This window comes from Ranitomeya variabilis, chromosome 2 (genome assembly GCF_051348905.1).
Source record: "Ranitomeya variabilis isolate aRanVar5 chromosome 2, aRanVar5.hap1, whole genome shotgun sequence".
NCBI lineage: Eukaryota > Metazoa > Chordata > Amphibia > Anura > Dendrobatidae > Ranitomeya > Ranitomeya variabilis.
This window is the reverse complement of record NC_135233.1, coordinates 191,033,015-191,177,193: the sequence shown is the minus strand read 5'-3', so window position 1 is coordinate 191,177,193 and position 144,179 is coordinate 191,033,015. Positions and strand designations below refer to the sequence as shown.

Here is a 144,179-nt window from a genome sequence, read left to right as displayed (position 1 = left end):
TATGTTCAGCGGGGTCCTCTCTCTCCTGTAGAGTGTAAGCTCTTATGGTCAGTGGTGTCCTCTCTCTCCTGTAGAGTGTAAGCTCTTATGGTCAGTGGGGTCCTCTCTGTCCTTTACAGTGTAAGCTCTTATGGTCAGTGGGGTCCTCTCTGTCCTGTAGAGTGTAAGGTCTTATGGTCAGAGGGGTACTCTCTGTCCTGTAGAGTGTAAGCTCTTATGGTCAGTGGGGTCCTCTCTCTCCTGTAGAGTGTAAGCTTTTATGGCCAGTGGGGTCCTCTCTGTCCTGTAGCGTGTACGCTCTTATGGTCAGTGGGGTCCTCTCTGTCCTGTAGAGTGTAAGCTCTTATGGTCAGAGGGGTACTCTCTGTCCTGCTGTCCTGTAGAGTGTAAGCTCTTATGGTCAGTGGGGTACTCTCTGTCCTGTAGAGTGAAAGCTCTTATATTCAGCGGGGTCCTCTCTCTCCTGTAGAGTGTAAGCTCTTATGATCAGAGTAGTCTTCTTTCTCCTGTAGAGTGTAAGCTCATATGGTCAGTGGCGTCCTCTCTCTCCTGTAGAGTGTAATCTCTTATGGTCAGTGGTGTCCTCTCTCTCCTGTAGAGTGTAATCTCTTATGGTCAGTGGGGTCCTCTTTGTCCTGTAGAGTGAAAGCTCTTATGTTCAGCGGGGTCCTCTCTCTCCTGTAGAGTGTAAGCTCTTATGGTCAGTGGGGTCCTCTCTGTCCTTTACAGTGTAAGCTCTTATGGTCAGTGGGGTCCTCTCTGTCCTGTAGAGTGTAAGGTCTTATGGTCAGAGTGGTACTCTCTGTCCTGTAGAGTGTAAGCTCTTATGGTCAGTGGGGTCCTCTCTCTCCTGTAGAGTGTAAGCTTTTATGGTCAGCGGGGTCCTCTCTCTCCTGTAGATTGTAAGCTCTTATGGTCAGTGGGGTCCTCTTTCCCCTGTAGAGTGTAAGCTCTTATTGTCAGCGGGGGCCTCTCTCACCTGTAGAGTGTGAGCTTTTATGGTCAGCGGGGTCCTTTTCTCTCGTCTGTAGAGTGTAAGCTCTTATGGTCAGTAGGATCCTCTCTCTCTCTCCTGTAGAGTGTAAGCTCTTATAGTCAGTGGGATCCTCGCTCTCTCTGATAGAGTGTAAGCTCTTATGGTCAGTAGGGTCCTCTCTCTCTCTCTCTCTCCTGTAGAGTGTAAGCTCTTATAGTCAGTGGGGTCCTCTCTCTCTCCTGTAGAGTGTAAGCTCTTATGGTCAGCGGGGTACTCTCTCTCCTGTAGCGTGTAAGCTCATACGGTCAGCGAGGTTCTCTCTCTTGTGTAGAGTGTAAGCTCTTAAGGTCAGTGGGGTCCTCTCTCTCCTGTAGATTGTTCGCTCTTATGATCAGCGGGGCCCTCGCTCTCCTGTAGAGTGTAAGCTCTTATGGTCAGCAGGGTCCTCTCTCTCCTGTAGAGTGTAAGCTCTTATGATCAGTAGGGTCCTCTCACTCCTGTAGAGTGCTAGCTCTTATGATCAGCGGGGCCCTCGCTCTCCTGTAGAGTGTAAGCTCTTATGGTCAGTGGGGTCCTCTCTCTCCTGTAGAGTGTAAGCTCTTATGATCAGTAGGGTCCTCTCTCTCCTGTAGAGTGTAAGCTCTTATGGTCAGTGGGGTCCTCTCTCTCCTGTAGAGTGCAAGCTCTTATGATCAGAGGGGTCCTCTCTCTCTCCTGTAGAGTGTAAGCTCTTATGGTCAGTGGGTCCTCTCTCTGTCCTGTAGAGTGTAAGCTCTTATGATCAGAGTAGTCTTCTTTCTCCTGTAGAGTGTAAGCTCATATGGTCAGTTGCGTCCTCTCTCTCCTGTAGAGTGTAAGCTCTAATGATCAGTAGGGTCCTCTATCTCTCCTGTAGAGTGTAAGCTCTTATGGTCAGTGGGGTCCTCTCTCTGTCCTGTAGAGTGTAAGCTCTTATGGTCAGTGGGGTCCTCTCTCTCCTGTAGAGTGTAAGCTCTTCTGATCAGTAGGGTCCTCTCTCTCCTGTAGAGTGTAAGCTCTTATGATCAGAGGGGTCCCCTCTCTCCTGTAGAGTGTAAGCTCTTATGGTCAGTGCGGTTCTCTCTCCTGTAGAGTGTAAGCTCTTATGGTCAGTGAAGTCCTTTCTCCCCTGGAGAGTGTAAGATCTTATGGTCAGCAGGGTCCTCTCTCTCTCCTGTAGAGTGTAAGCTGTTATGGTCAGCAGCTTCATCTCTCTCTCCTGTAGAGTGTAAGCTCTTATAGTCAGTGAGGTCCTCTCTCTCCTGTAGAGTGTAAGCTCATATGGTCAGTGGGGTCCTCTCTCTCCTGTAGAGTGTAAGCTCTTATGGTCAGCAGGTTCCTCTCTCTCCTGTAGAGTGTTAGCTATTATGGTCAGCGGGGTCCTCTCTCTCTCCTGTAGAGTGTAAGCTCTTATGGTCAGTGGGGTCCTCTCTCTCCTGTAGAGTGTAAGCTCTTGTGGTCAGTGGGGTCCTCTCTCTCTCTCTCTTGTAGAGTGTAAGCTCTTATGGTCAGCGAGGTTCTCTCTCTCTCCCTTCTTCCTCACTGGTATTTTCAGAGTAACTACAAGCTTTCCAATTTTGAGATTTGTTCTATTTTATTTGCCGCAAATAACATTTATGTTGGAAATTTCAGCAAACCCGGAAAATTTGAGTTAAAAATATTTGCTCATTTCTAGTATGAACAGATCAGTGTGACAGATCTTGGATGAGCCCAGATCTGTCTAACAATAACATAACATAGCTGTTAAAGATATAAAAGTAATAGAGTATATGCATATATTTTTCCAAGCAAAATAATACTAATTTTGTTGACTTTTATGAGTGCAGCAATCCAAGCACTCAAGCACTATTATGTCTTTTGAAATTCAATGATGCCCTAAATTGAAAACAATAGTCCAGGTGTCGTCTTCCTGGTGTTTTACAATATAGTAGAATTATGTCTTGTCATGTGCGTCCATGTCAATTTAATACATTCCATGATCATACTTGCTTGGCAGCAGCGTCCAGCCTTTATTAATGTAACGCTGTGGAATCCGGAATACAATTCTTAAACAAATTATAGCTGTACCAGTACCATACATGAGTGTATGCACTTTAGAGTACTATCTGTTTATTATTATTATTTATATAGCACCATTAATTCCATGGTGCTGTACATGAGACGGGGTTACATACAGAGTTATAGATATCATTAACAGTAAACAAATTTACAATGACAGACTGGTACAGAGGGAAGAGGACCCTGAACTTGCAGGCTTACATTCTACAGGATTATGGGGAAGGAGACAGTAGGTCGGGGGTTGCAGTAGCTCCAATGGTGTTGAGATGGCCGTGTGATCATTACTCATTGTAAGCTTCTTTGAAGAGATTCAAGGTTCCGTTTGAAGAATCCAAATGTGGTGGATAACCGGACGTGTTGGGGCACAGAATTCCAGAGGATGTGGGATATTCGGGAGAAGTCTTGGAGGCGATTAGGTAAGGAGCGAATAAGCGTGGAGCAGAGAAGGAGGTCTTGGGAGGACCGGAGATTATGTGAGGGAGGATATTGAGAGATTAGTATGGAAATATACGGAGGAGAAAAGTTATGGATGGCTTTTTGGTCAGAGTTAGGCCGGCGTCACACTGGCGAGTTTTACGGACGTAAGAGCGCAGAAACTACGTCCGTAAAACTCGCATAACATACGGCACAATTATTCTCAATGGGGCTGCTCCTATTAGCCGTATATTACGGTTCAGTATTATACGGCTTTCTACGGCCGTACAAAATCGCAGCATGCTGCGTTTGTCAGCGTACTGCGCAAAAAAATCGCCAATGAAAGTCTATGGGGGCGTGAAAAATACGGATTCCACACTGACCAGCAGTGTGACTTGCGAGAAATACGCAGCGGTGTTAGTGAAAAGTCGGTAATTCAATTGCCGGCTTTTAATTTCTCCTGCACAAACCCGACAGGATATGAGACATGGTTTACATACAGTAAACCGTCTCATATCCCCTTTTTTTTTGCATATTCCACATTACTAATGTTAGTAGTGTGTATGTGCAAAATTTCAGCGCTGTAGCTGCTGAAATAAAGGGTTAAATGGCGGAAAAAATTGGCGTGGGCTCCCGCGCAATTTTCTCCGCCAGAATGGTAAAGCCAGTGACTGAGGGCAGATATTAATAGCCAGGAGAGGGTCCATGGTTATTGGCCCCCCCGTGGCTACAAACATCTGCCCCCAGCCACCCCAGAAAAGGCACATCTGGAAGATGCGCCAATTCTGGCACTTGGCCACTCTCTTCCCACTCCCTGTAGCGGTGGGATATGGGGTAATGAAGGGTTAATGCCACCTTGCTATTGGAAGGTGACATTAAGCCAGATTAATAATGGAGAGGCGTCAATTATGACACCTATCCATTATTAATCCAATTGTAGGAAAGGGTTAAAAAACACACACACACATGATTTAAAAGTATTTTAATGAAAAAAACACAGCGGTTGTTGTAATAATTTATTGTACTCTCAGTCCATCAGGAACACCCTCGCTTGGAAAAATAATAAACGCACAAGATACATACCTTCTGCTGTCAGATCAGGTCCCACGAAGTAATCCATCTGAAGGGGTTAACTAATATTACAGGCAGAGCTGCGATAATCCACTCGCTCTGCCTGTAATCCCCGGGTGCTGAAAGGAAAGCAGTGATCTATACTTACATTCAGTTGCGGTGATGCGCCCCTGCTGGATGTTCTCATGAACTGCAGCCTGGGAACTTTTTCCCACGCTACAGGTCATATGAGGACATCCACCAGGGGGCGCATCACCGCGACTGAAGGAAATGTAGGTCAATGACCTATAGTTACCTTCAGTCGCGGTGATGCGCCCCCTGGTGGATGTCCTCATATGACCTGTAGCGTGGGAAAAAGTTCCCAGGCTGCAGTTCATGAGAACATCCAGCAGGGGCGCATCACCGCAACTGAATGTAAGTATAGATCACTGCTTTCCTTTCAGCACCCGGGGATTACAGGTACGAGCGAGCGGTTTATCGCAGCTCTGCCTGTAATATTAGTTAACCCCTTCAGATGGATTACTTCGTGGGACCTGATCTGACAGCAGAAGGTATGTATCTTGTGCGTTTATTATTTTTCCAAGCGAGGGTGTTCCTGATGGACTGAGAGTACAATAAATTATTACAACAACCGCTGTGTTTTTTTCATTAAAATACTTTTAAATCATGTGTGTGTGTGTTTTTTAACCCTTTCCTACAATTGGATTAATAATGGATAGGTGTCATAATTGACGCCTCTCCTTTATTAATCTGGCTTAATGTCACCTTCCAATAGCAAGGTGGCATTAACCCTTCATTACCCCATATCCCACCGCTACAGGGAGTGGGAAGAGAGTGGCCAAGTGCCAGAATAGGCGCATCTTCCAGATGTGCCTTTTCTGGGGTGGCTGGGGGCAGATGTTTTTAGCCACGGGGGGGCCAATAACCAAGGACCCTCTCCTGGCTATTAATATCTGCCCTCAGTCACTGGCTTTACCATTCTGGCGGAGAAAATTGCGCGGGAGCCCACGCCAATTTTTTCCGCCATTTAACCCTTTATTTCAGCAGCTACAGCGCTGAAATTTTGCACATACACACTACTAACATTAGTAGTGTGGAATATGCAAAAAAAATGGGGATATGAGATGGTTTACTGTATGTAAACCATGTCTCATATCCTGTCGGGTTTGTGCAGGAGAAATGAGAAGCCGGCAATTGAATTACCGGCTTTTAACACATATCGCGCTGAATGAAATCTAAATACAGAATATATATATATGTGTCTCAATGACATATATATATATATATATACTGTATATATGTTTTCCCGAACATTTGAGCACATAAATCCATTAGATGTCGGTTTTGCAAGCCTGCGCGAAAATCTCGCAGTACGGATGCCATACGGATTACATACGGAGGATGCCATGCGCAAAATACGCTGACACACCCTGACTACGGATCACTATTTTGGGAACATTTCACCGTATTTCGGCCGTATTACGGCCGTAAAATACGGACCGTATTGTCTTACGCCGAGTGTGACGCCGGCCTTAGTAGTTTAAACTGGATAGGCTGGGAAATTGGGAGCCAGTGAACGGATTTGCAAAGAGGGGAAGCAGGAGCATAGCGAGGAGAGAGATTAATTAGTCGGGCAGCAGAGTTAAGGACGCACTGGAGGGGTGCGTGATTGTTAGAGGGTAGCCCACAAAGGAGGATGTTGCAGTAGTCGAGGCGAGAGATGATTAGGGCATGCACAAGCATTTTGGTAAAGTGAGGGTTGAGGAAAGGACGGATTCTGGAAATATTTTTGAGCTGGAGGCAACAGGAGGTGGCGAGAGCTTGGATGTGCGGTTTAAAAGACATGGCAGAGTCCAGGGTTACTCTGAGGCAGCGGATTACCTGGATGGGGGAAAGTGTGAAATCAATTACTGTGATAGATCAGGTAGGGATGATGTGTGAGATGGAGGAAAGATAATTAGTTTGGTTTTGTCCACATTGAGTTTGAGGAAGCGAGAGGAGAAGAAGGAGGATATGGCTGATAGACACTCTGGGATTCTGGACAGCAGAGACATGACATCTGGGCAAGAGAGGTAGATCTGAGTGTCATCAGCATATAGATGGTACTGGAAGCCATAGGACCTTATGAGTTGTCACAGGCCGAGTGTATAGATTGAGAAGAGTTAGGGCCCTAGGACAGAGCCTTGAGGGACACCAACAGAGAGGGGGCGAGATGAAAAGGTAGTATGGGAGTAGGAAACACTGAATGTGCGGTTGGTAAGGTATGAGGAGATCCAGGACAGGGCGAGGTCTTTGACACCAAAGGAAGAGAGGATCTGTAGTAGGAGGCCGTGGTCAACTGTGTCGAAGGCAGGAGACAAGTCTAGAAGTAGAAGTATAGAGAATTGTCTGTTAGCTTTGGCTGTAAGTCATTAGTAATTTTGGTCAGGGCAGTCTCAGTGGAGTGGTGGGGACGGAATCCAAATTATAGGCTGTCAAAGAGAGAGTTAGACGCAAGATGAGAGGAAAGTTCAGCGTGGACATGCTGCTCAAGTAGTTTGGAAGCAAATGGGAGCAAAGATATGGGGCTATAGCTGGACATAGCGCTCGGGACAAGGGAAGGCTTTTTGAGGATAGGTGTGATTGTGCCATGTTTGAAAGCGGAGGGGAAGGTACCAGAAGTTAGTGATAGGTTGAAGAGATGGATTGGGGATGGGATTAGTGTAATGGTGAAGTTGGGGAGGAGGTGGGATGGGGTCAAGTTCACAAGTGGTGAGGTGTGGTGAGAGGAGACAATTAAGCCCCCCTTCAGTGATGTTGGATTGGGAAATTATGGGGTTAGGGCATTGGTCTGGTATACAAAGGGGTTGTGGTGGTCAGACAACAAAGACTTGCCTTGTTTGGTCTATCTTATTTTTGAAGTGTGTGGAAAAGTCCTCAGCAGAGATTAAGGAAGTCAGAGGGGGCAGTGATGGGCTGCGGAGGGAGTTAAAGGTGTTGAGCAACTGTTTGGGGTTGTCAGATAAAGAAGATAGGAGGGATGTGAAATAGGCCTGTTTAGCAGAGGTGAGAGCTGATTTGAATGCGAGTGTTGCTTTTTTGAGTGCAGTGAAATCATCTTGCGAATGCATTTTCTTCCAACACTGTTCTGCAATTCTGGATTTAATATATTCCATGATCTTACTTGCTTTGCAGCAGCATCCAGCCTTTATTAATGTAATGCTGTGGAATCTGTAATACAATTCTTCAACATGATAACTCACACAGATTGGGGAAATCATTTGCATGTTACTATATGTAAAAAAGCCTGTATAATTAGGTGATAGCATAAACAAATAGAAATCTAAAGTGCATACACTCATGTATGGTACAGCTATAATCTATGAGTGTATGCACTTTAGATTACTATTTGTTTATGCTATCACCTAATTATACAGGCTTTTTTACATATAGTAACATGCAAATGATTTCCCCAATCTGTGTGAGTTATCATGAGTCATCATCCAGTGCAAGAAAGTTAATCTTTAAAGTTTTGTAAACTGTTAACAACACAGCCGCACATATGGATGATATTAAATGCCTATCGGACGCTTTATTGTGTCACTCTTTACTCCGTAGCAAAAAATAATTATGACGATGTAAGCAAATTCATTGAAGGGTAATATGCGGTCTGGAGCTGAAAACTGGTTTGTTTCTGAAGAAATTGCTAATAAAGGAACTATTTTAGGAATCCTTACGAGTGTTTCTTCAGGGGACAGTATTGTCCTGACTTCTCATCCTTTTCCTCCATCAAAACCTGAAAGGAGGACCGAACAGGAAAGATCCAGTGCTGCCTTCCTCAATGTACAGGAGTTTGTCATTTACTTACCACACATCCATTGCGACATCCCCCAGAGCGCCACCACAACTTTTTATCTACCTTTTATTTGGCTAGAAATAATATCTGACAATCAGGTGTCGCCGTGCCCCATCACACCACAGGTTCGCCCATTTTGGGATTGCTGAACAAAACTGTGGTGAAATGGCCAAAGTTAGCAATATTTTTAACCCCTTAATGACCGCCAATACGTCTTTTAACTGACCTGAGATATAAGAGCATAGCATCCCCATACAGGTGACAATCCAGCAGCTGCCGGCTGTACTCTATAGCTGACAACTTGCTGCATCAGCCACGACCAGTGTTTGCACCGTCCAAATCTGTTTAACCCCTTAGATGCTGCTGTCAATTGTGACTACATCATATAAATGGTTAACAGAGTGTGGGGGCTTCCTCTATATCCCAATTGGTGCCCTCAGATCATGATTGTATGGTCTCGATGTTTGCCATGCAATTCATGACCAAATAGCGGCCTCAGAGTCTGACGGCTGTTGTAACCTGTTCAGAAGTTACCGACATTTAGGTGGTAATAATACACATTTTCATTATTGTCATGCCACTTTGCATTAATTCCTGAAAATCACCTGAAGGGTTAATAAACTACCTGACAGCAGTTTTCAATATGTTAGGGGGTGAGGTTTTTAAAATGGTATCACTTTTGGGGGTTTCCCAATATATGGGACCCCTAAAGTCACTTCAAACACGGATAGGTCCCTACAAAAATAAATTTTGTAAATTTCCTTGAAAAAAATGAATAATTACTGCTACATTTTTAAACCTCCTAAAATGCTTACAAAATAAAAGAACATTTTTCAAATGGTGCTGAGGTAAGGCAGGCATGAGGGAAATGTTATTTATTAATGTTTTGCTGTTGTGTGACCATCTGGATTAAAGGAATAATCATTACAAGTTTGAAAATTGCTAATTTTTTAACATTTTCATAAAGTATAATGTGTCACGAACAAACAGTGTCAAACTCACTGGGATTTGTTGAAGCGTTCCAGAGTTATTACCACATAAATTGACACTGGTCAGATTTTAAAAATTTGGCTCCGTCACTAAAGGTACCATCACATTTAGCGACGCTGCAGCGATCTAGACAACGATCTAGATCGCTGCAGCGTCGCTGTGTGGTCGCTGGAGAGCTGTCACACCGACAGCTCTCCAGCGACCAACGATGCCGGTCCCCGGGTAACCAGGGTAAACATCGGGTTACTAAGCGCAGGGCCGTGCTTAGTAACCCGATGTTTACCCTGGTTACCAGTGCTAATGTAAAAAAAACCAAACACTACATACTTACATTCCGGTGTCTGTCCCCCGGCGCTGTGCTTTCCTGCACTGACTGTGAGTGCCGGCCGGAAAGCACAGCGGTGACGTCACCGCTGTAATCTGCTTTACGGCTGGCTGGCGCTGACAGTGCAGGAAAGCACAGCGCCGGGGGACAGACACCGGAATGTAAGTATGTAGTGTTTGTTTTTTTTTACATTTACACTGGTAACCAGGGTAAACATCGGGTTACTAAGCGCGGCCCTGCGCTTAGTAACCCGATGTTTACCAGTGAAGACATCGCTGAATCGGCGTCACACAGGCCGATTCAGCGATGTCTATGGGAGATCCAGCTACGAAATAAAGTTCTGGCCTTTCTGCTCCGACAACGATGGCACAGCAGGATCCTGATCGCTGCTGCGTGTCAAACTCAACGATATCGCTAGCCAGGACGCTGCAACGTCACGGATCGCTAGCAATATCGTTCAGTGTGAAGGTACCTTAAGGGGTTAAACCAACCTTGCATCTACACAAAAATGTTGCAGTTTTTGGCACAAAAGCTTTGATGAATTGTGGCCTTTATCCACTGCAACCCCAATACTACTCACCTCTTTGCGAAATATAAGTAACAATGGTTTGACAACTTCTGTACTTAGTTTTCCAAGGTTGGCTCTCAATTACAATAGTTTTGACTAACACCTATTCCTGCATATTATCATGGACAAGCCCCTTGAATATTTTTCTCACAATGGAAGTTAAAGGGAAGGGAATCTGTCACCACATGGGACCTATCTAATATATTAAGTGATAAAAGATGATTTCTCAACAACAGGGCATCTGATGTGAGGCATACAGAGAAGACTTTTCTCATCAGTCTACAACCTGTAAGCCCAAAGTAATAATTTAGAAAGGTCAAATGTGGTGATAGATACCCAGGAATGACATGGAGTCCTTTTTGAAAATTGGGGCCACACTAGCTTTTCCCCATCGCTTTGTAGAGTACCAGCCTTTAGCAATTCTGCCTTCCACATTCCGTTCATACATTTTGTAAACTGAACTGATCTTGTTCTTTACTGTGCTAAATAATCTAAATATAATTATTGTACGATTATTTAACACTGAAGACTTGGGGTTCACTTTACGACATTCTCTGCTTCTTCTTCATTTTCCCCTTTATATATATATATATTTATATATATATACTAGCTGTTTCCAGCCAGCTAACGCTCGGCACGCTCATTGCTATCTAATTAACGCTGCTGGTGATTAAACTAAAGTAAATAACGACAACATTCAATAGCACTTACGAAGGTGGTAAATTAGTAAATTAACTTAAAATGAAGTTAATAACAATAATTGTGGTAATGTGGTGGGGCGGGATTATGTGTGGTAATGGGGTGGGGGGCTGTGTTGTGAATTCCGTTTTCAGGCTCCCACTTGTGGTCACAGATGGTATTGTGTGACTTTGGTTTTTTGGCTCCCCCTGGTGGTTTGGTTTATTATCCTGCGGGTCTGGCTGGATCAGGTGCCTCGTTATTCACCAGGGAGGCTCCTATTTAGCTCTGCTTCACTTCCACTTGTGGCCGGCTGTCAATGTATTCAGTGCTATTCTGATTACTTCTGATTATCTCGTTTTCTGCCTCTTCAGGATAAGCTAAGTTCTGTTTGAATATTTTTTGCTCATCTGCCTGCAATATGATTTCTGTGTATGATGAGTCTAGTCCAGCTTGCTAATATGTGATTTCGTTTTGCTGGTAAGCTCTGGGGTACGGAGTTGCTTCCCCCGCACCGTTAGTTGGTGCCGGGGCTCGAGCAATCTCTGCGTGGATATTTTGAATAGGGTTTTTTATTGACTGCACAGTTCCCTTCCTATTTTCTGCTATCTAGTATTAGCGGGCCTCATTTGTTAAATCTGATTTCATCTCTGCGTTTGTGCTTTCCCCTTAACTCACCGTTAATATTTGTGGGGGGCTATTCTATATCTTTGGGGTGATTCCACTGAGGCAAGAGAGGACTTTCTTTCCCTCCAGGAATAGTCAGTTTCTCAGGCCGTGAAGAGACGTCTAGGATTTTTAGACAACGTTCCACGGCTGCCTATAGTTGTTTGCGGATAGGATCAGGTTGCGGTCAATCTAGTTACCACTTCCCCAGAGCTAGTAGTCTTTTCAGTTACTTAGCTACTCCGACCTGCGATCCTTGCCACTAGGATCATAACAGTACAGCCGGCCAGTAAAGTGTTAATTGCATGGCAGAAGCAGGAGAAAAGAAGCTTGGAGACTTTTTTTTTTTTTTTTTTTGCTGCCGTGTGTCTAGCTGCTGTGTGGCTAGCTTCTCTCCTCCTCTTAATCTTGGTATAGCTCTGAGTTCAGCTGCTGATATGGATATCCAGAGTTTAGCCTCCAGTGTAGATCATCTTGCTGCAAGGGTACAAAGTATTCAGGATTTTGTTGTGCACAGTCCTATGTCAGAGCCTAGAATACCTATTCCGGAGTTGTTTTCTGGAGATAGATCTAGGTTCCTGAATTTTAAGAACAATTGCAAGTTGTTTCTTTCTTTGAAACCTCGTTCCTCTGGGGATTCTGTTCAGCAAGTTAAGATTATTATTTCTTTCTTGCGCGGCGACCCTCAAGATTGGGCTTTCGCATTGGCGCCAGGGGATCCTGCATTGCTCAGTGTGGATGGGTTTTTTCTGGCCCTTGGATTGCTCTATGAGGAACCTAATCTTGAGAACCAGGCTGAAAAAGCGTTGTTGGCCCTCTCTCAGGGGCAAGATGATGCAGAGGTGTACTGCCAGAAATTTCGGAAGTGGTCGGTGCTTACTCAATGGAATGAGTGTGCCCTGGCTGCAAATTTCAGAAAAGGTCTTTCTGAAGCCATTAAGAATGTCACGGTGGGGTTCCCTACGCCTGCAGGTCTGAATGAGTCAATGACTCTGGCCATTCAGATTGATCGGCGTTTGCGGGAGCGCAAACCTGCGCACCATTTGGCAGTGTCTTCTGAACAGACACCTGAGTCTATGCAATGTGATAGAATTCTGACCAGAAGTGAACGGCAAAATTATAGACGGCAAAATGGGTTGTGCTTTTACTGTGGTGACTCAGCTCATGTTATCTCAGCATGCTCTAAGCGCACAAAAAAGATTGATAAATCTGTCACCATCGGTACTTTACAGCCTAAGTTCATTTTGTCTGTTACCCTGATTTGTTCCCTGTCATCTTACCCGGTTATGGCTTTGGTGGATTCAGGTGCTGCCCTGAGTCTGATGGATTTGTCATTTGCCAGGCGCTGTGGTTTTGTTTTGGAGCCTTTAAAATTCCCTATTCCACTAAGGGGAATTGATGCTACACCTTTGGCTACGAATAAACCTCAGTACTGGACACAAGTGACCATGTGCATGACTCCTGTTCATCAGGAGGTGATTCGCTTTCTTGTATTGCATAATTTGCATGATGTTGTCGTGTTGGGCCTGCCATGGTTGCAGACTCATAATCCAGTCCTGGATTGGAAAGGAATGTCTGTGTCAAGTTGGGGTTGTCAGGGAATTCATGGCGACGCTCCTGTGGTGTCAATTGCTTTATCCACTCCTTCTGAGGTCCCTGCGTTTTTGTCAGATTACCAGGATGTATTTGATGAGCCCAAACTCAGTTCTCTACCTCCTCATAGGGATTGTGATTGTGCTATAAATTTGATTCCTGGTAGTAAGTTTCCTAAGGGACGACTTTTCAATTTGTCTGTGCCGGAGCATGCTGCTATGCGGAGTTATATAAAGGAGTCTTTGGAGAAAGGACTTATTCGCCCCTCCTCCTCCCCTCTTGGTGCGGGGTTCTTTTTTGTGGCTAAGAAGGATGGTTCCTTGAGACCTTGTATTGATTATCGCCTTCTAAACAAAATCACGGTCAAATTTCAGTATCCTTTGCCATTGTTATCTGATCTGTTTGCTCGCATTAGGGTGTCTAGTTGGTTCACCAAGATAGATCTTCGTGGTGCGTATAACCTTGTGCGTATTAAGCAGGGTGATGAATGGAAAACTGCATTTAATACGCCCGAAGGCCATTTTGAGTACTTGGTGATGCCTTTTGGACTTTCTAACGCTCCTTCTGTCGTTCAGTCCTTAATGCACGACATCTTCCGCGAATATCTGGATAAATTTAAGATTGTGTATCTGGATGATATTCTGGTTTTTTCGGATGATTGGGAGTCCCATGTTAAGCAGGTCAGGATGGTGTTTCAGGTCCTGCGTGCCAATGCTTTATTTGTGAAGGGCTCAAAATGTCTTTTTGGAGTCCAGAAGGTCTCTTTTTTTGGGTTTCATTTTTTCTCCTTCTGCTATTGAGATGGACCCAGTCAAGTTTCAGGCTATTCATGACTGGACTCAGCCTACATCTGTTAAGAGTCTTCAGAAGTTCTTGGGTTTTGCTAATTTTTACCGTCGCTTCATCGCTAATTTTTCTTGTGTTGTTAAGCCATTGACGGATTTGACCAAGAAGGGTTCTGATGTTACTAATTGGTCTCCTGCGGCTGTGGAGGCCTTTCGGGAGCTGAAGCGCCGGTTTTCTTCGGCTCCGGTCTTATGTCAGCCAGACGTCTCCCTTCCTTTCCAGGTCGAGGTTGATGCTTCTGAGATTGGAGCGGGGGCTGTTTTGTCGCAGAGAAGCTCTGATGGCTCTGTGATGAAGCCACGTGCTTTCTTTTCAAGAAAGTTTTCGCCTGCCGAGCGGAATTATGATGTTGGTAATCGGGAGTTGTTGGCTATGAAGTGGGCATTTGAAGAGTGGCGACATTGGCTCGAGGGAGCTAAGCATCGTGTGGTGGTCTTGACTGATCACAAGAATTTGATTTATCTCGAGTCGGCCAAGCGGCTGAATCCTAGACAGGCTCGTTGGTCGTTGTTTTTCTCTCGTTTTGATTTCGTGGTCTCATACCTGCCTGGTTCGAAGAATGTGAAGGCTGATGCTCTTTCTTGGAGTTTTGTGCCTGACTCTCCTGGTGATTCAGAGCCAGCTGGTATCCTCAGAGAAGGGGTGATTTTGTCTGCCATCTCCCCAGATTTGCGACAAGTGCTGCAGGAGTTTCAGGCGGATAGACCTGACCGTTGTCCACCGGAGAGACTGTTTGTCCCTGATAGATGGACCAGCAGAGTTATTTCCGAGGTTCATTCATCGGTGTTGGCAGGCCATCCTGGGATTTTTGGTACCAGAGATTTGGTGGCTAGGTCCTTCTGGTGGCCTTCCTTGTCGCGGGATGTGCGTTCCTTTGTGCAGTCTTGTGGAATTTGTGCTCGGGCTAAGCCTTGCTGTTCTCGTGCCAATGGCTTGTTGTTACCTTTGCCTGTCCCGAAGAGGCCTTGGACGCACATTTCCATGGATTTTATTTCAGATCTCCCTGTCTCTCAGAGAATGTCGGTCATTTGGGTGGTGTGTGATCGTTTTTCTAAAATGGTCCATTTAGTGCCCTTGCCTAAGTTGCCTTCCTCCTCCGAGTTGGTTCCTCTGTTTTTTCAAAATGTGGTTCGTTTGCACGGGATCCCTGAAAATATTGTTTCCGACAGAGGATCCCAGTTTGTGTCTAGATTTTGGCGGACCTTTTGTGCTAAGATGGGCATTAATTTGTCTTTTTCGTCGGCCTTCCATCCTCAGACGAATGGCCAAACCGAGCGCACTAATCAGCCTTTGGAAACCTATTTAAGATGTTTTGTTTCTGCTGATCAGGATGACTGGGTGACTTTTTTGCCATTGGCCGAGTTTGCTCTTAATAATCGGGCTAGTTCTGCTACCTTGGTTTCGCCTTTTTTTTGTAATTCAGGGTTTCATCCTCGTTTTTCCTCGGGTCAGGTGGAGCCTTCTGACTGTCCTGGAGTGGATGTTGTGGTGGATAGGTTGCATCAGATTTGGAATCATGTGGTGGACAATTTGAAGCTGTCACAAGAGAAGGCTCAGCGCTTTGCCAACCGCCGTCGCTGTGTGGGTCTCCGACTTCGCGTTGGGGATTTGGTGTGGTTGTCTTCTCGCTTTGTTCCTATGAAGGTCTCCTCTCCTAAGTTTAAGCCTCGGTTTATCGGTCCTTATAAGATTTTGGAAGTCCTTAACCCTGTGTCATTTCGTTTGGACCTCCCGGCATCGTTTGCTATTCATAATGTGTTCCATCGGTCGTTGTTGCGGAGGTATGTGGTGCCTGTGGTTCCTTCAGTTGAGCCTCCTGCCCCTGTGCTGGTTGAGGGAGAATTGGAATACGTGGTGGAGAAGATCTTGGATTCTCGTATTTCTAGACGGAGGCTTCAGTATTTGGTTAAGTGGAAAGGCTATGGTCAGGAGGATAATTCCTGGGTTGTCGCCTCTGATGTTCATGCAGCCGATTTGGTTCGTGCCTTCCATGTGGCTCACCCTGATCGCCCTGGGGGTTTTGATGAGGGTTCGGTGACCCCTCCTCAAGGGGGGGGTACTGTTGTGAACTCCGTTTTCAGGCTCCCTCTTGTGGTCACAGATGGTATTGTGTGACTTTGGTTTTTTGGCTCCCCCTGGTGGTTTGGTTTATTATCCTGCGGGTCTGGCTGGATCAGGTGCCTCGTTATTCACCAGGGAGGCTCCTATTTAGCTCTGCTTCACTTCCACTTGTGGCCGGCTGTCAATGTATTCAGTGCTATTCTGATTATCTCGTTTTCTGCCTCTTCAGGATAAGCTAAGTTCTGTTTGAATATTTTTTTGCTCATCTGCCTGCAATATGATTTCTGTGTATGATGAGTCTAGTCCAGCTTGCTAATATGTGATTTCGTTTTGCTGGTAAGCTACTCCGTACCCCAGAGCTTACTAGCAAAACGAAATCACATATTAGCAAGCTGGACTAGACTCATCATACACAGAAATCATATTGCAGGCAGATGAGCAAAAAATATTCAAACAGAACTTAGCTTATCCTGAAGAGGCAGAAAACGAGATAATCAGAAGTAATCAGAATAGCACTGAATACATTGACAGCCGGCCACAAGTGGAAGTGAAGCAGAGCTAAATAGGAGCCTCCCTGGTGAATAACGAGGCACCTGATCCAGCCAGACCCGCAGGATAATAAACCAAACCACCAGGGGGAGCCAAAAAACCAAAGTCACACAATACCATCTGTGACCACAAGAGGGAGCCTGAAAACGGAGTTCACAACAGGGCTGGATTATGTGTGGTGATGTGTTGGTGGGCGAGATTATGTGTGGTAATGTGGTAAGGGGCGGTATTATGTGTGGTAATGTGGTGGGGGGGCGGGATTATGTGTGGTAATGTGGTGGGGAGCGGGATTATGTGTGGTAAGTGGTGGGGGGGCGGGATTTTGTGTGGTAATGTGGTGGGGGGCGGGATTATGTGTGGTAATGGAGTAGGGGGGCGGGATTATGTGTGGTGATGTGTTGGGGGGCAGGATTATGTGTGGTAATGTGATGGGGGGCGGGATTATCTGTGGTAATGTGGTGGGGGGCGGGATTATGTACGGTAATGTGGTGGGGGGTGGGATTATCTATGGTAATGTGGTGGAAGGGCTGGATTATGTGAGGTGATGTGGTGGGGGGCGGGATTATGTGTGGTAATGTGGTGGGGGCGGGATTATGTGTTGTAATGTGGTGGGGGGCGGGGTTATCTGTGGTAATGTGGTGGGGGCAGGATTATGTGTAGTAATGTGGTGGGGGGCGGGATTATGTGTGGTGATGTGGTGGGGGGCGGGATTATGTGTGGTAATGTGGTGGTGGGGATTATCTGTGGTAATGTGGTGGGGGGCTGGATTATGTGTGGTGATGTGGTGGGGGTGGGATTATGTGTGGTAATGTGGTGGGGGCGGGATTATGTGTTGTAATGTGGTGGGGGCGGGGTTATGTGTTGTAATGTGGTGGGGGCGGGGTTATCTGTGGTAATGTGGTGGGGGGGCGGGATTATGTGTAGTAATGAGGTGGGGGCGGGATTATGTGTGGTGATGTGGTTGGGGGCGGGATTATGTGTGGTAATGGAGTGGTGGGCGGGATTATGGGTGGTGATGTATGCTGAATTTTAAGTGCAGATTTTTCCCCATTGAGTTGTATGAGATGAGGAAAATGTGCAGCTAAAAACCCATGTAATCTGCACATGACTTTATCAAAAGTTGTTTCAAAGCCAATACTAATAAGTATCAAAAACAAAGCAGCTTTATTGAAAATATCACATGCCAAAAAGAGACAAAAAATGCAGTTCCAAAAATGTGATTGAAACTCATGGAAAAAATGCAAGTAACCTAATTTACATAACAGATGCAGAAATAGAGCAAAAAATCTACAACTTCAAAACCCACCAAATACTAATTTTTCTAATTTAGCCTTAAAGTCATGGAAAAAAAGATGTGTGATCTTATACATTCTATAATGACTACAGATCTTCATGACAAGCGGTTGGGATCTACTATCTCTGCCAGCATCTTCTTTCCATTGCGCTTCTGAGTCATCTGCCAGGGCCGTGGGGAACTCGGCATCGGGTCCGGTATTTAAAGGGGATATCACATGGTTCATGGCCCTGGGCGCAAAATTAAAGGGGAAAGGTCTTTAAAGGGGATTGGAATAAAGTTCGTGTTCATGACGCCACCTGTGGTATTCGGTCAATGGGGACCGACGCTGCTAAAAGGGGTCCACTGGGGTGATGTTATGGCAGCTAGATGGTATAACTTCCCACAGGAGAAGTAGGTCCCCAGGGCTCTCGGTGTATAGGTGAAGATGGTGAATGGTACAGTAAGGAACGTGGACACAGGTTTGCAGTCTCTTTACCTGGTTTACTGTAGACTTCAGGTATCCACATTCCAGGGCACGAGATCACAGGTACAGGCAGGGTCCGGCCGGTTTGGAAGCAAGTTCAGAGTCCCCTCTACCAGGTGGAGATGAAACCTTCCTCATAGCGTGGTGGTATTGTAGTCCCTAACTGCCTATGGCTTCTAGCAAGGTCCTCACAGTTCCTCTCTGTCCTCCATAAAGGTGGGACATAAACCCATATGACAGGTGGCTTGAGCCTTTTTACAGGGTCTCTATCACGACTCGAGCTCTATATGCCACTATGCCTCCTGGGTATTAAGGCAGACAGGTGATTTGTAATCCAGCTGCTCTGCCGGTTTCTGCTGTGCCTCTTAAATTCTGACACAACCCCAGTCTTACTGCTTCCAGTGTTTGCACTCAGCCAGGGAGGTAGCCCCGTCACAGCTATTCTTCCCAGATGTCACTCTCCTGTGCTTTGCTCTCCTGCACGCTCTCTACAAACTGTTCTTCTTTCTTAGTTCTCTTTCCCCAGGAGCTGCAGCAACTCTGGCTGCACGGCCCCTTCAGTACTTCTGACACTCACGGTCGGACTGCTCACTTCTTTGTCCTCCTGACAGACTGCTCACTGACTTCCCCTCCAGCCAGAATATATATCAAGGAAGTTCCCCTGAAAACCGGGTGCAGAGCTCCCCCTTCTGGCCTGGAGTGCAAACATGTTGCATGTTTGTGTTTACCTGATAGAAGAGATCTTCCCTTGCCTCCTAATGTGACATCACTCTCCCCTTGAGGAAAGCAATGCCGCTGTAAGGCCATGTGCACACGTTCAGGATTTTTAGTGTTTTTTTCGCGTTTTTTCGCTATAAAAACGTGATAAAAACGCGAAAAAAACGCTAACATATGCCTCCTATTATTTACAGGGTATTCCGCATTTTTTGTGCAAATGTTGCGATTTTTCCGCGAAAAAATCGCATCGCGGAAAAAAAAGCAACATGTTCATTAAAAATGCGGAATTGCGGGGATTCCGCACACCTAGGAGTCCATTGATCTGCTTACTTCCCGCACGGGGCTGTGCACACCATGTGGGAAGTAAGCAGATTATGTGCGGTTGGTACCCAGGGTGGAGGAGAGGAGACTCTCCTCCACGCACTGGGCACCATATAATTGGTAAAAAAAAAAAGAATTGAAATAAAAAATAGTCCTATACTCACCCTCGATGTCTTCCCGCCTCACCGCTGCATGCTGCCGCTTCGGTTCCTATAGCTGATGTGCGGTGAAGGACCTGCCGATGACGTCACTGTCTTGTGATTGGTCGTGAGCGGTCATGTGACCGCTCACGTGACCGCTCACATGACCGCGACGTCATGGAAGGTCCTGCGCGCACACACCAGCTATAGGAAGAGGAACGGACGCCGCTGATGAGATGTCTGGGTGAGTATAACCATTTTTTTTCTTTTTTTTATTATTTTTAAACATTCTATCTTTTACTATAGATGCTGCATAAGCTGCATCTATAGTAAAAAGTTGGTCACACTTGTCAAACAGTATGTTTGACAAGTGTGACCAACCTGTCAGTCAGTTTTCCAAGTGATGCTACAGATCGCTTGGAAAACTTTAGCATTCTGCAAGCTAATTACGCTTGCAGAATGCTAAAAAAAACGCGAAAAAAACGCAAAAAAAACGCAAAAAAAAAAATGCGGATTTCTTGCAGAAAATTTCCGGTTTTCTTCATGAAATTTCTGCAAGAAATCCGGACGTGTGCACATACCCTAACAACCAGGACCCTGGGGTGTTACACTTCCTCTTTGTGGTTGTATGGTATTCACATTCATATAGTTGTGCTTCGGATTTCCTGTTGCTTCTCACATGCTCCTTGCCAGTCATCTTCCCTATCTTTCAATATATATTTTGGCTAAAGGCCCCATTCTCTTGATTACTATGCAAAGGTATCGGACCCATTAGTCAGGGATTCTTATATTGCAATGTATACTACCTCGGCAAGTAAGATTTTGGTGCCTACCTATTGTGTCCTAGACGACTGACATTCTTTCTTTTGATTGTCCCAGTCATGCTTAGGACTAGTGATGAGTAGTGTTGGGCGATACCTTCCGATATGCAAAGGTATCGGTATCGGATTGGATCGGCCGATATCCAAAAAATATCGGATATCGCCGATACCGATACCCGATACCAATGCATATCAATGGGACACAAAATATCGGAATGGTTCCCAGGGTCTGAAGGAGAGGCTTGTGATTGGTTGCGTGACCGCTCATGTGACCGCTCACGTGACCAATCACAAGCCGTGACGTCATCGAAGGTCCTTCACTCCCTGCATTCTTAGGAACGGAGGCACCGCTTAGAGCAGGGGCCGCCGGAGGGGTGAGTATATCAATATTTATTTATTTATTTATTTTTTTTACATGAATATGGATCACAGGGCCTGAAGGAGAGTCTCCTCTCCTCCAGACCCTGGGAACCATACGCACCACACACTTCCGATTCCGATTTCCGATATCGCAAAAATATCGGAACTCGGTATCGGAATTCCGATACAGCAAATATCGGCTGATACCCGATATTTGCATTATCGGAATGCTCAACACTAGTGATGAGCGAACGTGCTCCAATATGGTGTTATCCGAATGTGTGTCATGGATGTGTCAGAGGCTGCAGACAGTTGCACTGCATCAGTCTGCAGAAGGTCTCAGCAGTTTGCTTTGCAGACTTCTGCCTGGCCCTTCTGAAGCTAGGACCTTGTGGCAACCTCACCCAGCTCTAATGGTCACACCTGGATCTGGGGGTTTATAACTCCCAACTTGCTGTTGGGAGTTGTGGGTGATATTTCCATTTGCATTTCCTTGTTGAGGCTTGAAGCTTTAGCAGTTGGCTAGCATCCTCTTTGGAGTTTGGAGGACGTTGGTGTTTGTCTCTGAGTCTTCTCAAGCTAAGTGTTCCCCTTGTTTTCTTTGTCTATCCCAGTTGTCTTTAGAGGTAGTGGAGATTGACTATTAGGTATCCTGCTCGGCGATAGGTGCAGAACTTATATAGAGATGATAAGGCAGACAGGGTGATGTTAGATCTGTCTACGGGTCTCCACTCCCCCTTCCCTAGTGTTTGTTTCCCTTTCCCTTATCCCTTCATGTTGCACTTAGCCTTTCCTTCACTTTGCGTGCTAACATGTTCAAAAAAACCTTTAAGGTACCGTCACACTAAGCGACGCTGCAGCGATACAGACAACGATGCCGATCGCTGCAGCGTTGCTGTTTGGTTGCTGGAGAGCTGTCACACAGACCGCTCTCCAGCGACCAACGATGCCGAGGTCCCTGGGTAATCAGGGTAAACATCGGGTTACTAAGCGCAGGGCCACGCTTAGTAACCCGATGTTTACCCTGGTTACCAGCGTAAAAGTAAAAAAAAACAAACACTATATACTTACCTTCCGCTGTCTGTCCCCCGGCGTTCTGCTTCTCTGCACTGTGTAAGCACAGCGGCCGGAATGCAGAGCGGTGACGTCACCGCTGTGCCCTGCTTTCCAGCTGGCACTTACACAGTGCAGAGAAGCACAGCGCCGGGGGACAGACAGCGGAATGTAAGTATGTAGTGTTTGTTTTTTTTACATTTTACACTGGTAACCAGGGTAAACATTGGGTTACTAAGCGCGGCCCTGCGCTTAGTAACCCGATATTTACCCTGGTTACCATTGTAAAACATCGCTGGTATCGTTGCTTTTGCTGTCAAACACAACGATACATGCCGATCTGACGACCAAATAAAGTTCTGAACTTTAATCAACGACCAGCGATATCACAGCAGGATCCTGATCGCTGCTGCGTGTCAAACACAACGATATCGCTAGCCAGGACGCTGCAACGTCACGGATCGCTAGCGATATCGTTTAGTGTGACGGTACCTTAACATCCCCGCAGCTGCATTTCTCTTGGCTGTTCGACAGCGTCAATACATGCAAGGACTGCTGGCTTGTTAGGCAATCCGTATCCAAGCATGTTCACTCATCACTAATTAGGATGCATAGTTGTGGTTGACAATTAGGAGATTGCAGTGAGTTGTCGTAGTGCCAACTTAAAGCCAAGAACTTTTGCTTACCTGGCAGAACTCATTTAATGTTGAGCATGAACATCAATGCAGTATGGTATCATGTACTATAATACTGGAAGATGTAATTATGGTATATTACATTGTCTTCTTTTTTATGAGTTTTAAGTCACTGAGAAAATCTTTCTTAAAGGTCATGGATTTTTAACTTATTTAACCGTTGGATGTTTCTAAACGTCCGTTGAATATGCATAGACATTGGTGATTGTAAAGGTAGATATGTAATGTCATTATAAAATAGAGCATGAAAATGCATGCAGAAACTACTTTGGGGCGGGTTTAAGATAACCTCCTCTTAATAAGCTGTAACAAGCATTCAGTTCTACAGTTTGACAGCTAAGACAGGTTTTGCCTGTTGCAAAACTCGGCAAAGAAATAATAGAAGAGCAGGACAGATAATTAACGTGTGAGCGAGACAGCAGCTGGAAGTGGATTAAGCACAATATCTGTGCAAAGAAACATTTTCTATTATATTTCTACATTGGAATAACCACAAATTTCAAAGAAATGCCGGAAGGAGAGATTATTGAGTTCCTGACTATTTCATTAGCCAGGATTTCTGGTAAGTTCAATTGAAAAATATATTTCCCATAAATAATACAAATAAGTAAAAATGAATGAAAACGAGTCATATTTTGCATTAAATACACATGTCTGCATGTCATGTGTCTATATAATGCTCAGTCTGCTTTGTATGTGCCTTATTATGTGTTCTGTCTACTGATTGTATCTCTAGAAATAGTGATGAAAAAGTTAAAATAAACTTTGAGCCCACTAGTAAACCAGTTCTGCTCCATTCTTAGCGTAAACTTGAGCAATTACCATAAGGGCAGTCGTCCAACAAATGAATAGAAAGAAAGAAACAAGCAAATCTCGAAATATTGAACTAAAACAAAAGATGAAAGGACCTAAGGCTATAAAAAGTTTATGTGTTTCCACGTCGTTCAACTATCACTTAGGTTGCACTTTTTTTTAACAGATCTGTAATGTAAATTAAATAGCAAAAATGATCCCACTCCCCTACAGTATGAATCCCTTCCTTCCACAGACAATTTTTCATTTTTTATTTCTTTCTCCTTTTTTTAAATACCCATATTTTTTTTTTAGTTTTGCACTGACATAGTCATATGTCATATGAGGGCTTGTTTTTCTGCAGGACGTGTTGTTGTTTTGAATGACACTATTCATTCTACCATATAGAATAAGGGAAAATGGTAAAAAACAAAAAAAAACAAAGTGCGGTGATGCAGTGAAAAAAAAAATCAGATTTGCCATTGTTTTTTGGGTTTTGTTTTTACGGTGTAAACTGTGCAGTAATAATAATAACTTGGACACATGATTCTTCATGCCTGTACAATTACTGAGATAAATAAGTATTGATTTTGTTGTTTATTGCCTTAAAGTTCTGAATGCTGTAAAAAATAGGTGGATTATTTTGCTGTATTCGAATCGACGGAGTCTTGGCAAGCAGGTGTTTTACTTATACAATTTTGGGAACATAGTATGTTTTGATCGCTTCTAGCATTTTATTATGTTATTACAGCTTTTGTTCTGGAGTTTTGATTTTTTTATCTTTACAGTGTTTACAGTGTGCTCAGCTTAATTATATTTTGTTAGGTCAAACTTTTCTGGATGCAGTGATACCACATATGGAAATCACAAGAGATCACCTGTAAGGCATGGGGACATTCAGCTGGCCCCTGGTTGTAAGGGCAACCTATTGGCCCATTTTTTATAGGGTCACGTAATTGACGAGTTGCAGCTGGTAGAAGCAGATGCAGGTAATATGGTATAGCCGACATCTACCGTGTGTGGAGCGAACTGAGCGGGAAAGGACTAATCTATAATTTACTTTTTCAAAATCTAAGAATTAAAAATGTAAAACCCTGTTTATTGGCAAATATACATAATTTCCTCATAACCAGAATATTTATATACATTTATTTAGGCCCTACTTAAAGTTCTACTCCAGTGGGTTTTTTTTAATTTCATCACTGGATTGATGGCACCAAGGTAAATTCCCTGCCGCTAGTAATATACTTACCAACCACCATCTTCTGTTCTTCCCAATACCGTTCTAGTCCAGATCTGCCATCTTGTGACCGTAATTTTAAAATGTGCGGAAATCAGAAGTTACGGTCACAAGCTCTCAATATAACCCTATGAGAGTCTGGCTCTGGCCTCATTCTGGCTCTCATTGACTTAGAGTGTCTTGCAAAAGTATTCACCCCCTTGGATTTTTACCTATTTTGTTACATTGCAACCTGTGTTTAAACATTTTTGCAATCCAATTTGTGTGTGATGCATCAGCACTAAATGGTCTAAGTCGGTGAAGTGACAAATATAACAAAATAACAAAATATGGCTTGTGCATATGTATTCACCCCTTTTGCTTTGAAGCCCCTACAAATTTATGGTGCAAGTAATCCTCTTCATAAGTTCCATGCTATCTGATTGGACGTTCCGCTGTTTGCAATCTAAGCTTCTCATATCTGTCAGTATATACATTTTACCTTTTCTGAAAGGCCACAGAGGCTGAAACACTATTAACAGGAGGCTCCACTAACCGAACACCACCATGAAAACCAAGGAAATCTACAAACAACACCATGAAGACAAAGGAGATCTCCAAACATCACAATGAAGACCAAGGAGATTTCAAAACACCACCATGAAGACCAAGGAGATCTCCAAACACCACCATGAAGACCAAGAAGATCTCCAAACATCACTATGAAGACCAAGGAGATCTCCAAACAACACTATGAAGACCAAGGAGATCTCCAAAACACCATCATGAAGACCAAGGAGATCTCTGAACAAGTCAGTGACAAAGTGGTTGACAAGTACAAGTGAGGGTTGGGTTATAAAAAAATATCCTAATCTCTGATCCCCCGCAGCACCACCAAATCCATTATCATCAAATCGAAAGAACACGATGCCACAACAAACCTGCCAAGAGAGGGCCGTCCACCAAAACTCTCAGCTGGAGCATGGAGAGCATTAATCAGAGAGGCAGCACAGGGATGGAAAGTAACCCTGAAGGAGCTGCAGAGTTCCCAAGCGGAGGCTGGAGTATCTGTCCAAATGACCACAATAACCATACACTTCATAGGGGTGGCCTTTCTGAAAGAGTGGGCAGAAAAAAGCCTTTACTTACACACAAAAATTGTAAGGCTCGTTTTGGGTTTGCCAACTTGAAGGAGCTAGAGCAGTTTTGCTTTGAGGAATGCACAAAAATCCCAGTGGTAAGATGTGGAAAACGCATAGCGACTTATCCAAAGCGACTTCCTACTTGCCACAAAAAGAGGCTCTACAAAGTACTAACTTTGGGGCGGTGAAAAGTTATGCACACAGAAGTTTTTAGTTATTTTGTCCTGTTTGTTTTTTGCCTTGCAAAAAAAAAAGAAAACCAAATGTGCACAGTTGTCGGCATGTTCTGTACATGAACTGTTGCAAAACCTCAAAAAAATGCAGTGAAATTCCAGGTTGTAAGGTAGCAAAACATGAAAAATGCTAAGTGGGTGAATACTTTTGAAAGCCATGGTATATTGAGAAATGACCTCCAGATCACCCATTGAACACTGGAGCGATATGGCAGAAGACGACCGATGCGGCGCCAGGAATAAAGGAGGTTGGCGGCTAGTGAGTATGATACTGGGGGCTGAGAACTTACATTAGTGACACCACTTCAGTGGTAAAATTAAAAAAAAGGATACTTCATAAAAACACAACATATATACGGTACAATATAATGATATTGATTTGATCTGTGCCCTCTTAATACTACTCTTAATACTACTACTACACACTCCTAATGTAACCTGTAAAATATTCTACGTAGTGGACTTCAAAGAGCAAAGTAGAAAATCTACAACACCTATAGGCATAAAAAGTCAGCACTAACCAATGTAAGCAGGAAAAATATTGTCAAAGATGGACATTGAAAATCTACTATTTACTACTATTAAAAAAATGGAGCAGGGTCATCTTATATTCAGAAACAACAGGAAAAAAGGTTCCGCACACAGAGGAATGTAGAGTATCAATGTAATTTACAGAAGAAAAAAATGTAGTAACTCCAACAACAGAAATCACACGGAGTGTTAAAACTTCATGTTTAATTAATCACATTAAATAATATATATTATGTATATTTAATATTATTTATACATATTTATATTATTATAAATCTACTACATTTATTATATATATACTGTATATATACAGTATATATGTGTATATATATATATATATATATATATATATATATATATATATATATATATATATATATATATATATATATATATATATATATATATATATATATATATATACTGTGTATACACTGCTCAAGAAAATGAAGGGAACATTAAAATCCCACATCCTGGATATCACTGAATGAAATATTTCAGTAGTAAATCTTTATTCTTTACATAGTGGAATGTGTTGAGAACAATAAAACCTAAAAATTATCAACGTAAATCACAACTAATATCCCACGGAGGTCTGCAGTTGGAATGATGCTCAAAATCAAAGTGGAAAATGAAGTTACAGGCTGATCCAACTTCAGTGGAAATGCCTCAAGACAAGGAAATTACATAGTTACATAGTTACATAGTTATTAAGGTTGAAGGAAGACTGTAAGTCCATCTAGTTCAACCCATAGCCTAACCTAACATGCCCTAACATGTTGATCCAGGGGAAGGCAAAAAAACCCCATGTGGCAAAGAGTAACTCCACCACGGGGAAAAAAATTCCTTCCCGACTCCACATACGGCAATCAGACTAGTTCCCTGGATCAACGCCTTATCAAGGAATCTAGTGTATATACCCTGTAACATTATACTTTTCCAGAAAGGTATCCAGTCCCCTCTTAAATTTAATTAATGAATCACTCATTACAACATCATACGGCAGAGAGTTCCATAGTCTCACTGCTCTTACAGTAAAGAATCCGCGTCTGTTATTATGCTTAAACCTTCTTTCCTCCAGACGTAGAGGATGCCCCCTTGTCCCTGTCTCAGGTCTATGATTAAAAAGATCACCAGAAAGGTCTTTGTACTGTCCCCTCATATATTTATACATTAAAATAAGATCACCCCTTAGTCTTCGTTTTTCCAAACTAAATAGCCCCAAGTGTAATAACCTATCTTGGTATTGCAGACCCCCCAGTCCTCTAATAACCTTGGTCGCTCTTCTCTGCACCCGCTCCAGTTCAGCTATGTCTTTCTTATACACCGGAGACCAGAACTGTGCACAGTATTCTAAGTGTGGTCGAACTAGTGACTTGTATAGAGGTAAAATTATGTTCTCCTCATGAGCATCTATGCCTCTTTTAATACATCCCATTATTTTATTTGCCTTTGTAGCAGCTGCCTGACACTGGCCACTGAATATGAGTTTGTCATCCACCCATACACCCAGGTCTTTTTCATTGACGGTTTTGCCCAGAGTTTTAGAATTAAGCACATAGTTATACATCTTATTACTTCTACCCAAGTGCATGACCTTACATTTATCCCCATTAAAGCTCATTTGCCATTTATCAGCCCAAGCTTCTAGTTTACATAAATCATCCTGTAATATAAAATTGTCCTCCCCTGTATTGATTACCCTGCAGAGTTTAGTGTCATCTGCAAATATTGAAATTCTACTCTGAATGCCCCCTACAAGGTCATTAATAAATATGTTAAAAATGATGCTCAGTAGTGTGTGTGGCCTCCACGTGCCTCTATGATCTCCCTACAATGCCTGGGCATGCTCCTGATGAGGCGACGGGTGGTCTCCTGAGGGATATCCTCCCAGACCTAGACTAAAGCATCCGTCAACTCCTGTACAGTCTGTGGTGCAATGTGACATTGGTGGATGGTGTGAGACATGATGTCCCAGATGTGTTTAATCGGATTCAGGCTGCGGAACAGGGGGACCAGTCCATAGCTTCAATGCCCTCATCTTGGAGGAACTGCTGACACACTCCAGCCACATGAGGTCTGGCATTGTCCTGCATTAGGAGGAACCCAGGGCCAACCGCAGCAGCATATGGTCTCACAAGGGGTCTGAGGATCTCATCTCGGTACCTAATGGCAATCAGGCTACCTCTGCCACCCCACACCATTTCTGAGCCACTGCCAAATCGGTCATGCTGAACGTTGTAGCAGGCAGCAGATTGCTCTCCAAGGCGTCTCCAGACTCTGTCACGTCTGTCACATGTGCTCAGTGTGAACCTGCTTTCATCTGTGGAGCACAGGGTGCCAGTGGCCAATTTGCCAATCTTGGTGTTCTGTGGCAAATGCTAAGTGTCCTGCATGGTGTTGGGCTGTGAGCGCAACCCCCATCTGTGGATGGCGGGCACTCAGACCATCCTCATGGAGTTGGTTTCTAACCATTTGTGCAGACATATGCACATTTGTGGTCTGCTGGAAATCATTTTGCTGGGCTCTGGCAGTGCTCCTCCTGTTCCTCCTTGCACGAAGGCTGAGGTAGCGGTCCTGCTGTAGGGTTATTGCCCTCCTATGGCCCCCTCCACGTCTCCTGGTGTACTGGCCTTTTTCCTGGTAGCTCCTCCAGCCTCTGGACACTAAGCTGACAGACACAGCAAACCTTCTTGCCACAGCTGGCATTGATGTGCCATCCTGGATGAGCTGCAGTACCTGAGCCATTTGTGTGGGTTGTAGAGTCCGTCTCATGCTACCACGAGTGTGAAAGCACAACCAACATTCAAAATTGACCAAAACATCAGCCAGAAAACATTGTTACTGAGATGTGGCCTGTGTTCCCCACCTGAAGAACCACTCCTTTCTTGAATGTGTCTGACTCTTGATAATTGCCAATAATTTCCATCTATTGTCTATTCCATTTGCACAACAGCATGTGAAATTGATTGTCAAACAGTGTTGCTTCCTAAGTGGACAGTTTGATTTCACAGAAGTGTGATTTACTTGGAGTTATATTCTGTTGTTTAAGTGCTCCCTTTATTTTTTTGAGCAGTGTATATATACTGTGTGGTGTGACTGGTGGTCACGTGGTTAATGGGAGATATGTGTCACAGGGATGGATGCTCCCTGCGATGTAACCCGGAGTGTTTTTGCACATAAAGCAATAAGGAGTTGTTTCGTATACTTAGGTCCGGGTTACGGGTAGCTATGAGAGATGGGAGGGTCTGACTACCCATATACTTCACCCCTGGGTAAGGGGCATAACCATACCTCTCTATATGTGTTTCAGGACCTGTGGTGATGTTGGTGATGTCACAACCACATGTCTAATCATGTGATGGGTTCCTGGTTGTGGTTTCAGGCTACCTAATGGAGGTGTGTTTGGCAAATGGGGGTGAGTGTTTGGGAGTCTGTGAGTGTGGACTTCCATGTGTCCTGGCTGGACAGTACTGAGACTGTGTTTAGGCTAGAGAGCCTGCGTGCTGGACATAGCACAGCCTGTGTGCCCCCAGACCCAAGAGAGCGGAGCTCTACTATGGACATTAAAGATTTATCTGTCTGACGTAAGACTGTTTACCTTTTGTTCAGGTTTCTATGGTTTATGGAGAGAATAAACCACACAGACTGTTTTAAGAGAAATACTGTTCCTGTGTGCTTGACTACCGCAGCCAAGAGAGTGTCCCCCAAGACACGCAGTATGCGAAATGCTACAACTGTATATATATATATATATATATATATATATATATATATATATATATATATACAGTATATATATACACATTATATACAATATATATAGTGGCAAAGTCACTGGTAAAGTGCTGGAGGGGAGATATGTTTCACTATGCCTAATGGCATCAATGATATAAATCTTAAAGCTGTGAGGGTTTAGCTAATTTGTGGAATGCCCTCCAGGGCCGTGGGATACTCGGTACCGGGTCTGGGGATGTGTCATGGCGACAGCGACCCGGTCTGTGGCCCTGGGCACCCAAGTATAAGGGACGGTCTTTAAAGGGGTTTGGATAAAGTTTGTTTGTGATGCCACCTGTGGCACTTGGTCAGGGGTGACTGACGATGCTTAAAGGGGTCCTCTGGGGTGATGTTATGGCAGTTAGGATGGTATGACTTCCCACAGGTGAAGATGGCTCCCCAGGGCTCCCGTTGTAGTTGGGGCAGGTGGTAGGTGGTATACAAAGAAGCAGAGGACACAGGGTTGCAGTCTCTTTATCTTTTTACTGTCGAATTCAGGCAGCCACAGTCCAGGGTACCAGATCACGGATGCAAGTGTGGTCCGGCCAGATTGGAAGCAAGTTGGGAGTCCCCTTTACCATTTGGGGTTAGAAGCCTTCTCTCTAGAGCTGCGGTGTAGTTCCTTGCTGCCTTAAGCCTCTCACAAAGTCCTCATTTTCTTTCTATTCTCCAGGATGGTAGAACACTACCAGTATGACAGGTAGCTTGAGCCTCTTTACAGGGTCTCTATCACGACCCGGGCTCTATACACCTTCCAGCTTTCCTGCCGGTTTCTACTGTAATATGTAGAGTACTTCACAACCCGGGTCTTTCAGCTACCAGTATCTGTGCTCAGTAGGGAGGTAGCTCAGTCGCAGCTAACCCCCTAGTTCTTCACTCTCCTATGCTCCACTTCACCTACACGCTATCTGCAATCTGTTCTGCTTTTGCCTTTTGGTCTTTCCAGGAGCTGCAGCACCTCTCATGGCTGCACTGCCCCTCTCTTTCCTCTCTGCCTCAGACTGCACCAGTTATATAAAGGGAAGCCACCCACAAGCAGGATCAGAGCTCCCTCTTCTGTCCTGGAGTATGAACATGTTGCATGTTAATGATTACCTGATAAAAGAGATCCTTCCTGGCTTCCAAGCATGACATCACTCTCCCCGTGAGGAAAGCAATGCCACTGTAACAACCAGGAACCTGGGGTGTTATACTTGGAAAATGGAATGGCTTTTATGTGGACATCAATAGAGTGGGTGGGAGGATGTCCATCTTATCTCCCCCTGCAAAGCCGGCATGGCAGTGTGCTGAAAGGACCTGTGTGGTGTCACAGTCATGTGATCAGTCAAATTGGATGGCAGAATCATAAGGTCTGGAGCTTAAAAAGCCTGCTTCCAAAGGCAGCAGTGTTCAGAGAAGTACTGCTTTTTTTGTTGTCGTTTTGCCCAGAGAGCCGTGTTTATTTTTCCCAGCTTGATGTATGCTGCCTTTAGCAATCAGGTTCTTAAAAATACGGTGTTCTGTTTCTACCTCTGTGTCCAGCCAAGTGAGACGCTCTACCACTACATATATACAGTATATATATATATATATATATATATATATATATATATATATATATATATATATTTATATTTAAGTTACAAATGTTTAAAATAGCATTTCAGATGCAAAATCCACATGTAAAAATAAAAAATAATTGTAAAAAAGACACCTGTTCCTATCTCTGTGCGGAGGAAGCTAGAGTTGTAATTAGAATATTTTAAAAGGTTCTTAAATGTGGAGATACCAAGCAAGTTTTTTACTTTATTTTTTTAGAAAATAGGAAAGGGGATAGATTAAAATATTTTTTTTTTGTAAATTTAAAAAAACCTTTTGATTTAATTGATTGTTACATATTTGTTATCATTCCTCTAGTGTTCTTAATCCTATTATCGCTTGATATCAGGTACTATACACTTCAGCATTTCTGAATTACAGTGGATGGGCTTTATAGAAGCATAGAGATGATGCAAATTGGGGTCTACAGTATGCCTGACTAGTCATAGCAAATGGGGGGCACAATACAGTGTTATGGCAAATGAATGTGTTTGATGGAGACCTTCTGTTCCAATCACTTACCGTATTTTTGGGACTATAAGACGCACTGGACCATAAAACGCACCTAGGTTTCAGAGGAGGAAAATAGAAAAACAAGTTAAGTAAAAAATGTGGTCAATTCTATACTCATATCCGTTATCCTGGTACATATACAGTATGTCCTCAATCCAGGTATACATGACCTCCTCATCCCTATCCTGATACACGTCGTCCCCTCATCCTCATCCTCGTATGCATGGCCCTCTCATACCCATTCTGTTATGTATGGTCCCCTCATCCTGGTATGCATGGTCCCCTCATCCCCATCCTGGTATACATGGCCCCCTCATCCCTATCCTGGTATGCATTGCCCTCTCATCCCTATCCTGGTAGGCATGGCCCCCTCATCCCTATACTGGTATGCATGGTTGCCTCATCCCTGTCCTGGTATGCATTTTCCCCTCATCCCCATCCTGGTATACATGGCCCCCTCATCCCTATCCTGGTATGCATTGCCCTCTCATCCCTATCCTGGTAGGCATGACCACATCCCTATCCTGGTATGCATGAACCCCTCATCCCTATCCTGGTAGGCATGGCACCCTCATCCTTTTCCTAGTAGGCATGAAGCCCTCATCTCCATTCTGGTATGCATGGCCCCCTCATCCCTATCCTGGTATGCATGGCTCCCTCATCCCTGTCCTTTATGTATGGCCCCCTCATCCCTATCCTGGTATGCATGGCCCCCATCCCCATTCTGGTATACATGGCCCCCTCATCCCTAACTTGGTCTGCATGGCTCCTCATCCCTATCCTGTATGTACGGTCCTCCTCATCCCTATCCTGGTATGCATGGCCCTTTCATCCCTATCCTGGTATGCATGACTCCCTCATCACTATCCTGGAAGGAATGATGCCCTCATCCCTACCCTGGCATACATGGACCCCTCATCCCTATCCTGGTATTCATGGCCCCCTGATCACTATCCTGGTTTACATGGCACCCATCAGAAAAAAACATTAAAAAAACATAAACCATTCTACTTACGTTCCCTGTGCTCCCTCGCAGCTTCCTGTTGTGATGCCAGCAGCTGATTTCAGCTTGGAAGCAGCGCATGGCAGAGATGTCATGCGCTGCTTACAAGTAAAGGATAGCTGCCGGAATACCCACTGGTCCCCAAGTCTGGGAAACTGGACATGTGGAGCAGTGAATATTCATCTACTTTAATTTCTTCACCACCTTTGTTTTTTCTGTTATTGAATTTCTATTTTTTGCTCCCCATCTTCCCAGAGTCATAACTTTTTAATTTTTACATCAATATGCCCATGTAAGGGCTTGTTTGTTGTGGAACGAGTTGTACTTTTCAACAACACCATTGGTTTTTCCATATAGTGTACTGGAAAATGGGCAAAAAATCAAAGTTTTGTGAAATTGCAAAAAAAGTGCAATTCCACAATTGTTTTTGGTTTTGCTATTTTATCATGTTCTCTAAATGAGCTGCCATTAATATTCTACAGGTCATTACGAGTTTGTAGATACCAAACATGTCTAGGTTCTTTTTTATTTAAGTGGTGAAAAAAAATCCAAAGTTTCTTTAAAAAAAAGTTGCCATTTTCCGATACCCGGTAATCCTTTTATTAATTGATAGATCGGGCGATTCTGAACACGGCGACTGAAGCCCTGCTGTGTGTAGCATAAGCGATTGGATGATCACAGCTTCTATTCTCCCAATGAGACTATTGAAGCAAGTAAAAAGTAAAAAAAAATGTTTTTAAAAATATAAAAAAATATATATATAAATAAAAGTTGAAATCACTTCCCATTCGCCCCATTCAAAATAAAACAATAAAGAAAAAAAATACCCATGTTTGGTATCGCTGCATTCAGAATCGCCCAATCTATAAATATATAAAAAGAATGAATCCGATCGGTAAATGGGGTAATGAGACAAATGTCAAAACTCCAAAATTATGTTTTTTTGGTCACCATGACATTGCATTAAAATGCAATAACGGGCGATGAAAAGATCATATCTGCACCAAAATGGTATAAATGAAAACATCAGCTCAGCACGCAAAAAATAAGTCCTCACCCAACCCGAGATCACGAAAAATGGAGATGCTACGGGTATTGGAATATTGCATAAATTTTTTTTTTATGCAAAGTTTGGAAGTTTCTTTCACCACAGATAAAAAAACCTAGACATGTTTGGTATCAATGAACTCGTAATGACCTGGAGAATCATAATAGCAGGTCAGTTTTAGCATTTAGTGAACCTAGCAAAAAAGCCAAACAAAAAACAACTGTGGGATTGCGCTTTTTTTGCAATTTCACAGCACTTGGAATTATTTCCCTGTTTTCTAGTACATGATATGGTAAAACCAATCGTTTTGTTCAAAAGTACAACTCATCCTGCAAAAAATAAGCCCTCACATGGCCATATTGACGGAAAAATAAAAAACTTATGGCTCTGGGAAGGAGAGGAGCGAAAAATGAAAACACAAAACCAAAAAAAGCTCCGGGGGTGAAGAGGTTAAAGTTATCAGTCAGTAGAAGGCTTCAAAAGGATGTCAAAGGCATTACATATACCATGGAACACTGTGATGATGGTCATCAAGGAGAGGATTAAATTTGACACAAGTGTGATATTACCTAGGACTGGATGACCCTAAAAATTATGAAAAGAAAAGAAGAAAGTTGGTCTGGGAGGCTTCCTAGAGAAATGCAGAAACATTAAAGGAGCTGCAGGAAAGTGCTGGTTATGTGTGATAACAATTTCTCGTATTCTTCATAGGTCTGGCCAGTACAGTAGTATGACAAGATGGAAGCCTTTTTTTTTTACAAAGAAAAACTATCCAAGCCCAGCAATGTCAGCCAAAAGCATGTGGGAAAATGTGTTATGGTCTGATAAGACCAAGGTTGAACTTTTTGGTCATAGTTCAAAAAAGGTATACTTGGCGCTAAGCCAACACCGAACATCATCAAAAGAAAAACAGTGCACATGATGAAGCATGGTGTAGGTGTAAGGAGATGGAGGAGTGAAAAGATACACACAATATTGTTTAAGACAAAGGTCTGAGAGCAAACGTCACCATCTGCTGACCAAAGATGATTAGAATAGCGACAAAAGAGAGAATAACAATGGTAGGAACTGAATAGTGGAACACACATCCCCTGAGAGAACGGATTAGATGAGGCAATGGGTCTTATGTGAGAGGTGTGGAGCAGTTAATAATTATAAAAAACCCTAGAAAGAGGAGTCTGCGCTTGGACCTGTAGCAGGACGTGCGGTGCGGTGCAGTGGAGTTGACTTATAGCCGCTATTATGAGTAACCAGATGCGAATGGGGGAGCGAATAACCAGATCTGTGTGACCAGAGCCAGAGACCAGAGTTGAGGGATCCGGGCCGAGTGAGCTGATCTAGGGCTGAGAGAAATGACCAGTGCCGCAGAGAGAGATATTTGTGTGACCTGTTACTTCTAGCGCAGACGTATGGTACACAGTGTCGGCTGGGGCCGTGATTCAGGGAACCAAGGTGGCCAGTGTGATGAACGCACTGTGTATCAAGTACCTCACTAATCTGGGACTTGCAGTCTAGCAGGTAGTATCTTTGACTTCTATTATGGCCTTTTTGATGCTTTGAGCCGCCTAGAGCAATGATGGTGACGGGCCCAGTAGTGAGACTGATGCCCGTTAGGATGGGGCATTAGGAGGATTAGGCACTAATACTAAACAGATAAACTGTAGAACAGTGTCTATATGCAGTGTATACAGTATATATATATATATATATATATGTATATATATATAACATTGTGTAGATATCCTGTTTTGTTCCATTATAGTGCTCTGATTGCGTCGTAACTGATAGTACTGCCATTGTTCACAGTTACCCTTGACTTTGTGCCTACATAGATATACATATTTGTGATAGTCAAATAAATAGTTGTTTGTTAAGTACCACTGTGTCCTCATTGTCTGTGCTGTTACATCAGCGTACCTGTTAACAGAGGCAGCATTATGCTTTGGGGCTGGCTTTCTACACATGGAACTTTTTATTTAGTCAAGGTGGAGGGAATCAGTTCCAAGTGTCAGTCAATTTTGCATCAAAACCCTCAGCTAAAAAGCTGAAGACGAATTTCGCCTTTAAGAACAATGTGCCTTGCTGATAGGGTCCTACCCAAAAAGACTGAATGCTGTCATACATTTAAAGAGGACTTCAACAAAGTATTAACAGTAGGGTGCACATATTTACTTTTTCCTCCAGAAAATATTTCAACTGAATTGTACAGATTATAGATGACATTAAAGGTGGAAAAAGCTCTGTAATTATTCTAATTGGTATGCTTTTTTTACATCTCAAAAGCCTGGCATGTTAACATGTTTCTTATCACCTTACCCTTAAAAATGAGAAATATGGAGCTAAAAAAGATTTATTTGGGAAAAATTTGATTGTTTCCACGGCTCTACGTTATAAATTTTGGTGAAGCACCTGTGGGCTCACAGTGCTCAATACACAACTAGATAAGTTCCCTAAGGGGACTACTTTACAAAATGTTGTCATTTGCGGGGGGGTTTCCACTGTTTAGGCACATCAGAGGCTCTCCAAACGCGACATGGCGTCTGCTAATTATTCCAGCATATTTCACATTCAAAAAGTCAAATGGCACTCCTTTCCTTTCAAGCCCTGCCGTGCGCCTAGACAGTTGTTTTCCTCCATATATGGGGTATCTGTGCACTCAGAAATTGCACAAAAAAATGTATGGAGCAATTTCTCTTGTTACTCTTATGAAAATGCAAAATTTGGAGCTAGAAAAGATTTATCTGGGAAAAATGTAATTTTTTTTATTTACGCGGCTTAACAATATAAACTTCTGTGAAGCACCTGTGGGTTCAAGGTACTCAATACACATCTATGTAAGTTCCCTAAAGGGTCTTCTTTCCAAAATGGTGTCACTAGTTGGAGGTTTCCACTGTTTAGGCACATCAGGGGCTCTCCAAACATGACATGGCGTCCCTTAATTATGCCAGCAAATTTTACATTCAAAAAGTGAAATGGTGCTCCTTCCCTTACGAGCCCTGCCGTGCACCCATACAGTAGATTTCCCCCACATATGGGGTATCGGCGTGCTCAGGAGAAATTGCACAACAAATGTATGGTCCATTTTCTCCTGTTACCCTTGCAAAAGTAAAAAAAAATTAGGATTAATAAACTTCTTGAATGTGTTTTTGAGCACCTTGAGGGGTGCAGTTTTAGAATGGTATCATTTTTTGGTATTTTCTGTCATATAGGCCCCTCAAAGTCACTAAAAATGTGATGTGGTCTCGAAAAAAAATGTTTTTTCAAATTTTGTTGTTAAAATGAGAAATTGATGGTCAAATTTTAACCTTTACTAGCTTCCTAACAAAAATAAATTATTTTTCCAAAATTGTGCTGATGTAAAATAGACATGTGGGAAATGTTACTTATTAAGTATTTTGTGTGATATGACTCTCTGATTTAAGGGCATAAAAACTAAAATTTGAAAATTGCAGAATTTTGAAAATTTTTGCCAAATTGCCATATTTTTCACAAATAAATCAAATCGAATAAATTTTAATGTCTAGAAATAATTTTAATAGAAGGAAAGGTAAAAGGTATCCAGCAGCAGATCCATCAGTGGAAAATTATTTTAAAACAAATATCTTTAATATATAACCTGGTTAAAATTATAGTATAAAACCATTGATTTAGAAAAAAGGTAAGTAACCCAGGAAACTCGTGGCCGTGAGTTTTTCTAAATCAATGGTATCATCCCATAATTTTAACCATGTTATACATTAAAGATTTTTGTTTTAAAATATTTTTTCACTGATGGATCTGTGTTATGATCCCAATGGCAGAGGATCTCTGATATTCCGGCAAGATAGCAAAAATATAAAGACTGCTCTAGGGAGGTGGAAACTGGGCTAACCGCATACCTGATCCTGACACAAACAACTAAAAGTAGCCGGTGAACGTGCCTACGTTGGTTCTAGACGTCTCGAGCCAGCCGGAGAACTGACTACCCCTAGAGGGAAAAAATAAGACCTCGCTTGCCTCCAGAGAAATTGAACCCCAAAGATAAAGAAAGCCCCCAACAAATAATAACGGTGAGGCAAGAGGAAAACACAAACGTAGAGATGAACTAGATTCAGCAAAGTGAGGCCCAATAGTCTAGATAGCAGAAAATAGATAGTGGACTATGCGGTTAGCAGAAAACCCTACAAAACATCCACGCTGAACATTCAAGAACCCCCACACCGATTGACGGTGTGGAGGGAGAATATCAGCCCCCTAGAGCTTCCAGCGAGTCAAAAATCAAATGTAAAGCAAGCTGGACAAAAACACTGAATAATGCAAACGATCCAAATTGTACAAAACAGACTTAGCTTTTCTTGCATGAGGCAGACTGAAAGGAATCCAGAGGAGACCAAATAGGTCTGGATACAACGATGCCAGGCAAGAGACTGAGTCCAGAGGAGACTCAAATAGGAAACACCCGCTGCTTAACGACACAGCTGGAGCTCAGGCCTGCAACAAGACATACCTAACACAATACCGTTAGTGACCACCAGAGGGAGCCCAGAAACACAGTTCACAACAGTACCCCCCCTTGAGGAGGGGTCACCGAACCCTCACCAAGACCCCCAGGGCGATCAGGATGAGCAGCGTGAAAGGCATGAACCAAATCAGCCGCATGAACATCAGAGGCGACAACCCAGGAATTATCCTCCTGACCATAGCCTTTCCACTTAACTAAATACTGGAGTTTCCGTCTAGAGATACGAGAATCCAGAATCTTCTCCACCACGTACTCCAACTCGCCCTCAACCAAAACCGGGGCAGGAGGCTCAACAGCAGGAACCATAGGCACCACGTACCGCCGCAACAAGGACCTATGGAACACATTATGAATAGCAAAAGACGCTGGAAGGTCCAAGCGAAAAGACACCGGGTTAAGGATTTCCAAAATCTTATAAGGACCGATAAAGCGAGGCTTGAACTTAGGAGAGGAGACTTTCAAAGGAACATGCCGAGAAGACAACCAAACCAAATCCCCAACACGAAGTCGGGGACCCACACCGCGGCGGCGGTTGGCAAACCGCTGGGCCTTGTCTTGTGACAATTTCAAATTGTCCACCACATGGTTCCAAATCCGCTGCAACCTATCCACCACAGAATCAACCCCAGGACAGTCAGAAGGTTCAACCTGACCCGAGGAGAAACGAGGATGAAAACCAGAGTTGCAGAAAAAGGGTGAAACCAAGGTGGCAGAACTAGCCCGATTATTAAGGGCAAACTCGGCCAGTGGCAAAAAGGTAACCCAGTCGTCCTGATCAGCAGAAACAAAACATCTCAAATAAGTCTCTAACGTCTGATTAGTTTGCTTGGTCTGGCCATTAGTCTGAGGATGAAAAGCCGACGAAAAAGACAAATCAATACCCATCTTAGCACAAAAGGATCGCCAGAATCTGGACACAAACTGGGATCCTCTGTCAGATACAATATTCTCAGGGATGCCATGCAAACGAACCACATTCTGAAAGAACAAAGGAACCAAATCAGAGGAGAAAGGCAACTTAGGCAAGGGCACCAAATGGACCATTTTAGAAAAACGATCGCACACCACCCAGATGACAGACATCTTCCGAGACACCGGAAGATCCGAAATGAAATCCATGGAAATGTGCGTCCAAGGCCTCTTTGGGATAGGCAAGGGCAAAAGCAACCCACTGGCACGAGAACAGCAAGGCTTAGCCCGAGCACAAATCCCACAGGACTGCACAAAAGAACGCACATCCCGCGACAAGGAAGGCCACCAAAAGGACCTGGCCACCAAATCTCTGGTACCAAAAATCCCAGGATGTCCCGCCAACACCGAAGAATGAACCTCAGAAATAACTCTGTTGGTCCATCCATCAGGGACAAACAATCTCTCTGGTGGACAACGATCAGGCCTATCAGCCTGAAATTTTTGCAGCCCTCGTCGCAAATCTGGGGAAATGGCAGACAAAATTACTCCCTCTCTGAGAATACCAGCCGGCTCAGAGACTCCCGGAGAATCAGGCACAAAACTCCTAGAAAGTGCATCAGCCTTCATGTTCTTCGAACCAGGCAGGTACGAGACCACAAAGTCAAAACGGGAGAAAAACAACGACCAACGGGCCTGTCTAGGATTCAGGCGCTTGGCAGACTCGAGGTAAATCAGATTTTTATGATCAGTCAAGACCACCACACGATGTCTAGCTCCCTCGAGCCAATGTCGCCACTCCTCAAATGCCCACTTCATGGCCAACAACTCCCGATTACCAACATCGTAGTTCCGCTCAGCAGGCGAAAATTTCCTTGAAAAGAAGGCGCATGGCTTCATCACGGAGCCATCAGAACTTTTTTGTGACAAAACAGCCCCTGCACCAATTTCAGAAGCATCAACTTCAACTTGGAAGGGAAGAGAGACATCCGGCTGGCACAAGACTGGCGCTGAAGTAAACCGACGCTTCAGCTCCCGAAAGGCCTCCACGGCCGCAGGAGACCAATTCGCAACATCAGAACCCTTCTTGGTCATATCCGTCAAAGGTTTAACCACGCTGGAGAAATTAGCGATAAAACGACGGTAAAAATTAGCAAAGCCCAAGAACTTCTGCAGGCTCTTAACAGACGTGGGCTGAGTCCAGTCATGAATGGCACGGACCTTAACTGGGTCCATCTCCACAGTAGAAGGGGAAAAAATAAAACCCAAAAAAGAAACCTTCTGTACCCCAAAGATACATTTTGAACCCTTCACAAATAGAGCATTCTCCCGCAAAACCTGAAACACCATCCTGACCTGGTTGACATGGGACTCCCAATCATCAGAAAAAACCAAAATATCATCCAGATAAATAATCATAAATTTATCCAGATATTTCCGGAAGATGTCATGCATGAAGGACTGAAACACAGAAGGAGCATTAGATAATCCGAAAGGCATCACCAGGTACTCAAAATGACCCTCAGGCGTATTAAATGCCGTTTTCCATTCATCTCCCTGCTTTATGCGCACAAGGTTATACGCACCACGAAGATCTATCTTGGTGAACCAACTGGATCCCCTAATCCGAGCAAACAAATCAGACAACAGTGGCAAAGGATACTGAAATTTAACAGTGATCTTATTCAGAAGACGATAATCAATACAAGGTCTCAGAGACCCGTCTTTCTTGCCCACAAAAAAGAATCCTGCACCAAGAGGGGACGAGGATGGGCGAATATGTCCCTTCTCCAAAGACTCCTTTATATAACTCCGCATCGCGGCATGCTCTGGCACAGATAAATTAAAGAGTCGTCCCTTAGGAAACTTACTACCAGGAATCAAATCTATAGCACAATCACAGTCCCTATGAGGAGGAAGGGCACTGGACCTGGCCTCATTAAATACATCCTGAAAGTCTGACAAAAACTCAGGGATCTCAGAAGGAGTAGAAGAAGCAATAGACACCAATGGAGAATCGCCATGAATCCCCTGACACCCCCAACTAGACACAGTCATAGCTTTCCAATCTAAAACTGGATTATGGGCCTGTAACCATGGCAGACCCAAACTGACAACATCATGCATTTTATGCAGTACCAAAAAACGAATCACCTCCTGATGTACAGGAGTCATGCACATGGTCACCTGCGTCCAATACTGAGGTTTATTCTCTGCCAATGGCGTAGAATCAATTCCTCTAAGAGGAATAGGATTTTCCAAAGGCTCCAGGACAAAACCGCAGCGCTTGGCAAACGACAAATCCATCATTCTTAAAGCAGCACCAGAATCCACAAAAGCCATAACTGAGTAAGAAGATAATGAACAAATTAAAGTCACAGACAAAATAAACTTAGGCTGAAAAGTACCAATGGCAACAGGATTAACTTTTTTCTTTAAACGTTTAGAGCATGCTGAGATAACATGTGTTGAATCACCACAGTAGAAACACAACCCATTTTGACGTCTATGATTTTGTCGCTCGGCTCTGGTCAGAATTCTGTCACATTGCATAGAATCAGGTGACCGTTCAGACAGCACCGCCAAAGGATTAACAGATTTGCGCTCCCGCAAACGTCGATCAATTTGAATGGCTAGAGCCATTGAATCATTTAGACCTGTAGGGATAGGAAACCCCACCATCACATCTTTAATGGCTTCAGAAAGACCATTTCTGAAATTTGCGGCCAGTGCACACTCATTCCATTGAGTAAGCACGGACCATTTCCGAAATTTTTGGCAATATACCTCAGCTTCGTCCTGACCCTGAGAGATAACCAGCAACATTTTTTCAGCCTGATTTTCAAGATTAGGCTCCTCATAAAGCAAACCAAGTGCCAGAAAAAACGCATCAACATTCACCAATGCAGGATCTCCTGGCGCCAGAGAGAAGGCCCAATCCTGAGGGTCGCCGCGCAAGAAGGAAATAACAATCTTAACTTGCTGAGCGGAATCACCAGAGGAACGAGGTTTCAGAGACAGAAACAATTTACAATTATTCCTAAAATTCAGGAATTTAGATCTCTCCAAAAAACGGCTCAGGAATAGGTATTTTTGGTTCAGACATAGGGCTATGGATAACAAAATCCTGAATGCTTTGCACCCTAGCAGCAAGCTGATCCACACTAGAAGTCAGAGTCTGGACATTCATATCTGCAACAGAGTTTCAGCCACTCAGAGAAAAAGGGGATGGAAGAAGCTAGGCAAACTGCAGCAAAAAAAAACCAAAAAAAACCTCAGAACTTCTTTTTAATCCCGCTTCTGCGATGCATTAAACATTTTCTTTTGGCCTGGCATTCTGTTATGATCCCAATGGCAGAGGATCTCTGATATTCCGGCAAGATAGCAAAAATATAAAGACTACTCTAGGGAGGTGGAAACTGGGCTAACCGCATACCGGATCCTGACACAAACAACTAAAAGTAGCCGGTGAACATGCCTACGTTGGTTCTAGACGTCTCGAGCCAGCCAGAGAACTGACTACCCCTAGAGGGAAAAAATAAGACCTCGCTTGCCTCCAGAGAAATTGAACCCCAAAGATAAAGAAAGCCCCCAACAAATAATAACGGTGAGGCAAGAGGAAAACACAAACGTAGAGATGAACTAGATTCAGCAAAGTGAGGCCCAATAGTCTAGATAGCAGAAAATAGATAGTGGACTATGCGGTTAGCAGAAAACCCTACAAAACATCCACGCTGAACATTCAAGAACCCCCACACCGACTGACGGTGTGGAGGGAGAATATCAGCCCCCTAGAGCTTCCAGCGAGTCAAAAATCAAATGTAAAGCAAGCTGGACAAAAACACTGAATAATGCAAACGATCCAAATTGTACAAAACAGACTTAGCTTTTCTTGCATGAGGCAGACTGAAAGGAATCCGGAGGAGACCAAATAGGTCTGGATACAACGATGCCAGGCAAGAGACTGAGTCCAGAGGAGACTCAAATAGGAAACACCCGCTGCTTAACGACACAGCTGGAGCTGAGGCCTGCAACAAGACATACCTAACACAATACCGTTAGTGACCACCATAGGGAGCCCAGAAACACAGTTCACAACAGATCTGCTGCTGGATACCTTTCCTTCTTTCATACTGCTTGTTTGCTGCTAACACGACCTTCTTTCCGTGCATGGTCACTGGATTCTACTGTGGAGAGCTGGATTTTTTCTTCTAAATTTTATAGTATTTACTAAGAAGCTTGATTTTATAATATGTAATAATGCAACACAAACATATGAGACAGATAGTCCTGTGAGCTATGCCACACTGATGAAGAAAATAAAGCATAGAAAATAAATAATAGCACTAAATAAAAAGGCCCAGATCTTTGGACCCATATGGTCATTTCAAAAAAAGCCAAAAAATGGAACACTCATTGGGTCAGAAAAACAAACACTGGACACTGTTGATCTGGTGACAAGTGCTCTTTAAATATTGACATTTTACCCAGAAAATGTTATTTTTCTGAAAGCTAATTATCATATTACGTGTTTCCCGGTAAAAATGCGTAATTCTAAGATTCAGGGCATTGCGATAGAAGAATGTTTAACTAATGTGCTACCTTTGTCATGTTTTTTCTTCTGTTTGCAATATCTGTATATTAACAGATTGGTTAAAGTGTATCTAATATTACAAAATTAAAAAATTACAGTCACTTCTGTAGCTGTAAGTCATCTGCTAGCCGGCAGGTTTTGGATCTTTTCCTATTATTTAGCAGGTTTCTGTGAATGCCCATTTTCTTACTCTTGTTTGCTGAGAGTTCAAGCTTTTCTTGGTGGGATATAAGAGCTATGATGTGTGTTCTGCGTTAATGCAATATCTGTCACCTCTCATGTCCTCCAGAGGATTTAAGAGGTCCTCTTGTGCTTGATGTTTATGTAGTAGATACAAAACATTTAGAAACGAAGGATAAAAGCTGACTGTCAAATGAATAGCTACAGTGTATAGAGCGGGCTGAGCTCCCGAGACTCTTCTATAAACCTGCACCCCACAAATGGCATGCATATACATCACATGAAAGGGCATAAGTTGTCGGAATGTCATAGCCAGTTTAAGCATTTAACACTTACATAAATTTCACTGTTATGTTTCATAGTTTAAGGATGAAAGGAGACACAAGTTCATTGAGATCACATCTATAGCTTAATGGGTCGATCCAAAGGAAGACAAAAACCCCATCAACTTCCCGTCTCCAACATCTAGCACCTCTAACCTGACCTGTACATTGTATTTTCCATCTAAGTCCTCCTTGATTAGTGAATTGACCATCACAGCTTTGCATGGCGGAGAGTTCCACACAATAAACACTAGCCATCTGTGATGACAAGGAGACCCTCTTAGTTCTATACCTATCATCCTGCAACATTCCCCTTTAAAGGTACAAACATCTCTGCTCGCTGTTATCTGCTGCCTATCCTCCTGCAACATTCCCCTTTAATGGTACAAACATCTCTGCTCGCTGTTATCTGCTGCCTATCATCCTGCAACATTCCCCTTTAATGGTACAAACATCTCTGCTAGCTGTTATCTGCTGCCTATCATCCTGCAACATTGCCTTTAATGTGCCTCCTGAATGTTTGCTAAATTCTTTTGTTGCATTGTATTACTTACTGCTGTATATCCATGCTGGGGTCACAGGAGATATTATCATGTTCAAGGTGTTAGAGCATATGGTTGCAGCCAGGCTCAGTGCCTTTGATCATGTAACCTCCCCTGGGGTGTTGACCAATTGCTAATTTATCCCAAATAAGGACCGACAATTCCTTTCACCTGATCCTTTACTCAGTCCTATAAATTTAGTAGCATCTTAAGGGGTGCACAGGTGTGGGGTCAGGCACGCGCATTCCTGCAGCAAAGCATTACGCAGCTAAGCATAAAGACGCCGCAGTTATTTCAACAGCAGTTAATCACGGCAGGAGTCAGGACCCCACTGTCATGATCCGTTCCGGAGTTTAGTCCTGTCTGCTCTTTCTCTGGATGGATCATGTCACGGGTTAACTTTGCTCTGCCTCATTCTGGGCTCGGGTTTTGTTGTGAACTCTGTTTTTGGGCTCCCTCTTGTGGTCACAAGTGGTACTGTGTGAGTGCTATCTTTGGGCTCCCTCTGGTGGCTCTTTTTGTCATTCTGCGGGTCTGTGGCTGGGATCAGCTGTCTCGTTATCTGCTAGTTGGTTTCCTATTTAGCTCACCTGGACTTTCAGTTGTTGCCTGCTGTCGATGTATTCAGTGCTATTTTGATCTCTCCTGACTACCTTCATTATCAGTCTCTCCAAGAGAAGCTAAGTGTCTGTTTGTTCATTTTTTGCTCATCAGCACAGTGCGGGGCTGGGGTTCCTGGGCATGCGCACTGCGCTGTTTAGACGCTCCCCAGCTCCGACGCTCCCCAGCTCCCCCGCCTTCCCAGGAACCCCAGCCCCGCACTGTGCATAATGAATAACAGTGCGGGGCGGGGGATTCAGCAACAGTGTGGCCGCACTGACAATGAACACTGCGCAGGCCCCAGGCAGGCACGCACAGCGCAGGCGCCGGATTTCAGACGATAACAGCGCTCAGGGGGCGGGGACCATCGGCCCTGAAGAGATGAGTGACGGCAGTTGGGGGATTCATACAGGACGCTTCGGACCGCCTCCAGGTATAATATCTGGTATGTGTGGCCAATTTTTAAAACGCTTTTTTGAGGTAATAAATGAATCAAAAACTAAAAGAGCCACCTTGTTAGACTGCAGCATTACTGCTGCACAAGGTGGCTCTTTTAGTTTATAACGGCTGGGGGGGGTGACAGTGGCCCTTTAAAAAAAATCGCTAAATCTGTCACCGTTGGTACTATACAGCCTAAATTCATTTTGTCTGTTACTTTAGTTTGTTCTCTGTCATCCTACTCGGTTATGGCTTTTGTGGATTCGGGTGCTGCCCTGAATCTGATGGATTTGTCGTTTGCCAGGTGCTGTGGTTTGGTCCTGGAGCCTTTAAAATTCCCTATTCCACTGAGGGGAATTGATGCTACACCATTGGCTGAGAATAAGCCTCAGTATTGGACTCAAGTGACCATGTGCATGACTCCTGTACATCAGGAGGTGATTCGCTTTCTTGTGCTGCATAATTTGCATGATGTTGTCGTGTTGGGTCTGCCATGGCTGCAGGCCCATAATCCAGTCCTGGATTGGAAAGCTATGTCTGTGTCAAGTTGGGGTTGCCAGGGGATTCATGGCGATGCTCCTTTGGTGTCAATTGCTTCTTCCACTCCTTCTGAGGTCCCTGAGTTTTTGTCGGACTACCAGGATGTATTTGATGAGCCCAGATCCGGTGCCCTGCCGCCTCATAGGGATTGTGATTGTGCTATAAATTTGATTCCTGGTAGTAAGTTCCCTAAGGGACGACTTTTTAATTTGTCTGTACCAGAACATGCCGCTATGCGGAGTTATATAAAGGAGTCTTTGGAGAAGGGACATATTCGCCCGTCCTCCTCCCCTCTTGGTGCAGGATTCTTTTTTGTGGCCAAGAAGGATGGTTCTCTGAGACCTTGTATAGATTATCGTCTTCTAAATAAAATCACGGTCAAATTTCAGTATCCTTTGCCATTATTGTCTGATCTGTTTGCTCGGATTAAGGGGTCCAGTTGGTTCACCAAGATAGATCTTCGTGGTGCGTATAACCTTGTGCGTATTAAGCAGGGTGATGAATGGAAAACAGCATTTAATACGCCCGAAGGCCATTTTGAGTACTTGGTGATGCCTTTTGGACTTTCTAATGCTCCTTCTGTGTTTCAGTCCTTCATGCATGACATCTTCCGAGAATATCTGGATAAATTTATGATTGTGTATCTGGATGACATTTTGGTCTTTTCTGATGATTGGGAGTCCCATGTGAAGCAGGTCAGGATGGTATTTCAGGTCCTGCGTGCCAATGCCTTATTTGTGAAGGGCTCAAAATGTCTCTTCGGAGTACAGAAGGTTTCCTTTTTGGGTTTTATTTTTTCTCCTTCTACTATTGAGATGGACCCAGTCAAGGTCTAGGCTATTCATGACTGGACTCGGCCTACATCTGTTAAGAGTCTTCAGAAGTTCTTGGGTTTTGCTAATTTTTACCGTCGCTTCATTGCTAATTTTTCTGGCGTGGTTAAACCCTTGACGGATTTGACCAAGAAGGGTTCTGATGTGACTAATTGGTCTCCTGCGGCCGTGGAAGCCTTTCGGGAGCTGAAGCGCCAGTTTTCTTCGGCTCCAGTCTTATGTCAGCCTGATATCTCTCTTCCTTTTCAGGTCGAGGTTGATGCTTCTGAGATTGGAGCAGGGGCTGTTTTGTCGCAGAGAAGCTCTGATTGCTCTGTGATGAAGCCTTGTGCTTTCTTTTCAAGAAAGTTTTCGCCTGCCGAGCGGAATTATGATGTTGGTAATCGGGAGTTGTTGGCTATGAAGTGGGCATTTGAGGAGTGGCGACATTGGCTCGAGGGAGCTAAGCATCGTGTGGTGGTCTTGACTGATCACAAAAATCTGATTTATCTCGAGTCTGCCAAGTGGCTGAATCCTAGACAGGCTCGTTGGTCGTTGTTTTTCTCCCGTTTCGATTTCGTGGTCTCGTACCTGCCTGGTTCGAAGAACGTGAAGGCTGATGCTCTTTCTAGGAGTTTTGTGCCTGATTCTCCGGGAGTTTCAGAGCCGGCTGGTATCCTCAGAGAGGGAGTGATTTTGTCTGCCATTTCCCCAGATTTGCGACGAGTGCTGCAGGAATTTCAGGTGGATAGACCTGACCGTTGTCCACCAGAGAGACTGTTTGTCCCAGATAGATGGACCAGCAGAGTTATTTCCGAGGTTCATTCTTCGGTGTTGGCAGGTCATCCTGGGATTTTTGGTACCAGAGATTTGGTGGCTAGGTCCTTCTGGTGGCCTTCCTTGTCACGGGATGTGTGTTCCTTTGTGCAGTCCTGTGGGATTTGTGCTCGGGCTAAGCCTTGCTGTTCTCGTGCCAGCGGTTTGCTTTTGCCTTTGCCTGTCCCGAAGAGGCCTTGGACGCACATTTCCATGGATTTTATTTCGGATCTTCCAGTCTCTCAGAGAATGTCTGTCATCTGGGTGGTGTGTGATCGTTTTTCTAAAATGGTACATTTGGTGCCCTTGCCTAAGTTGCCTTCCTCCTCCGATTTGGTTCCTCTATTTTTTCAGAATGTGGTTCATTTGCACGGCATCCCTGAAAATATTGTGTCTGACAGAGGATCCCAGTTTGTGTCCAGATTTTGGCGGATCTTTTGTGCTAAGATGGGCATTGATTTGTCTTTTTCGTCGGCCTTCCATCCTCAGACGAATGGCCAAACCGAGCAAACTAATCAGACCTTGGAAACTTATTTAAGATGTTTTGTTTCTGCTGATCAGGATGATTGGGTTACTTTCTTACCATTGGCCGAGTTTGCCCTTAATAATCGGGCTAGTTCTGCTACTTTGGTTTCGCCTTTTTTTTGTAATTCTGGTTTTCATCCTCGTTTTTCCTCGGGTCAGGTGGAGCCTTCTTACTGTCCTGGGGTGGATTCTGTGGTGGATAGGTTGCAGCAGATTTGGAACCATGTGGTGGACAATTTGAAGTTGTCACAGGAGAAGGCTCAGCGCTTTGCCAACCGCCGTCGCGGCGTGGGTCCCCGACTTCTTGTTGGGGATTTGGTATGGCTGTCTTCTCGTTATGTTCCTATGAAGGTCTCCTCTCCTAAGTTCAAGCCTCGCTTCATCGGTCCTTATAAGATTTTGGAAATCCTTAACCCTGTGTCATCTCGTTTGGACCTCCCAGCATCGTTTGCCATTCATAATGTGTTCCATAGGTCTTTGTTGCGGAGGTATGTGGTGCCCGTGGTTCCTTCTGTTGAGCCCCTTCTGTTGTTTTTGGGCTCCCTCTTGTGGTCACAAGTGGTACTGTGTGAGTGCTATCTTTGGGCTCCCTCTGGTGGCTCTTTTTGTCATTCTGCGGGTCTGTGGCTGGGGTCAGCTGTCTCATTATCTGCTAGTTGGTTTCCTATTTAGCTCACCTGGACTTTCAGTTGTTGCCTGCTGTCGATGTATTCAGTGCTATTTTGATCTCTCCTGACTACCTTCGTTATCAGTCTCTCCAAGAGAAGCTAAGTTTCTGTTTGTTCATTTTTTGCTCATCAGTGTTCAATATGTTTCTTGGGTTATTATTAGTCTTTGTCCAGCTTGCTAGTATGTGATTTCCTTGCTTGCTGGTAGCTCTAGGGGGCTGAGTTTCTCCCCTCACACCGTTAGTTGGTGTGGGGGTTCTTGAATTCTTAGTGTGGATATTTTGTATAGGGTTTTCTACTGACCGCACAGTTTCCTATCTATCTTCTGCTATCTAGTATTAGCGGGCCTCATTTGCTGAATCTGTTTCATTTCTGCGTTTGTATTTTCCCCTTACCTCACCGTTATTATTTGTTGGGGGCTTTCTATATCTTTGGGGTTATTTCTCTGAGGCAAGTGAGATCTTTTCTTTCTCTCTAGGGGTAGCTAGTTTCTCAGGCTGCGTCGAGACGTCTAGGAATTTAGGCACGTTCACCGGCTACCTTTAGTGTGTGCGGTTAGGATCAGGATTGTGGTCAGTCCAGTTACCACCTCCCTAGAGCTCGTCCTATGTTCAGTTACTTAGCTAGTCAGTTCTGTGATCCTCAGCCACTAAGGATCATAACAGGGTTTACTATTTAGCTCCCAGGTATCCTGAGGGTGGTGTCAGCTATAGTTCTGTCTTCGGCATGTGAACCTGACTCTGGAAGCCCTTGATTTGTCCTACTGTGAACCCTGACTTGTTCTGTGTCTGTTATCTCCCCCTGCCTGCCCTTTCCCAGTGTCTCTTTGTTTGTCTGTAGATCTGCTTGACTCTCTGGTTCTGACCTCCTGGCTTGGCTTTTTGACTCCGTTTTCAGTTTGTCCCTATTGTACCGTATTTTGCCCATCCTGGTTTACTGATCCCTTGCTACGTCCTGACTATCCATTCTGTTTAAATCCTTTTGTACTGTTGTGCTGTCTTGTGCTCTGACTTGGCTTTCCTGACCACGCTCTCGCCACTAGGTGGCATCTGTTCAGTTGCTCTGTGTGTGCAGTCTCGCTTCCCTACCAAGCTCCCCCTGGTGGAGGTTGCGCTGTACTGCACTGCAGCTGCATGACACCCACTCTATGTATCTGTCACTATTGGGTATGGCTGCTGTGTAAGCACTTCCTATTACTGCGACCTATCTTTTTTATTAACCCATCTTACTCCTTCACCATGTTTACCTATGCCCTTACAGTGTTTGCTCCACTAATCCTCGCTCTCCTTCCCTATCACAAACCACAGTACTCTCTAACCTTATAATCATCTCCCCTTCCCTCTTACCTCCCCACCTGTCCTCCTCTGCTGACCTACTTCTCAACCTCAAATCTGTCCTAATAAAACATAAACCAAGCCGGCCACTCTCCTTCTCCCACCTACTCTCCCTTTCTCTGCTTCTCCTCACTGATGGAGACATATCTCGAAACCCTGGACCCCCACAGCTCATACCTCCCATTACTACCCCCTCCTATCACTCCCTATCTAATTTGAACTACCGCAATCTTTCCAACATAAAACCCATGCCCCTGACGCCTACCCCCCTGCTCCCTCTCTATGGAGCACTCTGGAATGCCCGCTCAATCTGCAATAAGCTTCATGTGATTCACAACCTTTCTCTCTCTCACAATCTTGCCTTCCTCGGCCTCACAGAAACATGACTAACACCCTTTGACACCACCTCCCCTGCTGCGCTGTGTTACGGAGGCCTCCACTTCACCCACATCCCTCGCCCCAGCAACAGACATGGTGGAGGAGTGGGTCTTCTCTTTTCTTCAAACTGCACCTTTAACACAATCCCACCTCTTCCCTCCCTTATCCTCCCCTCTTTTGAAGTCCACTCTGTCCGCATCTACTATACCGACCTCCAGGCCCGGCCACTGCCTTTATTGACCAATTCTCTACCTGGCTTCTTCACTTCCTCTCTGCTGACATTCCCACCATCATCATGGGTGAATTCAACATCCCCATTAATACCCTTCAGTCAACAGCTTCCAAACTTCTGTCCCTTACCTCATCCTTTGGACTTACTCAGTGGTCCTCTGCAGCCACCTATACAGACCGACATACACTAGACCTCGTCTTCACGCGACTCTGCTATCTAACTTCACCACCTCCCCTCTCCCTCTATCCGACCACCATCTGCTCACTTTCTCATCCCTGTCCTCCTCAACGGTCACCCATGTCCAGCAACATGCGCACCCCCACAGAAACCTTGCACACCTGGACACCCACACACTCTCTGACTTCATCCTACCACTGGCATCCATAGCCTCACTCCACAACACAGACAGTGCCGCTGCTTTCTACAATGCCACTAACGCATCAGCTATTGACACGGTTGCCCCTCTCGCACATGGCAGAGTGCGACGTATCAATAGACAACCTCGGCACAAGAACACCACTAAAAAGCTCTGCAAATGTCCAGGGTTGCAGAGTGGCGTTAGAAGAAAACACACTCGCAAGATGACTTCACTGTATTCAAAGAAGCAACACTCGCTTTTAAATCTGCTCTCACCTTTGCTAAACAGGCCTACTTCACAACCCTTGTATCTTCCCTATCCTACAACCCCAAATAGTTATTCAAAACCTTTAAGTCCCTCCTTCGCCCCAAACTGCCCCCTCCAACCTCCCTCATCTCTGCTGAGGACTTTGCCACACACTTTAAAAATAAGATCGACCCTATCCAGCATCACTGAAGGGGGTCTTAATTGTTTCAACTCCAAATCGCACCTCACCACCTGTGCGCTAGACCCCATCCCATCCCACCTCCTCCCCAACCTCACCACCACACTTATCCCATCCCTAACCCACCTCTTCAACCTATCACTAACTTCTGGCACCTTCCCTTCTGCTTTCAAACATGCCACAATCATGCCTATCCTTAAAAAGCCAACCCTTGATCCAACTGCTATGTCCAGCTATTGCCCAATATTGCTGCTCCCATTCTCTTCCAAACTCCTGGAGCAGAACGTCCACTCTGAACTTTCCTCCCACCTCTCATCTAACTTGTTCTTTGACAATCTACAATCTGGTTTCTGCCCCCATCACTCAACTGAGACAGCCCTGACCAAAATCACTAATGAACTACTTACCCCCAAAGCTAACGGACAATACTCTGTACTCCTCCTTCTTGACCTGTCCTCTGCTTTTGACACAGTTGACCACTGCCTCCTACTACAGGTCCTCTCCTCCTTTGGCATCAAAGACCTCGCCCTATCCTGGATCTCCTCGTACCTTTCCAACCGCACATTCAGCGTCTCCCACTCTCACACTACCTCATCATCCCACCCTCTCTCTGTTGGAGTCCCCCAAGGCTCTGTTTTAGGACCCCTACTCTTCTCAATCTATACACTTGGCCTGGGACAACTCATAAAGTCCCATGGATTCCAGTACCACCTCTATGCTGATGACACTCAGATATACCTCTCTGGCCCAGATGTCACCGCTCTGCTGTCCAGAATCCCAGAGTGTCTATCAGCCATATCCTCCTTCCTCTCCTCTCGCTTCCTCAAACTCAATGTGGACAAATCTGAACTCATCTTATTTCGTCCATCCCATAGATCTTCCTTACCTGACCTATCTATCGCAATCATCAACATCATGCTTTCCCCCGTACCGGAAGTCCACTGCCTCGGAGTAACCTTTCACTCTGCCCTGTCCTTCAAACCGCACATCCAAGCTCTGTCCACCTCCTGTCGCCTCAAGCTCAAAAATATCTGCAGAATCCATCCTTTTCTCAACCGTCAATCTACTAAAATGCTTGTGCATGCCCTCATCATCTCCCGCCTTGACTACTGCAACATACTTTTCTTTGGCCTCCCTGCTAACACCCTTGCACCTCTCCAGTCCATCCTTAACTCTGCTGCCCGACTAATTCATTTCTCTCTTCGCTACTCCTCCGCTTCCCCCCTCTGCAAATCTCTTCACTGGCTCCCATTCCCTCAGTGTATCCAGTTCAAATGACTAATACTGACCTACAAAGCGATCCATAACCTGTCTCCTCCATATATCTCTGAACTAATCTCCCGATATCTTCCCTCACGTAATCTCCGGTCCTCCCAAGACCTCCTTCTCTCCTCCACACTTATTCGCTCCTCATCCAACCGCCTCCAAGACTTCTCAAGAATATCCCCTATCCTCTTGAATTCTCTGCCCCAACACGTCCGACTATCAACCACATTCGGATCCTTCAGACAGAACCAGAAAACCCATCTCTTCAGGAAAGCCTACAGCCTGCACTGACCCCACTGCCTCCTCATCACTACCGGAGATACTGCCTCACCAACACCAGAGCTCCTGCCACCCTCAACCTATTGTTTCCTTCCCCATAATGCTGCATCAATTCTTCTAGTTCCAATTACACACAGTTTTTGAAGGAACCTGTCAGTGATGTTGTTCTAAACATCTTGGAGAACTAACGTCAGATCTTTAATGGATGTCGCTAGTACAAATCCTTCTGTCTCTTCATAAAACTGAACACATCCAGCCCACAAACGACAGCACTTCCCAGGACTCACATCCAAAGATGATATTTTGAATGTATTCTTTTTTATTAATTGATAGGAGAAGATACGTCCCTATATGCACCATTTATCAGATTTTTGGGGTATCTTTTTTTCTTTACATTTTCTTTTTAGGATTTTGGACTGAGCCACATAATCAGATTCTCTTTCTTATATAAAAAAATTGACTGCGGGGTATATTGACCTTCCACTTTTTGTAATGTGCACTAATAAAATCTAAAAAGCCATTTGAATCCACTTTTTTTAAATTTATTTTATTTGTGATAATTTTTTTCCCACTATGGCCGATCTCCAAATCAAGAAACACCATTTTAATGTGTATTGTTCCCCCTCCCCCTCCCCCTTGTTCCTTTTTCCCTCTTTGTTTCCCCTGCGGGGGATTTTTGTATGTACCTATTTCTTTATTGCTAATAAAAAGTTAATTGGTTAAAAAAAAAAAAAAAAAAGAAACACCATTTTTACTTTGCACATTGCCTCTTCTGAGAAAAAGAGGACTTAAGTCTATAGCACCACCTGTTGGAAGTAGCGATCCTACAAGTCTCAATCACCCCTTTAACGAGTCGTGCAATATGACTTAGGATAAAAGCCAAATCAGTATCTCAATTCGCATTTTTACTTTGTTGATTTGTGATCTGAAGGTGTTCCGCCAGGTGTTACTATTTAGCTTCTTTATTAATTGTGCCGCTTGCTCCTCTGTCCCCTTCTACATGATAATCAGATCACTCTGAAGAGCTTATAAAGTCTTATTTTGTGGGGGATAATAGGCTTAGAGAGTGATGATGAGAACTCAAATCACCCCATGAATAAATTTGCGAAACTTGGTGCGACCCAAGTTCCCTTCGCGATGCCGAGCAACTGAAAATACGGTACTCCTTCAAAAGTAAGCACATTATGTTCAAGAATTAATTTCAGAACCCTTATCAAAAAATCCCTTTTTTGGGAAGCATCTCTGTCCTTTCTAAATAGAAACCCACTGCATTTCCCGCCATTTCATGAACCATGCTTGAATATAATGAATTTGCATCCAATGAGATGAAAGAATATATTGTCTTCCCATTCAATATGCCTCAATTCCTCGATTCATTGTATAGAATCTCTCAAATAAGAAGGAAGAGACATTACTAGAGCTTGCAAAAACAAATCAATATAATGAGAAAGATGAAAAGTAAAGGACCCTATTCCTGATATAATAGGTCTGCCAGGTGGTTTTTTAGCGTTCTTATGCAGTAGATGATAAAATAACGCCAGGGTTGGCGCAGGATTTGTTAAAACCTTTTTTCTGGTTTATTAAGAATATTCCTCTCATAGGCTTCATTGATCATATGCCGATAATCCCGAATAAAGGATTGTGTAGGATCTTTTTCAAAATGTAGTATTTTATATCAGACAATATGTTCAGAGCCTCCTCAATATAATCAGATCTATTTTGCACAATTACTCCCACCTATATCAGCTTGCCTTATTACTATGTCTATATTTTGTCTCAAATTCTCCAATGCCACTTTTTCTTTTTGAGAGATATTGTTCTCCCTTTTTATCTTATTTTTCCCAATTCCATGCTTTTCGATTCTATTTTTGTTATTATTATTTTCCCATTTCCTGAATTCTTCAGATACTAATGAAAAAAAGTGTCTATATTTGGTCCTCTACGTTGATGAAAATTAAATAGAGATTTTTAGCGTACCTCCTTGTGAATATATTCCCTTTCCTCGTTTGTCTCTATTAGGATCAATATTTTTTTTTGGAATCCCCAATGTCCCCATTTTTTTCAGTCAATAAAAAATGCCTTCTAAGAGTAAGTGTTAGGACTGTTGGAACGCACCAAATAATATTTAGAGAGGATATGAGGTGCGTTCGCAGTCCGGGGTCCACCGTGCATAAAGGACACCTGCTGCTTAGTAATGGCGGACTAGATGGCGGTATAATGTGAGTACATGCACGGGTTAGCTTCACCCGGTATGAAGGAAGCGAATCCTGTTGCGTCACAGGGCCGCGATACCGCACAGAGAGCGAAAGTAAAGGGTCACAGAACTCTGTCCCAAGACACAGGGAAAGAGTTCCTCTAGACCTCTTACGCTCGACACCATTCCTGTGGTGTCAGGAGTAGAACTGAACTAATAATAATAATTTATGGCACAAAAGTGCATACAACGCCACTCTGGATGCCACTAACCACCCTAACCAAGGCCTGGAAAGCGCACTAAGCACACGGCACCGCACTGGCGGTTGCTGCTGAGAGATGCGGAATTGTGTGCTGGATGTACAGAGTAGCACTGTCTGGCGCTAGGTAGCTTCCACCATTCACGAGCAGGCAACAGCACTAGGGATGGGAATGATTCGGAGCTTTCATCCATCAACAGGCATTCATCTACGCACACACAAGTAAATCAGTTTACACCGAGTGGCCATGCGAACCTTTTATAGCAGTAGCACTCCAGGACCTTCCTGATGGTCCAATAGGAGCAGCAACAGGACCTGAGCATGTGACCCCCGACCTCCAATGGGAGGTCGTCCCGTGGGCATGCTCAGTATGGGAAAAGCAGGACTTAGTCCCAGAAAGACCTGCTTGCTACTGATCAGTGCTGGCTACAAAGGCGGAGCCTGGAAGGGCAACAGTAACCAGTCGCACAGTATCAGCTTGAGCCAGACGCTGGGACCGACGTCTCCGCTGAGCAGGTTCTGAGCAGGAGCAGGAACTGATTAGTGGTGGTAAAATTATTTCTGAAACACTTTGACGTGTGGGACCTATCTCTAAAAAAGAGATGTTGGCTATAACTGAGGATGGAGATGGTGTAGGTGCTTGCAATACTGTTGTGAATGTAGATGAGGATTCTGTGCTGTCATGGATGGTTAGTTCATTTATATCAAATTCAACCTGTGTGAAGCTGTTGGAATATCCAGTGAATGAAGAGCAGGATTAGTGAAAGATTATGTTGAAGCATTTTTTCATTACAATAATCTTGGGCTCTAAGTGGAATGTTTTTTTCAGTAAATGAGGATTTTTTCTTTTTTGCATTTTTATTGGATACAGTGTAAAAAATTCTCAGGGGCAGACGTACTTAAAGGTAACTTAATTTGAGAGTTAGTTGTGCCAGTACCTAGTACACCCTTTTATATTTGAGTTGATTATGATCCTTGTTTGCTTTACACCTGATTCCTGAGGGGCCAGAACTTCTGTTGTTAATTTGCCAGGGTTTTTCTTAGTACCTGTCAGGTTTTTACTCCTAATTGGTCCCTTTGACATTGATTTAGTTTTAACGGTATCCCTTCAAAATGTTTTTATATTTACTAAATCGTTTTCAAATACTTTGAGTTTCCTGGTGATATCATCATTCACTAGATCAAAAAAATGTAAACCTTTAAACTTTTCAAGTTCAAATAATTTCTTTTCACAAATCATTGGGGCTTTACTACTGTAGCTAGCTCGGAACACTTTTCCACTAGTAAACTCATGAGACTATAAGAACAATCATTTAAAATATTATTCCAATTGTTAGTAAAATTACTATTAAAGTACTATTAAAATGAATCTTAAAACCATTTGGAACTATTTTTTGGTCAATACAAATACCTAAAATTCTGCATCGATCTGATGTCTTATCTCTACCTTCATATGTTTTTCAAATTCCAAGAAAAGACCAGTGATGCTCTTTTTAGTCTCAATATTAATCACAGGTTCAGAAAAGAAATTATCCAACCTTGTATCGGTCATGTTCTTAATGGAGGACCACCCGAGCATGCTTGGGAAAACCCAAGTAACGAATATACTCGCTCATCACTAGAGGATAACAGTTCCTTTCTCCTCTCAATTCTGTTGTTATAATGCTCCATTTTCACTCAAGGCTGCTCGCTCCGCTTCATTGTCTGGGGTGGCAATCTTCAACTGATTAGAAAGAATTCCTTTCAATAACTATATATGAATAAACTAAGAAAAACCTGTTCGGGAGAGAATAACAGACAAAACATGGCACCCTAAGTGCGTAAACACAATATATAATAGTCTTTGATGGGTGCACAACTTCATGCACTCACCTGGCGGAAAACTGATATAGCTTTACATTGTTGAGCATTCCGATACCGCAAGTATCGGGTATCAGCCGATATTTGCTGTATCGGAATTCCGATACCGAGTTCCGATATTTTTGTGATATCGGAAATCGGAATCAGAAGTTCCCAGTGTATGGTTCCCAGGGTCTGGAGGAGAGGAAACTCTCCTTCAGGCCCTGGGATCCATATTCATGTAAAAAATAAAGAATAAAAATAAAAAATATGGATATACTCACCCCTCCGGCGGACCCTGGACCTTAGCGATGTAACCGGCAGCCTCCGTTCCTAAGAATGCAGTGTGAGTGTAGGACCTGCGATGACGTCGCGGCTTGTGATTGGTCGCGTGAGCGGTCACATGAAAAGGTCACGTGACAAATCACAAGCCGCGATGTCATCGAAGGTCCTTCACTCTGCATTCTTAGGAACGGAGACTGCCGGTTACATCGCTAAGGTCCAGGGTCTGCCGGAGGGGTGAGTATATCCATATTTTTTATTTTTATTCTTTATTTTTTACATGAATATGGATCCCAGGGCCTGAAGGAGAGTTTCCTCTCCTTCAGACCCTGTGAACCATCCAGGATACCTTCCGATATTTGTGTCCCATTGACTTGTATTGGTATCGGGTATCGGTATCGGCGAGATCCGATATTTTGCCGGTATCGGCCGATCCAATCTGATACTGATACTTTCGAATATCGGAAGGTATCGCTCAACACTAATAGTGTATCCTCAAAAAATTCCTCTGGGATTTTTTTCAATGGACAGGGCTTGCAGCTTGCATCGGGTGGATCCAAGTGAAAGAGCCAAACACAGGCTCACACAGGACAAGTAAATCAAAATTAACACATCCAGCCCATGAATGGCAGTGCTTCCCAGGACTCACATCCAAAGAGGTATTTTGAATTTTTTCTGTTTTATTAATTGATAGGAGAAGATACGTCCCTATTTGCACCATTTATCAGATTTTTTTGGTATCTTTTTTCTTAATTTTTTTTTTTGTATTTTGGACTGAGCCACATAATAAGATTCTCTAGTACAATTCTTTCTTATATATATTACTAACAACTCTGTGTTATTTAAATACACTTTTTGCTTTACATTTACTTAGTTACATCAGGGTTTTTGCTCACTTTTTCTCTGGTAGGTTTTATGTGTTTTGTGGCCAATGTAAACATGCGTTTATGTGCTACATGTATACCAACTCAAGTCAAGCTCAATTTTTGTGCTTTTTTCTTTGTATTATTGCATTCTGTGCAAGATGGGGTGTGACCATCGTTTCCTGCGCTGGAAATTGTATATAAGGCTTCCCCAGACTGGTGTTCTACTGGTTGGGCCCAGTCCTGTTGTCTGCCCTTATTCACACTGAGGTCAACATTGACACATGGTAAGTAGGGTTGAGCGAAACGGGTCGACCATTTTCAGAAGTCGCCGACTTTTGACAAAGTCGGGTTTCATGAAACCCGACCCGACCCCTGTATGGGGTCGGCCATGAGGTCAGCGATCTTCTGAATCTGGTATCGGAATTCCGATACCGAGTTCCGATATGTTTGCGATATCGGAAATCGGTATCGGAATCCACATTTAAGTGTAAAATAAAGAATTAAAATAAAAAATATTGATATACTCACCTCTCCGACGAGCCCTGGTAGTAATCGGCATCTTCCGTTCCTAAGAATGAGCGCGTTCAGGGCCTTAGAAGACGTCACGGCTTTGTGATTGGTCGCGGTGGCCCACGTGACCGCTCAGCGACCAATCACAAGCCGTGACGTAATTCTCTCAGGTCCTAAATTCCTCATTCTAGGAATTTAGGCCATGAGAATTACGTCACGGCTTGTGATTGGTCGCTGAGCGGTCACGTGGGCCGCCGCGACCAATCACAAAGCCATGACGTCATCTAAGGCCCTGAACGCGCTCATTCTTAAGAAGGAAGGCTGCCGGAAAGAAGCCGAGGGTGAGTATATTCCTATTAGGTATATACTCACCCTCGTACGTGCCCTGCTTCTTTCCAGCGTCCAAGATTTCTCCCGAATATCCCCCATCCTCTGGAATTCCATGCCTCAACACGTCCGATTATCCACCACCCTCGGATCCTTCAGACAGAACCTGAAAACCCATCTCTTCAGGAAAGCTTACAGCCTACAATAACCAAGCCGCTGCCTCACCACCGTCAGAGCCGCCGCCGCCTCACCCCTACCTTCTGTCTCTTCCCCACTATCCCATAGAATGTAAGTCCGCAAGGACAGGGTCCTCTCTCCTCTGTACCAGTGTGTCACTGTAAACCTGTTTACTGTAAATGATATCTATAACCCTGTATGTAACCCCTTTCTCATGTACAGCACCATGGAATTAATGGTGCTATATAAATAAATAATAATAATAATAATAATATCATTATTGTTATTGAGGGTATTGATTTTTTTTTATTTTTGAATGTTCCAACTTCATTTCCATTATTTTGGTTCATGACATGGTCTATTCTTGCTCATTATCTTGGGCCGAGATTATCATACACACCTTTCATGTTTTTAATTGTAAACAATAGGATATATTTGAATGACACGTTCCCTTTAAAGGTTTATTCCCCCAAAAAAACAAGTTAACAACTAACTATAGGATAGCGCCGTGGTCTTCAACTAATTTTCTCAAGGGGTCATTTGTGAGACCATGACTGTTGTGGAGTATTAAACAGTATGATGCCCCTTCAAATAGTATGCTATCTCCACAAACTCCCACACACAGTGCAGTGTTGCCAAAATGTTGTCACAAAGATCCAAACACAGTATGATGCCTATATAGAGACCTCCAAACGGTGTGGGGCCACCACACAGCCCTTCACGCAGTATGATGTCCTCACAAAGCACCACACACACACACAGTATGATGTCCATATAAAGACTTCCACAACAGTATGCGGCCACCACACCATCCTTCACGCAGTATGATGTTCTCACAAAGCACCACACACAGTATGATGTCCATATAAAGACCTCCAAACAGTATGCGGCCACCACACACTCCTTCATGCAGCATGATGTCCTCACAAAGCACCACCACACACAGTATGATGTCCATATAAAGACCTTCAAACAGTATGAGGCCATCACACAGTCCTTCATGCAGTATGATGTCCTCACAAAGCACCACACACAGTATGATGTCCATATAAAGAACTCCAAACAGACTGGGGTCCCCACACAGCCCTGTGCACAGTATGATATCCCCACAAAGCCCTTTATGCATTATGATGTCCATTCACAGCTTCCTATGCAATATCATTCTTCCACAAAGCCCCCTACAGAGTATAATGTCTCCACACAGCTCCTACACATTATAAGGTCACCACAAAGTTTGTCATACAGTATGATGTCTTGACAAAGCCAACCCCCAATATACATAGCATGATTCAGCTACTCCTGTAGACAATGAATAAGGTGGAGGATATGTATGTGCACCCTACCACTATGCACATTCTTGTGGTTCTAAAGCTCGGATATTTGGATTAATTTGTGGTCCGAGTGGTCAGACCCCCAGCGATCAGCCTTATGTCAAGCATAGGGGATAAATTGCTTTTTTGGGAAATAACCCTTGAATTGGAAACCCTATTTAACAACATATACTATGATTTAGTCATTGTTTAGTGATGAATGTATTGTAATTGGCTTACAGCGTTTTTTTGCTTTGCTTTTCTAGGCACCATGCTACTTGCTGTATATAATTACAACTCCCCCAGAGCCCTTGTGACCAGATCAGCACTGGGAACAGTACTTATTATTCTGTGTTTAGTCTTAGCACACATAGGTAAGTATGAATCATTTCATTTCATTACTTAGTATTTCCTAATTACTTAAACATTTTGTTTGGTATTTCTTAAAGGGGTAGCCTACTACTGGATAACCCAGCTTAGTCAATTCAAAGCTTGAACTGAAATACAAATAGTCCATTCTCATCTTATGGAGCATCACTCTTCCAGGAATGTTGGTGACGCTGTTTCCGACAGTTGTGTCAAGTGCCGGCTGCAGCCAATGAGCAGCATCTCATCAGCTGCAGCATGTACTATTTCATCAAAGTAGACGTCCGCTCTCATTGCATGCAGCCAGCACAAGGCATAACAATGTCACGTCACTTGGGAACAACTTCACTGCCATCGCTCGAACGGCGTCGCTATAGGAGGTGAAAATTGACTTCTTTTCACTGAACTGATAAAGCTGAGATTGTCCAGTGGTGGATGACCCCTTCCACGTCTTGCATACAGTGATGTAAGAAAGTATTTGCCGTTACCCAATTTCTTATATTTTTGCTTATGTATCACAATTAAATTCTTCAGATCAATTAGCTCATTTTAAAATATAATGAAGACAATACAAGTAAATGCAAAGTGCTGCTTTTGTATGATCCTCCCACTTCTTGAACATAAAGATTTATTAAAAAAAACTTTTTCTTTCATGTGAAAAACTAATTGTCCTCCTTAACCTTAGATCGGGTGGTGCCACCCTTGGCAAGAACAAGTGCTACCAAATTTTGTGATAACTTGTGATGAGCTTTTTACATCACTCTTGTGGATTTTTAGCTAATTTTTTTGCAGGTTTGTTCTGTTTTGTTATTTGGAGGATTTTATCCACACTGGAGGGTTTTCAAGCATCAATTGCTTATTTATGGTTTTGTTACAGCATCCCAATTGACTTCGAGTCAGAACTTTTATTTTGCTTCTCATGAGCTATTCAGATGTTTTAGATCATTTTTTTGACCACTGCTGAGCTTAGGTCATGAACTGATAAGTGATGTGATCATCAATTGTGGTTGCATGCTGCCTGAGCATTCAGGTAGTTGGTCATCCATGTCATTACTACTTTGCTGGACTTCTGTCCTTCTAGTGTAACTTCACAAACACAGCTCAACTGTTTGAACATCCCTGTCCACCCACTCAGATTTGCTGTATAAAAATTGGCCGGACCAGTCTGCAAGGCTCTGCTGTGTGAAGGTGCGGTCTGCATTTAGATGCCTGGCTCTATATCTGGCTGTGTACAGACTCAGCTCTACTGTGAGTCTGCTCTACTAGCTTCCCTGTTCCACATTGTTTCACATCACGTGCCATCCTACATATCAAGCTCTACTATTCCATGTTACTCCATGCACCTGCTTATCCAGCTCTGCTATTCCATGAGCCACTTGGCTTATCCAGCAGTATTTCAATGCATGAATGCCTCTTATCCAATATATTGATTTAGAGCTAAGGTTAATCACATCCAATTAACCAGCTGCTACTACCAGAATATAGCAGAACAGTTAAGGTATAGATTCCAACAGTGTAGCGGCATCAGCAAAGAACTAATCCTGTGGTGTGGGGCATTATGCCACTCAGTTCCATATATACGAGAGTACAGACCAAAAGTTTGGGCACACCTTCTCATTTAAAGATTTTTCTGTATTTTAATGACTATGAAAATTCGACATTCACACTGAAGGCATCAAAACTATGAATTAACACATGTGGAATTATATACTTAACAAAAAAAGTGTGAAACAACTGAAAATATGTCTTATATTCTAGGTTCTTCAAAGTACCCACCTTTTGCTTTGATGACTGTTTTGCACACTCTTGGCATTCTCTTGATGAGCTTCAAGAGGTAGTCACCGGGAACAATTTTCACTTCACAGGTGTGCCCTGTCAGGTTTAATAAGTTGAATTTGTTGCCTTATAAATGGGGTTGGAACCATCAGTTGTGTTGTGCAGAAGTCTGGTGGATACACAGCTGATAGTCCTACTGAATAGACCGTTAGAATTTGTATTATGTCAAGAAAAAAGCAGCTAAGTAAATAAAAACGAGTGGCCATCATTACTTTAAGAAATGAAGGTCAGTCAGTCAGAAAAATTGGGAAAACTTTGAAAGTGTCCCCAAGTGCAGTGGCAAAAACCATCAAGCACTACAAAGAAACTGGTTCACATGAGGACCGCCCCAGGAAAGGAAGGCCAAGAGTCACCTCTGCTTCTGAGGATTCGTTTATCTGAGTCACCAGCCTCAGAAATCACAAGTTAACAACAGCTCAGATTAGAGACCAGGTCAATGCCACTCAGAGTTCTAGCAGCAGACACATCTCTACAACAACTGTTAAGAGGAGACTTTGTGCAGCAGGCCTTCACGGTAAAATAGCTGCTAGGAAACCACTGCTAAGGACAGGCAACAAGCAGAAGAGACTTGTTTGGGCTAAAGTACACAAGGAATGGACATTTGACCAGTGGAAATCTGTGCTTTGGACTGATGAGTCCAAATTTGAGATTTTTGGTACCAACCACCGTGTCTTTGTGCGATGCAGAAAAGGTGAACGGATGGACTCTACATGCCTGGTTCCCACCGTGAAGCATGGAGGAGTTGTGATGGTGTGGGGGTACTTTGCTGGTGACTCTGTTGGGCATTTATTCAAATTTGAAGGCATATTGATCCAGCATGGCTACCACAGCATCTTGCAGCCGCATGCTATTCCATCCGGTTTGCGTTTAGTTGGACCATCATTTATTTTTCAACAGGACAATGACCCCAAACACACCTCCAGGCTGTGTAAGGGCTATTTGACCAAGAAGGAGAGTGATGGGGTGCTACGCCAGATGACCTGGCCTCCACAGTCACCAGAGCTGAACCCAATCGAGATGGTTTGGGGAGAGCTGGATCGCAGAGTGAAGGCAAAAGGGCCAACAAGTGCTAAGCATCTCTGGTAACTCCTTCAAGACTGTTGGAAGACCATTCCCGGTGACTACCTCTTGAAGCTCATCAAGAGAATGCCAAGAGTGTGCAAAGCAGTCATCAAAGCAAAAGGTGGCTACTTTGAAGAACCTAGAATATGACATATTTTCAGTTGTTTAACACTTTTTTGTTAAGTATATAATTCCACATGTTGTTAATTCGCAGTTTTGATGCCTTCAGTGTGAATGTACAATTTTCATAGTCATGAAAATACAGAAAAATCTTTAAATGAGAAGGTGTGTCCAAACCTTTGGCCTGTACTGTGTATATATATATATATATATATATATATATATATATATATATATATATATATATATATATACAGGTCCTTCTCAAAAAATTAGCATATAGTGTTAAATTTCATTATTTACCATAATGTAATGATTACAATTAAACTTTCATATACTATAGATTCATTATCCACCAACTGAAATTTGTCAGGTCTTTTATTGTTTTAATACTGATGATTTTGGCATACAACTCCTGATAACCCAAAAAACCTGTCTCAATAAATTAGCATATTTCACCCGTCCAATCAAATAAAAGTGTTTTTTAATAACAAACAAAAAAACCATCAAATAATAATGTTCAGTTATGCACTCAATACTTGGTCGGGAATCTTTTGGCAGAAATGACTGCTTCAATGCGGCGTGGCATGGAGGCAATCAGCCTGTGACACTGCTGAGATGTTATGGAGGCCCAGGATGCTTCAATAGCGGCCTTAAGCTCATCCAGAGTGTTGGGTCTTGCGTCTCTCAACTTTCTCTTCACAATATCCCACAGATTCTCTATGGGGTTCAGGTCAGGAGAGTTGGCAGGCCAATTGAGCACAGTAATACCATGGTCAGTAAACCATTTACCAGTGGTTTTGGCACTGTGAGCAGGTGCCAGGTCGTGCTGAAAAATGAAATCTTCATCTCCATAAAGCATTTCAGCCGATGGAAGCATGAAGTGCTCCAAAATCTCCTGATAGCTAGCTGCATTGACCCTGCCCTTGATGAAACACAGTGGACCAACACCAGCAGCTGACATGGCACCCCACATCATCACTGACTGTGGGTACTTGACACTGGACTTCAGGCATTTTGGCATTTCCTTCTCCCCAGTCTTCCTCCAGACTCTGGCACCTTGATTTCCGAATGACATGCAAAATTTGCTTTCATCAGAAAAAAGTACTTGGGACCACTTAGCAACAGTCCAGTGCTGCTTCTCTGTAGCCCAGGTCAGGCGCTTCTGCCGCTGTTTATGGTTCAAAAGTGGCTTTACCTGGGGAATGCGGCACCTGTAGCCCATTTCCTGCACACGCCTGTGCACGGTGGCTCTGGATGTTTCCACACCAGACTCAGTCCACTGCTTCCTCAGGTTCCCCAAGGTCTGGAATCGGTCCTTCTCCACAATCTTCCTCAGGGTCCGGTCACCTCTTCTCATTGTACAGCGTTTTCTGCCACATTGTTTCCTTCCAACAGACTTACCATTGAGGTGCCTTGATACAGCACTCTGGGAACAGCCGATTTGTTGAGAAATTTCTTTCTGGGTCTTACCCTCTTGCTTGAGGGTGTCAATGATGGCCTTCTTGACATCTGTCAGGTCGCTATTCTTACCCATGATGGGGGTTTTGAGTAATGAACCAGGCAGGGAGTTTTTAAAAGCCTCAGGTATCTTTTGCATGTGTTTAGAGTTAATTAGTTGATTCAGAAGATTAGGGTAATAGGTCGTTTAGAGAACCTTTTCTTGATATGCTAATTTATTGAGACAGGTTTTTTGGGTTATCAGGAGTTGTATGCCAAAATCATCAGTATTAAAACAATAAAAACCTGACAAATTTCAGTTGGTGGATAATGAATCTATAATATATGAAAGTTTAATTGTAATCATTACATTATGGTAAATAATGAAATTTAACACTATATGCTAATTTTTTGAGAAGGACCTGTATATATATATATATATATATATATATATATATATATATATATCTGCTTTGGCAGAAATTAAGAGACCACTGCAAAATGTTCAGTTTGATTTCTCTCTTTATATGTATATTTTTGAGTAAAATGTAAATTGTTCTTTTATTCTATAAACTGCTGACAATGTCTCCGGAGTTTCTAGCAATATATATATACTGTATATATATATATATATATATATATATATATATATATATATATTTTTTTTTTTTAAAGAAAAATAGTCAAATTTAAAGACAAAACAGTGCTTTCAGACCTCAAATAATGCAAAGAAAACAAGTTCATAATCTTTTAGAAACAACAATACTAATGTTTTAACTCCGGAAGAGTTCTGAAATCAATATTTTGTGGAATAACCATGATTTTTAGTCACAGCTTTAATGCGTCTTGGCATGCTTTCCACCAGTCTTTCACACTGCTTCTGGGGCAAAAATGTACCGTATATACTCGGGTATAAGCCGAGATTTTCAGCCCACTTTTTTGGGCTGAAATTGCCCCTCTCGGCTTATACTCGAGTCATACCCAGGGGTCGGCAGGGGAGGGGGAGCGGGGGCTGTCTAAAAATACTCACCTAGTCCAGGCGCGGTCCCTGCAGGTCCCTGTCTTCCCCGGCACCGGCAGCAGCAGCTTCAGCTTCTTCCTGTACTTAGCGGTCACATGGTCCCGCTGATTACAGTAAATGAATATGCGGCTCCACCTCCCATAGGGGTGGAGCCGCATATTCATTACTGTAATCAGCGGTACCATGTGACCGCTGAGTACAGGATGAAGCGCTGCGGCGTCGGGAAAGCAGGGACTACACAGCGGCAGGACCAGGTGAGTATACGGGGAGGGGAGCGCTGCGCTGCGCGATAGTCACCTGCTCCTCGTTCCGGGCGCCGATCTGTCTCCAGCACTGACGCTGAGGTCAGAGGGCGCGGTGACGTGGTCAGTGCACGCCCTCTGCTGAACGTCAGTGCTGGAGACAGATCGGCGCCCGGAACGAGGAGCAGGTGACTATTGAAAGTGCGGGGGCCTGAGCGACGGAGAGGTGAGTAAGTGATTTTTTTTTTTATCGCAGCAAATGGGGCAAGTGTCTGTATGGAGCATCTATGGGGCCATAACGTTCCTGCAGCACTATATGGGGCCATAACATTCCTGCGGCACTATATGGGGCCATAACATTCATGCAGCACTATATGGGGCCATAATATTCCTGCGGCACTATATGGGGCCATAACATTCCTGCAGCACTATATGGGGCCATAACATTCCTGAAGCACTATATGGGGCCATAACATTCCTGCAGCACTATATGGGGCCATAACATTCCTGCAGCACTATATGGGGCCATAACATTCCTGCAGCACTATATGGGGCCATAACATTCCTGCGGCACTATATGGGGCCATAACGTTCCTGCAGCACTATATGGGGCCATAACATTCCTGCGGCACTATATGGGGCCTTAACATTCCTGCAGCACTATATGGGGCCATATCATTCCTGCAGCACTATATGGGGCCATAACATTCCTGCAGCACTATATGGGGCCATAACATTCCTGCAGCACTATATGGGGCCATAATGTTTCTGCAGCACTGTATGGGGCCATAACGTTTCTGCAGCACTATATGGGGCCATAACATTCCTGCAGCACTATATGGGGCCATAACATTCCTGCAGCACTATATGGGGCCATAATGTTTCTGCAGCACTATATGGGGCCATAACGTTTCTGCAGCACTATATGGGGCCATAACGTTTCTGCTGCACTATATGGGGCTATAACGTTTCTGCAGCACTATATAGGGGCATAATGTTTGTGCAGCACTATATGGGGCAAGTGTCTGTATGGGGCCATAAATAATGTTTGTAGGGCACTACGGCATATGGGGCAAGTGTCTGTATGGAGCATCTTATAGGGCCATAACGTTTGTGCAGCAATATAAGGGGCAAATATCTTTATAGAGCATCTTATGGGGCCATAATCAGCATTTGTGCAGCATTATATTGGGCAAATGTGTCTATGGAGCATCTTATGGGGCCTTTATTAACCTTTATGCAGGATTATATGGGGCATATTTTAATATGGAACATCTTATGGGGCCATAATGAACAGTATGGAGCATTATATGGGGCTCCTGATTCAATATGGATATTCAAAGACACTTAACCTACTGATGTCTCAATTAATTTTACTTTTATTGGTATCTATTATTACTTTTGACATTTACCGGTAGCTGCTGCATTTTCCCCCCTAGGCTTATACTCGAGTCAAAAAGTTTTCCCATTTTTTTGTGGCAAAATTAGGGGGGTCGGCTTATACTCGGGTCGGCTTATACTCGAGTATATACGGTAAGCAGTTCTTCTTTGTTTGATGGTTTGTGACTATCCATCATCCTCTTGGTTACATTCCAGAGGTTTTCAATGGGGTTCAGGTCTGGAGATTGGGCTTCCCATGACAGGAGTTTGATTTGCTAGTCTCTTAATTTTTGCCAGAGCTGTGTATATATATATATATATATATATATATATATATATGTAATACATGCTGACTCTTGACAAATGTTCAAGGGGCTCTCAGAAAACAAGGAGACCACCAAAATTCCAGGTACAGCTATCTGGTCCCCTGAAACTACCAGTGCCATCTTAACAGCATTTTGGGCGTCCGGACAAACCTGGAGCCCCTACAACAACCACTCACAGGAATAAAAAGTAAATGCTCTTTAATATTAAACACACATTTATTTTATTGGCACTTCAACAAAACTGAAGTGCAAAGAGGGGAAAAGGGAGGGCACCACACAATAATAGGCATATACTTGAGGCCAGTAAAAAATTAAGACTGAGAGAATGAAAGCAAAAAGCTGCAGACCATATCCACAGAGATCACCTATATTAAGTCAATATTTTATTGGGTACAAAAAAAGGAAACCGACAAAACACACATAAAAACATTTAAAAAGTCATTAAATGACATAAAATTATATTAAAATGCCCACAATAGAATCGCAGCCCTCAATCACGTGACCGAACAAATGTCTTGTGTGCAAAAATATATACAGAGATATATAAATGTTGATAAAAATATGGTCAGCACACCAGAGAACAGGACCTGCCAAGAAGATTGATATACAGTATATCTATAGATAATGAGTGAATGTACAGATGCACCAAGCAACCAGGGGGACACAGAAAAAGAGAATATCATCATAGTAGTGTGTGCTTACAGAGAGGTTTATATACTTTTGTCATTGACTTCAATCTGATCATTTTTTGCACCTTTGGTGCTTCGTCATGATATGTGTTAATCATCTCACATATGGCTGAAGACTTTTTCTATGATGATATTCTCTTTTTCTGTGTCTCCCTGGTTGTCTTGGTGCATCTGCACATTCACTCATTATCTATAGATATTTATCAATGTTCTCGGCAGGTCCTGTTCTCTGGTGTGCTGACCATATTTTTTATTAACATTTATATATCTCTGTATATATTTTTGCAGACAAGACTTTTCTTCAGTCACGTGATTGAGGGTTGCGACTCTATTGCGAGCATTTTTGTATAATGTCATTTGTCATTTTATGACTTTTTAAATGTTTTTATGTGTGTTTTTTTGGTTTCCTTTTTTAGTACCCAATAAAATATCGAATTAATATAGGTGATCTCTGGGGATATGGTCTGCAGCTTTTTGCTTTCATTCTCTCACTTCAACAAAACTGGTGATAAAATATTATAAACATGCTCTGAAGCAGCAACTAACTGACATGATAAACATCTGAATAATACACAAAGCTTGAAAACACAATAATACTTGTATTTGCTGCATTTCTTTTCAGAGAATGGCTTCTTTTATTGGCTTGAGGTCAATGGCCTTCACACTGCCATTTTCCATGCACTTGAGTGAAAGCCAGTTCATATGATGCTGTTCCATTGGGCTACGAAGCAGATTTTGTATAAGTTTCCGTTTTTAAAAAGAACTTTCTGCAGTGCAGTGGGTCACCATCATGCACATCAACAATCTGAGTGCAATTTCAACATTCGAGGATACAGACTTCAAATTGTCCAAAATTAATTTTCGGTACGGTGCAGGGAGAGTCTCACAATCTTCTTCAAGAGCCATGTAGAGCGTGAGATGCTCACATTCATTTAAAAGGTCATAATAATTCAGGTCTTTGGGATACATATTAGTCAGGTGCTCACACTTTATCTTTAGTGCATCATAAGCTATGGCTTTCAATTTACTGAAGAAAGAAAACAGACTTCCAGTTTGTGAATAAGACTCTGCACATTTCGCCAGTTCAAAGCTTAGAGTGTCCAGAATAGGGAGGAAGGTTTCCGCCTTGAACTTTTCAGTTTTGTTGAGAGGTAGCTCTTCTTCTGCTGATACATGACTCTCATATCTACTGAAACACACAATTTGCTTTCGTTCCCGTTTTTTCCCATCACATTAATCTGTCCCCGGACACATATTTGACTTTCAATTCATAGCCACTAAACTTGTCTCTAGTTTCCTGAAGATAGGTTTTCATAGACCGAAGAATATTTGTGGCAATACGGATGTTCCCATTCTTTGATTGTAGGGCTTGCTTGTTTTGTTCATTCTTTCTAGCATGTCATGCCAAAGAATTGTGAAAAAGATTTTTTCCAGGTTTTCCATTTTTTTTGCTCAATCCTTCTACCTCTCACCTTGTATTCCCTCGCTGTTCATTGTCAAGCGATAAAGACTTCAGTGCATGTTTTATTTCATGGACAGCACCAAAATGTGCTGACCATCGAGTGTCAGACACTTGACCCCAAAATCTTTTCCTAAAGATTATTTCTATACATTCCAGCCATAAGTAGAACCAGCATAAAATGAATACAGATGCTGAACAAAGTCACAGAATTTTCCAGTCTGTAGACAGCACTCTGCTGCTTTTACTCCCACCAAGGTCAGGCTGTGTCCAGCACAACGAACAACGATGGCAAACTCATTAACTTGATGTCTCTGTGCTTGCAATCCAGTATATGATCCTGACATATTTGAGGCCTTATTGTAGGACTTACCACCGCAGTTTTATAGTGGAATTTTATTCTCAATAATAAAATCCACAAGTGTCTGTTAGATCTTTTGCTCCATGAGACAAGGTGACTATGATCATCAGAGTGGAGGATGGATGAAGCTGGAATCTTATTTGACCTCTTTCAGCTGGGATAAAAATCTCTTCTTTCTTGGGTTATATTTTGTCGTTTTAAGGGTGAAGGATGCAGCGCACTATTAGGTCACCGGCATGGACAATGCTCAGCTAAACGTGGTCATTCTTTTAGTGTAACATTGTCCGAAAGTTTAGTTACCCTTTAACATGCACAGATTAGCAGGTGTCCCTGTGCTTCGGGGCCCTCAGCCCTATGCGCTGAGAAAGCCCAGAGCACTACAGAATCTGACCGGGAAGGAACACTGTGTCCAGACTCAAGATGAAAGGTCAGCACTGGAGCAGTTCATTATGCCCAAAGCTGTAATTGTGTCAGTCGCTGATACCCATAACTCACGCTTGAAATTGTCTGATGAATGTTTAGCATTTACATAGGGCCGAGACTCAACTCTGAGTGAAATATCACACAGACATAACAGACTGGACCTGCTCGGTGACACGTACAATTCAGGGCAATTCATCGCCCCTCTACTCTCTTCTCAATTTCCTCTAAATGCGGCTGGTTTTGAGACTTTCCTCTCAGGGGTAAATCTCCAATCTTTTCTCTCGGGGGTCCTGTAGTCTCTCCTCAGATACCCTCATATCTCTCCCAACTGTCCATGCTGTAGCTCCCTCTATATTCCAGATGTTTTTCAGTGGTGGTCTGGGCTTTCTAGGCATGCTCAGTCCAATCGGTGACATACACAATCCAGCAATACATTTTATCAAACCTTTCTATCAGTAATCTGTGTTTGTTGCCTATATCAACCAATCAGAGCTCAGTTTTAATTTCTAACACTGCTCATGAAAAATGGAGCACAAGCTCTGATTGGTTGCTATTAGCAGCACAGACCGATTTGCTATTACATAGTTTTGATTGAGGCCAATCGCTCTACATATACAACTGTCAAGGCAGAAGCCATGACGATACGTTCACAAGTGACATTTTACTGCTTTTTTTTCCTGTGGCTATTATTTACAAATTAAAAGCTGCTTGTCAGAAATCTCATGCACGCAACTGTTTTTTTTCTGCAGCATGACAATTCTTTCAGCTTTTTTTCACCATAGAACGCAATGAGAAAATTGAGGTAGTAAGCTGGAATAACAATGATTAAATCAGATTAAAAATGGGGAGACTGAAAGAAATGGCGGAGCCACTATAAAGGCTCAAGGCTGCTGCTGACCCACAGCTAAGATAACATCAGAAATGGAGTAAAGGGTTAATTTTGCGCTGCCGGTATTAATGATGGAAGAAGAGGAATCCAGTATTCTGGTATCCAGGAATGCAGTTTGTTAGTCAACGGATTTCCAAGTTACAAATCTCTTCATCCGGACAAACCACAGTGTTGAATACAACAAAACAATGCAGGTATAACTAGACAGGACATTCAACCTAAGGGCGCGTAGGTGAACGGACCTCGATGTCATGTGATCAGAGACATAGACTTTCTGTACATTGTACATGTACATTGACTTTATTTAAACAAATTTTATATCTATACTGACCCTCACTTCAGCACCAGTTTCTTGTTAATGTATAGAAATTATAACATTCAATTGAAAATTGTGTAAAGATAAAATAAAATGAAAGAGATACGAACTGGTCTCTCAGTGATCATCATTACCATAGGACCAAGGGCGACATCATGAGCCACTCGTAATGTGGTAGAAAAAAAGAAAGAAGAGGAAGAAAAAAGAATTTGAAGGACTGTCGGAGAAACAAAAGAAAAAAAATATATATACATATGCTGGGTGTAGAGGGAGTCATGTATTCAGCATAGGCTGTGGTGCAATAAATAGAATAGAAAATATATTATTAATCTATAGTGTGTGACATACAATAAAAAAGAATAAAGGATAAAAATATGTAAAAAATGTATAAAATAAAAAAACACTTTAGTGTAATATTGATATGAAATTATTTTTATATTTACATATAATGTTAATAAATTAAGTTCACCAAGGAATGTCTACTAAAAGTGTGGATTTTAATGCATGAGGTCTATAGGTCAGAAATATCTTGCAAAACACACAAAGCTTTGACAAAGAACAACCATGTTCGAAATGTGCCACTTTTTGGCCATCCTGCCTTGGACTTTTTAATTTTTATTAAATAAAATTGGTCTATCTGACTTTTACCAGAAGTTGGAACAATTTCTACTTTTTTTTTTCTACAAAACACAGGAGTTTATGATGAGAAAGTAAATGCCCGGTCAGCAGAGTCCACTGACAAGTGTGGGAAATACAGTACTTTAGCATAAGTAAGTCAGAGACAGAAAGGCTTATCTGGCTGAAGAAACTAGGTCAGCCATCAGAAAGAAGGAAGCAGAACAGTTCATGTAAGAAGTCACAGAAGGTAAGGTTCCTGGCTGAGCAATGTTAAGAAGATGTCACTTGAAGTAGTAAATACTGAGTCCATTTTACATTATTTTACTTCTTTCCAAGATGTAGTAACTTTCAATAGAGATGGGCGAACTCCTAGATATTCGGGTCCAGAGGGTTCGGCCAAAGAGTTACAAAAAGTTCGGGTTCAGGTACCAGCACAGTACCTGGACCCCATTCACTTGAATGGGGGGCCTGAACATTTTGTGTTTCTTGCACTGTAATGTGCAATATAGCGCGGCAAACATCGCTTCTGATTGGCGATGAAATCATCCCTGCAGGTCAGAGAGCCGCGGTTCCCACACTGTCAAAAGAAAAACTCTCACAGTGCTAGCGGGAATCTCACTGAGGTCACAGCAGTTCAGCCCGGCTAGGAACAGAGCCTCAGTGGCCAGACGTAACCTCAATGACATCACCACCAGTCACTGAAGCTGCGCTCACAGGCACTCAGTCACCAGTGGTGCTAAGCCTGGACGGTCCATCTTGGCACTGTCCAGGTTAAAAACTGTTTATCCCTCAGACATGGATTACGGTGTGGGACAGAACGACAGACAAGTATATTGTTGGTTTTTTAATTTTATTTTATTACAGGAAAACGAGGGCTTCGGTGGAATTAGGCGAAGTCGTAAGTATGGTTTAATTAACATTAAAGGAGTCTGTCTTTCTTTCAATTAAAGGACTTTATTCTGGCTGTGTCTTTATTTGCCATATAACTATGGGATTAGTAATGGATTGGTGTCTTAGTGTCTATAGACAGACACCTCTCCATTACTAAGCCGTCGGTTTGATGTCACCTGACAATACAAAGGTGACATCAACAACACAAATATTAACCCACACATGCCACCGCTACAGGGCAAGTGGCAGGAACCTTGCAAAGCGCCTGAATTGGCGCATCTGATAGATGTGCCTTTTCTGATAAGCTGCAGGCTGATATTTTTAGGCAGGGGAGGGCCTGTATCCATGGCCCCTTACCAGCCTGAGAATACCAGCCCCCAGCTGTCTGCTTTAGTAAGGTTGGTTGTCAAAAATGAGGGAATCCCACGCCTTTTTTAAAAATTATTTATTTAAATAATTAAAAAATTCGGCGTGGAGACCCCTCTATTCTTGATAACTAGCCTTGCTGAAGCTGACAGCTGAGGGTTGTAGCCCCCAGCTGTGAGTTTTGTCTGGTCGGTTAGCAAAAATACAGGGGAACCCTCACTGTTTAAAAAAAAAAAAAAATTATTTACATCACAGGAGTGGCTAATGAGTACTCCCATCTGTAACACCTCAGGTGGCCGGTTGTTACAGTGATGTTGCCTTCCTTTCGGGGAGGGCGATATCATGCGTGGAGGCAATGGAGTTCTATTTATCAGGTAAGGCACCCACATGCAACACATTCCAAATCCAGGCCAGAAGGGGGAGCTCAGGACCCGGATTCAGGGGAGCTTCCTTAGACTTTATGTATCCTGGCCTGGAGGAGGAGCTAGTTAGTCTCCAGGAGGGATAGAGAGAGAGGAAGGACATCTTGAACAGACAGAGAGGCCTAGCAGCCACGTGGGAGCTGCAGCCAATGGAAAGAGAGATAACTCGAAGGGTTGTATGTGGTGGAGCTACAGATGAAAGGAGCACAGGAGTGGAAAAGGGCTCAGAGGGGAACTGTCACCGGGCACCCTCAGAGCCAGAGCGCAGAAACCGGGCACCAGGAGCCCGAGGCTTTAGTGGGACTCTAGGACACTTAGCAGAACTGGATGGCAAAGATCTTTATGTGATTGGCCCACACCACACCTGAGACGCAGCAGCACTTGAAGAGCCCAGGGCATGATAGAGTCCCTCTTAAATGGCTCAAGCTGCCCATCATGCAGGTACCTGTTCTAGGACAGGGGAAAGAGGACTTGCCAGTAAGCTTCAGGCAGCAGGGACCTCATACAACAGCGCAAGGAGGAAAGGTTCATGGACCTCAACTGGGAAAGGGATCCTCTATTGCCTCCAAGCCAGCCGGACCACAGCTACACCTGTACCTGGTACTCTGGACTGAGATGCACTACTACCATCAGTAAACCAGGTAAAGACTTTACAACTTGTGTCCTCCACTTATTTGTCGGCATACAACATCCTTGCCACACACCTTGGGAGCCCTGGGGACCCTACTTCACCTATGGGAAGCATCGCCATCCAGCCATAATACCATCACCCCAGAGGACCCCTTTAAGCGGCATCAGTCCTTACTGACCGAGAACCACAGATGGCATCACAAACAATGGACTTTATTCACAACATCCCTTAAAAAACCGTTAATTGGGTGCCCAGGGCCATGGACTGGGTCGCAGCCACCGTGACATCCCCTTAAAGTACCGGACCCGGTGCCGAGTACCCCACGGCCCTGGCGGGCGCCTCATATCCGCCGCTCCTGCTCTCACTGTTATTAATGGCAGCAGGTGTCAGATGATGGGATCAGTAGTCCTATCAGCTGACACCAGTTAAAGGGCCACTGTCACCCCCCCCCCAGCCTTTATAAACTAAAAGAGCCACCTTGTGCAGCAGTAATGCTGCAGTCTAACAAGGTGGCTCTTTTAGTTTTTGATTCATTTATTACCTCAAAAAAGCGTTTTAAAAATTGGCCACACATACCAGATATTATGCCAAGAGGCGGTCCGAATCGTCCTCTATCAATCCCCTAACTGCCGTCACTCTTCTCTTCAGGGGCGATGGTACCCGCCCCCTGAGCGCTGTTATCTTCTGAAATCCGGCGCCTGCGCTGTGCGTGCCTGCCTGGGGCCTGCGCAGTGTTCATTGTTAGTGAGGCCACACTGTTGCTGAATCCTACGCACAGTGCGGGGCTGGGGTTCCTGGGAAGGCGGGGGAGCTGGGGAGCGTCTAAACAGCGCAGTGCACATGCCCAGGAACCCCAGCCCCGCACTGTGCATAATGAATAACAGTGCCGGGTGGGGGATTCCGCAACAGTGTGGCCGCACTGACAATGAACACTGCGCAGGCCCCAGGCAGGCACGCACAGCGCAGGCGCCGGATTTCAGAAGATAACAGCGCTCAGGGGGCGGGTACCATCGCCCCTGAAGAGAAGAGTGACGGCAGTTGGGAGCTTCATAGAGGACGATTCGGACCGCCTCCTGGCATAATATCTGGTATGTGTGGCCAATTTTTTAAACGCTTTTTTGAGGTAATAAATGAATCAAAAACTAAAAGAGCCACCTTGTTAGACTGCAGCATTACTGCTGCACAAGGTGGCTCTTTTAGTATATAATGACTCTGGGGGGGGGTGACAGTGGTCCTTTAAACTTTATTCCTCCGATCACAGCTGAGCGCTCATGCGGTCTTTTGACAGTGTGGAAATTGCAGCTCTCTGACTGCTGCTGATGATTTCATCACCGATCAAAACTGGTGTTTTCTGCACTGCCATGCACATGACAGAGCGACAAACACACGGTGTTCAGGCAGCCGAACCTGAACAGTAACACGGACTTCCTTGTGAAGTCTGTGTTCGATGTCCATGCCCGAACAGTAGGTGTTTGGTACAGACGCCGAACTTTACTGTTCGGATTCGCCCATCTTCAACTTTCAAGCCTTCTTAAGCCTTTCTGTCTCTGACCTTCTTATGCTAATCTATTTCCCACACTTGTCAGTGAACTCTGCTGACCTCGTATTTACTTTCTCATCATAGACCCCAGTATAAAGCTTCGCTCCTGTGTTTTACAAGCTATTTCTGACCCACACACCTGACACATGAAACTCCGCACCCTCCCTACACACTACCTGGTGAACTTAATTTATTAACACTATAGATATAAATATAAAAATAATTTCAATATCATGCAGAAAACATTTTTTATTTTATTTTATTCATTTTTACATTTTTATCCTTTATTCATTTCTGTCACACACTATAGAGTAATATTATCGATTATAGTCTATTTATTGCACCACAGCCTACGCTGAATATGTGACTCCCTCTATACCCAGCATATATATTTTTTCTTTTTTCTTTTGTCTCTCCAACAGACCTTTGGATCCTTTTTTATTCCTCTTCTTTTGTTTTTTTCTACCACTTTATGAGCTGCTCACGATGTCGCCCTTGGTCCTATGGTAATAAGGATCATTCGGAGACCAGTTTGTATCCAAAAATTTCATTTTATTTTATCCTTACGCAATTTTCAGTTGAATGTTTTAATTTCCATACATCAACAAGAATAAAGACTTTTTATATTTGTCAATCACAACGTATTTTGCTAAATTTCTTTAAGGTTCTTTCACATTTTACTCTTTTTTAAGCCATGTGCCGTCTCTGATCACATGACATCCGGTGTCCGTCACCTACACGCCCCTCAGCTTGAATGTCTTGTGTAGTTATACTGCATTGTTTCTTTTGTATTGCGCACTGTGGTTTGTCATGATGAATAAATTTGTATCTTGGAAATGAGTTGACTATTAAACCGCATTCCTGGATACCCGTCCTCTTCTTTCATCATGAATACCGTCAGCGCAGGATTAACCCATTCATTCCAGTTGTGATGTTACTGTAGACAAATGATACATAGAAACAGCACCAAAAAACGCAGCAAGAAAAAAAGCAGAAACGCACCAAATACAGCAGTAATAATGCAGCAAACTTGCTTTTCATAAGCAGATTCTTTACTATTAAGAGAGCAAGTTTTGCTTGCAGAAAAAAAACGCAGCAAAAATGCAACATGTGAGCATAGCCAAACAGTACATCATTATCATATCTATATATACTATATATTATTGTATCTATATATTGTATTGTGTATACATATATTTATATGTATACACAACACAATAAACGCTTCACAGCTGCTACATTTATATTCTCCAGACATGTTACCCCTCTTACGTGTTACATCTTGATAATAAGGTTTCACGCAGAGATAAGTGTGAATGATTTCAGTAACTTGTGGTGATAATGATAACATCAATAACAGATCTTGTATTTGCAGGTGGTTTTGTGAACTGGTTGAGCAGCATAATTCCTCTAACATACCGTTCTTTGTCACGCTTTTTCTTTTAGGAATTCAGAAAAAATTCAGTCCCGATCCTTTGGTTTTAACGCTCTGCATGACGGTGTCGGCTCTCTGGAGCAATTCTGGCATTTTACAGATCTTGGTAGATAACAGGATCGTTTCAGCTTCGGATCAGTTTTGTGAAGCCGTATTTCCTGGTTTGCTTGCCATTTCCTGCGCTTTTCTTATCATAGGATGTGTCGGGACTCTTCACAATCAAGGGCCCATACCTATTATGGCCTTTGCGCTAGGCATGGCAAACCTCCATGTTCTCGCTATGTGTAATGAACCAACGCTTGGTCCATCAGGTATTGGATGTAACTTTATGATTGTGACAGTCGTAAGTTTGTATCTTGTGGCTTTAAGATTTTGGAATATCTTGAGAAAAAAAGCTGTTCAGCCGGTTAAGAATTGTGTCCATTCCAAAAACCATTTCTTGAGAAACCATCTGATTGCGACAGGGATTATGGCCAATATGGTGTCATCGAGTGTCATCTGTGGAAAGCTTGTGGGAACTACTAAGATTCTACTTCTTGGCCATGCCCATTGGATGTTCACGTCAGCAATGTACCAACTCATAGTCTCTGTGGCTTCATTTTGTGCCTGTGACATATGGAATGCAGCTTTCTTTAGCTTTTCGTCCATTCTGAAGTTTGCAGAAGGATATTCATTATTAAATCAGCCCAGCTTGTCGAATGACCCATTGCTTCCTCTCCCATTCGTGGTTGTGTTTGCAGTCATTTTTGCCATTTTAGCTTGCATGATGTCTCTGAAAAACCTTTACTTTGGCATCTATACATTACTTTTTGCTGTTTACTGCGCTTCTTTAACCCTTCCAAGTGGCATTGACCATATTGCCCCACAAGTGATTAATTTAATTATCTTCATAGCTTCAGGCTTTTACATGTTTCTTAGGCTTTATTTATCAAAGGCAGAATTCCAGACTTCCCAAAGGCACGGTCTAATTGAAATAATGAATTCCTGCCTTCGATTTCTTAATCTTAAGCAGAGGAAAACCTCGTTTTGTTGCTATTCTGATGGCTATAGATTTAAGGAGGTGGATGCTATTGGCCATGCATTTAACACCCTTGCAGCTTTTTCTATCATTATTGAAACACGAGCGGCCTTCATTTTGGTCATCGTGGTTGGAATCATGGTTCTCATAGCTGGCTTACTGTCGGCTTCTTCTGGTAAAACCTTGGAGAGCAGTGCCTTGATCTTTTATGGAATCTGGTGGATAACGTTTGGGACGGTGAGATATTTCTGTTTACATGTGACAGTGAAGACGTTTTATGTAGCACTGGGGATAATAAGCTTTTTAGTGTTACACGGCTTTATCACGGTTTGCATGATTATGCTAAACAAAGTTTGGTTCATAAACTCTTTAACTTTTGAGGTTTTTCTAATAATTATTTTACTGAAAATGCTGGCTTTTCTAAAATGGGAATGGACTGTTGCTTTCGGTGTCCTATTTGGTGTTGTGAGCTTCTACTGCTTTGTGGCTTCCATACTTAATGGGACTGTGGAGACGCCCCATCTGCCTTGGGGTGAACCCTTTCTACCAAATCCACTGCTACATCAAGGTCGTATGCCGTGCACACTTCCTCCTAAGAAAATCTCATCTATAGAGAAAATAGTAGGTGAGTGTGTATAAGGAAAATACATATTTATTCCACTTAAAGAGGACCCGTCATCATGTCAAGAGTGGACAGATTTTGCTCTTACTCTATTCCTGCTGATCTCCCGAGTATTTTTTTTCTGGAGATATGGGCCTTTTTAGTTAGTCATAGACTTCACGAAGGGGTGTGGCACACAGGAATTCCTGTGGGTGGGTCCTTAGTCTGCTTTGCATAATTACTCTATAAGCCACGCCTCCTTAATAATGGCCACAAAAATTAGCCCTAAATAATGAGGTCCATATCTCTGGAACCATATGACAGATTTAAAAAAAGCAGAATATATAGGGCAGCAACGGGAATAAAATATGATCCAAAACTGGCCACTTTTCACCTGATAATAGTTCCCTTTTAAATACCTAGTATTATCAAGGTTGATGAAAATGCTCCCTGAGGAATGACATTTAACAAACTCTTTCCTCATTTTTTAGACATCATGAATGGTGGAGGCATATGTGTTATTCCAGCAGATGAGGGATATGTTATTGCTTCAGCTTGTCAATTTCCAGATGCCGTACATAACGTCTCCAAGTAAGTAGAGCGTATGGCTTTGTTTCCTTTGATTTAGAGATACTTGAATATATTCGAATGGAATTGAATTTTACTTGGAAAAAAATCAATACTCAAAAATTCGTATTCTACAGATTTTGTTCCCTATAATTTCACTAAATCGTAGAAGGTTGGCAAACAAATAAATAAAAAATGATTACCTCAGATGTCTGGCCGTCCAGGCTTCTGACTGCTTGCAACCTGGTACTCCATGCCTTCTGCTATTGCATCTCCAGATTCCTCGCGCTATGCTGGGACTTCCGGCCAAGACCAGACCTCGACGGTTGTTGCGCGTTGTAAGGTTGTAACGTACATCATAGCATCGTGATGCCACATCATACATCATGTCGGCACAGTGCACTGGGACATTCGAGGCCTGGTCGCTGCCTGTAGTCCCAATCTAGAGTGAAGACACTGGACATGCAGAGAAGAACTGTGGAGGACTGTGAGCAGCATGGGTGACCAGACAGGTGAGCAGTGAGGCGAGTGGGATCTGTAGGCACACAAGAGCACATCAAGGAACATTGAATATGTTGTGAATAACTGAATTTCCGCAGGATTTGGCGAATTGGAACTTTGTCAGATCTGGTCAGCCTTACCATCAATATAAAACTGTGCTTGCTATGGCTAACATTTCTGTCTCTAATGGAAAAATAGGGGATGTAGAAGTTGCCCTGGAGACTAGAAGTGACTTGGGCACAAAAGTTAACACTATTTTTATAATTTACAGAAAGTGTAATTTAGTTTCTGAAATAAGAATTCAGATCTAAACAACATGAAATCTGAGACTGCTAGTATAATAATGTTTGGAGAACAAAAAAAATAAATGGTGTTATACTGCCTCCACCTGGAAATACACGTTTACTTCGCATTCAATATCATATGGTATGTTGTAATTCTAATATTCATTGGATTACTGTATGACGTAGAGAGGTTGCACTGAGACCTGGAGCTAGGAGGGCTAAATAGTCTCCCAGTCCCACATCGGAAACCTGCACTATGAATGATACAAGATAGTTTTGGGGTCCTGTTTCAAGGTGTTTCAGGTTGTGCCTCTGGTATTTGGAAAGGGATATAACAATTATATCTGCTCGAGAACCAAGGAGAAAGATACATTATTATTCTTATCACCAGCTGATTACTATCAAGACCTTATGTCACAAAAAGGAGAGCCCAGTAGTTGCATGGAAACAACAAGCACCCCAACCAAGCTAGATTTCTTCTCCTTTATGCTTCTTGACACAGAGGAACAAATTGCAGCTGCAGATCCCTCCTCTCTCACCGGACTTGTCTTGAAGTGACCAAATGGTCATGCAGCATTGTACTAATCGGATAAAAGATAGCATTCATATAATCACATGAGAGCATCCAGTTGTCATACCAACCCCTTAAACGTGGCCAATTTCACTTTTTGTGTTTTTGTTTTTGCCTTCCCTTCCCAGGGCCATAACTATTTTATTTTTTTCATCCAGAACATCATATCAGGGCTTTCTTTTTATCCCTTTTACCCCTGAGTCTCTTTTTACCTTCATGACTAGGTCAAATTTTACTATTCTGACCAGTGTTTCTTTATGTGGTAATAACTCTGGAACGCTTCAACGGATCCCTATGATTCTGACAATGTTTATTCGTGACAAATTTAGCTTTGTATTAGTGGTAAAGTTAGGACTATATTTTATACATTTATTTGTGAAAATATCGGAATTTTGGTAAGAAAAATTAAATCCTCAGATTTTAATTTTTATGCCCTTAAACCAGGATACTTAATACACTATAGTTAATAACATGTCCCACATGTCTACTTTACATTAGCATCATTTTTTAAACATATTTTTTCTTGTATTAAGTTACAAGTGTTAAAAGTTGACCAGTGATTTCTCATTTTTCAAACATAATTTACAAAATCAATTTTTTTACGGACCACCTCACATTTGAAGTGACACAAAATTCCCATAATTGACACCATTCTACAAACTGCACCTCTTAATGTCCTCAAAATCACATTCAAGTAATGTATTAACCCTTCAGGTGCTTCACAGGAATTAAAGCAATGTGGAAGAAAAGATGAAAATTTTACTTTTTCCCACAAAAATGTTGCTTTTACCCCAAATGTTGCTTTTTCACAAGGGTAACAAAAGGATATCGATCATACAATTAATTGTGTAATTTATCCTCAGTACACCGATATCCCATATATGGTGGAAAATTACTGTTTAGGTACACGGCAGGGCTAGGAAAGAAAAGAATAATATAATAAAGACATCCCACAATGGACAAAAATGCTTGATCTCTCACACATACTAGTATAGTGTCAAAGAGGTAACCATATAAGAGATCAATTAAAACAGTCAAGGACACTCCAAAAGCACGTTAGACGAACCAGAGAATAACATACGGAGTATAAGTCCCATTTTGAAAAGGTAAAAAATACACGTTTTTATTCATATAACAACTACAGAGTTTGAAAACAATAAATAATCACAGATATAATATAGACAGCAAGGGAACTTACAGAAAACACTGAAATAATCACAGCAGTGACGGCCCCAATGACTTACTGATAATATTCCATCCTAAAGTGCTAATAGTGCATGTTTAAGGTAGAGGAGCATCTCAAACCGGGTGACTAACAGTCAGATTCCATCAAACCCACAGTGGGGTACCGCTTACCCAATCGACATGTGTTATACTAAACCCGGTTCAACAGCTCTTACCCATTCATCAGGTACAAAGGGGTCACCGCCGCAGGGGGCTTGCTGTCTATATTATATCTGTGATTATTTATTGTTTTCAAACTCTGTAGTTGATTGTTCTATGAATAAAAACGTGTATTTTTTACCTTTTCAAAATCGGACTTATACTCCGTGTGTTTATCTGTGGTTCGTCTAGGAAAGAAAAGAGCATCATTTGAGTTTTGGAATGGCTAGAATAGATAGCTGACACCATGTTTCATTTGTAGAGCCCTGATGTGCTTAAACAATGGAAACCACTCACAAGTGACCCCATTTTATAAAATGTACCCCTCAAGGAATTTATATAGATGTACGGTGAGCACCTTAAACCCACAGATGCTTCACAGAATTTTATAACTTTGAGCCGTGAAAATGAAAATCACATTTTGCCCACAAAAATTTTGCTTTAGACTCAATTTTTTATTTTCACAAGGGTAGCATTAGAAAATGGACAGGAAATTGTGAGGAGCAAAATCTTCTGAGAACGTCAATAACCCACATGTGGAGAAAAACTACTGTTTGGCTCATGGCAGGGCTTGGAAGGGAAGGAGCACCATTTGAATTTTGGAGGAGGGCTGGAACACATAGTGGATGTTATGTCTTTAGCAGAGCCGCTGATGTGCCTAAACAGTGGAAACCCCCCTCAAGTGACCACATTTTGGATACTATACTCCTCAAGACATTTATCTAAAAGTGTGGTGAGCATCTTGGTGTCACGCTGCTGCAATGCAGGTGCAAGGTGCAAGCTCCACTAGATGGCTATAGAGTGGAAGGAAGGCTGCACCTAGACAAAGCAGGCCTGTCGCGCAGCAGCGAGGCTACCACTAGGGCGCAGCAGGAAAGTCAAACAAGTCAGGTAGATATAGTCAGTAGCGCAGTACCAAAGGAATAGACAAAACACAGAGTCAGAGACAAGCCAAAAGGTCAGTAACAGTCAGGAGCTGATAAGTCAAAGACAGAAGGCAGAAGCAGGTCAGGATACAAGCCAAGTCAAAACCAGGGAGTAGACACGCAAAAGGGAAACACTAGAGTAACCTTCCTGCTGCTAATTGTACCTTTGGTAAACAATTCATTGGACCCCAAGAGTCCAAGGTAAACAGTTGCTGGATCCGTGATCCCTTCCAGTGAGCAGGCAGCTCGAATCCTCTGGAAAACACTCTCACTAGCAGCAGTGTCCCTGATTTAATGCACTGCTGAGCCTCTGAGCAGAAGCACACTTCTACTCGTTATACGAAAACCAATCAGTCTTTCAGTTTATCATGGACTCTTGAAGTCTCTGTGCTCTAGCGACTGATACCCTGCCTCATGCAGCTTGTCCTGGCAGGGAGAGCATGCTCCTCTCCTCTGCCTGCAGACCTCCATGTTGCTACCTCCTATATCTTCACTTCTCTGCACTTGGCAACCTCTCAGAAGCATCTCCTCCCCCTGAGGGATCGTGCACACTTCCTGGTTCAAGTAAAAGTGCACAATCTCCCAGTAAGGGATCGGGTAAAATGGATGGATGCAGTTATAACAGCAGAGATCTTAGCCCTCACCACAGCTGGCAATACAGATAAATTATATTACACAGGCAGGCATTTTGTGGCGCTACAGACACAGGCACCACAACAACAGTCCCGAGTTCTATTACAATTCCCTCACGCATTTCTCCTCCCGGTTTCCTCTTCGGGCCATAGGGACAGTATGTTACAGGGATGTCTGCAGGACATCTGGTACAAGCTCATGCTGCCAGAACTATGTGTACTCCACATGCTTCCAGCCCACTGCAACTTGAACCTGAACTTCACACAAACTCACATTTTCTCTAACTCAAACTGACTGAACTAGAGAATGCTTACCCTTTTTGCTTGATCCACCCCTTCCCACCTTGCGCTGGTCCCAAACATTTAACTATATCCTACACTATCTCTATACTGTACACCATTAAGGCCTTCCACTGCCTATCTGCCCTAATGTTCCTATCTACCACTGAGCAGTAAACTATGTTTTATACTGTCCCTACCCCTGAGCTGAGTATACCAGGTTACCTTAGGCATTACCAATACAGTACTCACCGAGCAGCATTAGTACCTGTAATACTCTATGAATTTTACGTTACATTTTACACATTTCCCATTATACAATAAAACGCACTAAAACCCAAGTCAATAGTCACACTACAATTGTTGTCTTCAGGGGCAGGTACATGACAGACCTTGTCACACTCTGACATCTGCATGCGAACATTTCTGATGCCTTCAGTGATAGTGATCTCTGCTCCTTTTCCCCGGACGCTAATGTAGAGATTGTCAGAGACATTTAGTAGCATAACAGTCGCAGGCATAGCTCAACTCCATCTGTGGCTGTTAGGGGCAGATACAGGATAGGACACGCGCTGGGCTTTCCTGCTCTACACACCCGCTCCTGACTTGTAGCGTACATGTATTGGGAGGTTGGGAAGGGGTCATTCCAGCAGAGTGTTATCTGGTCACCTCACCGTGGTTTATTGCTTTCTTCGTTTTAATACAGCACTTTACAGATTATTGGAAGGATAAGTGCAAAATGAAACATAAAGCAAAAACATGAAGCATCTTTGATTTATGATGAATTTGGCACAAAATTGGCAAGAGCAAAAAGAAAGACAAGACAAAAAGCTACTTAATAATACAACCTAAATTTGTAAATAAGTTGACTAAAAAGAAAGAAGGAAAGAAAGAAAGAAAGAAAGAAAGAAAGAAAGAAAGAAAGAAAGAAAGAAAGAAGACCTCTCACAGGGTTGGATCACAAACTGTTCCAACCTAAGCTCTTCCTATGTACTGTATGTAATGTGAACGGACACTTATATAAGAATCCTGTACTTCATCCATAAGCCCAATCGGTTGTACTTGTTGAAGCCTTTGGAGAACTTTGTTGGTAATTTACAATTTTTTCTGATTTTAAATTCATTTAAATGCAAAGCGTGAGACATAATTGTGAAGACTGAAGGATATCTGTGTGGCAAAAGCTACAAGAGATACAACTCTTTTCTGACATGTATGTAAGTGAAGAGCATCTGAGAATTATTACCAAGCAAGTACTAGATTAGCATAATTGTAGCATCTATAGGGGATTCTGAGCTAAAAGCTGCAGTGAAGATTTACATATGAATAGACTGCACAGTGTGAACTCATTATAGTTCTGTTAGACACTTTACTGAGAAGTAAGAAAGAAGGACACCTACTGTGCAACAATCAAAAGACCAAGGAGTGCAGTAGATGTGAGAAGTGCAGAGCAATGAGTTTCTGTAGAGCAGAGAAACATATATGTCATATATGATGTAAAAGGCTTGTCCGGCATTAGGGTACAAGTCTGCAGTCAGTCTGTGTGACTGCAGACTTATGAATCTTCTCAGTGCACTTACTGCCCACTGTGAGGATTCCCCGGTATAGGCGCTGGGAGTCGGGCGGTCCTGTGACTGTAAGTATATGATTTGCATGCTTCCAGCAACCTTATGAGAAGAAGTGTCTGACCACACTATATACATTTGCATTGAGCATGGCTGCTCACATCTAGACAGCACATGACCGCATGTATGGGACTTGCATACTTGTGGTCACGCACCCGCCACTCCTGGCACCAACACCGGTGAATCCTCACAGCTAGCTGTCTTGTACTGTAAGGGCTCGCTCACACGAGCGTGTATATCAGACGAGTGCTATCCGATATTTTATTGGATAGCACTCAGACCAATATTATTCTGTGGCGCAGTGCAGATTAGCGCGAATCTGATCACACTCACCCATCCAGGTCAAAGAGTGCATGTACAGCATCAGACTGTACTCGGATGACTCACACAATGGAGATGACGGAGAAATGTTGTTCTCCATTTTCTCCTCACCTGTGTTACGATTCTCTTATCACAGAAATTACACGGTGCTGACACTCTGCTCAAGCTTTAATCATACGTTAAGGCTTCTGTGACCATATCCTAAGGCAGTGAGTGCAGATTTGTACCCTATGGCCAGACAACTTCATTGAGATGTGGCCTCTTTACTAGGCTAATTCTAAAGATGTTTTTACACATGTGATTTCATCCTACAAATATTTCTCCCTTTTTCTAAATGCAAGAAAACCTGAACTCAGCCAAGCATTTGTATGTATTCAACTGGAAATAGGGAGAATGCCGCTGCCAGAAACCAGGAGGCTGAATGGGAAGCTCGTCAAACTTTAGTCTGATGTCTATATAGCGATAAGATGTTAAATAAGGGCATGGAAGTGTAATGAAGGTGCCTGGATGCAACAAGCAGAGATCACGAGGCGGGAAACAGTCAAGGATTGAAATTATTCTATTTATATACAGCAGTAACTTTAAACAATTAGTGTTAGTAGCGATGCAAATCAACAGAAGAAAGAATAACAATAAGTTTAGAAGAACCAAAAAATTATTTCACTATTTAATGTTATTGTTCTTTTCACATAAGTTCTCTCTCGAACCTTTGGTCCTAGTGTGGGACACTGGGTTTTCCCGCTAGGCCGCAAGTCTCTTTTTGACGTAGTCTATCAAAGCCTATTGAGCCACCCAGGAACCAACCAGCCTCCTCCCAAACTGTAATCCTAGTCCCTGCTGACCCCACTACTGTAGATGATAGCTGGAAGTGACGGCCCTGTTCACTAGCTCTGTTTCTCGGTAACTCGCCCGTCACATTCTCCTCACAGATTTTCTCGGCTTCACCGTTGGCAGTAGTCTTATGCTTGGGGCAGAGAGGATTAGGACTCGGCTCTTGACAGGCGACGTCAGGTTTTAGAGGCTTGACCAGCGCAGGTTGCAGATCCTGGCTCTGACCAACGTAGGCGGTACTTGGAAGTCTCCTGCGGGGGGCAATCTGGACCTTGCCAAGTGGTCACCAGCACCTGGATGGCACAGACTTCATGCTGAGGCCTGACACACTGGTCTCAGCGATGTCTCTGGAGCACATATGCTCACTCTCTTCCCTGGTGCCAATTCTCCTCATAGTCTGGCAAGAAGGGCTTTTAAATCAGGGACGTCCTTTCTGTGGGTCACCTGATCCAATCAAGCACATGAAGCCACTCCCCCTGCAAATCTTCCAGCACAATTTGGTTCCACTTGATTTTGGCTGTCCAGCAGATGGCAGTCTCTCCTCACTAATGGCACCTCCTGCAGGAATTCTCCAGAGATATCACAGCTTCTTATTACATACTAGAAATAGGTGATGAAATTAATATCTCTGTATGCTTAGTGGTGCTGAAAGGAGCAGTGGACATGTCTTACACCGTTTGCACTTTCCAACATACCATATTTTTCGGATTATAAAAACGCACCCCAAATTTTGAGGAGAAAAATAAGAAAAAAATATTTTTTAATAAAATGGTGGTGCTTCTTATAATCCTTGCATCTTATTGCTTACCGGGGGTGGTAGCTGCGGTGATGCGGGGTCCCAGGGTCGCTGCTGGAGGAGGCAGTTGTGGGGTGATGCTGCAGGCAGGGATGAGGGGGGACTCCCATGTGTGGCACACTGCTGCTGGGGTCTTGTGCTGCTGCAGGGATCATGTGCTGCTGCTGGGCGTCTCCGGGTGCCCAGCGGTTGCTGGCCGGTACTGCGGGTGTCTCTGGTGCCCAACGGTGCTACATGGTTGTCTTCCACGGTTCCATGTGCGGTGGTCTCCGGGAATATGGCCATTGCCGGGGGTGGCACATGCACAGGTGGTGATCTCGGGACCAAGATCTCGAGAGATGAGATTTCAGCGCAGAGATCTTGGTCCCAAGATCACCATCCGTGCATGCGCCTCCCCCATATTCCTGGAGACCACCGCACATGGAACCGTTGAAGTTCTGGGGCTATGGCCTGTCCAAAATGTCGACAGGGCCCGGGTAGTGCCGGACACCCACGCAGCACCGCTGGGCACTGGAGACACCCGCACCACCGGCCAGCAACCGCCGGACCCCCTGTATGTCACTTGCGCAGGCGCAGTTCATGGCCTTGCTCCACTAACTGTGCCTTGCGCAAGTGATATTGCCGCGGTGCCTTTTTGGATTCGGGGACAGCGGCCGGAAATCCCAACTGGCGATTGTTATATAGGATGCTACAAATATGAGCAGTTTGATTTTTTTTTTTTGCAATGTTGGATAACAGAGAATCGCATAAAATATCTTTTGATTTGCATATTTAACTGTTACCATTATCTTAAGCCTTTGCACAGCGGTGTACCACTAATAGCAGCAGACCACGTGGTGGTGTCGGGCCCCTTCCCACTCAGCATCACACTTTCAACTGTATCTGCGTCCTGGAGGCAGATACAGTTGAAAGCAATGATGGAAAAGGGAGCATCAATTGACTCCCCCTCCTTCATCATTCTCCCTGTGTGCCTGTCGTCTCATTAATACTGTGCTGTGCGGAAATCCAGAACACACTCAGCAGAGACCAGCACAGCAGGGGAATGGGGAGAGGCAAGTGGAGGACATTATACTCTTTGCAGGGCTATGTGGAGGCCATTGTACTGTTTGGAGGGCTATGTAGGGGGCCATTAAACTGTTTGGAGGGTTGTGTGGGGTCCATCATACTCCATACTCTGTGGATGGGTGTGGTGGCCATTATACTGAATGTAGGGATATCAAATTGTATGGAGGACTGTGTCAGGGCCATTATATTGTGTGGGAGGACCTTACTACTGTGTACGGTGCTTTTCATATTGTGTGGGGAACTGTGGGAGCATCATAGTGTGTTTGGGTAACTGTGGGGGCATCATAGTGTGTTGGGGTCACTGTGGGGGCATCATAGTGTGTTGGGGTCACTGTGGGGGTATCATACTTTGAAGGGTACTGTAGTACCATCATACTGTGACTGTGATGGCACTGTGCACAAATTCACTGCGGTGGTATCATATTGTGTTTTGGGGGCACTTTTGTTGGCATCACACTTTATGGGGGCCATTAAAGAGATATTTTAGTGCCTGGAAATTCTAATAGGCTTCAATAGGAGCAAAACTATTTTGTAGGGGCTGAAAAGTTGCGAGATATGCTCTTGTGTGACTCCATCAAATATCATTTGACAAATTTAGGCATCTGCTATGGGGCCCCATGATTTCTATGTAAGCCCCTGCCTTTGCATGTATGAAAAACGAATAAAGTTTTAATGTTTATGCAGTAATACAAATATAAATACATAAGCAAGAAATATTAACTGCAAACAACATACTTTTATTGCAGAATACGCATGGAAAATATAGAAAATGAGACCTCTGTCTTTATTACCAGTTTAGCACAACTGCATCCTATAAAGAATTTATTCAGCAAATTGATGTGGGACTTTATTGAGGCCTTATGGCCGAATCCTGTTGGTTTTGTTTTGCCTAAAATAGGTAAGTTGTTTCCTACTTGATACTAACAATGGTGGTCCAATCGTATCATATTGACAAAGGAAATAAAGTCCGTCAGCTCACCATAGCTGGTGCTCGGCTACTTTTCTTAGCAGATTTCCACCAGGAGTCTACAAATGCCAACACCTTGTTCTGTATAAACAGATAATCTTTTAGTTGTTCACCAACACGTTAAAAACAATGGCATGACCAGTATGGAGAGAAAAACATGACAGAGACTGATGCGCTTCTGATCATACCATCCTTAATCTTATTCTACATGAACTATCAGTCCATATAGTCCATTTGTGAACTTTTAGTATAGTATATTGCACAGAGAAAAAATCTTTACAGCACTCACCATGGATTAGTTATTTTATTTCTTCATACACAAAGCAACACTTCAATCTTCATAGTCTTTACTAGGCTTGAAAGTCGAAACATCGACAATGTTTTTCTTTCCATAGTTGATAGAAGACTATGCAGGTCAAAAAGTGACTTTGTGACAACAGAAATATCACAGAATGGGAGAGAAATTGTCGTAAAAGCTAGTGATGCATCCAAGTCTATATAGAAGATTTACATGAACTACTAGTCAAATCTGTCTAGGAAATGGAGAGAATAACCCAAAGTGCCAGGACTTGTTAAATGATGAGCGGCTATTCTTGTGTGAGGCCAACATGGGTTCATACTCATAAATTACGCTAACATTTTGATTAATAATGTTTTGGGTGGAACTTGAGACTTCCATGTTTGTACGTTTTGGTAATTGTAAGAATATATATATAAATTTTGGGGATTTAATTACTTCTAAGAATAATAAGACCAAGTATGATGAGGGTTTAAAGCACCACTCTGGCATTTTTAATTTAATTTCACTGCTGGAGTGGTATCACTAATGTCTGTTCCCGACTTGTAGTACAATACTTAAGTAGCTGTTGTCTTCTGCTCTCCCCAGTGCCGCTCTAGTCTTGCGCCGCCATCTTGTGACCTCAGCTCCTGACTCACCACACGTCAGAGGTAACAGTCACAAGCTCTCAGTGTAAGTCTATGAGACTCGTTCTGACTCTCATAGACTTACATTAAGAAGTGACCTATGGCTCGCCGAGCAAACATTGGAGAGATGTGGTAGGTCACAGCCTGCAGAAGAAGGCAGAAGCGGTATTGAGAACAGCAGAACATGGTGACTAGTACTACAGGCAGGGAACATACATTAGTGATACCACTCTAGATGTGATACTAAAAAAAACGCTGAGTGGTGCTTTAAAAAGAATCTGTCATCCGGATTTTTATCCCCAAATTGATGGAATTTATAGCAAGGTCTTTTAATGCTCAATAAATCCTTACATTTTTTGTAGAAATAATTTTGCTGTGTTAGAGAAATTCATATTTGAACTTGTATGTTAATGATTTTCTAGTGCAGTAAGAGAGCGCTGCACTCACAGCTCTCCTGCTCACTGTTTTCCATCAGTCTCTCATTGACAAGTCACTATTGCTTTCAGTCATGAGATATCTTTGGCATTATTTAGTGTGTTTGTGTTAAAGAGATTGAAAGGTGTTAGATACAGTTCTAGGAGACATTAGAGTGTTAAACACATATTTTCAGGGCCATTGGAGTATTTGCAATTTGATTTTTTGTTTCTAGAAGTTTGCCGAACTTGACAAATTTGCGCCCAACAGGGAGCAGCGGAAGCAGGACAGGTGAGGTGTGAAGAAGGTAAAAAGAATCCAGGAAAATGATGGCCCAACGGTCATAATTTGTCTCTATTTTAGCGTATGGAATTGTGGAAAAAAAGTATTCTGGTAAATCAGATTTTTTGTGAAATTCTTAGAAAATTCTATTAGCTTCAAACTGATTTTTCCATCTGTAATCAGGAGTCATAGTACTATATGATTGCACCGGCTATTAATTTAGGGTTTAGAATCTTTTTAACGTTATTGTTTTTCAGTTAAATTAGATAGTTGTTTTGAGGTATAGGCTTTACTCTTTTCTCCTTAAGAAAATATGCTTTATTGTTTTAAGTAATATGTAATAGATTTGAGAAATTTCAACATTTATCAATATATAAATAGGAGTTGCTTGCAAAGGTGCTTTCCATGCTTCAGCTAAAGTTCTGCAGTTTCTCAATGTGACTGCAATTTGCTGGCTCCTGACAGTGTACAATGGTCACTGTGTCTGGATCCTCCTCTATTGTTGGATGGACCATTTGTTAGGCGTGAGTAGCAGGACACAGGTACATCGATCTTATTGCTGTGTTTAGTAGAGATTTGCTTGCAGGTCAGTTTAAGTGCACTAATTTCACCTGGAAAGTCTTCAAATGTTTCCATTCAGTGACCGTAAACAGAGAAAGAGGTGCGGTTTGTATACATGAGGCCTACATTAGCGTTTCTGTCCTACACCTTGTGGGGGCATTTGTGTTTTTGTTCCTCTCTGCAGGGGGCATCCCTATGACCATGACCTAAGATGGATGTAAGGAATAAGAATAGTTGCATTGTTAATTTGTTAACCTTCCTAGGTGATTATTAAAACACACACACCCGGAGTCTGCTAATACATTAAGTACGGCATGCACTAGGTGGATAGAATGGACTTGGGGTTGGGCAAGCAGATTATGTCTTATATATACTCATGCTAGAACAATTTATGTCCAAGTTCCCAGGGGACTTAAAAGAATGGGTGACGGATAGAAAGCCACTGTGGAAGTGCATGTGGAAGTGCAGCCCCAGCAAGTCAGAAACAATGGCTTACAGGGATGCCAGCGAGACTCCTGGACCAGAGAGAGGAGGAGCTGGGGGGGATTTGGGTCTTCGCAAAGGTGGGAAAGTTTTCCAAGCCCCCAAGCACAGCCCTCATCGGGATGAGGGGGGTTAAGCTGCCAATAAATGTGGGCACATGAGACATTTTGCCAGGGAATATTGAGAATGTTCTAGCCCACATCAACCACGTCCCCAACTGGTGAACAATGTACTGCAATGGGTCAGGAATGCTGAAGGAGAGAGGATCCCACTACCCCAACTGGAAGAGGAAGAGGCATAAGCGGTACAAGACCAAGTGTTCCGACTAGATGGGACACCTCAGCGACCATAAGCCAGCATCTGCAGATGGTCTGGGAAGAGGGCGTGGAGGCTGCGGGGCTCCATGATTCCAGAGCCTCAGTCACATTTATCAAAGAACATGCAGTACTGGATTAATGTATTGTTGTCTCCAGCCATTTGAGAGTCAACGTAGCTGGAGGAGGATCTCTGAACATTCAAAGGTCCCAACTACATTTAGACTGAGATCATATTCATGGAATGGTGGTACCTACCGATAGATGTCTTGCTGGGAAACAACCTAGGAGCAGGAATGGTGTGCCACTGGGCCAATGTTGTAACCTGGAGCCAAGGACTGGTTACCCCACCAGTAGTGAGTAATGCACAAAATACAATGACTGTTACCATGAAGGAACGTGACCTGGGGGAGGAAAATTGCATCAGGGATGAGGCTCAGGGACTTTGGGACACTTACCTTGGTCAGCCAAGATATTGTCCCCCTTGAACAACATTTACCAGGCCATCAAGTGACCATCTCTCTGGCTGGGGGTCAGTGCTCTGGAGATGGGTGCATTTATGTGGGCATTTTACCAGTTGATGTACGTGGGAAGGAGCTGAAGGAGTTGTTCCATTGGTAAGGGCAGATAGCAGGGGAAGCGATATCACATCGTTTGCCTTCATCAGCTTCCAGGATCCACGGGATGCAAAGGACACAGTGTTTGCATGTAAAGGGAGCAAGTTCAGGTCTCGATGGTTGTGTGGAGTTTCCCATGTCAAATCAGCGATCAGGGGGTGGATATAGAGGACCCCGTGGGAGAAACAGTCCCAGCGAATAATACACAGTACTCATCTCAGGGCTTCCCCATCCAGGCATTGCGCAAGATCTGAAAGATCATATGAAAGAAGCTGGAGATGTCTGCTATGCTGATGTGCACAAGGATAATGGGATTGTGGAGTTTATACACAAGGAATATGTGGAATATGCTTTGAAGAAATTGTATGATCTAAAGTTTCATTCTCATGAAGGTGAAACGTCTTCCGTGTCTGTGCTGTGTCTGTGCTGAAAAAGAGGCGGAGGAGTGTGAGGAGCTGGCCTCAGACTTTCTCAGCACGGAGCACCAGTATGTTGATCTTATTGTTGTGATTATAGATGATGAAGGAGTCAGTGACTCTGAAACGCGTAGGATTAGTTGGTCCTGTGTGCTATTCATAGCTCCTTAGCTCCGCAGCTCTGTAGCTGGTCACGTGTACACATCACGTGACTGTGACATCACACAAGGTCCTGCACCTTGTCGGCTTTAGCTATACACACGTGGCCACCACTGCCTGTTCACGGCAGTCACCAAGCTCTGGGGGAGTATGCTAGTCACCGGCCGGGACAGCGTCTCCTATACCACCATTTGCTCTGCAACATATTGGATATTTTTGGAACAGAGATTCAGAGAAGGCTTCAGATACCAACCTTTAAGTGCATGAGTGAAGGACCTTTCCGCATGCCAGCACTGGATACAGTTTTCCTTTTCCTTGATATTAAGGTAAACACATCTTGTTAATCCTAGTCTTTAACGAAGAACCTTGCTTATGACATGTCCTAGCAATAGCATTTTAACTATTTATAGCTTCATATAGGTGTCCTTAGCGCAAATATTACATATAGCTTTCTGTGATTATAGATGTGCTTGCTCATCAGTGTAAGTGCACTAATTTCACCTGCAAAGTGTTCAGCTTCAGGAATCAATGTTTCCATTCAGTGACAGTAAGCAGAGGAAGACATGCAGGCTGCATCTCATGTATAAAGCCTACATTAGCATTTGTGTCCTACATCTGGTGTGGCCTGTGTGTCTTTGTTCCTTTCTGTAGGGGGCATCCCTAATATACAACCATGCAGACAGGCTGAATAGTTGGCTTCTGGAACATTCTTCATTCTAAAGTGTGTGGTGCAGATGGGAATAACAAAAACATGATTTTACCTACTAAGAATCTTTAAACATTGTGCAAGACATGTGAAGCCACGTAAGTTAGGGGCTAACGCCTCAATATTTGAAGAATCTAGCGATAGGTCTGACTATGACTAGAGGGAGAATAAATATTACAAATAGAGTGTTTGATTTAAAAAGGACCCATTGTAACAATGGTTACAATTAGAATAAGGTATCTTGATGGCGGTAGGTTCTCCACAAATTTGTAGTCTTAAAGTTGACACTAGAGATAGATTTGGCAGATGAGGTCCCAATCTTTGTATGAAAAAATGAGAATAAAGAAACTAATGAAAGACATATTATACAGAGGAATTGAAGCAGACTTCCAAATACTGTATGTGGGGTCTAAAAAAAAGTAATCTAAGAGAATACTTTTTCTTTAACCACGATTATCATGCCAATCCTTGGTGACATGAGAAGGGTTTGGTTTTGGAAGAGAATGATAAACTGGTGTTGGCTCCACTCTTAATGTTTTTAGGAGATCTTTTCCTTCTTCCTCTTTGTAGATTACAGAGGTGGAGCCATCTTTGGTCACAAGAAGTTTCAGGGAGAATCCTCAGTTGTGCAAAATCCCATTGTTCGTTCACTTAGTCGTTACCGGAATTTCCCTTGTTTGCATGCTAACTTGACATACGTTTCATAGAAACCTTTTTATGGTAGAAATGTTAACGCTAACACACCTCGTGCTCAGCTTTCTGGAAGTGGCCTAAGTTTAATTACTCATATCTACAACATTGGCTTTCCAACGTTCAGGTGGAACCGCTTTAGTGAGGTTTTGAATATACAACGTGAGTAGCAAGAATGTGCATTTTTGAAGTGTTTTTGCTGCATTTTTTACTTGTGGTTTGGTGCAGATTTTCCCCTCTCATGTGTATTGGTGAAATCTGCAGCAAAAATGCTTATAAAATTGACATTATGCAGATTTACATCTTCCCCAAATCATCAACATGTGCTTGAGACTTAAAGAGACTCTGTCATCTGAATTTGGAGGGAACAATTTTCAGTCATATGGGCGGGTTTTTCGGGTGTTTGATTCACCCTTTCCTTACCCGCTGGCTGCATGCTGGCTGCAATATTGGATTGAAGTTCATTCTCTGTTCTCCGTAGTACATGCCTGCACAAGGCAATCTGTTGCGCAGGCGTGTACTATGGAGGACAGAGAATGAACTTCAATCCAATATTGCAGCCAGCATGCAGCCAGCGGGTAAGGAAAGGGTGAATCAAACACCCGAAAACCCCGCCCATATGACTGAAAATTGTTACCTCCAAATTCAGGTGACAGAGTCCCTTTAAGGATTCCATTCACTGTCCTGTTCCTGGCATCAGGAAACCCTTCAGGTTATGTGACAGATGTGCGCTGAAAAAGAACAGCAAAAACGCAACATGTGCACACAGCCTAAACATTTTTCAAAACAGTGATTTCTTAGCTAGGAATCTATGTGAGCGACTGTTTGGTCACATAGGTATAGAGTGATCTAGTGATTTGGGAGTACATTTTGGTGTTATGGGCCTCTTTAAGAGCATCTGCAAATGGATCGGGACAGTGCGCTGGGTCTTCCAGAATGATTGGTTGATTAGAATACTTGCCTGTGTCTTGGCAATACGCCAAATTTCGTTGGAATTATCTCACAGGGAGGCAGAACTCTTGCGTTAAACCACACTTCACCTCTCCAACCATTTTAACTGATTGTCTAAGGGTACTGTCACACAGTGCAATTTGGATCGCTACGACGGCACGATCCGTGACGTCGCAGCGTCGTATGATTATCGCTCCAGTGTCGTAGACTGCGGTCACACTTTGCAATCACGGCGCTGGAGCGATGCCGAAGTCCCCGGGTAACCAGGGTAAACATCGGTTTACTAAGCGCAGGGCCGCGCTTAGTAACCCGATGTTTACCCTGGTTACCAGCGTAAACGTAAAAAAAAAACCAGTACATACTTACATTCCGGTGTCTGTCCCCCGGCGTTCTGCTTCTCTCCACTGTGTAAGCACCATAGCCGGAAAGCAGAGCGGTGACGTCACCGCCATGCTCGCTTTCCGGCCGGCAGGCGCTCACAGTGCAGAGAAGCTGAGACGCCGGAGGACAGACACCGGAATGTAAGTATGTACTGTTTGTTTTTTTTACGTTTACGCTGGTAACCAGGGTAAACATCGGGTTACTAAGCGCGGCCCTGCGCTTAGTTATCCGATGTTTACCCTGGTTACAAGCGAACACATCGCTGGATCGGTGTCACACACAACGATCCAGCGATGTCAGCGGGTGATCAAGCGACGAAAGAAAGTTCCAAACGATCTGCTACGACGTACGATTCTCAGCAGGGTCCCTGATCGCTGCTGCGTGTCAGACACTGCGATATCGTAACGATATCGCTAGAACGTCACGAATCGTACCGTCGTAGCGATCAAAATTGCACTGTGTGACAGTACCCTAAGTAATGTTGCTGGAGATAAGGAGGTTGTCCAGCGTCCAGAACCTAGAATATATTTTTTCAGACAATGGAAGTCAAACAGTAATGTTATAATGAACAATAAGTGTGGTGATTATTATGTCCTCTGTTGTGCAAATCAGGATCATGTTGTTCCCTACTTCACTAGGACACCTTGACTTTGGAGCCACCCAATGGGAATTGTTTAGCCCCAGCTCAAAGCTTCCAGCATTCTACTCCAGAGACAAATCTGTAATCAGTGACTGGTTGCCTAATGTATTTGCACAAATGTATATATTTTTCTTTTCTGTCTGTTAGGAGACTGGTTAGATGGATTTCAGCTGGCAACATCTTCATCAGGTTCTTCAAGAAATGTGATTATATATATATCGGACTATGAAGTTACTACTCAAATCATTGATCAAGTGAGTATTGCACAGGATTGCCACTTATTAATGGACAAATGTGAACATATTACAGACTTGTAAAAGTGAAGTGTGATAAGTATTGGTGGCCTTTAAGTGGACTTTCCCGGGAAATGTGATTTGCAGTAAAGCTATTCTCTATGAATGGAATGTTCCTTTTTAGGCTCTGCGGTCTCAAAAGACCCAATAGCACAAGAAATATACTTTGTAATAGAAAAAAATCCTTCAACTCACCTTACAGCTCACCTCTCCGGCCCCTGTGCTCCTCATTATCCCTTGTTGCATCTTCTCATCGCCATTGCAAGCTCTGAAATCCTGGGTGTCCTCAAGCGATGTCGGGACTTCTGGCTCTTATGAGGCTTTAGCGTGATGAGCACCAGGATTTCATCGCTCGTGTCGATGATAGGAAATTGCAACAAGAACTGCAAAGGGAACAGTGAAGACCAGAGGGACCAGAGAGGTGAACCGTAAAGTGTTCATAAGTATTTTTTTTCATTTGTAACTTTTGGATGACCCTTCATGGTTCAGCAAAATCATGGTCATCAGGTTACCATTTTGCTGAATCTGTGCAGAAGTGAATTACAAAAACAATCTGCATTTTGGCAAATGTGTGTACAATTTATTTCTATTCAAAAAAAGTTCTTTCATCTCTAATTCTAAAACCTTTTACTACAATGAATCTATTAGAATTAGAGATGGTTTCTGTGCAGTGGATCCGTAACTACATTCAGATTATGCAGTTGGTGCATTATCTCCTGATGGTGAAGTCCTCCAGATACCAAAGAGACTCACCAAAATTCCACTATTTTCCTAGACTGTCTGAATTATCTGACACATTGATAGTTTAGAGGTATCATCCCGAAAGCTTGATTTTAGAAATACTGTTATAATAAACTATATAACTAAAATAAATATAAGCAGCCTCTAAGGGGGACCAAAACGTCACAAAAATATGTTTTTTTTTTGCCATAAGCAGCTTGAGGTGCCATAGGCACCTTACGTCCCATCACTTGTAGCCTACTATATCATAAGGTTGTCCTATAATTTTTATGCAACCTCCGTAATTTTTCTTCTGGTACTGTAAGTCTACGCTACAGCAGCCAAATGGATGAAACGCGTAGACACATAGATTGTACTAGGGCTTTTTTCAGGCTTGGAGAGAGTTTGCCTCTCTTTGGGAACATGAACTCTATTTTTCCAATAGAAGGCCAAATGAAACATTTTGCAGAGTGTTCTAAGAACAGTGACAGTGATATCATCTTTCTTGCATCGTTCAGAATTAATGTATGGAATTATTGCTGTGAAAAATGTTATATTACACAATCATGTGAGATTTACCAAAAGATGGGTCAGTCAAAACAGAAAGCGAGTGTATGGCTTCTCTATGCAGTTTTTTCTGATTATTTATAAAAGTAGACCCAGAATAGAGCATGAATAGAGTTTTTTTTAACCTTGAATGCAGACGGGTAAGTGAAATTATACTGAAGTGCAAATAGCTCCATTGTCTTGTATGTTAGCAGTCAATTTTTTTAAACAAAAAGCATATGGACAAGAAAAATATTAGTGTGAATAAAGCCTTCCACTCTCAGCCCCATTCACATGATGTTTTTTCTGTTCCGCCTTTCTAAAGTCTTCTAATGCTCTGCTACCCATTATCATCCCTTTCTTTACTGGTCATGTAATGCTTCCCATGTGGGTCAAGCCAAGGGGATCTCATGTCCCATTTCTCCATGTCTTCTTGTGCTTCCTTGTACTTTGGTTTCTACTGTGGATGTCCTAGATTGCCAATTCGGTGCATGAATACTAGTAAACACGTCTGCATGCTGCCACATTTAGCGTCTCTAGCACAAGTGACTGGATCATCTCGTCTAGGGCTAGGTGTACTCAGTACTGGGTCCTTCGGTTCGCAGGGGGTTGTCACGGTGGCTGACCCGGTCCATGGCCCTAGGGACATCCGTGTAAAAGGGAAAGGTCTTTAAAGGGGAATGTTTGTGACACCACCTGTGGTATTCGGTCAGGGTGACCGACGCTGCTTTAAGGGGTCCGCTGGAGTGATGTTATGGCAGCTAGATGGGATACCTTCCCACAGGTGAAGTATATCCCCAGGGCTTCCCAGTGTTAGATGGTGAATGGGGAGAGGTGCAGTGAAGAACGAGGACACAAGGTTGCAGTCTCTTTACCTTTTACTGAAGGCTTCAGCATCCACAGTCCAGGGTACCAGAACACAGGGTAGGCAGAGTCTGGCCGGTTTGGAGGCAAATCCAGAGTCCCCTTATCCAGGTGGAAATCAGTAGCCTTCCTCTAGCGCCGTGTGTTTTAGTACCTTACTGCTAAGCATCTCATAAGGTCCTCACAACTGTTGAAGATGTTACAGATGTTACGTCTCTCTCTCTGTCCCCCAGATGGATAGGACAAACCTGTATGACCGGTGACTTGAGGCATTTTACAGGATCTCTATCATGCCCCAGCCTCTCGTGGGTGCCACCTTGCCTCCTGAGTATAGGGCGGGCAGGTAACGTGAAATTAGCTGTCCTGCCGGTCTCTGGAGCAAGGCATAAAGGACTGTTGCTCCCTCGGTTTTCCAGCTACCGGGATCCTGTGCCTCAGAAGGAGGCAGCCTGTGTAGGGCAGAACACCTTTGATATCCACTCCTTTAGTACGACTTTTTCACCCTCTCTACAATACAGTTCTCCTTCAGTGTCTCTTTCTGGAAGCTGCCACACTCAGGGCAGGCACAGCTCCGTGTCCTTCTGTCTCGGCCTCTGACAGGATCCCACCCCTGTCAGGGATCAACTACCTGAGCAAAGCTCAGCCAGCAACTAACTAACTTCCTATCCAGGCAACCAGTTTTACCTAAGTGTGAAGAGTGCCCTAATAAATAGGAGCATAGCTCCCCTTAGTGGCCTGGATGATGAAATGTGTTGTATGTTTGTGATACCTGGTAAAGAGATCTCCTTCATTGCCTCCAAACGTAACATCACTCCCACGTAGAGGAAAATGACATTAATGCAACGACCAGGACCCTGGGGCGCTGCATCACCATTTCATAGTCACATGCAGTAGAATCTTTGCAGTAAAGGAGAGTGTTTACTAAGGAGCTCCCTGCTTCTCCTGTCCCTGTGTCAGCCCAAGGAATTAGAACTTGTGAAACGGAAGGTTTAAAGATGGTGGTGCTCAGACAGATACGTGCACCATATGAAGACAGAGACAGTAAAAACCAATGGACAGGAGTGCTCAATAGGAAATAAATATGTGGGGACGGTGCCCCCCGGGCATCACATTACATGGCCAGTGAGCAAGACATGACCAGTGAAGAGGAGATTGTTTATGGCTGGTAGAGCAGTGGGAGACCTCTGAAAAAGCGGTAGAACTCAAAGTAGAGGTATATTAAAAATCTTTATACATGTTGATATAAATATATTTAAAAGCAAGTGGCCAATCTTTTTTGTATATATGTACAGTTTATACCATTTAAGAAATGTAAGAGCATTGTATAATTAATAACGAAACAAGATTTTAGCATTTGGCTTTAATGATTTTTACTTTTACAGGTTGGGCCTATTGCTGTTCGATCATTGGCAAAAGAAACACATATTCATCCAAGTCAAATATTTACAAAATTGCTAAGAAAGGTACGGTAATTGTTTACAACATTCTCCATCATTCTTATCCAATAACTGCGCTGTTCATTTGTTTTTATAAATTCATAGTAAAAGATAAGATAAGAAACTCTCATACAATTTGAGAAAAAGTCTTATTTCCAAGTTATCAGTTTCTTCTTTTCTCCTTACACTGATTTTACCTTTAAAAACTGCTCAAAAAAGTCTACAAATCTGTCTTCTGAGATGGATCAAATGACTCCTCCTGCTGCCCTTAAGTGTCTATAGAGGGGGGCAGGGATGGGCTGGGACTAAAATCCAGCCCCGGCATTTAAAAGCACACAGGCCAATGCTGCCCTCGCTCCCTACCCCAGATTGGGGTGTCTATTACTTGCAATACCCTGACGGAAGGAATTCAATACTACTACCTATATTTCCAATAATATCACTATTTAAGATTTGATGATATTAGAATATAGCAGGCAAATATCACCAGATATACAATGGTGATAATACCACCACACTGATCATTAACTAAAAGCTCTGTAGTAGTGGGACCAATATTCCCACCATACAGTGACCATATATTGGTAATATCAGTTCTACCTGTTATGTTTGTGGCTTGTTACTGTACACCCAACTCTTCAAATGGCCCCAAAGGAAAAAAAATCTGCCGGTGATAAATCCGGAGGTCTTGGTGGCCACAGTTTCTTGGAGATTACTCTGTCATCAAAGAAGCCTTCAATACACGGCATGGATGGCGTATTTCGACCTTTAAAACTTTTATAGAAACTCTCTTTGGCTCGTCTTTAAGGACTCAGTTTAACAATAAGTTTTTACAACAAAACCTGCTCCTCCAAACTGTATCTGTACATTGTTAGCAAACGAAGAAGGAATTTGTCAGTAGTGAAATGCAAGCACCGCACATAAACTACCGCCATGCAGAACTGCGTGCAGCAAGTCTATCTTGTAGTGAAGACTAGGGTTGAGCGAAACGGATCGTTCATTTTCATAAGTCGCCGACTTTTGGTAAAGTCGGCGTCTCATGAAACCCGACCCGATCCCTGTGTGGGGTCGGCCATGCGGTACGCGATCTTGGCGCCAAAGTCACGTTTTGTATGACGCGTTTAGCGCCATTTTTACAGCCAATGAAGGAGCGTGGGCGGAGTGATGACATAGGGGTTAGGGCGCGCATCATTTTATCGCTTGTGCGCAGTAGCGATTTGGAATGTGTAAAACGAAATTTTCTGTGCCGGGACGGAGAGAGAGAGAGAGAGAGAGAGAGAGAGAGAGAGAGAGAGAGAGAGAGAAGAAAAAAAAAAATAAAAAAAAATCCCCATTGACGTGCATAGGGTTTCGTGTTCCGGCCGATCCTCGACTTTGCGCAGTAATCGGCCGATTTCACCCGACTCGACTTTTCCAACAGTCGGGTTTCGTGAAACATGACTCGACCCTAAAAAAGTCAAGGTCGCTCAACCCTAGTGAAGACTATCGGCTGGGCGACAGGTCAGCGAGACCATTCGATGCGAAAATGTTTCTAATCGCTGATGCTGAGGTCCCTCTCACTTCTCATAAATTAAAGTATGTACAGTCCAAATTTCAGTACAGTCGAACATCTCTTTTAGGGGTTACAGCAATTTTTGCAGGTAAAGTAGCGAGTGAAATCCTGTATGATGTATGTTGCTGTGGGGGCAGCATTACACATAGTATGATGGTCCCACCACAGGTCTCTATACAGTGGGTAAGGAAAGTATTCAGACCCGTTTACATTTTTCACTCTTTGTTTCATTGCAGCCATTTGGTAAATTGAAAAAAGTTACTTTTTTCACATTAATGTACACTCTGCACCCCATCTTGACTGAAAAAAAAGAAATGTAGAAATTTTTGCAAATTTAATAAAAAAGAAAAACTGAAATATCACATGGTCACTGCAGTTCAGTCTTTCTGGGAACGGAGCCTCAGTGACCGTAGGTAACCTCGATGACGTCACCTCCAATCACTGAGGCTGCGCTCACAGCAGGTCATTCACCAGTGGTTCTCAGCCTGGACGGTCGCATTTTGGCGCTGTCCAGGTTTAAAGCTGTTTTCCCCAGACATGGATTATGGCGTGGGACAGAACAACGGACAGGTATGGTATTTTGTTGTTTTATTATTTTTGGTATTAAAGGAGATCATGGGCTTAGGTGGTATAGGCGAGGTTGTCTGTATGGTTTAATTGAGATTATTAATGGAGTCTGTGTAATTTTTTCAATTAAAGGACTTTATTATGGCCGTGTCTTTATTTATAATGCAACTATAGGGTTAGTAATGGAGAGGTGTCTCATAGACGCCTCTCCATTACTAAGCCATTGGCTTGATGTCACCTGACAATACAAAGGTGACATCAACCCTGCAAACATGAGCCCTACTTGCCACGGCTACAGGGCAAGTGGGAAGACCTGGGCAAAGCGCCAGAATTGGCGCATCTAATAGATGTGTCTTTTCTGTTCAGCTGTGGGCTGCTATTTTTAGGCTGGGGGGCAACATCCATGGCCCTTTACCAGCCTGAGAATTCCAGCCCCTAGCTGTCCGCTTTAGGAAGGTTGGTTGTCAAAAATGGGGGGACGTTTTCTTTTTAATTATTTATTTAAATAAAAAATACGGCGTGAAACCTCCTCTATTCTTGCATTCTAGCATTGCTGAAACTGACAGCTGAGGGTTGGAGCCCCAGCTGTGAGTTTTGTCTGGCTGGTTAACAAAAATACAGGGGAACCCACGCTGTTTTTTTTAAATTATTTATTTACAGGTCAGGAGCGGCTGATGAATACTCCCATCCACCGCTCCTTCTCTCGCTGTTATTATCAGCAGCAGGTGTCGGATGATAGGAGCAGTTCTCCCATTAGGTGACACCAGTGACCAGAGTTAAACTTTATACCTCCGATCACAGCTGAGTACTCACGCTGTCATTTGACTGTGTGGGAACCGCGTCTCTCTGACTGGCGGGGATGATATCATCACCGATCAGAAGTGATGTTTGCTACGCTATTATGCACATTACAGCGCAGCAAACACTGGATGCTCGGGCCCCTCATTCAAGTGAATGGGGCACGGGTTCGGGTCGGCGTACTGTTCTGGTACCCAAACCTGAAGTTTTTGTAACTGTTCGGCCGAACCCGCCGGACCCAAACATCCAGGTGTTCGCCCATCTCTAATTAATAGTTGTTTTATGGGTTCTTTGTGTGTCCTCTGTTTGTTACAGTGTAAGTGGAGCGCCCCCATTGCTTCAGGGCCGAGGGGCACCCGGTACCGGGCCTCTGTGTCTCAGTTCTGGGGTTGTCACGGTGGCTAGGCCCGGTCTGTGACCCTGCTGAGGGGCGTCCAGTGAAAGTTGAGAATGTGATGATGTTATGGTGCGGTGCAGGTCGCGGTGAATAACGAGGCCACCAGGTTGCAGTCTCTTTACCTCTTTACTGAAGGCTTCAGGATCCTCAGTCCGGAATACGGTCAACCGGGCTACCTGAGTCCGGCCGGTCCGATGGCACCTCCAGAGGTCCCTTTGCAGGTGGAAATCTGTGCCTACCTTCTAGCGCTTGTGTGTTGTGGTCCTTCCCTGCTGTGCTTACGGGATAGTCCCCACAACTGTTGTGTCTGTTTCTGAAGTTCCCTCACAACTCGATTATGATGTTCTTCTTCGTCCTCCCAGATGATATGGCTTGGACGCACCCGTATGATGGGTAGGCTTGGAGCTCTTCCGGGACCCTAGAGTCGCCCCTCTCCAAATGTTGCCCCCTGTGTCTGCTTAGGTGATTGTGCTCAGCACAATAAACCTCGCTTCTTGTCCTTTCTTGGGGTACCGCCGCGATGAATTGCAGGCGCGGTCCCGTAACGTTCTTTCTGTTCGCTAGGCCTCTGTCAGGATCCCACCCCTGACAGGGACCCCCCTGAATCTTCCCCTGCAACACCCTCTGCCACAGGATGTTGCCTGGTTCCAACCCAGTCAGCTTCTGACTAAATTCCTATCTAACCCCCAGTTTTACCAGATTGTGAGGAGTGGCCTAATACATAGCACCCTTAGCTCCCCCTGGAGGCCAGACTGTGAAGTGTATTGGTGTCTGTGATACTTGGTCAGGTGAACTCCTTCAGTGCCATCAGACGTACCATAGCCCCCCTTAGCGGCGGAGCATCAGTACTGCAACGACCAGGACTCTGGGGCACTGCATAAGTTTACTGTATCGTGCAGTAATGATTTTGTGACCTCACACCACACTCTTGATTACCTGAATATTCTCTGGCTACATAGGAAGCTGCCCATTACGGCACCAGTTCTCCCATGCTTATGGATAGGCAGCGCTTCGGGCAGTCACAGAGATTATCTCTCCTCTGTAACCAGTGATGACACACTGCATTCAGATGTGTCCTCTGCCAGGGACAGGGCTTGATTTGGCACCGGGGCCTAGGGTGTTGCCCAGACAAGGAAACCAATAGAATTAATCCCTTCATGCAAAAGGAAGTAAATCTATGTCTGTGTTTGGGTCCACATGTGAGGAGGGTACTCAGTCACCCACACCCCATAGATGCTGGCTGTATACATAGCCCACATCTGTCTCTAACAACAGTAGCCAGAGATCAATTCCCAAATCGGTTCACTAGTGAGATCAGCGAGTATGCTCGTTACCCGAGTTTTTCTAGCATGCTCGGGTGTTCTCCGAGTATTTCAGCGTGCTCGTAGATTATGTTTGAGTCCCTGCAGCTGCATGATTTGCAGCTATTAGACAACCTGAACACATGCAGGGATTGCCTGTTTGTTAGGGAATCCCCACATGTATTCAGGCTGTCTAGCAGCTACAAATCATGCAGCTGCGGGGACTCAAACATAATCTACGAGCACGCTGAAATACTCGTAGAACACCCGAGCATGCTCGGAAAACTCGAGTAATGCGCATACTCGCTCATCACTATTGTTAACCATTCATTTGCCGCTGTCAATGTTTGACAGATTTAGATGGAATGACTGTTGGTTCACATGCTTGCCCCCATCAGCACTGTCGATTTATCTGCTGAAGATCCTCAAGGCTGCCATCTTGATACTCCTTCATTTTTACTTCATTATATGAGATACTTGTGGACCCTGTTGGAGATTTTGTATTGGGGCCACACCACTGTCATTACCCAATGAAAAAAAGAATCGAAATTCATAAATATTTTTTTTTTGCGTACTTCCCTATGTTTGAGACCTGTAACATTTAATTTTTCTGTGAATGGAGCTGTGCTGCTTATATACGTCTTATCCTGATTTTATGACGGCACACTGTGAATTCTGTGTATGGTCTTGACTAATACAATGTTATTATTACCTATAAAAATGTTGTTTGAAGCCTGCAACAATGTCCATAATCTTAATATAATTAACTTAAAGGTGCTGTCCAGGACTTTTATATTGATGGCATATCCTTAGGATAGGTCATCAATATCTGATCAGTGGGGGAGCGACACCTGGCACACCAGCGATCAGCTATTCCCAGTGTCAGTTGGAAGTGCTCAATTGTGAAGCAACACATCTCTGTCATATGTATTGAATGGGTACTGCACAACTGCTCCCTATTCGAATCAATAGGGGATGCATGTGCAATAACTGGCCATGGCCACTATGCTTTTTACAGAGCTGTGCTATGCAGCAACATAACTGGGCACTACCGGCCGCTGCCAGCACCAGGAACAGCTGATCGCTAAGTGTGCCCGATGTCGCACCCCCAGTGTCCAGATACTGATGACTAGAGATAAGTGAACTCACATTGTAAAGTATGGGGTTCGTACCGAACACCTAGTGTATGGTGCTGAACCTCAAATATTTCCACCACTCCTGGAAGTTCATTTTACATATCCGGGAAGAGATAGAGAGAAAGGGAAAGAGAAAGAGAGAGGAGAGAGGAATTTTCCAGCTCCAACGTTCAAGTCCCCATTGATTTCTTAAAGGTTCAGGTTCTAGTTTGGGTACAGTTCTGGAACCTAACCAAAACTGTGGGTTATAGTTTCGTCGAACCCGACAAACTCGAACTTCTACAGGTCTCCTCATCCCTATTGGTGGCCTATTTAATTTAAACCTCTCTTTTTTCTGCTTTAAATGCAATTTGAGGACTGCTTACATATCCTATATGTAGATGTATGTTCCAATGCTCAAATGATCTCCTGAATGTCACAGGGACATCTTTTTTTTTCATGAATGCAGTTAAGATCTATCACTGACCTCCACTTCATTCTGGTAGCCTGAAAGCACATGCGCCCCTTCTATTGACAGCAGTGTTCAGAAACTTATCAGCCATTGTAGTGCGCGAGATTGTGTGTAAGACAATGTTAGGGGACTGTTAATATTCTCCTTTTAGCAACTGAAAAGAATGAATGCATAATTTTACCCGTTGGAAGCAGGTTAGGGCTATTGGCTGAGAGGACGTATGGGACAAATCAGCAAGTTGGGATGGGCCCGTGTCAGCCACAAAATGTCTTTTTCTATTGGCTCTGTATAAACAAAAAGGGTTTGGCCAATAATAATAAGACATATTAGTAGTAAATCTCCTGAACACATACTAGCCATGAGAAAATATTTTACAATTACGCGCATGGCAGCCAAGATCAACTTCAGAATGGCTGACTAAGATTCTCAGATCTTATGGTGAAATTTTATTCGAGAGAGAGTGGCAGGAGCCACATTTTTCCAAAAGATATAGAATTACTGTCTATAGGGATGAAAGTTTTCTGCACATAAATAACGAACAGTACAGGCTAGGTTGAAACCTAAGTACATGAGAGGACATTTCTGCCACTTCAATGGCTTCCATATTGTTGGTGTTATGTAATGATAGTCTGCCGAATTCACATAGAAGGTTGTCATGGTTAAGGATATATATAAATATATATATATATATATATATATATATATATATATATATATAAATATATATATATATATATAAATAAATTATATATATAATTATATATATATATATATATATATATATATATATACAGTGCCTACAAGTAGTATTCAACCCCCTGCAGATTTAGCAGGTTTAATAAGATGCAAATAAGTTAGAGCCTTCAAACTTCAAACAAGAGCAGGATTTATTAACAGATGCATAAATCTTACAAACCAAAAAGTTTTGTTGCTCAGTTAAATTTTTATAAATTTTAAACATAAAAGTGTGGGTCAATTATTATTCAACCCCTAGGTTTAATATTTTGTGGAATAACCTTTGTTTGCAATTACAGCTAATAATCGTCTTTTCTAAGACCTGATCAGGCCGGCACAGGTCTCTGGAGTTATCTTGGCCCACTCCTCCATGCAGATCTTCTCCAAGTTATCTAGGTTCTTTGGGTGTCTCATGTGGACTTTAATCTTGAGCTCCTTCCACAAGTTTTCAATTGGGTTAAGGTCAGGAGACTGACTAGGCCACTGCAACACCTTGATTTTTTGCCTCTTGAACCAGGCCTTGGTTTTCTTGGCTGTGTGCTTTGGGTCGTTGTCTTGTTGGAAGATGAAATGACGACCCATCTTAAGATCCTTGATGGAGGAGCGGAGGTTCTTGGCCAAAATCTCCAGGTAGGCCGTGCTATCCATCTTCCCATGGATGCGGACCAGATGGCCAGGCCCCTTGGCTGAGAAACAGCCCCACAGCATGATGCTGCCACCACCATGCTTGACTGTAGGGATGGTATTCTTGGGGTCGTATGCAGTGCCATCCAGTCTCCAAACGTCACGTGTGTGGTTGGCACCAAAGATCTCGATCTTGGTCTCATCAGACCAGAGAACCTTGAACCAGTCAGTATCAGAGTCCTCCAAATGATCATGAGCAAACTGTAGACGAGCCTTGACATGACGCTTTGAAAGTAAAGGTACCTTACGGGCTCGTCTGGAACGGAGACCATTGCGGTGGAGTACGTTACTTATGGTATTGACTGAAACCAATATCCCCACTGCCATGAGATCTTCCCGGAGCTCCTTCCTTGTTGTCCTTGGGTTAGCCTTGACTCTTCGGACAAGCCTGGCCTCGGCACGGGAGGAAACTTTCAAAGGCTGTCCAGGCCATGGAAGGCTAACAGTAGTTCCATAAGCCTTCCACTTCCGGATGATGCTCCCAACAGTGGAGACAGGTAGGCCCAACTCCTTGGAAAGGGTTTTGTACCCCTTGCCAGCCTTGTGACCCTCCACGATCTTGTCTCTGATGGCCTTGGAATGCTCCTTTGTCTTTCCCATGTTGACCATGCATGAGTGCTGTTCACAAGTTTGGGGAGGGTCTTAAATAGTCAGAAAAGGCTGGAAAAAGAGATAATTAATCCAAACATGTGAAGCTCATTGTTCTTTGTGCCTGAACTACTTCTTAATACTTTAGGGGAACCAAACAGAATTCTGGTGGGTTGAGGGGTTGAATAATAAATGACCCTCTGAAAATACTTTTCACAATTTTTAAAAAAAATAAACAAAGAAATCACATTCTTTTTTGCTGCAGTGCATTTCACACTTCCAGGCTGATCTACAGTCCAAATGTCACAATGCCAAGTTAATTCCAAATGTGTAAACCTGCTGAATCTGCAGGGGGTTGAATACTACTTGTAGGCACTGTATATATATAAATTTATAGTACAGAGATCACTTTCTCTGTAACTCCATCAGCTCCCCACAGCGTGATAGTTGGGTGCCGATAGTTGCTAGTTCAACCATAGGACTAATATTGGACTCAGATCTGCCATAGTTCAAACCCTAACAGTATAAAAGTGACAGCTTTAATAATGTTCCATATTATATGTTTATATCTCCAGCATGGTGCTGGGTTATATCAATGTGATCAAAGCATCATATGTTCAATTCAACAGGTGGAATTAATAAATATTGGGAAAAAAATTCAGAATAAAGAGTGTTGTGAATTCCGTTCTCGGGATCCCTCCTGTGGTCATGAGTGGTACTGTGTGAGTTTGTTCTTGGGCTCCCTCTGGTGGCCTTTAGCGATATGGCTGGTCTTGGCTGGGCTCAGCTGCTTCATTTCCTGCCTAGGCTGGGCCTATTTAATTCACCTGGACCTTTACTTGTCGCCTGCTGTCGGTGTATTCAGTCCTGATTCTCAGCTCTCCTGAATATTCCTTGTGACCAGTCTCCTGCTGGAGAAGCTAAGTTTGCTTGTTCATTTTGCTCATTATTTCCTTGGAAATGTTTCTCAGTGTATGATGAGTTCAGTCCAGCTTGCTTTATGTGATTTTTTGCTTGCTGGTTAGTTCTGGGGTGCAGCGTGCGCCCCCCACATCGTGAGTCGGTGTGGGGGTTCTTGCATTCTCTGCGTGGCTTATTTTTGATAGTTTTGTATTGACCGCACAGACTCCTATCTATCTTCTATCTATCTAGTGTTAGCGGGCCTCATTTGCTAATCCTGTTTCATTTCTACGTTTGTATTTTCCCCTTAACTCACCGTTATTATTTGTGGGGGGCTCTCCAATACTTTGGGGTTATTTCTCTGAGGCAAGTGAGGTCTTTGCTTTCTCTTTAGGGGTAGTCAGTTTCTCAGGCTGTGAAGAGGCGTCTAGGATTTTAGGAACGCTCCATGGCTACCTTTAGTGTGTGTGGATAGGATTAGGATTGCGGTCAATATAGTTTCCACATCCCCAGAACTTGTCACTATATTCTGGTCATATCTGTCTGGTCAGTTTTGAGATCCTACCACCGGATCATAACAGTACAGCAGGCCAATAAAGTGTTAATGCAGCAGAAAAGGGAGAAGAGAAATCCTGAAGTCATTTTTTTTTTTTTTTGTCTCTGCACTGTGTTTAGCCTCTCTCCTCCCCTTAATCTTTGGGTGGTTCTGAATTCAGCTGCAGATATGGACATTCAGAGTCTGTCTTCTAATGTGGATCATCTCACTGCAAGGGTACAGGGCATTCAGGATTATGTAGTCCGCAGTCCTATGTCAGAGCCTAAAATACCAATTCCTGAACTGTTCTCCGGAGATAGATCTAGGTTTTTGAACTTTAAGAATAATTGTAAGCTGTTCCTTTCTCTGAGACCGCGCTCCTCTGGTGACTCTGTTCAACAAGTTAAAATTGTTATTTCTTTGTTACGTGGTGACCCTCAAGATTGGGCATTCTCTCTGGCGCCAGGAGATCTGTTGTGAATTAGACTTTTTTGGCTCCCTCTTGTGGTCACTAGTGATATGACTCTGGGATTGTCTTTCCTCAGTTTGGCACCCACCTGGGTCGTTAGTCCAGGGGTGTTGCTATATAAACTTCCTGGATTCTCAGTCCTGTGCCTGGCATCGTTGTAATCAGTTCCTTTCTGTTTGCTCCTGTCTGCTGGTTCTGGATCTTGCAAAATTAAGCTAAGTCCTGCTTCCTTGTTTTTTGGTTATTTGCATAGCTCTTATTTTTTGTCCAGCTTGTACTAAATGTGATTCCTGATTTTGCTGGAAGCTCTAGGGGGCTGGTGTTCTCCCCCCGGGCCGTTAGATGGTTCGGGGGTTCTTGAATATCCAGCGTGGAAATTTTGATAGGGTTTTTGCTGACCGTATAAGTCATCTTACTATATTCTGCTATTAGTCAGTGGGCCTCTCTTTGCTAAATATCTAGTTCATTCTTACGTTTGTCTTTTCTCCTTACCTCACCGTTATTATTTGTTGGGGGCTTGTATCCAACTTTTGGGGTCTTTTCTCTGGAGGCAAGAAAGGTCTATCTTTTCCCTTCTAGGGTTAGTTAGTTCTCCGGCTGGCACGAGACGTCTAGAACCAACTTAGGCACGTTCCCCGGCTGCTGCTATTTGTGGTGCTAGGATTAGATATATGGTCAGCCCAGTTACCACTGCCCTAAGAGCTGTTTTTTTTGTGTTTGCAGACTTGGTATGTACTTTTGAGACCCTCTGCCATTGGGGTCATAACAGAGATCCTGCATTGCTAAATGTGGATGCGTTTTTTCTGGCACTTGGAGTGCTTTATGAGGAACCAAATCTGGTAGACCAAGCAGAGAAGGTTTTGCTGGCTCTCTCTCAGGGTCAGGATGAGGCAGAAATTTACTGTCAGAAGTTTAGGAAGTGGTCTGTGCTCACTCAATGGAATGAGTGCGCCCTGGCGGCGATTTTCAGAAAGGGTCTTTCTGAAGCCCTTAAAGATGTTATGGTGGGGTTCCCCATGCCTGCGGGTCTGAATGAGTCAATGTCTTTGGCCATTCAGATTGATCGGCGTTTGCGGGAGCGCAAACCTGTGCACCATCTGGCGGTATTTTCTGAGCAGAAACCTGAGCCTATGCAATGCGACAGGATTCTGACCAGAGCTGAACGGCAAAACCACAGACGTCAGAATGGGTTGTGCTTTTACTGTGGTGATTCTGCTCATGTTATCTCAGCATGCTCTAAGCGCACAAAAAGGTTCGCCAAGTCTGTCACCATTGGTACTATACAGCCTAAATTCATTTTGTCTGTTACTTTGATTTGCTCTCTGTCATCCTACTCAGTTATGGCTTTTGTGGATTCAGGTGCCGCCCTGAATTTAATGGATTTGTCATTTGCCCAGCGCTGTGGTTTTAACTTGGAGCCTTTACAATTCCCTATCCCACTGAAGGGAATTGATGCTACACCATTGGCCAGGAATAAACCTCAGTACTGGACTCAAGTGACCATGTGCATGACTCCTGCACATCAGGAGGTGATTCGCTTTCTTGTGCTACATAATTTGCATGATGTTGTCGTGTTGGGTCTGCCATGGTTGCAGGCTCATAATCCAGTCCTGGATTGGAAAGCAATGTCTGTGTCAAGTTGGGGTTGCCAGGGAATTCATGGCGATGCTCCTTTGGTGTCAATTGCTTCTTCTACTCCTTCTGAAGTCCCTGAATTTTTGTCGGACTACCAGGATGTATTTGATGAGCCCAAATCCAGTGCCCTACCTCCTCATAGGGATTGTGATTGTGCTATAAATCTGATTCCTGGTAGTAAGTTCCCTAAGGGACGACTTTTTAATTTATCTGTACCAGAACATGCCGCTATGCGAAGTTATATAAAGGAGTCTTTGGAGAAGGGACATATTTGCCCGTCCTCGTCCCCTTTGGGTGCGGGGTTCTTTTTTGTGGCCAAGAAGGATGGTTCTCTGAGACCCTGTATAGATTATTGCCTTCTAAATAACATCACGGTCAAATTTCAGTACCCCTTGCCACTGTTGTCCGATCTGTTTGCCCGAATTAGGGGGGCCAGTTGGTTCACCAAGATAGATCTTCGAGGAGCGTATAATCTTGTGCGCATAAAGCAGGGCGATGAATGGAAAACAGCATTTAATACGCCCGAAGGCCATTTTGAATACTTGGTGATGCCTTTTGGGCTTTCTAATGCCCCCTCTGTGTTTCAGTCCTTCATGCGCGACATCTTCCGAGAGTATCTAGATAGATTTATGATTGTGTACCTGGATGATATTTTGGTCTTTTCTGATGATTGGGAGTCTCATGTGAAGCAGGTCAGGATGGTATTTCAGGTCCTGCGTGCCAATGCCTTGTTTGTGAAGCGCTCTAAATGTCTCTTCGGAGTCCAGAAGGTTTCTTTTTTGGGCTTTATTTTTTCTCCTTCTACTATTGAGATGGACCCAGTCAAGGTCTAGGCTATTCATGACTGGACTCAACCTACTTCTGTGAAGAGTCTTCAGAAGTTCTTGGGTTTTGCTAATTTTTACCGTCGCTTCATCACTAATTTTTCTAGTGTGGTTAAGCCTTTGACGGATTTGACCAAGAAGGGTTCTGATGTAACGAATTGGTCTCCTGCGGCCGTGGAGGCCTTTCAGGAGCTGAAGCGTCGGTTTTTCTTCGGCTCCTGTCTTACGCTAGCCCGATGTCTCTCTTCCCTTTCAGGTCGAGGTTGATGCTTCTGAGATTGGAGCAGGGGCTGTCTTGTCGCAGAGAAGCTCTGATGGCTCTGTGATGAGACAATGTGCTTTCTTTTCAAGAAAGTTTTCGCCTGCCGAGCGGAATTATGATGTTGGCAATCAAGAGTTGTTGGCAATGAAGTGGGCATTTGAGGAGTGGCGACATTGGCTTGAGGGAGCCAAGCATCGTGTGGTGGTCTTGACGGATCACAAGAATTTGACTTATCTCGAGTCTGCCAAACGGTTGAATCCGAGACAGGCTCGATGGTCGCTTTTTTTCTCTCGTTTCAATTTTGTGGTTTCATATCTCCCGGGTTCGAAAAACGTGAAGGCTGATGCCCTTTCTAGGAGTTTTGTACCTGACTCCCCGGAAGTTTCTGAACCGACTGGTGTCCTCAAAGAGGGGGTGATTTTGTCTGCCATCTCTCCTGATCTGCGACGAGTGTTGCAGGAGTTTCAGGCCAATAGACCTGACCGTTGTCCACCGGAGAGACTGTTTGTCCCGGACAGATGGACCAGTAGAGTTATTTCCGAGGTTCATTCTTCAGTGTTGGCTGGTCATCCTGGGATTTTTGGTACCAGGGATTTGGTGGCGAGGTCCTTTTGGTGGCCTTCCTTGTCGCGGGATGTGCGTTCCTTTGTGCAGTCCTGTGGGATTTGTGCTCGGGCCAAGCCTTCATGTTCTCGTGCCAGTGGATTGCTTTTGCCTTTGCCTGTCCCGAAGAGGCCTTGGACGCATATTTCCATGGATTTTATTTCGGATCTTCCTGTCTCTCAGAAGATGTCTGTCATCTGGGTGGTTTGTGATCATTTTTCTAAAATGGTCCATTTGGTACCCTTGCCTAAGCTGCCTTCCTCCTCCGATTTGGTGCCTCTGTTTTTTCAGAATGTGGTTCGTTTACATGGTATTCCGGAGAACATTGTGTCCGACAGAGGATCTCAGTTTGTGTCCAGATTTTGGCGGTCCTTTTGTGCTAAGATGGGCATTGAATTGTCTTTTTCGTCAGCCTTCCATCCTCAGACGAATGGTCAAACCGAACGAACTAATCAGACCTTGGAAACTTATTTGAGATGTTTTGTTTCTGCTGACCAGGATGATTGGGTGACCTTTTTGCCATTGGCTGAGTTCGCCCTCAATAATCGGGCTAGTTCTGCTACTTTGGTTTCACCTTTCTTTTGCAATTCTAGTTTTCATCCTCGTTTTTCCTCGGGTCAGGTTGAGTCTTCTGACTGTCCTGGGGTGGATTCTGTGGTGGATAGGTTGCAGCAGATTTGGAACCATGTGGTGGACAATTTGACCTTGTCCCAAGAGAAGGCTCAGCGCTTTTCTAACCGCCGTCTGTCATGATTCCCCAATGGCATGGGAATATCAGAAGCACAAAATAACAGACTAGCTCTCGGGTGATGGAAACTCAAGCTGACCGTGACCTAAATCTACCACACAACTAACAGTAGCCAGGGAGCATTCCTACGGCTGCCTAAATGCCACGCGCCAGCCGGAGAACTAACTACGCCTGGAAGAGGAAGGAACAGACCTGGCTTACCTCTAGTGAAATTCCCCAAAGATGATAGTAGCCCCCACATATATTAACGGTGAGTTCAGAGGAAAAGACATACACAGTATGAAGGTAGATTTAGCAAAGCGAGGTCCACTTACTAGATAGAGGAAGGATACAAAAGAGGACTTCACGGTCAGCTGAAAAACCCTTTCAAAAACCCATCCTGAGATTACTTTAAGACTCCTGTGTCAACTCATGACACAGGAGTGGCAATTTCAGTCCACAAGAGCTTCCAGTAACAGGGAGTGACAAAACTGTAAACTGGACAAAAAATACAAACAAAAAGGACAAGAGTCCACTTAGCTGATCAGCAGACTAGTAGCAGGAACATGCAACTGAATGACTCAGGTTACAATGATGACCGGCAAGGAAGTGACTGGAGAGCAAGGCTAAATAGGGAACTCCCAAAACTGATGGAAACAGGTGAGCTGAGGGAGAAAAGCACACACAAGCCTCCAGTACCACCAGCCACCACCAGGGGAGCCCAAAAAGCGGATCACAACAGTACCCCCCCCTTAAGGAGGGGGCACCGAACCCTCACAAGAACCGCCAGGGCGACCTGGATGAGCCCTATGAAAGGCACAAACCAAATCCGAGGCATGAACATCAGAGGCAGTTACCCAAGAATTATCTTCCTGACCATAGCCTTTCCACTTAACCAGATACTGGAGTCTCCGCCTGGAAATACGGGAGTCCAAGATCTTCTCTATAACGTACTCCAATTCACCCTCAACCAGCACAGGAGCAGGAGGCTCAGCAGAAGGAACCACCGGCACCTCGTATCTCCGCAACAACGACCGATGGAACACATTATGGATAGCGAAAGATGCCGGGAGGTCCAAACGAAAGGAAACAGGGTTAATAATCTCCAAAATCCTATAGGGACCGATGAACCTAGGCTTAAATTTAGGAGAAGAAACCCTCATTGGGACAAAACGGGAAGACAACCACACCAAGTCCCCAACACGAAGGCGAGGACCAACCCGACGCTGGCGGTTAGCAAACCGCTGAGTCCTCTCCTGGGACAAATTCAAATTGTCCACCACTTGTCCCCAGATCCGATTCAACCGATCCACCACAGCATCTACTCCAGGACAATCCGAAGATTCCACCTGACCAGAAGAAAAACGGGGATGAAACCCCGAATTGCAAAAGAAAGGGGAAACCAAAGTGGCAGAACTAGCCCGATTATTAAGAGCAAACTCCGCCAACGGCAAAAAGGCAACCCAATCATCCTGATCCGCAGACACAAAACACCTCAAATACGTCTCCAAAGTTTGATTAGTTCGCTCCGTCTGGCCATTAGTCTGAGGATGGAAGGCAGACGAAAAAGACAAATCAATGCCCAACCTGGCACAGAATGCCCGCCAAAATCTAGAAACGAACTGGGTACCCCTATCAGAAACGATATTTTCAGGAATACCATGCAAGCGAACCACATTTTGAAAAAACAAAGGAACCAACTCAGACGAGGAAGGCAACTTCGGTAATGGCACCAAATGAACCATCTTAGAAAAACGGTCACACACCACCCAGATAACAGACATCCTCTGAGAAACAGGAAGATCAGAAATAAAGTCCATAGAGATGTGCGTCCAAGGCCTCTTTGGAATAGGCAAGGGCAACAACAACCCACTAGCCCTAGAACAACAAGGCTTGGCCCGAGCACACACATCACAAGACTGCACAAAAACACGCACATCTCGAGACAGAGATGGCCACCAGAAGGATCTAGCCACCAAATCCCTGGTACCAAAAATTCCAGGATGACCCGCCAGCGTAGAAGAATGAACCTCCGAGATGACTCTACTGGTCCAATCATCAGGAACAAACAGTCTACCAAGTGGACAGCGATCAGGTCTATCCGCCTGAAACTCTTGCAAAGCACGTCGCAGGTCTGGGGAAATAGCGGATAATATCACCCCATCCTTAAGGATACCTGTAGGTTCCGAATCACCAGGGGAATCAGGCTCAAAACTCCTAGAAAGGGCATCCGCCTTCACATTCTTAGAACCTGGCAGATATGAGACCACAAAATTAAACCGAGAGAAAAACAACGACCAGCGCGCCTGTCTAGGATTCAGGCGCCTGGCAGACTCAAGGTAAATCAGATTCTTGTGATCAGTCAAAACCACCACCTGATGTCTAGCACCCTCAAGCCAATGACGCCACTCCTCAAATGCCCACTTCATGGCCAAGAGCTCCCGATTACCGACATCATAATTTCTTTCGGCGGCAGAAAATTTTCGAGAAAAGAACGCACAAGGTCTCATCACTGAGCAATCGGAACTTTTCTGCGACAAAACCGCCCCCGCTCCGATCTCGGAAGCATCGACCTCAACCTGAAAGGGAAGAGAGACATCGGGCTGGCGCAACACAGGGGCAGACGAAAAGCGGCGCTTAAGTTCCCGAAAGGCCTCCACAGCGGCAGAACCCAATTGGCAACATCAGCACCCTTCTTAGTCAAATCCGTAAGAGGCTTAGCAACACCAGAAAAACCAGTTATAAATCGACGATAAAAATTAGCAAAGCCCAAGAATTTCTGAAGACCCTTTAGAGAAGTAGGCTGCGTCCAGTCACAAATAGCCCGAACCTTGACAGGGTCCATCTCAACAGAAGAAGGGGAAAAAATGTACCCCAAAAAAGAAATCTTTTGAACCCCAAAAACACACTTAGAACCCTTTACACACAGAGAATTCTCCCGCAAGACCTGAAAAACCCTCCTGACCTGCTGAACATGAGACTCCCAGTCCTCAGAAAAAAACAAAATATCGTCCAAATACACAATCATAAATTTATCCAGATATTCACGGAAAATATCATGCATAAAGGACTGAAAAACTGAAGGTGCATTAGAAAGGCCGAAAGGCATCACCAAATACTCAAAGTGGCCCTCAGGCATATTAAATGCGGTTTTCCACTCATCCCCTTGCTTAATTCGCACCAAATTATACGCCCCCCGGAGATCAATCTTGGAGAACCACTTAGCCCCCCTTATACGAGCAAACAAATCAGTAAGCAGCGGCAACGGATACTGATATTTGACTGTAATTTTATTCAGGAGTCGATAATCAATACAAGGCCTCAGCGAGCCATCCTTTTTAGAGACAAAGAAAAACCCAGCTCCTAAAGGTGACGAAGAAGGACGAATATGTCCATTTTCCAGGGACTCCTTAACATACTCTCGCATGGCAGCATGCTCAGGTACAGATAGGTTAAACAAACGACCCTTTGGAAATTTGCTGCCTGGAATCAGATCTATGGCGCAATCACACTCTCTGTGGGGAGGGAGAGAACCAATTTTAGGCTCCTCAAAAATATCCCCAAAATCCGACAAAAAAGCCGGAATCTCAGAGGGAATAGATGACGAGATAGAAACCAAAGGTATGTCCCCATGAGCCCCCCGACATCCCCAGCTTAACACAGACATAGTTTTCCAGTCCAGTACTGGGTTATGAGATTGTAACCATGGTAATCCAAGCACTAAAACATCATGTAGATTATGCAACACGAGGAAGCGAATCACCTCCTGATGGTCTGGAGTCATACGCATAGTCACTTGCGTCCAGAACTGTGGTCTATTACAAGCCAGAGGTGTAGAATCTATACCCTTTAGAGGTATAGGAACTTCCAGAGGCTCCAAATCAAACCCACAGCGCCTGGCGAAGGACCAATCCATGAGACTCAGAGCGGCGCCAGAGTCCACATAGGCATCCACGGTAATAACTGATAATGAACAAATCAGAGTTACAGACAGAAGAAATTTAGACTGTAAAGTGCCAATAGAAACAGACTTGTCAACCTTCCTAGTACGTTTAGAGCATGCTGATATAACATGCGCGGAATCACCACAGTAGAAGCACAAGCCATTTTTGCGCCTATAATTCTGCCGCTCGCTTCTTGACAGAATTCTGTCACATTGCATTTTCTCTGGCATCCCTTCAGAAGATACCGCCAAATGGTGCACGGGTTTGCGCTCCCGCAAACGCCGATCAATCTGAATCGCCATTGTCATGGACTCATTCAGACCTGTGGGCGTAGGAAACCCCACCATGACATCCTTAACGGCATCAGAAAGGCCCTCTCTGAAATTTGCCGCTAGGGCACACTCATTCCACTGAGTAAGCACAGACCATTTACGAAATTTTTGGCAGTATATCTCAGCTTCATCTTGCCCTTGAGACAGGGCTATTAAAACTTTTTCAGCTTGAATCTCCAAATTAGGTTCCTCATACAGCAACCCTAAAGCCAGAAAAAACGCATCCACATTGAGCAACGCAGGATCCCCTGGTGTCAATGAAAATGCCCAATTTTGAGGGTCACCTCGCAGCAAAGAAATCACAATCTTAACCTGCTGAACAGGATCTCCAGAGGAGTGAGGTCTGAGAGAAAGGAATAATTTACAATTACATTTGAAATTCAGAAACCGAGATCTATCTCCGGAAAATACCTCTGGTGTAGGAATCTTAGGTTCAGAAATAGGAGTACGTATAACATAATCTTGTAAATCCTGAACCTTCGTAGCAAGATTATTAAAACCTGCAGCCAAACTCTGAGGGTCCATCCTTAAACCGGAGAGATCAGAGCCATTCAAGGGTTAGAAGGAGAGAAAGGCAAGGCTGTAAATAGAGCAGAAATACAACTGAGCCAACTAAGTAGCAAACATGAGAGGGAAAAAAAAAAAAAAAAAAATCTACAGACTTCTTTTACTCTCCTTTCTTCTGCCAATTACTTTAACAGCGGCTGGTCATACTGTCATGATTCCCCAATGGCATGGGAACATCAGAAGCACAAAATAACAGACTAGCTCTCGGGTGATGGAAACTCAAGCTGACCGTGACCTAAATCTACCACACAACTAACAGTAGCCAGGGAGCATTCCTACGGCTGCCTAAATGCCACGCGCCAGCCGGAGAACTAACTACGCCTGGAAGAGGAAGGAACAGACCTGGCTTACCTCTAGTGAAATTCCCCAAAGATGATAGTAGCCCCCACATATATTAACGGTGAGTTCAGAGGAAAAGACATACACAGTATGAAGGTAGATTTAGCAAAGCGAGGTCCACTTACTAGATAGAGGAAGGATACAAAAGAGGACTTCACGGTCAGCTGAAAAACCCTTTCAAAAACCCATCCTGAGATTACTTTAAGACTCCTGTGTCAACTCATGACACAGGCGTGGCAATTTCAGTCCACAAGAGCTTCCAGTAACAGGGAATGACAAAACTGTAAACTGGACAAAAAATACAAACAAAAAGGACAAGAGTCCACTTAGCTGATCAGCAGACTAGTAGCAGGAACATGCAACTGAATGACTCAGGTTACAATGATGACCGGCAAGGAAGTGACTGGAGAGCAAGGCTAAATAGGGAACTCCCAAAACTGATGGAAACAGGTGAGCTGAGGGAGAAAAGCACACACAAGCCTCCAGTACCACCAGCCACCACCAGGGGAGCCCAAAAAGCGGATCACAACAGCCGTCGCTGTGTGGGTCCCCGACTTCGTGTGGGGGATTTGGTATGGTTGTCTTCTCGTTATGTCCCGATGAAGGTTTCCTCTCCTAAGTTCAAGCCTCATTTCATCGGTCCTTATAAGATTTTGGAAATCCTAAACCCTGTGTCTTTTCGTTTGGACCTCCCAACATCGTTTGCCATTCATAATGTGTTCCATAGGTCGTTGTTGCGGAGATATGTGGTGCCTGTGGTCCCTTCTGTTGATCCTCCTGCTCCGGTCTAGGTCGAGGGGGAGTTGGAATATGTGGTGGAGAAGATCTTGGATTCTCGTATTTCGAGACGGAAGCTTCAGTACTTAGTGAAATGGAAGGGCTATGGTCAGGAGGATAATTCCTGGGTTGTCGCCTCCGATGTCCATGCGGCCGATTTGGTTCGTGCCTTTCATTTGGCTCGTCCTGATCGGCCTGGGAACTCTGGTGAGGGTTCGGTGACCCCTCCTCAAGGGGGGGTACTGTTGTGAATTCCGTTCTCGGGATCCCTCCTGTGGTCATGAGTGGTACTGTGTGAGTTTGTTCTTGGGCTCCCTCTGGTGGCCTTTAGCGATATGGCTGGTCTTGGCTGGGCTCAGCTTCTTCATTTCCTGCCTAGGCTGGGCCTATTTAATTCACCTGGACCTTTACTTGTCGCCTGCTGTCGGTGTATTCAGTCCTGATTCTCAGCTCTCCTGAATATTCCTTGTGACCAGTCTCCTGCTGGAGAAGCTAAGTTTGCTTGTTCAATTTGCTCATTATTTCCTTGGAAATGTTTCTCAGTGTATGATGAGTTCAGTCCAGCTTGCTTTATGTGATTTTTTGCTTGCTGGTTAGTTCTGGGGTGCAGCGTGCGCCCCCCACATCGTGAGTCGGTGTGGGGGTTCTTGCATTCTCTGCGTGGCTTATTTTTGATAGTTTTGTATTGACCGCACAGACTCCTATCTATCTTCTATCTATCTAGTGTTAGCGGGCCTCATTTGTTAATCCTGTTTCATTTCTACGTTTGTATTTTCCCCTTAACTCACCGTTATTATTTGTGGGGGGCTCTCCAATACTTTGGGGTTACTTCTCTGAGGCAAGTGAGATCTTTGCTTTCTCTTTAGGGGTAGTCAGTTTCTCAGGCTGTGAAGAGGCGTCTAGGATTTTAGGAACGCTCCACGGCTACCTTTAGTGTGTGTGGATAGGATTAGGATTGCGGTCAATATAGTTTCCACATCCCCAGAACTTGTCACTATATTCTAGTCATATCTGTCTGGTCAGTTTTGAGATCCTACCACCGGATCATAACAAAAGAGTCCTTATTTTAATAAAAAAAAACAAATGCCCAAAAATAACCATACGGTATGTTGCCTGGTATTGCCTCTATATCAATCAGAATAAAAATATATCATTATTTATTTCACCTAGTGAACACACTGAAAAAATAATAATAATAAATACATAATTGAAACAGGATTGTAATTTTTGTTCATATTTACTAGAAATGAGCAGATCAATCTGCATATGATCAAGTTCTAGGTAAATTTTCACAAAATTTATGATTTCACACAAATTTAAACATCTTAAAATTCAATTTGCAGTTGTAGAAAAAAAACTTCCCACATTGATAAAGTATCAGAGAGCAAGCAACGTAATTTCATGTGGCAGCACGGGCTGCCCAATAATTCTGCAGCTGTGACATTTAGCAGACTTGGAAAGTGGATTGCAGTACCTGAGCCAACTGAGATCAGCAGTTTCACAGTTTGTAGAGTCATTTTCCATCTCTAGAGTCACTGGGTCTGTGTCTATCTCCTGTAGAGTGTAAGCTCTTATGGTCATTGGGTCCTCTCTTTCCTGAACAGTGTAAGCTCATATGGCCAGTGGGGTCCTCTCTATCCTGTAGAGTGTAAGCTCTTATGGTCAGTGGGGTCCTCTCTCTCCTGTAGAGTGTAAGCTCTTTTGGTCAGTGGGGTCCTCTCTTTCCTGTAGGGTGTAAGCTCTTATGGACAGTGGGGTCCTCTCTCTCCTGTAGAGTGTAAGCTATTATAGTCAGTGGGGTCCTCTCTCTCTCCTGTAGAGTGTAAGCTCTTATGGTCAGTGTGGTCCTCTCTCTCCTGTAGCGTGTAAGCTCTTATGGCTAGTGGGGTCCTCTCTTTCCTGTAGAGTGTAAGCTCTTATGGTCAGCAGGGTCCTCTCTCTCCTGTAGAATATAAGCTCTTATGATCAGTAGGGTCCTCTCTCTCTCCTGTAGAGTGTAAGCTCTTATAGTCAGTGGGGTCCTCTCTTTCCTGTAGAGTGTAAGCTCTTATGGTCAGTGGGGTCCTCTCTCTCTCTCCTGTAGAGTGTAAGCTCTTATGGTCAGGGGAGTCCTCTCTCTTATGTAGAGTGTAAGCTCTTATGGTCAGCAGGGTCCTCTCTCACTCCTGTACAGTGTAAGCTCTTATGGTCAGCAGGGTCCTCTCTCTCTCCTATAAAGTGTAAGTTCTTATGGTCAGAAGAGTCCTCTCTCATGTACAGTGTAAGCTTATATGGTCAGTGGGGTCCTCTCTCTCTTGTCAAGTGTAAGCCCTTATGGTCAGTGGGGTCCTCTCTCTCCTGTAGAGTGTAAGCTCTTATGGTCAGCATGGTCCTCTCTCTCCGGTAGAGTGTAAGCTCTTATGGTCAGTGGAGTCCTCTCTCCTGTAGAGTGTAAGCTCTTATGGTTAGTGGGGTCCTCTCTCTCCTGTAGAGTGTAAGCACTTATGGTCAGTGGGGTCCTCTATCTCTCCTGTAGAGTGTAAGCTCTTATGGTCAGCAGGGTCCTCTCTCACTCCTGTACAGTGTAAGCTCATATGGTCAGCAGGGTCCTCTCTCTCTCCTATAAAGTGTAAGTTCTTATGGTCAGAAGAGTCCTCTCTCATGTACAGTGTAAGCTCATATGGTCAGTGGGGTCCTCTCTCTCTTGTCAAGTGTAAGCCCTTATGGTCAGTGGGGTCCTCTCTCTCCTGTAGAGTGTAAGCTCTTATGGTCAGCATGGTCCTCTCTCTCCGGTAGAGTGTAAGCTCTTATGGTCAGTGGAGTCCTCTCTCCTGTAGAGTGTAAGCTCTTATGGTTAGTGGGGTCCTCTCTCCTGTAGAGTGTAAGCACTTATGGTCAGTGGGGTCCTCTCTCTCTCCTGTACAGTGTAAGTTCTTATGGTCAATGGGGTCCTTTCTCTCCTGTAGAGTGTAAGCGCTTTTGGTCAGTGGGGTCCTCTCTCTCCTGTAGAATGTAAGCACTTATGTTTAGCAGTATTCTCTCCCTCCTGTAGAGTGTAAGCTCTTATGGTCAGTGGGGTCCTATCTCTCCCCTGTAGAGTGTAAGCTCTTATGGTCAGTGGAGTCCTCTCTTTTCTGTAGAGTGTAAGCTCTTGTGGTCAGTGGGGTCCTCTCTCTCTCCTGTAGAGTGTAAGCTCTTGTGGTCAGTGGGGTCCTCTCTCCCCTGTAGAGTGTAAGCTCTTATGGTCAGTGGGGTCCTCTCTCTTCTGTAGAGTGTAAGCTCTTGTGGTCAATGGGATCATCTCTCTTTTGTAGAGTGTAAGCTCTTATAGTCAGTGTTGTCCTATCTCTCTCCTGCAGAGTGTAAGCTCATAGTCAGTGGGATCCTCTCTTTCCTGTAGAGTGTAAGCACCTATGGTCAGTGTGGGTCCTCTCTCTCCTGTAGAGTGTAAGCTCTTATGGTCAGAGGGGTCTTCTTTCTCCTGTAGAGTGTAAGATCTTATGGTCAGAGGGGTCTTCTCTCTCCTGTAGAGTGTAAGCTCTTATGATCAGTGTCGTCCTCTCTCTCATGTACAGTGTAAGTTCTTATGGTCAGTGGGGTCCTCTCTCTCTCCTGTAGAGTGTAAGCTCTTATGGTCAGTGGGGTCCTCTCTCTCTCCTGTAGAGTGTAAGCTCTTATGGTCAGCGGGGTCCTCTCTCTCCTGTAGAGTGTAAGCTCTTATGGTCAGTGGGGTCCTCTCTCCCTGTAGAATGTAAGCTCTTATGGTCAGTGGGGTCCTCTCTCTCCTGTAGAGTGCAAGCTCTTATGGTCAGTGGGGTCCTCTCTCTCCTGTAGAGTGTAAGCTCTTATGGTGAGAGGGGTCTTCTTTCTCCTGTAGAGTGTAAGCACTTATGGTCAGAGGGGTGTTCTCTCTCCTGTAGAGTGTAAGCTCTTATGATCAGTGTGGTCCTCTCTCTTTTGCCTGGAAAAAATAAGTTCTTATGGTCAGCTGGGTTTTTTCTCTCCTCTCCCCCACGGGTATTTTCCAATCAATTATAATATTTCTGGCATTGAGATTTGTACACATATAATTACCCAAAATCCAATTTTTGTGGAAAATTCTGCAAAGTTGGCTAATATAATTTGGAAAAGACCCACTCATTTCTAATATATACAAAAAGTATCAGTGAAAACTATAGACTGTCCTGCAAAACTAAGCCTCAGACTATTCTAAGGAGAAATAAAATGGTGACAAAAATGTATTTTCTTTTAGTAAAATTGGTAAAACATAAAAAAAATCAAATAAATAAATTTGGCATTTGGTATTATCATATTGACATGAAGGAAAAAAATATGTACCCAAATATGAGTCTCAATCTCCCACTGTAAGTGTTAGTTCTGTGTTAACTGTTCCATAAACCTGTTCTCAGCTCGTGTGGTTCTAGACAATGTCTGGATTCCAGAACTCGTTTATTGACCATTCTTGTGCCTGAATTTTTTGTTCCTATGATCTGTACCTTCTGGTTTGGCCTAGTTACTTGACCATTCATGCCAGCCAGCTCCACCAGCTAGCAGTTACTCTGTGTACCCATGCTCTCTGTGTAAATCCACATCCTTGAACAAGTGTTAAAGAGTGTAGGCCAGGGATCCCATGGGACCTGAGAATTAGAGAAGCTAGCCTAAATCCTGCCCACGGAAGCACAATTTGGTGTTGGCAGGCGACCTTGGAAAACACCATGTTATACTTTTTACACCATATTAGTATTATATATTTAATCTTTTACTTGCACATGTGCCTACTATGTTACAGTAAGAAGCCTTTTATATGCATTAAACATATTTAAGAACAATGATCTTTTCATTTTTAACATTTGAAATTGTAATTTTGGTTAAGCTTTTTAGGAAGCTCGATCCTACAAATGGGATAGACATTGTTCATTGTTCATCATCACTTGTTCAACTGTTTCCCATAATATTTCCATTTTTTGTCATTCATGTTCAGACAGGTTCAAAACTTACACTTTTACAATATTATATTTTGGATCATTCAAGATAGACTAAACTCTCTAGTTTTATGAAGAGCTATTTCTAAGTATAAATGGCTCGACAGAACTTCAAGTAGGTGAAAATAAGCTTCAGAATTCAGTCTACTTGCACAATTTTTTTAAAGAAGTATACATCTAAAAGTGAAAATTGTAATTTAGCTAAATGAGATACAATCCGAGGAGAAAAAAAGTACAAATCAAGAAAAGTAGGAGACATCATCGCTTGTCTTCTACTGTGCTCAGACTGAGGCTCAGCTACTATAAACGTGGAAGGTGACGTAGACTATACCAGTTGGCTCCAGATACATTTCAAGTGAACGAAAAGAGTTAGTGGACAGGCAAAGCATCAGTGTTAATATTTGTGTTCACTTCACAATTCCATCATATAATCACTCGGTTCCTAGGGTCTGTGGGTGAAGGACTGACTTTATTTATAATATTTATAGACTCTCTACATCTCTTATTAATCCCAGACAAACAAACCATTTTGGAGTAGGCTTCCTTATTAGGCTCAGTTTCTTCATCTGAATCTTTATAACATTTTTATGCATTTGCACATTATTTTCCCAGGTTGATGGAATCCTTCTTGATGAGGAGAATAGTAATGACAATGAATTCACTGTTGTGGACTGCACAAAGATTGAAACAGGAATCATTGATTTTGTCAAGATTGGAACTGTACCTGAAACACAGGTAAAATTACGAGTTTTGCTGGGGAGTGAACCTGACATGGAGAATGATTCACACTCAGGAACTATAAATAGTTTAGTTGCATCTACAGTATAACGGGTGCCGTTTGATCTCTATGTGCTAACAGGCAAGCAATGGTGTATGGTCTATATATTGCAGATACAAAACATTGGAGAGGTGTTCCTTGGGGGAAATGTGCTGTGATATAAATTGCAGATGCTGGTTGACCTTTGAACTATAAAACATGATAGAATTGTGTACCTAGGATGCAGGCTTAGAGAGCAGCCTGTAATTTTAGCTGTGCTGTATTTTTAACGTACTCATTCCAAGGACGCTGGTTGAGTTTGAGTTAAAGGGGTTTTCCACTACTAGGACAACCACTTCTCAATCAATAAAATAAAAACACTTATTCTGATCTCCAGTGTCAGCATCATTCCAGCAGTGTCGGAAGTCAATATGCCAATTTTACCTTTGTTCCTGGTCCCTTTCTATTCTACTTTTTGCCTCCCCTGGCTTGACCTGTGGATTGCCTTGATTGACAGATAGGGCAAGAGGTTTTGAAACAAATTAAATGAAACCTATCAGAACAATCCCTCACGTCACCCCCAAACTTTTAGATAGTCATGCTGCTCTCTGAAATATTATCTTACACACATTTATTTATGGAATCAGCTCCCTGACAGAAAAATAATTCACAAGCAAATAAGGCATAAATGGATTGTCTGGTCTAAAATGAAATGTCTGCAGTCACTCTGTCTGACTGTAGACTTTTGAATCCTCCCAGTGCATGCACTGTACACTGTGAAGATTCACCGTTCTCTCGGGAACAGCGGACAGGTATGTGATATGCATACTCCTGGGTAGAACTCGCCTAGTGGATGTCACTTCACTCAATGCATTGTATTGGCCAGGCTGTGCCCAGTAGACGGCTACACTCACAAGACGGTCACGGCCACTAGACGGGGCATAGCCTTGCTCCATACACTTGTATAGAGTGAGGCTGCAACCAGTAGACAAGTTTTGCCCAGGATTATGCATATTGCATAGCCAACTGCCATTCCTGGGGCAGAGAACAGCAAATTCTCACATCACACAGTGCTGACAGACACCACACTATTACTAGCACCAGGGCGTCATGTCAGCTGTGTCTTTGGACAGTTCCCAGTTGACATAAACCCCAATCCCCATTACCCAATTTGCCAATGCACCAGGGCATTGGGAAGAGCCAGGCGAAAAAACAGAATTAGAGGATCTCATGTGTTGTGCCACTTCTGGGGTTGCAGCGGGTTGGTATTTTTACGCTGGGAAGGGGCACAATAACCATAGACCAAAAATATGAGGACTGCCATGTAATTTATTTCATACATTTACTTATTTATTAGGTTAATACATGGACAATAAACTTCACATGCAAGGCACTAATTAAATATTTCACTGTTATCTATCGCTATCTATTCATTACTTGCATGGATAGTACTGTATTCGGGCTATTCATTACTTGGCAAGTAATTTGCTATTCACCTCCGTATATTCGAGTGACCCACCCAGTATGTTTGGTGCTTTATTTGCAGCCAATAAACATGCTTGGCTGGCTTGCCAATCACAGTAATAGCAGCGCCAACTATGGTGTGACAATACTGTGATTGGCTGGCATTACAGTTTCATAGGGGTTATTTAAAGCCTGCCAGCACCATCTTGCGCACATTGCAGCCAGAAACAGCGTAGGGTGAGCATAGGGTGAGCATAGTGTGAGCGAAGGGAGTGTGAAAGGAGCGTATAGGGAGAGTTTGTAATTACAAAAGGCATTGTTATGAGCTACAGAGGGTGAAGATTAGCTCTCTGTTAGGTGGAGATAGTATAGGGAGAGATTTAATCTGAAGGAAAGGCAGGCACCTGGGTGATATTATCGCAAGTACATGCTGCAGATCTCTGCTAGTTTGCATTGTGTTGTATAGTTTAGGAACAGACTGTGGGATTAGGGAGAGATAAAGAAGGTTTCATCCACTACCATAATATACAAAGCAGCTCTTTTTAGAGCCACATAATATTAATTAATACAAGCATACATTAAACAATTTTTTTTGGAGTTACATAATATTACTGCGTACCAGCCTGTACTAAAACCACTTTTTTTTTTACAGCTAAATAATATTCCTCAGTACCAGCATATATTAAACATCTTTTTTAAGAGCTATTTGCTAAATAATATTCCTTGCCTAGTGCTGAAATAGCTAATATTTATCTAGCAGTTATGCAACTGGCGCAAAACCTGCTGATTGTAGGAAATGTCATTATTTACCAGTAATTTCCCTGAGTGTGCTGTTGGTGAGTCTCATAAAAATATATATAAAAAAATTCTATTGGTTAAATTAAAATAGTTATATTAATCTAGCAGATGTGCAACTGGTACAAACAGTGAAGAGATATGCAAACTTCACTATTTACTAGTATTATCCCTGAGTCTGCTGTTGGCGTGTGTAATAAAGGTGATATAAAAAAATTGAACGTTTGACTCTTTGTAGTCTGCCACACATGGCAAGGTTTATTACCAGATGTCTTTCCCAAGTCACTCACGTGAAAGACATTTTGTCCACCATGAAATATTGACTGTGCACCTTTCTTGACCAACAGTACAAGGAGAAATTTCCTTCTCACATGTTGGAGGCAGACGTGCCATTGTTAGTGCATGCATGCCAGAGGGCCATTGTGGAAGAGTTGCTGAAAAGATTACCCTCAGACAATGCTGTTTTTTTCAGAGGTACCAGCTCTTTTCACCCACAAGGATTACAGGGGAGGACCACGCACACCAGGTGAAACTCAAGAGGGGGGTTGTCCACCAACTGGGCCGTCATATCAGCAAGGGCTATCTGTGGGTGTACTCTATGACAAATGACTACTTAAGTGACCAAGCTGCACACCTGGCTCGACCTCTCCTTGTATGACTTGGAGGTGCTGCCATGCCTTGCCACGTCTTGCCGCAAGTATGTTGTCTGAACAGGCTTTTAGTTCGGCCAATGCAATCATAACGGATATGCGCACAAGTCTGTCAACAGAAAATTCACACAGAGTGATCTATTTCACGTGTTTATTTCTGTTAATGTTGATGATTAGGGTTTACAGCCAATTAAAACCCAAAAGTCATTATCTCAGTAAATTAGAATACCTTATAACACCAGCTCGAAAAATGATTTTAAAATCCAAAATTTTGACCTACTGAAATGTATGTTCACTAAATGCATTCAATACTTGTTTGGTGCTCATTTTGCATCAATTACTGCATCAATGGTGGCATGGAGGCACTCAGCCTGTGGCCCTGCTGAGGTGTTATGGAAACCCAGGTTGCTTTGATAGCAGCCTTCAGCTCATCTGCATTGTTGAGTCTGGTGTCGCTCATCTTCCTCTTGACAATACCATCTATAGAGTTAAGGTTAGACGAGTTTGCTGGCCAATTAAGCACAGTGATACTGTTGTTTTTACACAAGGTATTGGTACTTTTGGCAGTGTGTACAGGTGCCAAGTCCTGCTGGAGAATGAAATTTCCATCTCCAAAAAGCTTGTTGGCAGAGGGAAGCATGAAGTGCCCTAAAATTTCCTAGTAGACGGCTGTGCTGACTTTGGTCTTGATAAAACACAGTGGACCTACACCATCAGATGACATGGGTCCCCAAACTATCACTGATTGTGGAAACTTCACCGTAGACCTTGCAAATCAAGGTCCCAAAGTCTGGAGGAAGAGTGGAGAGGCACACAATCGAAGCTGCTTGAGGTCTAGTGTGAAGTTTCACAGGCACTGTACCAATATCAGGTGCCTGTATTGTTTTTATAGGGGCTAAGTCCCATACATCACCTTGTGGACCCATGTAAAATGCATTTTTGGGTGATGACATTGGCTGTATGTTTAAGGTCATTGTCTGGCTGCAGAATAAATTTGAAGCCAATTCCTGATGGTTTTTACTTGATGTAAAAATATCTGCCTTTAACTCTCAGCATTGAAGACCTTAATAATCCAAATCCAATTCCATTTACTTACATGCCGGCCCAAATTATCCACAACCTCACCTTTGTAGCAGAGTTTGGCTTTTTCTCAACCAACTTTAAGCCCCTTACATAGCTGGTTCTGTTTCAATGGTATTTGAACTTAAACTCGTGACTTTAATCATAAATACGGTAATCCCTGATTTTTCACAGTTGTATCTGGAAGAAGTGATGATGTTTTGAAGGCAAATGACAGTCACACAAAATATTCAACTGATTTAGATTTCTATTTAGTTCATTCACTTTGCATTTTGTTAATTTACAACAAAAAAAATAAAGTTTCTTATTGTGCAGAAGTTTTTCTCCAACGGCCTAAAACATTTGAGATTAAATCATTGCCTTCCACTTTATTTATTGCTATGGTGGTAGACTTTTGTTTTTTGCATTAATGTTCAATAGATGCAAACTGAAAAGAAATCATCAATTTTCACAAATTTTGCTTTGATTTATTTTTTATTATTATTAGCCTGGTTGCATAAAACCATTTCTTTTCCTGTAATCATGAGACACAAAATAAATTTAAAAAGGTATTCTTAATTCATGGTGAGACATTTTCTCAGACACCATACAAGAGGAGAACTCATCTTTTATTTATTATACAAGAGGCTGAATTACTTGTATCTTAATTGAATCTTAACAATAACAAACTGCCAATTTCTTTACCACTAGAGATGAATGGATCAATGTGGTCCTTTCTCTCTCTTCTGTAGAGTGTAAGCACTTATGGTCAGCGGGATCCTCTCTGTATATCTCCTGTAGAGTGTAAGCTCCTATGGTCAGTGGGGTCCTCTCTGTCCTGTAGAGTGTTAGCTCTTATAGTCAGCGAGGTCTTCTCTCTTCTGTAAAATGTAAACACTTATGGTCAGAGGGGTCCTCTCTCTCCTGTATAGTGTAAGCTCTTATGGTCAGTGGGGTCCTCTCTCTCCTGTAGAGAGTAAGATCTTATGGTCAGTGGGGTCCTCTCTCTCTCCTGTAGAATATAAGCTCTTATGGTCAGCGGGGTCCTCTCTCTCCTGTAGAGTGTAAGCTCTTATGGTCAGCGGGGTCCTCTCTCTCCTGTAGAGTGTAAGCTCTTATGGTCAGCGGGGTCCTCTCTCTCCTCTAGAGTGTAAGCTCTTATGGTCAGTGGGGTCCGCTCTCACTCTCTCCTGTAGAGTTTAAGCTCTTATGGTCAACAAGGTCCTTACTCACTCTTCTGTAAAGTGTAAGCTCTTATAGTCAGCAGGGCCCTCTCTTGTTTTTCTGAAGAATGTAAGCTCTTATGGTCAGCAGGGTCCTCTCTCTCCGGTAGAGTGTAAGCTCCTATGGTCAGTGGGGTCCTCTTTCTCTCCTATAGAGTGTGTGAGGGATAGCCACTCTTGGTAGAAACCTTCAGGCAATCTCAGGAGCACATGCACATGAAAACACCAGTGGGTTTATTGAGTGCAACATAAACCACGGTGCTTATAACAAAACACAGCTCTCTGGGCTCGGTAAAAAACAAAACAAAATTATAACATACAGTTCAGCTGCCTTGGTGCGTGTTCCTCCCACACACAGTTAGAAAATGCCACTCTTAGTCCTCACTTCTGTGGGAAGTACAACTTCCCCCACAGCACATACCAACTGAACCACAGGTCCAGGTATATCATGTCATGTGCTGGTCACATGATCATGATATTACTGCAGGTCCTCAAACACATGCAGGTCCCACAGGGAAAGGGGTACAGTGAGCACCCTCCTACCCACAATGCGAGTGCTCACATGAAACCGGCGCATTAAACTCTATACATGGCCTCTCAGCACCTAGTGTACTGGAAGCACAAAAACACTCTGGTTTCACATCACTGACCACTGCATGTGCAGTGACACGTACCTCCCTACCTCTACAAAGCAAGTGACTGTCATATATTCCCCCTCTGCCCAAAGCCAGGGGTTTTGGCCCCATCCAACACTAGGCAAGGAATTCGGTAGAGGGCATTCGCATTGCCATGTAACTTCTCTGGCCTGTGTTCTACAGGAAACGAGAAGTCCTGAAAAGGTGAGATCCACTTAGTCACCCGCCGTTCTTTCCCTTTTTCTCACTCAACCATCTCTGCGGGGCATGGTCTGACACTAATTTGAATCTAAAGCCCAGAAGGTAGTACTTTAGTGTATTCATGGTCCACTTCATGGCCAAGCACTCCTTCTCCACAAATGCATAATTCTTCTCGAAAGAAGAGAGTTTTGGGCTCAGATATAGGATGGGATGCTCCCCTCCATTTATTTCCTGTGAGTGTACCGCTCCTAATCCAACCTCTGAAGTATCGGTCTGTAACACAAATTTTTGTTCTGGTGCGACAAGAACAGGGTGCCTAGACAGAGCTCGCTTGAGTTCCTGAAATGCCCTCTCTGTGTAAGGAGTCCATTTTGCCACCGTCGGCCTGGTGCCCATGAGAAGGTCCATTAACAGTGCGGCAATCGTGGCGAAATTCAGAATAAACTGCTGGTAGTACCGCACAATCTGAAGAAATGCCCTCACTTGCTTCTTGGAAAGTGGTTGCAGCCCCTCCTGAATCGCCTCTATTTTATTTAATTGAGGTTTGATTATGCCTCTCCCAATGATGTAGCCCAAGTACCTAGCCTACTCCTTCCCAACGGCACAATTATTCGGGTTTATTGTAAACCCCGCTTTCCTCAAGACATTGAGGACCGCCTGCACTTTTGGGAGATGCGAACTCCAGTCATGGCTGAAGATGAGGATGTCATCCAAATAAGCTGAGGCATATTTCCTATGCAGCTCCAAGATCCGGTCCATTGCCCTCTGGAAGGTAATGGGGGCCCCCTGCAGACTGAATGGCATCCTGGTGTAATAGAAGCAGCCATCCAGCGTCAAGAATGCCATCTTCTCTTTGGCACTCCCCGACATGGGGATCTGCCAGTATCCCTTCGTTAGGTCGAGGGTTGTGATAAACCTCGCAGGCCCTAGTCGCTCAATAAGTTCATCCATGCAGGGCATTGGGAACGGGTGAACCCTAGACACTTCATTGAGCTCACGATAGCCGTTACAAAACCACCACTCGCCACTGGGTTTCGGTACAAGGACGATGGTACTTGACCAGACACTTTTTAATTCCTCTATTACCTCAAGGTCCAGCATCCTCTTGTGAGATTATCTCCCGCCGTGCTTTGGGGATTCTGTAGGGCTTTAGGTACACTCTTACATGCAGATCCATTAGTATGTCATGTTTCACGACCTGTGTGCACCCTGGCAATTCCAAGAACAGATCATGGTTCTGCTGCAGCAGTTCTCAACACTGCTGCTTCTGGGCTGGCATCAATATCTCTGCAATTACGACCTCCTCATCCTTGGCTTCAGGACAGGCCCCCAGGGAAGGAGCTTCCAGTGGTTCATGACCTCACCAGGATTTGATAGTTCCAGTCTCACCCGGCCTTCTCAATGACCCTCTTGAGCATGGCCTTCAAGGTCTTGTTGAAGTGCTCAACCAGGCCATTGGTCTGCAGATGGTACATGGAGTTTCGCAGCTCAGTGATCTGGAGGGCTCTGCACAGCTCCAGCATCACTTAGTTCATAAACAACTTTCCCTGGTCCATCAAATTTTCCTTGGGCAATCCGATCCTAGCAAAGATTTGTACAAGCTCCCGCGTGATAATCTTAGTTGAGGAGTTCCACAATGGCACTGCTCCGAGGTATCGGGTTGCATAATCCATGACAACCAAGAAGTATTTGTGGCAATGTGGAGATTTAACAAGAGGCCCCACCAAGTCCATAGCAATTCACAAAAAAGGGAATTTTTATCACCGGCAAGGGAACTAAGGGACTTTTGAAGTGAGACACAGGGGCAGTTATCTGGCAGGTAGGGCAAGACCTACAATACTCTAGAATCTCACGGTAACAGCCTGGCAAATAAAATCTCTGCATTACCCTCTAGGGGATGAGGTGGAAGCATTCTTAACAGTTTTTGAGTGGGTGGAAAGACTTCTGCTGAAGCAATGGGCAAGGGTCCTAGCACCATATCTGACAGGGGGCCCCAGAAGGTACATTATCACTTAGCCCTCCAGTATGCCAAGGAGTATGGGAAGTTAAAAATTAAGATACTGGCACGCCTGGGGGTGACAATGTCTGTAAGGGCTCAATGAGTCCACCGCTGGGCAAATGCTGATGGTAAACCACCCTGTTCACAGATGTCTGACAAGCTACACCTGGTCCAAAAGTGGCTGCAGCTAGCATCGTCCACTCCGGCCCAGAGGGTTAAGTGTGTGGTAATGGACAGATTCATCCACTCCCTACCCACGCCCATACAGACCTGGGTTGCCCAGTGAGACCCCTGGAATGCAGACAATCTGGTTGAACTGGTTGAGAGGTACCAGGTGGTGGACAAAGCCCCTGGGAAACCAGCTGTTACTACATCCCTGTACTGGGATACCCAAAATGGGACGGGCTCAACAAAGAGTATGGCTAGGCTCATAATTGGAGGATGTCCCAATCCTGCTGAGGGGACCTCTAAGACTGGGATGAAGCATGTGGTCTGATGGCAGTGTCACAATCCTGGGCACATAGCCGCTCAGTGTAATATGCCCCCTGAACCTATGGACTGCAGTCTCAGCAGACAATGCTTGTATTATGCTTAACCAGCCTGTGCCTTACCGTTTTCAGGGCATATGCATCACTTTCCGGAGATGAGAAGTAGACTGCCGAACTTACCTGAACTAACTCTGCAAGGAGCTCCATTGGTTGCATTAGCATCTCCTGCTGCTATCGCTGCTGCTGAAATTGCTGAAGCTGCTGTACCAACAGCTCATTCGTATCGTGTTGCACTAGTTGTGCCTGCTAACTAGCAAGTTGGTACTGCTGTTGTGCCTGCACAAGATGTTTCAACAGCTTCTCAATGTTGCTGGATGGTTTGTGCTAGATGGCGGATTTCAACCAGGACAAATAATTGTCCACAGGCTCTACCGGGTTCCAGGATCGCTGCCCGCATTCTCCACCACATGTGAGAGGTTGCCACACTCGGTAGAAGCCTTCAGAGTGTAAGCTCTTATGGTCAGTGGGGTCCTCTCCCTCTCTTGTAGCGTGAAAGCCCTTATAGTCAGTGGTGTCCTCTCCTGCAGAATGTAAGCTCTTATGATCAGCGGGGTCCGCCCTCTCCTGTAGAGTATAAGCACTTATGGTCAGTCGGGTCCTCTTTCTCTCCGGTAGAGTGTAAGCTTTCATGGTCAGCTGGGTCCTCTCCCTCCTGCAGAGTGTAAGCTCTTATGATCAGTGGGGTCCTCTCTATCCTGTAGAGTGTAAGCTCTTATGGTCTGTGGCGTCCTCTTTCTCCTGCAGAGTGACAGCTCCTATGGTCAGTGGGGTCCTTTCTCTCTCCTGTAGAGGGTAAGCTCTTGTGGTCAGTGAGGTCCTCTGTCTCTCCTGTAGAGTGTAAGCTCTTATGGTCAGTGGAGTCCTCTCTCTCCTGTAGAGTGTAAGCGCTTATGATCAGTGGGGTCCTCTTTCTCCTGCAGAGTGAAAGCTCTTATGGTCAGTGGGGTCCTCTCTCTCCTGTAGAATGTAAGCTCTTATGGTCAGCGGGGACCTCTCTCTCCTGTGGAGTGTAAACTCTTATGGTCAGTGGGGTCCTCTCTCCTGCAGAGTGTAAGCTCTTATGGTCAGTGGGGTCCTCTCTCTCCTGTAGAGTGTAAGCTCTTATGATCAGTGGGGTCCTCTCTCTCCTGCAGAGTGTGAGCTCTTATGGTCAGTGGAGTCCTCTCTCCTGTAGAGTGTAAGCTCTTATGGTCAGTGGGGTTCTCGCTCTCCTGTAGAGTGTAAGCTCTTATGGTCAGTGGAGTCCTCTCTCCTGTAGAGTGTAAGCTCTTATGGTCAGTGGGGTTCTCGCTCTCCTGTAGAGTGTAAGCTCTTATGGTCAGTGGGGTTCTCTCTCTCCTGTAGAGTGTAAGCTCTTATGGTCAGTGGGGTTCTCTCTCTCCTGTAGAGTGTAAGCTCTTATGGTCAGTGGGGTTCTTTCTCTCCTGTAGAGTGTAAGCTCTTATGGTCAGTGGGGTCCTCTCTTTCTCCTGTAGAGTGTAAGCTCTTATGATCAGTGAAGTCCTCTCTCTCCTGTCGAGTGTAAGCTCCTATGGTCAGTGGGGTGCTCTCTCTCTCCTGTAAAGTGTAAACTCTTATGGTCAGTGGGGTACTCTCCCTCCGGTAAAGTGTAAGCTCCTATCGTCAGTGGGGTCCTCTCTCTCCTGTAGAGTGTAAACTCTTTTAGTCAGTGGTTTCCTCTTTCTCTCTTGTAGATTGTAAGCTCTTATTGTCAGTGGAGTTATCTCCTTTAGGGTGTAAACACTTATGGTCAGTGGGGTCCTCTCTCTCCTGTAGAGTGTAAGCTCTTATACTCAGTGGGGTACTCTCTCCTGTAGAGTGTAAGCTCTTATGGTCAGCAGGGTCCTCTCTCTCCTGTAGAGTGTAAGATCTCATGATCAGTGGGGTCCTCTCGCTCCTGTAGAGGGTAAGCTTTTATGGTCAGTGGGATCCTCTCTTTCATGTAGAGTGTAACCTCCTATCGTCAGTGGGGTCCTCTCTTTTCTGTAGAGTGTAAGCTCTTATGTTCAGCAGTAACCTCTCTCTCCTGTGGAGTGTAAGCTATTATGGTCAGTGGGGTCCTCTTTCCCCTGTAGAGTGTAAGCTCTTATGGTCAGTGGGGTCCTCTCTTTCTCCTGTAGAGTGTAAGCTCTTATGATCAGTGAAGTTCTCTCTCTCCTGTAGATTGTAAGCTCCTATGGTCAGTGGGGTGCTCTCTCTCTCCTGTAAAGTGTAAGCTCTTATGGTCAGTGGGGTCCTCTCTCTCCCCTGTAGAGTGTAAGCTCTTATGGTCAGTGGGGTCCTCTCTCTTTTCTGTAGAGCGTAAGCTCTTGTCGTCAGTGGGGTCTTCTCTCTCCTGTAGAATGTAAGCTCTTATGGTCAGTGGGATCCTCTCTCTCCTGTAGAGCATAAGCTCTTATTGTCAGCAGGGTACATTATCTCGGGTAGAGTGTAAGGGTACTGTCACACAGTGGCACTTTTGTCGCTACGACGGTACGATCCGTGACGTTCCAGCGATATCCATACGATATCGCTGTGTCTGACACGCAGCAGCGATCAGGGACCCTGCTGAGAATCGTACGTCGTAGCAGATCGTTTGGAACTTTCTTTCGTCGCTGGATCTCCCGCTGTCATCGTTGGATCGGTGTGTGTGACACCGATCCAACAATGCGTTCGCTTGTAACCAGGGTAAACATCGGCTTACTAAGCGCAGGGCCGCGCTTAGTAACCCGATGTTTACCCTGGTTACCATCGTAAAAGTAAAAAAAAAAAAACCGTACATACTCACATTCCGGTGTCCGTCAGGTCCCTTGCAGTCTGCTTCCCGCTCTGACTGACTGCCGGCTGGAATGTAAGAGCAGAGCACAGCGGTGACGTCACCGCTGTGATCTGCTTTCACTTTACGGCGGCACTCAGTCAGAGCGGGAAGCAGACTGCAAGGGACCTGACGGACACCGGAATGTGAGTATGTACGGTTTTTTTTTTTTACTTTTACGATGGTAACCAGGGTAAACATCGGGTTACTAAGCGCGGCCCTGCGCTTAGTAACCCGATGTTTACCCTGGTTACCCGGGGCCTTCGGCATCGTTGGTCCCTGGAGAGCGGTCTGTGTGACAGCTCTCCAGCGACCACACAACGACTTTCCAACGATTACGGCCAGGTCGTATCGCTGGTCGTGATCGTTGGAAAGTTGCAGAGTGTGACAGTACCCTAAGCTCTTATGGTCAGTAGGGTCCTCTCTCTCTCCTTTAGAGTGTAAGCTCTTATGGTCAGTGGGGTCCTTTCTCTCCTGTAAAGTGTAAGCTCTTATGGTCAGCAGGATCCTCTCATCTCTATTTGTTACTATTTAAATTATGTTAACCCAAGCTAGGCTTTATTCACTTCATCTATATATCTATATTTTTGTGCACTTATTGGAACAAAAATATGAAAACTTGGCAGTCCCAAACCTTTTGCAGGCTGGATATGATTGGTTTTCGATGATCCCATTGAATCTAATCGGGTCCATTGGATTTTCTGCAATGGTGTCCAAAATATTACAATCAATTTCCTCTGGCAAAATATCAGAAACTGGGATGGAGGTTCCAATGCAGATGTAAACAGTGTCCATAATGGCCAATGTTATGAATCTTTGAATGCTTTGATTGCATGAATGAGAACTTATGTTTCTATGTGGCAGGTGCAAACAATTCTGGGCATTTGCATGGATTGTTAGAAACAAGATTCTGAATCCTGTAAAATGTGAATGTTAAATTCATTTTCTGACTAAATAATTATGAAGCAAATATATCACACATACAGTACATATCTTTTGGATATTGTGTATAATATTGCACATGGTAATGGGATGCTATGTCATATACTCATCATCTATAAGAGATAAATGCTTAATAATCATAACATCTGTGCTTCATTTGTGCTTTAGGTCCTGAATGTTCTGCATATGATCATGGCAAAAAAAGAAAGGAACCTCAGCGCTTTCCATTCAGTCCATTTGTGAGATGACATCATACAAGGGACCATCATAGATCACATTTCATTGTAGCATCTTGTGATCACCTGGATTTATGCATTTTCTGGCTAACACAAACATTTCATTTAAATACTTGTAAAATAAACATATTTTTTGTATTTATACATTCAGTCGTCATAAAATATTTTCTGAGTTAGTGGAAGTTCAAACAATAAAGGAATAAAAATGTAAATAAGCCGCACAATTGCAAAGCTTCAGCAAGGGAAGATGTAACGATAGCAATAACTTTCCTTTCTATAAATCGTTAACGCATCCAATGTAATCTTGATCTTGATTTAATCCAGCACTAAAACTGAAAACTTATTTAAAATCCAAATTGAAGGATCTCCGGCAGATTTATTAATTGATAAAATCCCGGTTATAGCTGTATTTGAGACTCGCTCACCTGATATACAAAATAACTTGCTGATAGACATCTGTACCATCAAATCTGTAACACGTATACACATTAAATTATACCAATTTATGTAGCGCCATAAAGTTTGCAAATGGTTTCTAAAAAGAACATGCAAAATTAAAATTCTGCAGACAAGTAATTGTGTGAAGTAAAGAATGTGGCCCCAATTGGTCAATGTAACATTATACTGTACAGTACTTCCATACACATCAGAGCAAAGTTGGTCAGAACTATAGTTTTCTTATTGACTGGCGGTCCGTTTGTGTATGGCAGCCCCGACTCTTTCCTTACAGATGATAGTTGTATTTCGATCTCAAATCCTTTTGACCTTTCTGTGAGTTATGCGGCTGCTATCACTGTCTCGCTGACTTCGAGGACGCCTTTGAAAAAGCATAAATGGCAGCTGATCTAAGTGTGGGGAGAAGATGCTCTTGGTTGAATGTTGGTTGAATGAGCATTCGGACATCATCTTTCTAAGGCTCAGTTCAAATGAGCGTGTTAAAGGTCTGTATATGGACCGCAATGCCTGGACTGACCATGGATTTCTAGAAAGCACAGGCACATATGTGTCTATGAGGTTAAAGGTTCGTGTAGTGAGACCCGTGGTCAGATTGGGCATTGCTCTGCACATACAGATCATGAACTTGGTCTAAGGTCAAACATTTCAATCAGTTTTCATGTAGAGTTGATTAAACTGAAGGCAAAAGTAAACTATAAAGTTGTGTACTTGTACGTCGTCCTGAAGTTTTGGGGAGGGCTGGAGTGAAAGTTAGTAAATACAATTCCTTACAATTCAGGATATTGTATTTACCGCAATGGATAAATGCACTCACGTTTCGGCAGATTTTGTGTGCTAATATTTGCGATTCAAGCCCTTTGCCATTTTTAACCCCTTCCCGACCTTTGACGCATACGCTGCGTCATGAAAGTCGGTGCCAATCCGACCTGCGACGCAGCGTATGCGTCATGGAATGATCGCGTCCCTGCAGATCGGGTGAAAGGGTTAACTCCAATTTCACCCGATCTGCAGCAACAGGGGGAGTGGTGCTTCAGCCCAGGGGGGGTGGCTTCACCCCCCCGTGGCTACGATCGCTCTGATTGGCTGTTGAAAGTGAAACTGCCAATCAGAGCGATTTGTAATATTTCACCTAAAAAACTGGTGAAATATTACAATCCAGCCATGGCCGATGCTGCAATATCATCGGCCATGGCTGGAAATACTGAAGTGACCCCCCACCCCACCGATCGCCCCCCCAAGCCACCGATCTGTCCCGTAGTCCCCTCCGTCCTGTGCTCCGCTCCCCCGTCCTCCTGTCCGCTCCCCCCGTGCTCCTATGTCACCCCCCCGTGCTCCGACGCCCCCCCCATGCCCCGATCTCCCCCCCCTTATACTTACCGAGGCTCCAGGTGTCGGTCTGCCTTCTCCATGGGCGCCGCCATCTTCCAAAATGGCGGGCGCATGCTCAGTGCGCCCGCCGAATCTGCCGTTCGGCAGATTCGTTACAAGTACATTTTGATCGCTGTGGTAGGTTCTATCACAGCGATCAAAATAAAAAAAATAATAAATAACCCCCCCCTTTATCACCCCCATAGGTAGGGACAATAATAAAATAAAGAAATTATTTTTTTTTCTTTTTCCACTAGGGTTAGGGTTTCAACTAGGGTTAGAACTAGGGGTAGGGTTAGGGTTAGGGTTATGGGTAGGGTTAGGGTTAGGGTTATGGCATGTGCACACAGTGCGGATTTGGCTGCGGATCCGCAGCGGATTGGCCGCGGATCCGCAGCGGATTGGCCGCGGATCCGCAGCGGATTGGCCGCTGCAAATTCGTAGCAGTTTTCCATCAGGTTTACAGTACCATGTACACCTATGGAAAACCAAATCCGCTGTGCCCATGGTGCGGAAAAT

At 43.7% G+C, this 144,179-nt stretch overlaps 1 protein-coding gene across 1 annotated transcript; it reads left to right on the top strand.

Moving 5' to 3' along the window:
- Positions 1-22,839: 22,839 nt before the first annotated feature.
- On the top strand, positions 22,840-141,979 carry LOC143809222 (uncharacterized). Its single transcript, XM_077292341.1, has 9 exons — positions 22,840-23,077; positions 62,122-62,229; positions 79,700-81,331; positions 81,799-81,898; positions 91,832-91,983; positions 99,738-99,844; positions 103,396-103,476; positions 129,146-129,268; positions 141,769-141,979. The coding sequence occupies exons 1-9, from the start codon at positions 23,023-23,025 to the stop codon at positions 141,841-141,843; spliced, it is 2,433 nt and encodes an 810-aa protein (XP_077148456.1). The 5' UTR covers positions 22,840-23,022; the 3' UTR covers positions 141,844-141,979.
- The last annotated feature ends 2,200 nt before the right edge of the window (positions 141,980-144,179 follow it).

Excerpts from the sequence above, each read along its gene's own strand:
- LOC143809222 (XM_077292341.1), top strand. The coding sequence starts at position 23,023 with ATGCCGGAAGGAGAGATTATTGAGTTCCTGACTATTTCATTAGCCAGG. Across the intron at positions 23,078-62,121 it reads TTCATTAGCCAGGATTTCTG|GCACCATGCTACTTGCTGTA; the intron begins GTAAGTTCAATT and ends TTGCTTTTCTAG. Across the intron at positions 129,269-141,768 it reads GAACTGTACCTGAAACACAG|GTCCTGAATGTTCTGCATAT; the intron begins GTAAAATTACGA and ends TTTGTGCTTTAG.